Source organism: Carassius gibelio, chromosome B16 (genome assembly GCF_023724105.1).
Source record: "Carassius gibelio isolate Cgi1373 ecotype wild population from Czech Republic chromosome B16, carGib1.2-hapl.c, whole genome shotgun sequence".
Taxonomy (NCBI): Eukaryota; Metazoa; Chordata; class Actinopteri; order Cypriniformes; family Cyprinidae; genus Carassius; species Carassius gibelio.
The window spans coordinates 22,656,735-22,800,913 of NC_068411.1; the positions used below are offsets into that span (position 1 = coordinate 22,656,735).

At 36.9% G+C, this 144,179-nt stretch overlaps 4 protein-coding genes across 8 annotated transcripts; 2 read left to right on the forward strand and 2 right to left on the reverse strand.

Moving 5' to 3' along the window:
- Positions 1 to 3,272: 3,272 nt before the first annotated feature.
- LOC127974792 (transcription factor HIVEP3) lies at positions 3,273 to 76,213 on the reverse strand. 4 transcript variants are annotated; one of them, XR_008157362.1, is made up of 8 exons: positions 75,939 to 76,203; positions 11,475 to 16,096; positions 11,190 to 11,335; positions 7,931 to 8,106; positions 7,700 to 7,819; positions 6,091 to 6,704; positions 3,408 to 5,136; positions 3,273 to 3,291 (listed from the first exon to the last, which is right to left on the reverse strand). XR_008157362.1 is itself a non-coding variant. In XM_052578310.1 (7 exons), the coding sequence occupies exons 2-7, from the start codon at positions 15,657 to 15,659 to the stop codon at positions 4,390 to 4,392; spliced, it is 5,970 nt and encodes a 1,989-aa protein (XP_052434270.1). In that variant the 5' UTR covers positions 15,660 to 16,096; positions 75,939 to 76,213; the 3' UTR covers positions 3,389 to 4,389. The 4 variants fall into 4 exon arrangements, 3 of the variants coding, with proteins under 3 accessions (XP_052434270.1, XP_052434268.1, XP_052434269.1); XM_052578310.1 differs by lacking the exon at positions 3,273 to 3,291 and having other exon boundaries at positions 3,389 to 5,136; positions 7,700 to 7,801; positions 75,939 to 76,213; XM_052578308.1 differs by lacking the exon at positions 3,273 to 3,291 and having other exon boundaries at positions 3,389 to 5,136.
- A 12,614-nt stretch (positions 76,214 to 88,827) lies between these two features.
- On the reverse strand, positions 88,828 to 99,874 carry LOC127974997 (serine incorporator 1). Its single transcript, XM_052578681.1, has 10 exons — positions 99,732 to 99,874; positions 97,207 to 97,368; positions 96,938 to 97,125; positions 96,743 to 96,822; positions 95,011 to 95,148; positions 94,721 to 94,890; positions 93,252 to 93,342; positions 92,720 to 92,870; positions 91,527 to 91,736; positions 88,828 to 91,306 (listed from the first exon to the last, which is right to left on the reverse strand). Exons 1-10 carry the CDS (start codon positions 99,768 to 99,770, stop codon positions 91,168 to 91,170), a joined length of 1,368 nt encoding a protein of 455 aa, XP_052434641.1. The 5' UTR covers positions 99,771 to 99,874; the 3' UTR covers positions 88,828 to 91,167.
- Positions 99,875 to 119,063: 19,189 nt separating this feature from the next.
- LOC127974327 (stathmin-like) lies at positions 119,064 to 122,732 on the forward strand. Its single transcript, XM_052577509.1, has 5 exons — positions 119,064 to 119,152; positions 120,848 to 120,893; positions 121,040 to 121,212; positions 121,288 to 121,479; positions 121,584 to 122,732. Exons 2-5 carry the CDS (start codon positions 120,878 to 120,880, stop codon positions 121,647 to 121,649), a joined length of 447 nt encoding a protein of 148 aa, XP_052433469.1. The 5' UTR covers positions 119,064 to 119,152; positions 120,848 to 120,877; the 3' UTR covers positions 121,650 to 122,732.
- A 3,958-nt stretch (positions 122,733 to 126,690) lies between these two features.
- LOC127975355 (membrane progestin receptor alpha-B) lies at positions 126,691 to 132,766 on the forward strand. Of its 2 annotated transcripts, none has more exons than XM_052579363.1 (2): positions 126,691 to 126,792; positions 128,397 to 132,766. In XM_052579363.1, exon 2 carries the CDS (start codon positions 128,433 to 128,435, stop codon positions 129,495 to 129,497), a length of 1,065 nt encoding a protein of 354 aa, XP_052435323.1. In that variant the 5' UTR covers positions 126,691 to 126,792; positions 128,397 to 128,432; the 3' UTR covers positions 129,498 to 132,766. The 2 variants fall into 2 exon arrangements, with proteins under 2 accessions (XP_052435323.1, XP_052435322.1); XM_052579362.1 differs by having other exon boundaries at positions 126,717 to 126,904.
- Positions 132,767 to 144,179: the final 11,413 nt, after the last annotated feature.

The window sequence follows — 144,179 nt, forward strand, 5'->3', positions numbered from 1 at the left end:
AGAGTCATCAGCAGTCACTGTGGGTCATGCAAATGCATCATAACATAATCTCACCACATACTTTGATTAGCATGTTTTATCAATTGCATCGTAAAACCCAGATGAGAGTTTGCTGAAGCACATCTCTCATCGCAGCATAGAAAAGTCCCTCGTGCTGATAGGAATATTAATATGGAAATCTTATTAAATTACTAATCTGGACATACAGATTGCATACATCATCCCACACTCAGATAGAAAGATTTGATACACTGCAAATATTTTGAATTGTGAAGGACAGGATGCTTTAAATCACTTTTATAGTTGACAGTTTTAAATATGTTCTTGAAAACTTTAACTTTTTTCCTTTTTTACTCATTTGCATCCAGTTCAAATGTGTTTTGGCTCATATAGTCTTGTGCCATTTATGAGCAAGAAATGAGCTTTAGCAGACATTTGGCAGAAAGTATTCTTTTCAGCGCTGCCAAATCCTATCTTCTGCAGATGGATGAAAGAATGTGTGACACTGTGGAGTGATAGAACACATTCCTCTGCATTCCACAGACAGAGGAAATGTGCTCATCCCTCCAAAATCCTATCAGGTTCTTTCCGGTCTCTTCCTTCAGAGCATGTTGATCAGAGAGCTGCTCTGAGGAGAGGATGGGAGTGCGCTCTGATTAAAGACAGTTGTTACATTTTTAGCTCCTTTCTCATCCTTGAAGAACAGTTCACACAGAATATGAATTTTAGACGCTTGTAGGACTTAGGTGTTCAGTCGGAATATTCTGCATTATTCATTATTATTTACGGTCTCCTTTCTGAATAGAAGTATTACTTTCTTTCTGACTGATCTCAATCTTACACAATCCACTGCCCTCTACTATATGTGTAATGTTTAACCTGTTGTTTCAAACAGTGCACAGTTAAAATACTTTATCCTTGTTATCATCACAGTAAAAAGATTAAACAACACTTAAAGCTCAGCAGGATTTATATAATGATTAATGATTAAATATTTTATTTTCCCATAACTTTTCTGCTTGTTTCACAAATATGTGACAACTAAATTAAGGAATGCCATATTTGACATCATAGCTATTGATACCACTTCACATGAAAAATCCATTTGTACTTGAACTTCCTGTTCATTTACTTTCATGCACATCAACAAATTAGTCTGAAAACAGCAGCCACTCACTCATAAACACACACAAGCACATGGTGTGTCCAGAATGTGGAGGGAGGCGTAGTATTAGCATTTTAATGCGGTTAGGGTGTCTCTGTCCCCTCCTATTATAAACACATTTGTTTATCTTTAATTACAGTCCTTCTCATTCCTTTGACCTATCCATGAACATTTAGTTTTGCTCTGCACTTTCCATTCTCAACCTCCCTCCATCAGTAAGACTAAGTGACTCTTCTGTTTTACTTTCAAGTAGTTCTAACTTCCTGTTTCCTGGTTATATATTAAGGATTGCAGCAGAATCTTGGAGACCTTAGAGACCAGAACTGCATAAAAAAAAAAAACGGATGAATTTAGCATGGGCGTAGATTATGCGGCGGACAGAGTTTTCATATAGAAGCTTTCAAGAGCTGGTGTGAATAAATATAGATTTAAACTCAAAGAGACAGGATAGACTGCGCAATACCTGATTTTTTTTTCGGACCTAGAAGGCAAGATGAACATCACAGAGCGCTAAACACTCAGTGTGTGTTTCATTCAAACTCGAAGCCGGAGGACGCTCTCGCGCAGAAAGACATACCAGGAAACTCCTAATATGGGCAATAGCGTCCAGCTATCTGCATGAAAACAGTTGTTTTTGGATTTGGTTTTTTCAAGTCCAAAAAAATCTCCAGCAGGTGATAAAGTATATGAACAATGCAGTCACAGTGCTTATTCGTGAGCAGAAGAGACTTCTTTCAAAACATTAAAAATCTTACTGTTAAAAAACTGTTGACTAGTAAGCTATATAGATTAAAGAAATTTTATATTGTAATGTTTATATATATATATATATATATATATATATATATATATGTGTGTGTGTGTGTGTGTGTGTGTGTGTGATTTCTGTCCCCCTCACTTCTGAAAAGATATGCCCCTGAATTCAGGCATAACAGTTTTATGTCATAATACACAATTCTACCATAAGTTATATGGTAATTCACAGAAAATTATATTATATATTATATTAAATTATATCATTTTTACTATGGTTTAAAACATTTTTTTCAAAATTTCTTCAAAAACAGTGTTTTTTTCTAAATATACTGTAGTAATTTTCAGTTAAACCAAGAAGCTGTTTTAAAAAAAGAAAAAGGAAAAAAAGTGTAATATACACACCTGCATAGTTTTGGAAATTTATCTTCCAGTGTTGTATAAAGACCATCCCAAGTGTCAGACTGTCGCAAAAACAGAGACTGAACATAAAACACATTGTTGTGGAATGGATCACTTAATGGGATGGTTAATGTTTACACCAAACTGTATTCAAGAGTAAGTGATAACGATAAGGCAAATAAAGATACTGGTACACCACTAACTGCACTGGGGTGGAACCACATTCAGATTTTGACCTATTTAACCTGTAGATTTCTATTTATTAATGATAGTACTACTTACATTTTTTGACATGAGAATGATACTTACACAAAGCTTGATCCTGGTGGGATCATATAACTGAGCTCAATATCATTCTTTCTATTTCTACTTCTTATTAAAGGACTCTAGACTGAAACAGAAGATTGTCTGTACACATTCACACAGATCCTCAGTAAATGCTTATTTAGTAGAATGAGTAACTGATTAAAAGTAATAATCTAATATAAGATAGTCTGCATAAAATTTGTTGTGAATGATGAAACATTTCACATTATGTCTGTTCATGCTGATAGCACAGCCTGTATTGAATCTTTTCAGATTAAAAAGTTGGATGGAAATGACAGAGTGGCTTCAAGGTCTGTGCAATGCTCTCCACAGCAAACACATCTGTCACACACAGCTGTGGAACTCTACATGGAGAAAACAAAACAAAAAATGACATAACTGAATTTGATAACGTCTCAAGAAGAATGAACTAAAAAAAAGAGACACTTCTGAAATAGCCTTGGACAAACTGCATTTAGGAAGTGAGCAGATGATCTGCCACGTCTCAGACTCGAATGTTTTTCGCTTGGGAATAGAAATCTTGCGGAAGCCCAGATATTTGACTCTACACTGCTATCTTTTTTCTCCCGGAAACTATGAAAGCTGGTTGGAACAGGCAGTGAATGCCTCCCACACAGCTTGCTGAAGTCCACCTGCTCAGGTCCCTGTGGGAACACTCGAAAATGAGAATGAAAGTGGCATGAATGAACAGACTGCACCATCTGCTGGTCGCAAAAACACTGGACACAATCATAAGCAGGATTAGTAATTCCTGGTGTACCTTTATTGGTTCAGAAATGTAAAATGTCTGACAAATTTGGAGGGCACCTGATCCACTCAGAACTTCGGCTATTGACCGACTTCACTGAAAAGCCTGTCCAGTTTCTTCATTTCAAGTCTTGAGGTCATAACTAAAAAAAAAAAACTATTAACAAAAAGTGTAAATAATAATAAAAATGACAATAGAAATCCCTTTGAAAACCAAAGTAAACAAAACATAGGCATTTTCATATTTTCACATGGCAATAAATATGGACCATAGACTTTCTATCTGTACAGAGACAATTTATCTAATCATTTAATCACTTGTATTATAAAAAATATGACGTCAGTGCAATTTCCCTGCAAGGCTTGCCGCCGAAACCTTTGTTTCTTGTCTATATAACAGCAACGTCTCTCTCGTTTACCCTATTGTATAAAGAAAATCCTTTTGCTTCTTCAAATACCAGCTCATATTAAAAACACACACAAAAAAAAAAATCTATATTCACAAAAAGAAAGAGCTTTTTATCTTTGACACTTCAAGCAGTATATCTGGACAGAAAAAGGCACACATCACTAGAATTTGCGCAATACTGGACAAGAGACGAAATATTGGAATTACTCTTGATTTAAGTTTTCATCTTGGTCATTTAGAAATGTAATCATACCAATTTGTAATATTTTGCAAGTACAAGTTTTTTCTCTCTCTCTCTCTCTTTTTTTTAACATATACATATTGAAATAGATATATTAAGATTGCAATGTCAATAAAGATACAGAAGGGACAGACGAAATCCATTTACAGAAATATTTTTTCCAAGAAAAAAAAAGTGCATCATATTACAATCTTGAATATTGCAGAACAAACATTTACATTTACCAAGTTACCAATAGTATTGAAAATGTTGTATATATAAAAATAAGCGCATTACAAAAAAAACAAAAAAAAACAATAGTAGTATTAGCAGTAGAAAGCATTTCACCACTGTGCACAGAGGCTTTTAAGTGCTATCTGGATCACCGTCCTGGCTCTGAGGAGCACTGCCAGATCCTGAACATCCTTCTGAAAAAGAGCCACGTCCCCTGAGTGGCGCCGCTACAGGCTTTTCCGTTTCACAAGAGGAACTCGCTACTTCCCCCCGTGAGATCCTCTCAACTCCTTCATCGCTGTCTGCCGCCGCTTTCCTGGATGTTTCGGGACCGGAGGTGCAAGTCTTTGTGGCGGAGCTCGAGTCGCCATATTGCTTTCTGACCTTTGCAGTCCATTGCTCCCCTCCACCGTGTTGTGAAGGGAGAAGTTTGGGTAACGTCGAGCTTGTACTGGGACAAGACAGGTCAGACCGGCTGGCTCCGTCATCTTGGCTTTTTGTCCTGGTGTTCGCCAGAGTCCTTTGCGGACTGGTTTCCGGAAACGAGATCCATGGATAATCCCTCCTGGTGAGGGAAAAAGGGGAGTCCTCTTTGGGAGAGGTGGGCGAAGGGGTGGAGGATGACTGTCGTTCCAGTTTGGGGCGTGCTCGGGGTCTGAGCTGCACCATTTGGATGCCCCCAATGGGTATCATGTGATAGGGCATGCGGACTTGATCTTGGGAGTGTAAAGGAAGGTGGCTAAACATGCGGTCCACTGTTCGTAGCATCCCTGGACTCGGAGGGAAAGACTCACTTGGAGAGAAGCGTAGGGATGGGGAAAGCAGGCAGGGATCCAGGGGCATATGCTCCTGTAGAGTTGGCTGAGTACCAGGCTTGTCCTGTAGGGGGAGACATGGTGCTGCAATCAAACTTGTATAGTTTGTAATAACTGAAACTTCATTGTTTTTGTCTTTGATTTTCTTTTTTTTCAGCATATTTTCCTAGCCAGTATATATTTTTAATGTAACATTTTTTGGTTTGAGTTTAAAATATTTTCTAATTATCATTTAATTTACACTTCATACAATCAAAAAACATTTGTGAACATTTAATAATAATAATACTAATAATAATAGTAATAATAAATCTCACACAGACTGAAAGAAAAATTTGCAGTTCCTTGCATAATACTATGTTATGACCACTTTTTACCAAATGCATCATTTTTAACTAATCACATAAACTGCTTCAAATGTATGTCTTTTTAACAAAGTAAACTTTCTTGGCAGCTCAGCTGGAACAATATTGAAGGATGCAGAACCCTTTGGGTACGAGTCCCGTGAAACACAAAGACTTGTAAAAGTAATATTAAATGGCATAACTGCTCAATCAAATGATGTTCTATCTCAGGTTTGCCTTTGACGTGATACATATAACTAATACAGTAAAATGTTCACAATAACATTCATCTGTTTTCTAAGAAAACTGAGATTTTATGAAACATTTGCTTTTTCTAGATAGGGTTTAGTGGGTGTATTTTCTTTTCAAATATGACCATGCACTCACTTACTCCTGCCATATGTACAACAACCAACATCAGAAAATGTCGACATTACTTTCATCTCACATTAGTTTTTGCTAGGCATGGTTTAGTAATTTAGGTGCTATGTTGTTTTCAAATGTGACACAAACATCTGAACTGTTGATAAATGTACAACAACCAACATAATGTAATGTTGCCACATTCATGTTCATCTCTTTTTTTGTGCTCACTCACTGGACATTTTACTTTGAAAGCGCAGAGAAGAAATGTAATATTGAAAACATTATTTAAATTGTGTTGCGTTTCCAACCTTTTGACGCTCAGTAGCTGGTGTGCTAGGCTCCCAGTGGAGCCCTGCGGGTGAGCTGTGCGGCCGATGCTGGGGCTTTAGGGGCGTATGAGAGGAGATGGCTCTTGCTCTCCTGTACCGTGCCGGGGATACAGGCCTCAGAGGTGAGAGAGGTGAGAGAGGGGAGAGGGCTCTGATGGGTGACGGACCCCTCTCTGGGGAAGGAGAGAGATGACGGCTGGGTGAGGACAGTTCAAGCCTTGGAGACAGGCTTCTAAGGGGAGAGCCTTCACTGCTAGGGGAGAAGGTCCTCGGGGAAACCTCCCAGCCCTTGCGGGAGAACAACGCCCTCTTGCTGCCTGGAGACGAGGCTCGTATGCCAGGCCATGGTCTGTGGGGTGAGGAGTGTTCCTCTTTGGCTGCAGGGTCAGAGGGCTCGGTCTGTGGGCCTTGGCCACTTTCAGAAAGGTCACCTGTGGATTGACGAGTATCAGTGGAACAGGCTGAAGATGGTTCATCGTGGGAAGAGAAGTCTTCTTCCTCATCCTCATCATCTTCTGCTTCAGAATCTTCAACATCAGAAAACTGGTGCTCCTCCTGTTCTTCTGACTCACACACTCGCTCCTCACTGCCCCCTGTTGGACAGAAATGAATGCATTCATAAATGTAACAAAGGAGTCAATACGATCAAAATATGAACCCAAATGGGAGATCGAGGTCAGCCTACACACTTTTTAATCCAGTTAATATTCATAGTTGTAGACTCATTCTTGAAAGTCATTTTAGTATTACTGTTGAAAGGTCTGGGGTTGACAAGAAGTCACTTAGGCTCACCAAGTCTGCATTTATTTGCTCAAAAATAGAGTTAAAAGTAATAACTATAAAACTATATAGTTATAAAAATATAAAAATAAACAATTTAGACTCAAAGCTCTTATGACAACTAGCCCCAGTCTCCTCTCATAAACTCTCATTAATCTCCCAGGGAAAGCTATATATAACATTCAAATAAAAGTAAATAAAAAAGAATATATGTTTTTGAGTCGTGCTTCATTCACCAGCTACATTTAAAATCTAGTGAATGGAATGTGACTGAATGAAATCTCCTTGCAGCTCTTAGATGAACTGAGAATGAAAAAATGTCGAGAGAGAGAGAGAGAGAGAGAGAGAGAGAGAGAGAGAGAGAGAGAGAGAGAGAGAAGGCCATTTTCAGTTCTGGCTTTATATAAACACAGTAAACTGAAGGTCAGTCTTGCTTCTCTTTATGGCAAACTATTTTCATTGGCTTCTTTCAACTTTCAAGACTGAAAGCACACTGCAAGGTTGACATCACTTTTGCACCAATGAAGCAAACAAACTAAAAAATATCTGGATATGGTGGAATATGTTCTAGAATTAGTCTGTAGCAGAAAGGGTGAGCAATTTAAGGTTTTGAAATGTACAGTATACTTCACTATACCATAAGCCATCTGCATTTTCAATGTGTGAAGTTCTGAAGTATCATATGAATGTAATGTAACAATAAACTATGCCTGTGGAATATGGCTTAAATCATCAAACTGCAATTACATATTGTCACTCCCACCCCTGATGTTCATCAAACCACAAAAACTCTTTTTGGAAACCCTACCTGCTTCCTCAGACTCCAGCTCATCCACAGATGACTCTGACACACCCATCTCCAGGCATTTCTTGCCGTGGGCCTTGGACTTCATGTGTTTGGTAAGGTTCCCTTTTAGGAAAGGGTATTCTCCATTACACAGAATACAAAAATCACATCGTTTTTTGTGACAAGAACTCAAACAGAGAGGAACTGTGATGTAGCTGGATGGGATGTGTTTGAAAAATGATATATGCCTACCTTTGGTTTTAAAGGCGAAGTTGCAGTGCTTACAGACATAAGGACGGACGTCTGTATGAGTGCGAATGTGCTTTTTTAGCATGCTGGGCTTCTTGCAGCGAATCCCACATTCTCCACACACATACTTTCCTCTCCCTCGACCCCGAACATACACATAGTCCTCATTTGACTTATACCTGCTCAGGTAAGAGAGACGGAGAGAGCGAGAGAGAGAGACAGACAGACAGACAGATAGGTTAATAAAAATAATAGATTCATTAAGATGAATAATATAAAGATAGAGTCTTCACTTTGGCAGGATCCTGATATAAATTTTCCACAACACCGAATCCCTCATTAGAAGAGGTCTGGACTGCCACTATATATTTTCAGCACTTGTCAGACCACTGATGGTCTCAAGAAACCATGCTTTGGCTCAAATGATGTGTTTTTTTGCTGGCAAGACAATTCCAACTGGGGACAGAGAGATAAAATTGGCCATATATACAACTTTATTAACTCCATATCATGCGTCATATCATACTGAAGGTCTCTTAACAAATACAAGTTTACCCAATGAACAATGTAATGTACAAGAGATTTAGTTGTATTTAATGGCATTACTTCATATTTTTATATTCCTATTATATTCTAAAACAATCAGGAATGTATAAAACAATGCTTTTAAAAGTAAACTTGGCTAGGAACAAAAAAGTAAGATGAGAGAGGAAAAATTTGAAAGACATTGGTGCTAAATACGCTAGATAACTAGTCCATAGAGAAAGTAATTTGTGTTAAAGATTAACAACAATATATACATTTTCTAATACTGTTGCAGTGCTTGTGTGGTTGCTAAACTGTTTTTTGTTGTATTAGACTATTCTATTTAGCAGAAACATTAACCTAATTAAAGATAATAAGATAACTTAAATCCTCATTTCATATCCATATATTTATTTAATAAGCAGAAAACTGCAGAGCCAGTCAGCACAGTAAAATAAACCTCTTTAGGCTGATATAAGACAATCAAAATGGTCCTAAAAACCCTCTTGGGGTTAACAAACATACTTGATATATACTCTAGCAACAAACATAAATCATTTTACATAAACTTACAAATTAAATAAAAACATTAAATGGAGAAAAGTGAATAATAAAAAATAAGCACATGTTTTATGTATTTAACAATAATAAGTATATAATTTATTATTATATTTTTAATAATAATTATAATATATATAAAATTCGCTGTTCAAAAGCTTGATGTGAAAATCTTTGTTACAGGCTTATGGAGGCAATGCTGTGAATACCACAGTCAGAGAGAATATATTAATGCAAAATTGCATTATTGACTGCTAGAGTATGAATCCTGATCTGCTTTATGTCAGCTACAGTAGCAGCAGGATGGGATATGTTTTTATAGACAGCATATGCATTCTGAAAGCTGTCTGTAGGCTTTCATGAAAAGTGTAAAAATGGATGGGGTGGAGAGAAAACAACTTGCTAAACATCTGTTCCTAAGTATATAAAAAAAAAAAAGGAATCTAGTACACTCCATTTTGTGGGACCCATCTTGCATTTAGGACACTGCAAATGCAATCAGAGGGATGACATTAAAGTCTTTTAATATACAAACACACCTGTCGACTATTTTTAGAAAGGTGTCTTTGAAAGGGGCTGGTGCCTACAGAAAAACTGGCAACTTTGTCCTTCAGTAAGATAGTGTTCTGCTCATGAGGAAGAAAGCAAACAACAAATACAGTTATGAAGGGGGGCAGAGACAAAAGGGTGCTGATGGATGTGAGAAGTTTAGGAGACAAAATGGAGTGTGTGTGTGTGTGTGTGTGTGTGTGAGTGTGAGACAGAGAGCATAGAGACTGATGTGATTAGGGAGTGCGTGGGTGTGCAAGGCGGAAGAAGCGTATGAGCGAAATAAAGGCAGCGAGAGAGACAAAGGAAGCAGGGATAAAAATGCAGGCTGTAGTGAGTTGTTGCCGCAGTTTAAGCACTCAGCCACATTGAGATCCCTGCATAAGCAGATGAATTCAAGAGACCCAGCTAATGAATCCAAAGCTTTTGATATTTACAGGTCAGCTTTCCTTTCTCTCCTTTTTATTATCCATTCATCCATCAATCTGCTGTCCTTACATTTTTTTTATACTAAAAATGACACAAACTAGGGTCAAAGCATTGTTTCCCTTCATAATGTACTCATGAATATTAATGTTGTGTAGTATTTTGATTATCTTATCTCAACAAATTTAACAACAGTTAGTTATTGTTCCTAAGAAAAACAAACAAATTATTATCTCACTGTGAAGTTGTGCGGACTTGAAATTCAGTAGTTACTGTATTTATTCAAGGTGATGTTTAATCTTGATGTTGTTACTTGTTAACTGTGCTACAGTATGCAGATTTAGTTGGCACCACACTAATGAGCAGCAGACTTCAAAAATAAATCTGCAGAGCTACTAAGTTATCAGCACTCCGCTCCATCCAAATTCAAACCTTTAAGCAAGGTGTGAATTCTGCAGACAACTGAACAAGGCAGGATAAATGAAGTCCCTAATGGTTCGTAGTCTCACCTGTAGTACCATGTCTTTGTCACTCACACAGCAAATAAACTGAAAACCTCAAGCTGAGCGGTAACTGTGCTGTAATTGGCACTTACAAAAATTCACTTTCATAGCAGGAAGATAATTAATAAATTGCACTATTAATACTCTTTGACTTTAACTTGACTTCAAACTGCATATGCTATATAATTATTAGTTAATACTATAGATAAATGTTGTACCCTGTTGATAAAAATATGTTGGTTAGGCATGTTTTGAAGCATGGCAGCTGGTTCGAGCTGGATAAATCTTGTCCTTAGTTGGTCATGAGCTGGTTTATGCTTGTCCTGAGCAGGAGCTAGTTGCTCAACTAGCTTAGGACAAGCACATGACCATCTTAAACCAGCTCATGATCAGCTAAGGACCAGCTTAAACCAGCTGCCCTGCTTCAAAACAGGATATATAACCAGCATACCCTTTTTTTTTTTTGCAACAAGGTATACAGGGAAGGTCAACTATTTTTAAATAATGCATTTTCAGTGACAAGCTACTTGTTCCAATAAACAGAAGTCTAGTATGACAAAACTTTGCATTGCTATTTTTACAATATTGTATTGTTAGTAGCTTGTAGTATAACTAACTATTTAAGCTTTACTGTATCTAAACTATTTTATCTTATCTTGACCAGCTACAGATTCAAAAATAGCAAGCAAGAATTTACTCACCCGCCTTCAAAAATGCGAATACGTGCCGTCTCACTTTGAGTCGAAGTAGTGGGCATGTCATCAGCACTCTTCTTCTCTTTATCGCCCTGTTCATTTGTTGGTTCCTCTTTTACTTTGATGGGTGTGTTGGGTGGAGAAGCACATACCTACACTCCAGACAGACAGGTTAATTCACCAACATTGTAATAAATCTATACACAACACCACCACCATCAGGCAGTTTAAAACATTTTTATTTATTAATCTCTGCAATGTGTTGAAATGAAAAATTACAGTGATGTTTACCTCTGATGCACTAGTTGTCTTGCCGTCAGTAGGAACCAGCTTGTCAGTGGTTGACGGTGGAGCTGTAGCCAAAGTGTATGTCTCAGCACTATATTTCTGTTTGGAGTGCAGCAGGGACAGTAATATTTTGGTGGACAAGCCAGGTATATTGGGGTTATGCATGCTAACACTCCACGAGGAATAGACAGAAGTTGAATCTCTGTGTGTAGAGGGGTTGGGCTTTGTATAATTCAAGTAGCACCAGCTGACGGATGTAGTGGTATGCAGACTGGGGTATGAGGGGTCCATGGTTCTCTCTGGACTTGTTACCCTTGGAGCATACCGATCTCCTGCCTCTTTCCTTCCCTCTTCCTTCAAGGTCTCAGATTTGTGTTGGGTTAAGTCCTGTTTGATTAACTTTTCTCTTTCAGGTACTTCTCTTGGATCTTTGGCCCTCCCCGCTGTCTCCACTGTTAGCCTCTTGTTAATTTTTCCCTGACCTACCTCCTGAGATTTATTGTCACATTTGTTAACGTCATCTTCCTTGTTGCACTCTTCTTTCTCCTCCTCCTCTTTCACCCGTTTTTGATGCCGTTGTGCCTCTAAACTGAGTTCTAGACTACCTGCAGGTGACAGCATTCGCTTACTTCCTCCAGCACCAAGGTGTCCACAGCTATCATCAGATGAAGCAACTGCTCCATGCTCAATAGGGAGAGGCAAGGGAATATAGCTCTTGGGGCTAGGCGAGGGCAGCCTAAGGTAAGATCTCTGAAGCTTGTCTCCCTCCAGCTTACCCATGATTACCATAGCTGTGCAGCAGACTGGATGTTGCGTTGTGGCTAAAATTTGTGAGATGGTTGTATACATGGCACTAGCATAGGTAGGAATGTGAGTCTGTAAGCGCACAGGCACTACAAGAGACACCATTGGCATTAGCTGTTGAAGGCAAGGGGCAATCACAGGACGGGGGTTGTGGCGGGTGACTAGCTGCTGTTGTGAATGACTGGGAGTATGCAAGGAGGAAGGTGATGACCTAGACTCACTGAAAAGCGGCCCCGAGGGAACCTGAATAGTCAGACCACCTGGCATGGGAAAGCAAACAGCCTGAGCAACATCACTGGATTGTAGCGGGAATAAAGTAGTGAGTGGTTGAAGGGGTAATCCCAGGCGCTCTACATATTCTATGGGTCTTGGATGTGGTGGAGGTGGCTCACTGTGAAGGAAGGCTTGCTGAAACATCTGGGTAGAAATTACTGCTGTTGTGACTGGAAGGAATCTAGAGAGCTGACTTGGGGAACAAAAATCTGGGTTTGCTTGTTGTAGGGGGAAAACTGATGGTGGGAGTGAAAGAGGGGATTGGATGAGCTGCAGGGTCTTCCCTATATGATCTGAGCTAATCCTAGGGATCCTGCCTTCCATTCTATGCTCTGTGTATTTGAATGGAGGATGACCTAAGTAGGACTGGCAAACAGTGGAGATGCCAGGTTTAGTACATGGCTCCTCCTGATCAGGTTCACCAAGGGTTCCGTGCTTCACCAAGAGACATTTCCTCCTCTCCTTCCAAGAAGCAAAAGTGCGCTCTTGAGAGAGGGAGCCATAGTCAAATGACTTACTTCTTGTTTCCTCTACATGTGCAGGGTGTGAAGGACTTGCAGTTGCCTGTTCAGAGGTTGAGCGGCGCATCTCTCTGTGAGAATGATGGTGCTGATGAAGACTTGATGGAACAGTCAGCATGTGAGAGCCTTGGGAGATCCAGGTACCACTTTGCATCTCTGTGTCTGGCCTTCCAGATTCCTCAAAGGATGCAGATCGACTGGAGGCATGGGAAACATTGCTCTCTTGGCTTGGGCTGTGTGGCAAGGATACTGACTCAAAGCTAGATTCTCCTGATGATTGGGCTGCCTCAGCTAAACGGAGACGCTTCTTTTTTGGTGGTAGCTTCTCTGCAGGGAGCTGAGCCATACTTTGGCTACGCTGAGGCCACTGGAATTCCTCCACTTTTTCTGACTCTTTAGAGGTGTACGTGCACGCTGGATGAATGACCATCTCGGTATCTGGCTCCTCTGTAACAAGAATTTCTGGCACTTGAATGTTATGTTGACGAATTAACCGCGATGTAGAGATTGGTTTTGGCTCCTGTGATTGCTCGTGTTCTGACTCTGCTTCCTGATTTGCCATAGAGATGCTTTCCTGTTTTTCAAAGGATCTGGTGTGCTGGATAACAGAAATTTCTTTCCAGGAACTCCTTTTTTCTACCTCGCTCTGTGAAAGGCCATGAGGTGTGCCCTGATTATCAATACTGCCTAGCATTGATGGAGGCTGGGAGCTGAAAGACACTGCTGTTGGACCTGGACTGGGAGGGTCTTCCTCAAGACTTTCTTCTTTTTTTTTCCTTTTGCGCACAGCCATGGCCATTGCTTTGAACTTGTAGCTCATAATCTGTGGCTGATTCTCAATAAAATAACTGCCTTCCTCACTTTGCAGACAGTGTGGAGATTTACTCGTACACACTAATCTGTGTGCGGTGTAAGAGTTCTTATTCAAGTGAGTGCCACAAATTTCACACTCATAAAGGTGTAATTCCTTATTTTGTTTCTTTCCCGATTCTACTTCTTTCAAACTAGAAGAAGGACCTGCATCCTCATTAATGAGGTCCACTCCAACTGGCACCTCAATAGCTGGTTGGCGTCGTAACATACGTTGATGTGGCCCAATCCTCATTTCAGCTGCTATGGCCTGCTGATCATCAAAAGAATGACTTAAACGAAAGCCGCGTGAAGCTGTATCTGAAGTATTACGAGAAGATGGCACTGATTGACTCCTATAAAGAAGAGCACTGGAGCTCTGACCAGTCAGTGTTTCTGTTTCAGCCAAGTATGAGCCAGGTAATTCACTTGCAAAAGTACCAGGAATAAGTTGAACAGCAGCGCCACAAGAGCTTGGGGCATCCGCTTTTGGTTCAAGAACACAGGGTTCTTTGGGTGAAGAGAATCTTACAGACTCTATGCTACTTCTTCTAGAGAGTGAAGAACGCCTTGGTTTGACACTATCAATTTCACTTGTATCCACCACGGCTTCATTTATAGTAATTAGCTTAGTTATATGCTCAATGACTTGTGTCTTAGGAACAGTGAAAGGGATTGATTTTTCCTGTTGACCTGAAGATGATGATAATTGCAGTTGTTGATGTGAAATTCGTTGCTGTTGTCCTAAGCGTCCATACTTTCCTAGAATTATCTCAGCATATGTTTTAGCACTGGCATTTGGTGGGCTCACTTGAGAAAGCTCAGCACTCCCAGAACTGGAAAAATAGCCAGATTCTGTGCTCCCCTTGCTGCCGGGACCCAGTGAGGATCGCGTTTCATCTGAAGATGCTCTGGGAGCTCGCTTCCTCTCGCTTAGCCTCATAGCTAACCTTTGCTTGATTGCCTGTGAATCCTCAGTTTGGGGACCCTCCTCTATAAATGACAATTCCACTTTACTGCTTTTCTTCAGAGTTGGCCTGCCCTGTGAGGTAGATGGTTGGTGTTGCCCCGTCTCATCCTCAGAACCTGAACTCTCTCCTTCTGTACCCTCCTCTTGCTCATCTCTTAAGGCTCCACCTTCCGGCCCAATGAAACTGGTTTCTTCACGACTTGAGGCCATGCCAGCTTTTATTCGATGCGCATGGGATTTGCGGTGTTTGTACAAGTTGCTTTTGGTCTTGAAGGAAAAGCCACATGGAACACATGGATAAGGTCTCTCTCCAGTGTGAGATCGGATGTGTTTTTGGAGGACGCTAGGCTTAGCACAAGGACGGCCGCAGTATGTGCACACATATTTCCCTGGTTTTTGGGGTTTACGTTCTCGTCTACATGGGGTGCCTTCCTGTAATTCCACACTGTGCAGAGACTGAGTTTGCTTAACACTTTGAATTTGGGGAGATGGATCTCCCAGGGCAGAACAGCTGCCTCTTGAAGGACCAGGTACTTCTGAAAGCTGCCAAGATGATCCACCCGCCTGTGACTGTTGCTGCTGCTTCTGCCTTTGAAGCATTTCAAAGCGTTTTGGCTGCCTGTGTTGAGGGCGGCCACGTGATCCATGGACAGATTGTGAGGTAGTTTGTTGCTGTAACTGAGGCAGCTGCGCTGCTAACAAAGACTCTGATGGCTGCTGTTGCCCACCAGACCGCACTCCATCGGCCGACTGCTTTTCCTCCGCCTCCATAGGATGTGGGGAGGAGGCCTCAAAGATGCAATGGGAGTGCTGCTTTGAGGATCAATCCGATAAACATCATTGCATCAATACTCTTCCGATAGGGAAAAAGACTTTATACTTGCTTTAGGGGGCTAATTGTATTATGCCATAATTAATATAAGATACCGGATGGTGTCTTAACTGAGAAAGGCATAATTAAACCATGTCAGTATGCAGCCGCCTTATATGTGAGTGCTGGTTTTGTTTTAAATGTCGCCTCTCCTGTTCACAAACAGCCTTGGTGAAATTCATCTTTTTGTGTCTTTTGGGCTGATGCCTGGCAATGGGGCTTGGCAAAGAATGTCTCAAGATGCTTTTGAGGCACTTTCTCTGCTGACATTGAATAATTCTTTAAGACCTATTTGTCTCCCATCTTCAGCTTGTAGCATGTAAGAACTTCACTAGCCCTGCAGAGACACAGAAACATAAAAGAAGTGGTTAGTTTTGGGTAAGCTATTAAAAAAATGCAGCAACCAACTACTGCTTAACTCATTTTTAATTATTTAAATCAATCAACTTAGATTAATTTGCAAATCATAAATTCCTATTCCTGATTCTAAACCGCTATAAGAGAACTCCTGACAGATAATTCTATAAAACATTCTCAGCCAGGAGTGCTAGGGACCATCTCTTTAGTGAATTTACAAGACAATAACACAAAATGCACATGCACTGTGGGTAAAACTTAATCCTTATATGAGCAATGATGTTTATCCACCAGAGGTAATTCAATCAGAGACCATGTATTTTGGCAGTATTTTGAGATGGACAAAAATTAAACAAACAGTAGTTGTATAGTTTATTTCTGATTTTTTTTCTCCCACTCTCTAAAGAAAAAAAATTGGTTAATTTGAACTAATAATTAATTTTTGTGAATAAATTCAGGGTTCCAGGTTTTTGACTAAACTGGAAAAAAATATTCTTAATTAGTATTTAAGGCTTGTTCTGAAGTAAACTTATGGGTTTTTTTTTGTTCGTTCAGGGAAATATCTAGAATTGACTTTAGCCTATAAATTAAGCCTAAATCTAACAAAAAGAAAAATATACTTAATTCAATATATAGTATCTGTAAAGAAGTCTTACTATCTTAGACAATTTTGCTTCAAGAAAATTTACATTAGGTATAATTTTACTGGAAAACAACAAAAATATTAAATTTGTGTAAAAATTTACTGTTTCAGTGAGGTGTCTTACGTATTTTCCATATGTTCACAAAAACTATAGCATCTTAGGTTTTCATTACTTGGTGTTCACTGAGGGAAAAACACTGAGATGAAAGAAAAAAAAACTTCCTCTTGAAATAACTTGACAGATTCTTGACTGAGTTTGCCTTCTCAAACAGCTGCTCCTGGCTGAGTGATGCGCAACAATTTAATGAGCGTTCTCAGAGCAGAGGTAGGCTTTGGTTACACAGTGTTTTTATCATCAGCAAGCAATTATAGAAGATATAACAATACTGAGACCTTCATCATTATTCATGATAAAATAGGTATATATTTGACTGCAAAAGGACTGAACCACAAATTTATAATGAATTCACCTGATTTGCACAGGGTTATTATCGCGAATGGGGCATACAGTTTATTATAGAATTACACCGCTTGGTTGATTGAATTTCTATCAGGATTTATACAAACAGATGTAAACTAAAAGTGCAGAGAAAGACAAATGTAGATAGGAGACTTTGTTGTTATCACTTTATAACGGATGTCTGTTCATACATCAAAAATAAGTGTAAGACAGCTTAATGACCTCTGACATGGTATTGATGTTACTCTTAAACAGGGTGATTAAGAGGGTTTCAGATGGGGAGAACACTATGTGAATTATTCATAGCTGTCTATGTGCAATGCACTGGACTGGGAGACCCTCTATTGCAACATTTTCAAGCAGACAGAAAATACTGAAAGGAAGTTTGCATATGCTCAACCACATACACAGATCTCCAATCAATCATATCCCGTCTCGGTGATCAGCAGACCAAAAAAAAAAAAAAAGAAAAAAAAAAAGACCAGATCAGACTTTTCATATCATCACAATTTATCTAACAGGAAAATTTGATTAGTTTACTAATGATGGCAACAATTGGCATTGAAAAGTGACCTGAAGTCAACAAGTCTCGGTGATTTCCAGCTCCATTTCATCTCTAAGAAAAAAAGTATTTATTTGATATTTGCTTAATTATGTCTCAATTTCAATTAACTTATAATGATGATACTGAAATTGCCCCACAGAGAGAGAGAGAGTGCATGAGAGAACAAGGCTTGAGCAAGAAGGAGGAAGAATTGGATATGAACTGCGTAGGCAGCAGAAAAACCATGAATACTGGAGACCTAAAAAAAATAAATAATACTTTTTGTCAGCCTTTCTGTAACAGACTCATGTAACATCAACGACAGTGACAAAAACAAAGCCAGGCAGAGGTCAAACGAAAAATGAACTAAATACACAAGGAGAATGTGACAAAACATGATGCAAGATTTCTTGCTCCCTCTCTCAAACATATGGACCTACAGCTGGGACCTCTTCAAACTGACATACAGACTGTGCTGTACTGACACTTCACAACACCATCTTACTTTCCATTTCGTAATTTACATGCATGTTAAAAGTGAATAAATAAATAAACAAAATAAAATAAAAAACAAAATGTTTAAATAATTACTTTCAGCAATGCTCTGCATTGTTTTCACCTTGTGTAAAATAATACAAATAATACAATAGATTTTACAGACTAGAATTTTATTGAAATAAATATGAAATGTGATTGAGTATATGAAATAAAATCGTTATGCCTTTTTTTAGAATAGCCTACAGACACTTCTAGACAGGAGTGGAAAAACACGTTTTAAAGCTCTCCCATCTTGCTTTTTCTCTGCCTTCCACTCTCTTAGTGACATGTCGGCAGATTTGATAACAGAAATATCATACTGTTCATCGTATGTTAACTGCAACACCAAGAATGATATAAATATCTACTGACTGGATGAAGTTGGCTTGTTTCTAGTGGTTTCCAGGTGAGCTGACCCTGCTGGTGTATTAATGGAGCTGAGCGTAGACTCGAGGACTCTCGAGGCCACGTGGCAGCTTGTCAAGACTGTAGTAAATAAGGAGACCATCTTGATTCAAGGAGCTCATTTTGTCTAATGCTTGAATAATTACAAACAATACTTACAAAACCGAAGGGAGCGCGCTGGCTTTTAAGCGATCAGAATAATCCAATCACACTGTACATGAAGACAATAACTCATTGTCTCCATCATGTCAGGTCCATTAAAATTGTGTTTTTTTCTTATTAGTTGAGCAGAATGACGGTTAGCGCTCCTCTTTCCAGCTCTTACTCTTGGCAACCTGGCTCCGGTTCCCATGGAGACAGGCCTACAGCTAGCCACAGCAGATGGAGGGTGAGCTGGAGGTCTAAATTTGTCCCCCAGCATCCTATCTGAGTGTAGTGGCACGCAGGCAAGAGGAAGTAGATAAACAGGCTGACCTCCGCACGCCAGTGGCAGCATCTTATGACCCCACGTGTCCCCTCGCTGAGACCTCAACATGTTCATCAAAGACAAACCGGAGGAGGCGGTGCCACTGACCCACGCCACCAGAAGGCCCCTCCTGAATGTCACACCGCAGGAGTCAGAGGCACACCTCAACACCCCGCCTGTACTGGCACAAACATCAACGTTCAGTAAAGATCATGGGGGGAAAGACATCACGACCCCTCTGAACCGTGCTGGTTATCGTCCCTGTCCAACATCCTTTCTTGCAATGAAATGATCACCGTTGACTTGTTCGACTAGAAAGATACGCTACACAGCTTTATTTACAGAGCAATAGGCAGCCAATGTGAAAATTATTTTCTTATGCAGATCAGTCAGTTACCACAAACTATTTATGTATAGTCTACTGTAAAAGCACAGAATTACATGATGTGACTGTTTATAAAAAAATGACATCACGTGGACGTCCACATGCCACACCCTGTCGCAAGCCTGAGCTTTCCAACATTGTGTGAACATTCAGCCCAAAAGCAAAGCTGAATTTGGACAAAGGAGTACAACAAATGAATAAGCTTTTGATTTAGGATTACAAAAAAGTTAAGTAGGGCAATCCTTAAAAATATTTTGGTTTGCAGTAACAGTAAAACATTTTTTTAAAAAGGGTCAGTAGGTAGGTCTATATGTATTAGGGATGTCAAATTTCGATTATTTCCATGATCGATCGTCGTTTAAATTAACGATCAATTAATCGATTAATCGTTAACCATAATACTGCAAAATGCGTCTATTGCAGGCACGCAGTCAGCGGTATGACAGGATGTGCAAAAGCCACACACACACACAAAACGCTTTCTCACTTGAATTAAAGAGGTTTTAGTCTGAATAAAATGATAGTAGCAGGATTATAAAATGAATAGATGCGATTATGATCATTTGATAAAATGAAGAGAGCGCGCCATACTTTTGAGGTCATTTTACTTTGTTGACAGTTTCCAATCCCGCACGGAGAACGCTGAACGCGCCTCTTTAAATGGTTTTGTGGTGCTGGTTGTTGTATTTTAAAGCACAATTGCAATGTTTTCAACTGACATTATTGTATAAAATTATCCGAAATGTGGAGCGCGTGTGACTGCGCTGCACATTAAGTGAACTACATCGGCGCTGCTGCACCAAAACACAGTTGCTCACATTAATTTGATCCTGCTGGATTCTGTCCTAGAAAATGTCAGATTTTTAAAAATCTGGCATACAGCGCATTAGATCGTGACAGTGCATGCGTGCAGACGAGGATGAGCGAGCGCGGCTTTGGCTAGATTTATTTGGAGGTTATTGCTCATGTCTCATTCGGCACAAATCGAAATGTTTCCATATTCGCAATGTATTTGAATGTTAAACTATTATTTATAATGTAAACTAGGCTTGTAGGCTTAACACGCATTCGCATATAGACGGAAAAGATGATCCTCTTCATATGAGCAAAAACGTCCTTGGCATAACAGCAGAGTGGACCGGTATACTACGGTCTATTTAAACTGACCAGTGTAACCTTTTAATGTTTAGTTGACATTTTATTTTGATAATGAACAGACTGCGATGTAAGTTTGAATCGCTAGAATATACGTGTGCAGCAGGCTCCGGGGCGATCGAAACAGCTGAGACATTAAAAAATATATATATTTTCCGCAAAAGTGTTTACTTTCATTTGTGCACACTCACAATAAAAACAGAAGATTTGTGCTCTTGTAAAATAAAGCAAACAAACAGAATGCGTTGTCATCCTTTTTTTTTTTTGTGAACTTATGGAGCGCCCACACTTCTGTTTTAAATCCGTTAATCTTAATTAGCCTATTTAAGTCGGATATATTTCGCATAGCCTATTAAAAAAAAAAAAAAAAAAAACATGAAAACAAATTGTTATTTTTATGTTGGGCCTATTACTTAGTAGGCTATAAATTTTCCTTAAAGCATCCAATTTTGTCCCAGGGCTTAGAACCTGTGCCCTAGTCAGGTCCATGCAGAAACTTGTGAACGATGCTCGGCGTCACCGTTTAGTGACAGCAGTGAATGCTCCAGGAATGTGTCGGTCACAGCGCCTATTAATCGCTGTTTTGAATCCAGCAATTATTTATTTAGAAATGATAAGATCTGATTATGACAAGTGTGGTATAAAAGCTTTGTTTATTAGAGGAATAATAGGTTAACTGGAAAATGTTAGATCGCGACCATGCTTTTGGACCCCATAGTCTTCATTTACGCGGCTTTGTTCTGGTTTGCCGGTTGGTCACGAATTTCCACAAATTCAGTATATTTAGGCATTGTTTCTTTTCCTAAATCTTCATAGTCTAACCCTCTAATTTCCCAGGTTTATTTTATTATCTTTCGCTTTTAATAACTGTTTTCGCATCTCTTACTGTGGTAAACATGGGAAGGGAAATTAAAGATTTCATGAATTAAGAATTTGTTCGATTTATTAATTTGTTCCCTTATTTCACTTAACTCATGGGTTATTTAGGGAACAAAATTAATGAAACATGGACAATTGCCACATTAATAATTCGTAGGAATGAATTAACAAGTTGTAGGAATGAATAGACTATCTGTCCTGTCACTGTGTCCCGCAGCCCTGCAAAGCGCACGATATAAAACAGTTCTGATGAAATGATTAGTAACTACATTTCTATTGCATTTAATGTTGAAGAACTTTTATGTTGTTTCTATTTTAATGTACTTTAAACTTTAAATCACATTAAAAGCTTAATTTGTAAATTGTGAATGAATGATGATGCTTTTATATACACTCAAAAAAATAACTCTTTGAACGAACATAAAAAAATCATGGAAAGGATTTCCACATGATTAATTTGCTTTATTTCAGCATTATGCAACTCTGTTACTCCAATTTAATGTACTTACGTTGGGTCAACTTAATTTATTAAGGTTGATTCAACTTATTTACTATGGTTGGGCAAAGCTTAATTTAATAGTGTCAGCCCAACTAATCTGCAATGTTTTGGACAATGTTTTTAATAATTAAGTTCATTTTACAAAATAAGTTTAAGTAAACTTAACAAACCTTAATAGAGTCAACAAACAACAAATGAGTAAATTGTACCTGAAAATGTTAAATAGTGATGACATAAAATTTGAATAATGCCATTTTAGGAATGCCACCCCCTTGCATTAGGATCATGAGCAGCTGATTAATATTACTTTTCATTGGAACCTTTCTATAATTACAGCTTATCAAGCATATCACAAACATATTTAAATTACAAAGCAACATTTCAAACCGTTTGTTTCTTTGTTTTTTTTGTTCTAAAATTTATTAGAACAACTTAATAGCTATAAATTGTATTACTCATCTACCTATCTATTGGTACTACACTTCTCCAAGAGGGTGACAGAATAACAATTACCCATAATACACTGCAGAAATCCTCAGCCAATGAGATGCAAGTCTGTGTTGGTTTCACTAATATGTTACCTTTACTCAAAAATGTTATGTTGGCTGAACAAATAATTTTTAAGTAAAGCTGACAATACACACTTTTTTGTTGAATGAACTAGATTAAATCAAGTTCACATTGTTAAATAATTTTTTTTAAGTAATCATAACATGAACGGATTAAGTAAAATTAGCAAAGGTGAAAGTACATTTTTTTGAGTGTATCGTCACCGTCACTCACAGCCGCTCGCACGTGTTGAGTGCGCATGAGCCGCACGCAACCCAACATTGAATCGGTTAACCGACCATCGATAGCCTTAATCGATTGCATCTCTTATCGACAATTAATCGATCATCGATTAATCGTTGACATCCCTAATATGTATACATGTATATATGTATGTATATATATATATATATATATATATATACACACACACACACACACACACACACACACACACATACACATATATATATATATATATATATATATATATATATATATATATATATATATATATATATATATATATATATATATTTATTTTATTTTTTTTAAGTTTAAATGTAAAATGTTGGTTATGGTGATTACGTAGGTATGAATTTAAACAAATTAGCATACATACACACACACACACACACACACACACACACACACACACAGCACCATTCAAAATTATTTTTTAAATTAATTATTCTGCAAGGACGCATTAAATCGATCAAGTCCAAGTAAGACATTTACAGTGAAACAAAATACTTCTATTTCAAATAAATGTTGTTCTTTTGAACTTCGAAGAATCTTGGGGATGAAAAAACTATATGGGTTTCCAAAATTTAAGAAGCATTAAAAATTAAGACATCTGTTTTAACATTGATAAGAAATGTTTCTTCAGCACCAAATTAGCATATCTGAAGCATTTCTGAAGGATCTTGTGACACTAAAGACAAGAATAATGGCTGCTGAGAATACAGCTCTCACAGGAATGAATTACTATTTCAAATATATAAAAATAGAAAACAGTTCTAATAATATTTAACAATTTTATTGTTTTTACCATAATCTTTGATCAAATAAATGTGAAAATGACTTTTCGAAAACACACAAAATCTAAAAGACCCCAAACTTTTCAGTTTTTAGTCAAAATAAACACAATAAACACGCCTTTTAAACTCAGGGCTACGCTTAAAATGAGCCTAATTTCACCATGTATCATGTACAGACCCCACATGTAAAGCACCACACATGCTAAGTGACTGTATGAACCATTTTGTTTACCTCACAGACCTTCAGATGCTGGCAGGTAGACTTGTTAACAGGAGTTCAAGAGGCCTTTTGTGTTTACTTTGATTAAGGAGCAACAAGGGCAAATCAGGTCAGCGGGTCTTCAGTTTCACCAGCCCAGGGTACTTGTTTCTGAGCAGGTATGCATATCAGCAAAAGAGCACAAGCCATGCTGGATCACTTTATTTGTTCAGCTTCACCTTAGTTAAAACAGAAATTAATGGTTTTCCATTAAAGGTGCCATCTGTAATGTTTGGCAAAAAAAATCAAGTCATACTCCACATTCTATACCAGATGGGGGCAGTATGCCTCAATAAAGTGAATTGGTCTACTCTAGAGTAACAAACGAGAAACGGCATAGTCTCTATGCTCCGCCCCTACTTTCACAACAACACTACAGCCATAGCCGAAGCCTAACTGTGCGTTCACACCGCCGGCGTCTAGAGCGTCAAAAATCGTTCTTGCCGCTCTGCTCACGACACTGCAGAAAGATTTGTGAGCGCTCAGACGCTCTAACGTAGATCGAATGCTTATTTTGTATTTAAAGCGGCCGCAAAGCAAACAAGCTTGTTGATCTCGTGTAGACTAACCACAAGGAGTTATAACCTCATTAAATATTGTTGTGGACGAAATATTAGGATCCTTTACTTAAAATGAACAATCTCAGACACCTTGGTCCACGTATCACTTTTAATTAATTTTTTTATGTCCCTGTAGGCAAACAGGGACACATCATAGATTAATACAAACGCTAAACAGCAATAATCAACCTGTCCTTTATTCTGCTTGAGAACTAATGTGCCAACTCTCAAGCATTCACCGTGAGACACACGCAATTGACTCTTTTCACACGCTTTCACGCCACACATCAATTTTTTCACGCACAGAAAAACCACGAAGCAAAGAGGACACGGAGACCAACAGACTAGACAGAGCAGGTTAGTTATGATACATAGGGCTGTCCAAAAAATCGAATGCGATTTTCATGCACCTCTCATCAGTAAAGACGCTCCTGTAATTAGAAGTATATCTCCAGCATGTGCATTCAGATCAGGGTTGCCAGGTTTTCACAACAAATCCTGCCCAGTTGCTTCTTAAAACTAGTCCAAAACTAGCCCAATCGCGTTTCCGGGAGGTTCCCCGATAAAAATTGCTTCCCGGGGTTAAAATATAAATTTTTGGGAAGGGTTTCCATGGTAAAATTAGCATTTTAGGGGCTAAATATCACGTTATTTGTATTGGGATTGCTTCAAACCGCGGACATGAAAAACAACCGCAGACTTGGCAACACTGGTTCAGATGGAGCGGCAGTTACTGCACAGAGCCTTAGTCTACCGACAACTAACACAAAATCGCTTTCAAAATCGACAAAGAATCGCCTGCGATTTTAACATCGATGTTGTGTAGATTGTCAGTGAATTACGGCTCTGTGTAGTAAATGCCAACCAGTGTTGCCAAGTCTGTGGTGGTTGTTTTTCATGTCCGCTGGTCACAGCGACCCCAATACAAATAACGTGATATTTAGCCCCTAAAATGCGAATTTTACCAAGGCAACCCTGCTAAAAAAAATATTTTAAACCCCGGGAAGCAATGTTTTATCGGGGAACCTTCTGGAAGCGAGATTGGGCTAGTTTTGAGAAGCAACTGGGCAGGATTTGTTGTGAAAACCTGGCAATCCTGATCTGAACACACGTGCTGAGATATACTCCTAATTACAGGAGCGTCTTTACTGATGAGATGTACATGAGTAAAGACATGCACAGCCCTATATAATAAAATGGGTAACGTTAAGTTATAGCTAGCTAATTATAAAACGCAGCTACGGTTAGCCATCGCTAACATTAGCACGTTTATCGAACAGCATTCGATACATTTCTATGTTATAACTTCCCGAAAACAAATACACAAACATATAAAACAAACTTCTAGCGAAATACTAACAGCATCTAACTTGCAAGTTCGGAGTCGAACCTCATTTCTTTCAGGTTCATCAGTTGTCTCCAGGGATTAAAAGCAGTGCCGATGTTTAATCTGGTATTCTTATCGGATTTGATTTGTGATTCCGAGTGCGGTTGTTTCCCTGTAGCAGGTGTTGGTCTCTTGCCAAGGGCTTCAGCTATCCTTCCGCTCTTTTCCCTGAACTGAAAGTAGTGGGCTGTACTTTCCACATGATTGACATCAGGTTCAAGTACACGCCCACAAGCCCTGCGAGTTATTCGTGTATTGTAGGTTGGCTGGTGGATATGTTGCCCGCATACCGCCTCCCACGGCCGAAACTGGTATTACAACACCTGTCGGGCCGGGGCTAGTAATGCTAATGCTAATTAAGGTTGATATCTCTGCAGCACTATAACTTGACATTTTTTTAATGACATCATCGCCCTTATTTCTTCTCATTCTTTTGATGCGTGTAGGTCATGTTATGGATATTTTTACCTCAATTTCTGCATATGGCACCTTTAAATAGTTCCCCAAAATTAAATAATTCTGTAAATACTTCTTACATTCCAAAAAAAAAGAAAAAAGTTTTCCTGATACTTCTAAGCTTCAAAAAGCAACATAAAAAGTATCACGTGGTCTACGACTACTTTATGGTTTTCTGAAGTCATTGTTTTCTTTGTGGAACAGCCCAAAATTAATGTAGTTATTAAATAAAAGTCTTTTGACATTCATCTTTAGAGATCCTGAGAGTTGATTCATTCTTTCAAAACCAATGCACTAAACCAGTTCGAATGACTCATTCACAAATCAGACTGATACAGTTCAGTGACTTAGACAATTCAAGTAAATTTATGCATTTTGGTCCATTCCTCAAATCAAAGCGTTTAAATTCAGAAGATTTGAAAAACCATACACAAGACTTTTATCATAGCTTTATAGTGTTTTTGCTCTTTTTTTAAAGTTCATTCTTTAAAATGAATCTTTTTGCATTGTACACAGCTGTAATTAAGTGACAAAATTTTGCAACAACTGTGTAAATAAAAGCGGTTTTCATTTTTAGGTTAACTAAAAAGGTTAAGATTAAAATAATAAATAAATGAACACTTGGGTGACACATGCCTACTTCAAGCGTACTGCTAAACACGGCCACTCAGGGCTTCCATAGTAACCCGAGACAAAGAATGAGAAAGATGAGCTGTGCGAGTTTCATTCATTTACATTCACAGAGGAACAAGTGGAACAGCTCAGTCTTCAAAGCCACCCACAACATCGTGCTCACGGGCCCGTCAATCGCCTCACCCTTCGGCTTTCAGAGCACAGGGCTGATAGGAAAATTCCGCCCACATTAGGAAGTGAATCAAGCAGTGCTTCTAACGGGGAGCGACGGTGAATCAGATGGCCCCCAGAACTCTAACAAGCGCACGGGCCGGCCCACACAGCCGCCGCTGAGCCCTCTGATATGATTAGTCATACTCCGGCTGCATTTCTGAGCTTCTTTATTCCCTCGTTACCTCCACCTCTCAGGTCTCTCCTGGCTTTAACCTTCCAAAAACAAAGCAGCGTTAATGAGGAAGCCTCTCAGGGCTTTTCAGAAGTGCACTTTACCTGTACTTCACATCCTCTTCCTGATGGAGAGATTCTCTAACTAAGACAAGGAAAATAAGGGCCTCAGATACTGCTAAGAGTTCAAGTTCATCAGATTTGACACACTAAGACACCGAGTGCGATATAGTGTTTCGCCTAAAGAGCCTACAATCACACAGCCTCAGGCGGTTTCAACTCAACAGATCCTTAGAAAATGTTTAGTTAACAGGTTTTCTTGAAAACGTGTAGAACATGCAAGACAAATGAAGGAATGAGTCATTTTTTGGCAAATTTCCCTGGATGCAAAGAACATGTGAAAACACTGCTTTTTTTTTTTTTTATTCTTAGTCATTTATTTTTATTTTCCTACTAAACCTCATTAAGAAAAAAAAAAATGCTGTGGCCATGATTGCTCCCACAATCATGGTTTGTTCTCATTGCAATTTGTTCCCACTATCTAGGTTCAGTTAAATCTGTGCAGCAAGTTAAAATTAATTAGTACAACATGGACAAAAATTAAGTCGTGGGAACTAATTATTAATTTGTGGCCAAGATAGGCATTTTTTCTTCTTCATGTCATGAGTGGAGCACCATATATACACGTTTTTGACACATTGTGTAATACCATTTATTTTATTATTAATTTGCAGTTTCATGAATTTATTTAATATATATTTTATATAACATACATGCATACTTATATATATAGAAATAAAATGACAATAAACTAAAATTATTTTATTATTTATTTTAATGGCGTCTCAAACCTGTTTACATCTGTTTCTTGAATGAGAGATATTTAACAGATTGTCCAAGCTGCTTATTTTCACACAATCAAAGTAGAAGCACAAAAAAGGTCAAAAGCTTTTGGAATGAGATAAGCTTAAGTTTATAAATCACAGGACTTTCATTTAAGGGGAATTATGTCATTATTTCAAGGTAAATTAATTATGCCTTAAACTGAAAACTGCATAAGATGTTTAGATCTCTTTACTGAAAAAGAAGACTGAAACACACACACATACACACACACACACAGTCTTGTGTAATGTAACTCAGACACCATGCACTCACAAAATGCTGTGACATTAAACTTAAACGCTCTGTTAACAAAAACAGTGAAATACTCACTCTGAAGGCTGATCTCTTTTTGTCTAGTAATTCCAGTTAGCGTTCATTTTCCAAACAGAACCGAGCATACGATCGGATAGACGGGAGGTAGTGCCGTCCATTACCTGAGGAGTTCTGCCACCTCACACTGCTAAAGCATGAATGAAAGCCACCAAACGACACAGCGGATATGAATGTTTGTGTTTGAGTGGGTGTACTTCTGTGAAGTGAGTGAGGGGGAGGAGGAGGAGGGGAGAAAGACAGAGAGAGATGGGAGGGGGAGAGTAAGAGTGAGAAAGACTAGGAGTAAGAAATCGAGTGGGTGTGAGAGAGACATGGAGACACATGGCAGGAACGAGGTGACGAAAAGGGTGTGTGAATGAAAACGGTTACAGTGATTGAATAACAGGCTTCTCCTCCATGCACAAGGACAGCTAAGAGATTTATTGCTGTGATGACCAACTGACTAAGCCACAATGCAGAATTGGTTATGTATGTACATTTACACTTTGACATGAATCAGATATTATCACTAGAATATTAACGTATTTTTTTTTTTTCAAAAGATTCGTCTTGCTCAACAAGGCTGCAATTGATAAAATATATAGCTGAAAATTGTGAAATATTATTACAATTCAAATGAGGTTTTCCATGTTAATATAGTTGGAAATTAATCTGTAATTTATTCCTTATGGCAAGTCTTCTATGTTACATGATTCTTCAGAAATCTGACTAATATGCAGATTTGGTGCTTATGAAATATTTATGATCAATATTGAAAAAAAAAAAAAAGAATCAACATTTCTGCTTAATATTTTTGTGGAAACTTTTTTGCTGCACGGAAAGTTAAAAAGAACAGTGTTGACGTTAAGCAGAAATAGTCTAACATTTTAAATGCCTTCGCTTTCACTTTTGACTGATTTAATGCAAGCTTAATGAACAAAATAATCTATTAAAAGATCTTAGGGCCTATACTATTAGATTTTCTTCTTTTTTTTAATGCTTTAGATACATTATACGTTGTAAATTGTTTTGTCTCAGTACATATGAATCAGTGACTACTGAGAACTACAGATGAGGAGATCATATGATGTCATTACACAGATGGGAATTTGTAGGTTTATGGTTAGTGAATTACCGTCATGTCAACTCAGTTGGGCCTTCTTTCCACTTAACTTCCACTGTTCAGTTAAAAAGTGCAGCCATATTTGGATGATAACATCATGATGAGCTAGACCACTGGTTGGGTGGAGCTCTCTCAGCTTTGGAACTTCTAGTAGTCCACACACATATCCACATGTGCGCATGCCCAGACTCCTGAGCGTGAAAACAGGTCACAGTTATAGGAAATTCCTCCAGGGCTGCTGCTCACAAATGTTCCTGCCTGCACAGACAGAGAGTCGTAACGGTGCATTGTGGGCCGATGAATCAACACACTTCAAATGGGGCTTTCCCAGTGAACGAATTACACAAGCACTAAGAATCCAGGGAGAATTGAACTGCCTACTCATGACACCATTGGCACCAAAAACACTTTATTAATGTGCTTTTAAATCAACAGGTTTTTCTGATTCTTGATTGCTAATTCACACCAGCACATTCTATTACAAATGATCAGCTAAAACAAAAACAAAATCTAATAAGAAAGCATGAAAAAGAGCAGCTTTGACTAACTGATATCACCCTTTGTTTACTAGAGAAAATGACAAATTTCTGGATTAATAAACAAACAAAAAAAATAATTTAATAGATATTTAAACTGAGTGTCTATTTACACTAAGTGCAAATAGCCCGCCTTGTTGGCAGAGGCTATTTACACTAACTTTGCCCCCCAATGTGTGACTTGGCTGGTCAACACTACAAACGACTATTTTAACTACAGATCCAGTTGTGTAGATGGTGAAATTAGTGATATCGCTAAGAAAATGTGTTATTTTTACTAAGTGTAAATGGCACTTGCAATTGATGCAATTAGCCCCTGACATATTTCAAATGCAGGGGCAAAGTTTGTTGAATGTGTAGCTAATATGAACAGTTTTTAATAAATAATAAAATAAAAACACAATGTTACATATTTCTTTCATGAAATATTTGACAAATACATTGTATTTTTATGACCCTGGACCTCAAAACCAGTCATAAAAGTAAATTTTGTGAAACTGAGATTTATACATCATATAAAAGCTGAATATATAATACACTTCCCATTTATGTATAGTTTGTATATTTGAATAGTTGTAAAAAAAAAAAAAAATAAATAAAAAAATTATAATAATACAATTATAATAAAATAAATATTCATATTGAGAAAATTGCATTTAAAGTTGTCCAAATGAAGTCCTTAGCAATGCATATTACTAATCAGAAATTAAGTTTTTATATATTTACAGTTGGAAATGTACAAAATATCTTCATGGAACATGATATTTACTTAATTTCCTAATGATTTTTAGACTAAAAAAAAAAAAAAAAAAAAAAAAAAAAAAAAAAAAAAAAAAAACGCAAAATTTCAACCGATACTATGTATCGTTGACTATTGCTACAAATATACCTTATGACTGGTTTTGTGGTCCAGGGTCACAGATAAATGAAATGCTGCCAGAAGAGGTCAATTTTGGCCCCTGGAATTAATTTAAGGAGACATGTTTTGCTGTTAAAATAAAATAAATTATAAAAATAATTTTATGCAAATTTCATGGACATAAATATATCATAATACAGTAATACGGACCCTGGAACTAGTTTTCAACAACAATATTAGCCCTAAAGATAAAAGTCAACTTGTTTTTACAGTTTGGTTTTTCTACCTCATCTCTTACCACTTGAATCAACCTCCCTACCCCCATTTCTTTATTTCTTTCATTATATCTTTCTCTGTTTATTTTATGTATTATCCCAAATGATTGTCTGACCTTCAGAGTCATGTGGAGCAGGGCAGTGTGCCGGCCCTGGGGCTGTACGTGTATTGTGTCTGTCTGAATGTGATCTTTGTGGCCATGGTCAGCCTATTTAAAGGAGGGGGGGGGGGTCTGTGGCCAGGCATTGCCCATACTGTAGCCCTCTGGGAGGGGAACTCACATTTCCGTCATCTCTTTGTCTTCTGTTTTTCCAAGAAGATATGGGACAACAGAGGCTCTGTAAATCTGATCAACAGGCCGAGTGCTATACAACAATGGCATGACGGATTGTCCTGTTAGAGCGAGATCTCCGTTGCCACAGTATACGAAGAGAGCTGGGTCCTTGGACCTTGTTGACAATATAAGATAGCATATGAAATAAAATGAACTGCATTGAATTAGAACATAATCCATACCTGACCGAAATGAAAATAACTCTTGGAAAACCTTGATATCATAAAAGCTACAGAGATTACAAAATAAAAGTAGATTTAGAGACGTGCTGTTTCTACAAACTAGAACATCTCTAGGAAGCAGTTCCAGCCTGAGGCTCCTCACTGCTCAAGCATTTGTAGAAGCATGAAAGAGTGTGTAAGGACCACTACCTTACCAGGGGTTTACACCACCTTGTACGTCAAGAATTCAAGGGAGTGGCTATGTAACACAAAGATTCCACATAGAAGTTTCTACAAATATCATCTGCCCTCTCTATGAATTCTCATTCCCAGACTATTGTAGTACAAAGCTCAAATTCAGCTTTTCAGACTGGTCTCATAGGAAGCACGTTTGGTCATTTTACACCTGGTCATCCTGCCCTTGCCTAACCCAAAGTATGAGCAATAGCAATTAGTGAGCACTACTACTAAAAATGAGCTTTTTGTGGCTGCTGAAAGTCAGGTATCGCATTTCCTTCAGGTGGAATGGCATGCATGAAAAAGCTTGCCATTAGTCTGTACCTCCAGGGTGACATCTCCACATGACTCCTGTTTGTTATTCTCATTTAGGCTCTTATGCAACTAATGCGTTTTCTCCGGAAATTCAGCTGCAGGCACTAAAGCAACAGTTTAAACAGGAGGGGTCCTGAAAATTTAAAGAAGTAATTTATAGAATATGGACGGACACCATTCTCGGTTTTAATTAAACTTAAGGCCCTTAGATTTCTGCGATGTGGAAATGCGGATTGAATCATAGGATCCAGTAGAGGTGGGCGATATAGCCTCAAAATGATATCATGATATTTCAAGAATATTTGCAATAACAATATTTATGACGAGATGTAAACATATAAACATGCAACAATGTTTTTTATTGGTGATTGCAGCTGGCAGGCAGCAGCCTTTATTCAAAATGAAGGGCATTTTCAATCCTTTTCCAATGAGCTACTGTCATCGATGACAGACTAATTTGAAGTGTAAATCTATCGTCATAAGGTGGCAGCAGCAGCTGTGTGTCTGACTTGAAGCCGTAGCTGGGGTTGGCGGGGCTCCGGTTCAGGTTTTACCCACGGGCCCTGTTTAAAATTGTGTACAAATAAACAAATATACAAATTAAACAATTTATTCAAACAGAAACGGTGTTCAAGGTAACCCGTCAAAACAAATGTTCGGTTTAAATTGAAGAAACCATGAAAAAACATTACTTAAATGCAATCATAGTACTAGTACTGCTAATAAAATTATTAAAACATAACTTTTTCACAAATATTTACCAGATTTGTTTTTTTTTTACCAGAATATATTTACCAGAAAAAACACAGTATTTCTGGATTAAAATAATAATAATCAATTAATTAGATATGCTTTTGATTATTAATATTCAAAAATTGGTAAAAAAAAAAAAAAAAAAAATCTGAAGGCCATAAAAATGTAATTAATAAATTGCTGTTTAATATTTACATTTTCATGATTTGAATTAATCAGACATGCTTTCTGATTAATAAAATGTAATTAAACAATTAAAATGGAGTCTAAAAAAATTTAATTTGGAAAAAAATATATATATTCCATAGGGCCCTATAAACTGCGTGTACAGAAAATGTTTTAAGCACCCTAAAACAGGACTGACAATCAAATTCTACTGTAAAGTGAACATGGTCAGTGTGTAACCGATTCAAAAGCTGAAGTGGCTCTTTAAGAAGAATTGAATTCATCGTTTATCAATGTCATTAGAGAGCACAGATTTAGAGGGATTTAAAAAGGGATTCTTGGACTGAAAATGCTGGCACTACGGCAAAAACTTTCCCAGCCTCCTCAGCTAAACCCTCACTTCTATTAGTGTTCTCCTGTAGTGGGAGTGATGATGGTTTGTTTTTTTTTGGGCGAGAACGGTATAGGAGGCCTTTGTCTCCTCAACTGTCACCACCCAGCTTCTCTCCAGAGGGGAGATGGTTAAAGGTGGGGGACTGAAAGTCAAAAATAGCCTGAATCCCCAACGATATAACACCCACACATGAAAAAGTGAATAAACACCCCTGATGGCACACAGAGATAGTTTGGTTTGGAACCAGCTTCCACAGTGCCCCTCGTTGTGGCTGTTATGTGGGTAATTCCACACCATTTTCTCTCATAACCTGACAGGCTTATCTGTTGTTAAGGTTGCATCGGTAATCTTGTAACCTCGACATAAGTTATACTTGCTAGATGGGCGATGTGATGTGACGTGTACCTATCAAGCTTTACGAGGGACATTTATGTCATTTTGGCCCAATCCTGGACTGTAATTTAAATCAAATTAGCGGTCTTGGATTTGCAGACAGATGAAATGTATTTTTGCACTGCCGCCCACAAAATGAGGACCTATAAAAAGTTAAAGGTAAAAATGGATCTGCTTATGAAAATATTTGCACAGAGATTTCAAATGTCAGACTAAATAGACAAAAGGTTTTTGGGGTTCAAGAAAAGAACAAACCAGCAATTCCTCAATTTATTCGGGTTTATATAGACACTTGCTTTTTATCTGCAATGATGGTGGGCCAAGACTCTGATTTCTTGAAGACCAGGTCTTCAATTACCCCTACCTAGAATTGAGCTTGCAACTTTAGTAGCTCCACTATAGTAGCTGCTTTTGTAGCTCAACTGGCTAGAACTAGAAAACCATTTCCCATGAACATTTGGACTAGTCACTTTGGATTAAAGCATCCACCAAATGCATTCATGCAAACAAACACAAAATGTACAGAATGTGCATTGCTGTAAATAAGTGGATAAATAATTTGATGATAAAAAATATGATAAATACAGGAACATTTATATTTGGATATGTATAAATATAGATAAGTTTTATTTAATGCAGTTTTATTTAATGCAATTTAACTTTTTATATAAGTTTTTATTTAATTATTTAACTTTATAAAATAAGTTTTATTTAATGCAGATAAATTCCGCTCATTGAACAACCAAAGTTTCTACATTTGAATTATGCCGTAGTAACTAATAGAACCATTTATAACCATTATTAATAATTAATCACCAGTCATAAGTGAATAACAATTGAGCATATCTGAATGGTTTCTGAAGGATCATGTTACACTGAAGACTGGAGTAATGAAAGAGGAAAATTCAGCTTTGCATCACAGGAATAAATTACATTTCAATTATATTAAAATATAAAATAGTTATTTTAAATTATAAATATATTTCACAATATTCATGTTCTTATTATATATATATATATATATATATATATATATATATATATATATATATATATATATATATATATATATATATATATATATAAATAAACGCAGCATTTGTGAGACTTTTTCTTTTTTTTAAAAACATTAAAAAAAAAATTATTCCAAACATCTGGTCTAAACGTCAAACACAAAGACACATATATACATATAAGCCAAGCAAACAGACAGGGATCCACAGGGATCTCCTCCCACCCTATTGGCCTAATGTGAATGAGATCCTGATGGACTGCTGCATGCAAGCCATTTTTGTTTTATGATCGATCAATAAGGATGCTCTTTGGCTTGGATATGTGATATGATTATGTCTGAACATAGTAATCCTGATTCTGTATGTAGTCCGCATCGCACTAGAGCACCAATATCCCTCACAATTCTCTTCACCGAGCCAGAGTATTCAGAAAAGCAGCCAAAATTCCCCCAAAGTTTTGGGCTTAATGCCAAATTCAAAATACACACGAATCTAGACTGTTCAAACTCAGGTGGCACAGTGCAATACTGCAGCTTGAAGCTTTCAGCAGAAGCATGAGTAGGAGTGAAGCTCTCCGGTGTTATGTGTTGTGTAATACAGCACTTGTGCATCCTCCCCTATCATTTACATCACACTTATGCCTTTAGCAGACACTCCAGTGCATTCAAGATACATTTTATTGGTATGTGTGTCCCCCCTGGGAATTGGACACATGACCCCGGTGTTACCAGTTCAGCTACAGGAACTACTGTCTGCATCTGTGGGTAACGTTATAGAGGTTTTGCTTGTGTTGCCATTATGTGGGACAAGAAAATGCTCTCTCTGTGAAAAACACAAAAAATACTGGAGAAGATGGGAGAAAAAAATGTTACGAAAACATCCATTAAAAAAAAAAGAACTAGGACGTCTGTGAAAGTAGAGGGGGCAATATGAGACAATCTGACACAAACTTCCAGCTGTCATGGCAACAATCAGAATCTCAAGTTACTTAGCAGAAGAAAAAAAAAGCAAGAGAGAGAGAAATAAGCATGCCATGCCATGGGAAGAGAACACAAGTGATAAAAATAGAAGGAGGAAGTCACACTTTTAGAAGCCACCTACTCATTTCAAAGCCGACAAGTTTCACTCGTCACTGCGTGGGTGACAAGACTCAAAACACAGGGAAACCACAACACACACTCTTCTATACACTCCCCAGCAACAACTTGAACTTGCTGAGACATGACCGTCAATACCAGGAAGTGGTCACTTAGGCAGGAAGTTACATTGATGAAAGAGAGGGCATGAAGTCAGAAAGAACAAAACTGGTTTCACTTGCACAGGTGAGGGCATCTGTAGCGGCCTGCGTCAAGCTGCAGCTGATTTTTTAATTCTTTACTCTACCAGTCATTATTTTAGACATTAGCTCCTTTTAAAGACATCAACCTGACCATGATCCAAGAGGGAATTCTTTAGTGTAAAAATAACGGAAGCATCATAAAATATGCAAGTCTGGTTTCTAACTTGGCACAAGAACAGAGCTTCTCCAAACACGTGTGAAGAAAAAACAAACACAACCAAGGTCACGATTGATGAACTCACATTTTTTGACATCAACAAACACATTCATATCAACAAACATATTAAAACTCCATCATTTGCATGCATTGGCTGATGAATCAAGTGCACCACACTAATCCAGTGAGTAGTGAGTAGTACATCACACAAACCAAACACAAACAATCAAACAATCAAAATGGGTCAAAGAAACGCTGAACATGACTGATCTAAACCCACAGCTGGAACAGTATCCTTTTTGTTCCTTAAAGTAATTACACCTTTGTACCTTATCTACCCCATTTGTGTGCGTAGTTTCCTAAAAAATACTAATATGTACCCTCTATGAACAGAGAATAGGACTTTACAAAAGGATCCCTTTAAGGGCACTATCCCATTGGGTTAGTGTTCAGCTTCGAGCTGAGGTTAGGGGTTGAACAACATTCTTATCTGGTTGACCGACACAAGTTAATATCTGTAATTATATCTATAGTGATTGTTCGATGTAGTAACAGCTGATTTAATATCTATGAAACATTAGTCCAATACATTATATTATCCATACTGTATTTGCACCACTGTTCAAACATACTGTAGGGTCAGTTAGAATTGTATTTTATTTTGAAAGAAAATTTAAACTTTATAATAAATTATTTTTTAAAATTATTAATTAACAAGGAGTATAGTAAAGCGGTTTTATTTTTTTAAATAAATGCTCTTTTGAGCTTGAAATTCATTTTTTAGCACCAAATCAACATATTAGAATTATTTTTAAAGAATAATGTGGCATTGTAATAATAACAAGACTGTAATAATGGCTGTTAAAATTTCATACATTTTCATAAATTACATTGAAAAATATATTCAAATAGAAAACATTGTAGTAATATTACACAGTTTTAATGTTTTTCCTGTATTTTAATAAAATAATACATCCCTGGTGAAATAACTTTTGTTTGAAAACCAAAAAAACTTTTTTTATTAAGGCTTGCCAATGGATTTGTAAATGAAATAATGTGGTCACATAAGTGGTCATTGACAACACCTACTGTAAACCCTCAAAAGGACATCATGTACATGGTTCTAAATGTAATATATATCGGGCTAATGATAACAGCATTAGCATTGGGTTGTACCGTAAAACTGATGGAGACTGGTATTTAACTCAATCATACTTTTCTCTGTTTGCCTATTCTTTGCTAAAAGACTTGTTTATCTTTCTAGATTTATGTCCAAATGTTAAATCTGGTGGGCTACATAAGATTACCAGTGCTTTTCAAGTGTTTATCAGAGTTCATGGGACAAAATCGTCCTCTTCTATTCATATATACAGCAGTGGGGTCACATCATCTAGAAGTTGTCATTTTAGGAATTCAAGTCACTTTTAGCTTTAATAGAAAAACGAATCTATTTCATTTCGCCTGCACAGCTGTTTGCACAGCTCATATCACGCAGAGCATATTTCCCGTAAGGCTCTCATTCCTAAAGGGCTATCTCTGTTTGCGTTAATCAAACACACTAACATACCCTGCAAGACAGCAGATATCTTCTCATCAAGTTCTCCTAATCAGCAGACATCTACAGTTGTGCGCCATCTGCTATCCATCTCTCATCGAGTGCTGAGCTAAAGACACTGTAAATCATGCATGACAATAATATTAGGGACAGTTCAGCCAGTCGAACATTAAATCACCGATGGCAGCCATCAGTGCAGTGCAAAAATCACTGCAGTTTAGTCTTCGCAAATAAACTGCACATTCACGCCCAACAAATGACTGCCTGAAAGAAAATGAAAAGGAAGAGCCTCAGACATAAACAAGCTAAATGGAGAACAAAAAAAAAACAACAACTCTCATCTGCCCATTGGAAACGCTTAATTAGCTTTCAATGAGGGCACACTGGTTGGATGTCAGTGACTTGGTGGTAGTTTCTCTTATACAAACAGCCTAAACAAAATGAGGCTTAATTCGCAGTTAGCTGTCGTTCAGAGACACATTAAGCCAGGATAGGTTACTTTACGTTCTGTGGTTTATGTTCCTGGATGAGAGCCGTCCCGAGGACTTTCCCCTGACACTGGCATCTATTTCTATCCTCTCTCGCTCAGGTCTCCTGGCTCACTATTAGAGCTCACAGAGAAACAGAGGTTTGACTGTGACTGATCTGCACTGCAGGCCTCTGTGGGGAGCGTACGGCTGGTGTACGAACACACAGACAAATATCATTTAAAAAGGTATTTCTCAAGTAGGGATCTAAAAAGCACCCCAGGGGTTAAGGGCAAGCAAACTCATTCACCACCAGAACACTTATACTGCATTTTGGAGAGAAATCATGATGAACAGATAATTTAAACCTTCTCCTCCTGTAGGCAAATCAATCATTGTTGTAAAAGTGAGCTAATGTTTCATAGTTCAGAGTAACTCTAGGTCATTATTATTAATGCCCATTAAGGGGTGATAGCAATTTGCAGTGACAAAGCAACTGGAAGTCATTCATTTTAAATCAGAGTAGGAGATATGAGATTTTGCTTATACAAAATAATATCTGTGCCATATATATTTGCAAATATTAGTTTTTTCATTCGAAAATGTATATTTAATTGTGCATGCACATTTCTGCTCATTTTTTACATTAATTCTACCATTCAAAATTTGGGGGCATTGTAATTAAAAAAAAAATGTTTTTGAAAGAAAATGCATTTATTCACTTTTTTATGTTACAATTATAAATACAGTAAAACTGTGATGTTATGAACTATTATTACAATAAACAATTATATAAAATATGAATAACAATAGATATAATAATATTATGTAATACATAATAATAAATAAACTAAATGTAAAAATTTAATTTGTTGTAAAGTGTCATTTATTCCTGTGATGACAAATCTGAATTTCAACAGGCATTACACTCCAATATTCTGATTTTGTGTTCAAGATTTCTTCTTATTAATGATAAACAGTTGTGTTGATTCATATTTTTGTAGGATTCATGACAACAAACTGAAGGATTTTGATGTTTTGTTTTAAGTTCAAACAAAAATCAGTTACCGGTATATGAAATATAAATGTAATCGTATAAATGTTAACAATGCAAAGTCCTTACTATCACTTTATCTATTTAATGAATCATTGCTAAATAAAAGTATTAATATAAAAAAAAAGTGTTGTACATGACCTTTGCCTTCATCTGAAGCTCAGATAATATAACTAAACTAATAAAACCAGTTAATTGTAGTTTTTAAATGATCTTTTCAAATCTTAAAATGAATATAATTTTTTTTGATGCTGTACATTATCATTTTCTGCTGCCTAAATATATTTGTAGCATTTAAAATTAATTTTAGAAATATTTTTTTTTGCTTTATTTTATTTAAACCAAACAGTTCAACATGAAATCACTGTTATATAACAGTAACTTGTTAGAGTCAGCTTTATTAAAGGTGCCTCCATGTTTGGGGACACTGGGCCCTATCTTGCACCCAGCGCAATTGACTTTGTACACCGACGCATGTGTCATTCCTATTTTGCACCCGCGCAAAGCGCGCTTTTCCCTCCACAGAAGCACGTCGCTAAACTAGTGAATGAACTTGCGCTCCCTGGGCGGTTCAGCGCAAAAAAGGAGGCGTGTTCCGGCGCAAACAATCCCTGGTGCTATTTTGCTGTTCCATTAAACAATTGCGCCACTGACCAGAAAAAACCTAGTCTAAAGTCAGTGGCGCGTTGCGCGTTGTTCATTATGCTATTTTAAGGGCGCATGCTTGACCATAGTGTATAGCGTGCACAACGCGCATACACTTTGCTCATGTAATCTACACAGATGCAACAGTTATTTTTGCAAATCATAAACTGTTACACTAAAAAAAAATATTAACACATGAGATGACGGAAATCATTGTGGTGTGCCACGAAGATGTGAAAAAATAGGCATAAATCTAGCTTACAAATTATTCAGGCTAATTGTAGTAATTAAGGATCAGACCTGTTTGCCCAATAGTGGCAAGACATATAGGCTATGTAAGGACATCTGACAAATATGTTTGTCCGTCAAGAACCAGGAAAAAAATCGATGAAACAATTGTGGCTATTTCCTCCCACACCTGTTTAACCGACGCAATTTTGGGTGGGTTTCTCCCATCCCCATACAACACAACTTCTCTCTCTTTCACTGCTCTTACAAGAACATCAGTCTCCTCGGCTGTGAACCACTCCTGGCGTGCGCCTGGTAAATACGCCATAATAATAGCAATCCATAATGGAACTTGCGCACCTGCTTTTAAAGGGAATGTTGGATGACGCTCTGATTGGTTTATTTCACGTTACGCCCAAACCACACCTATGAATAATGAAGCTACTTCAGACCAACCAATTTTAGATTTGCGCCGGGCGCAAGAGCCATTTATCCCGCCGGGAAAATAGCAACAGCGCCGAGACCCGCCCACAAAGTTACTTGCGCTTCGCGCTTTGACACTTGCGTTTCAGATCGTTAAAATAGGGCCCACTGTGTGTTTGGGGCAATTCCAACTTTGCAAGGACAATCTGGCCAATCTGACTAACAGCCTGTATGTATGTTTACATATTTAAAGAATTTGCCACTGACAATTCAAATGTGACATTTGAGCAGTGTAGAGTAGAGCATTGTTGTTTGTCATTTCTCAAATCACAAATGCAGACATGGGTTTTATGTTTACGCAGAGCGATACGCAACGCAATGCATAAAAAGACAGCATAAATCAATAAGTAATTATGTCCCCACTGGATGCAACAAATGCCTCGTTTGTAATGTGTTTCATTGGTTTTGTCTTATCACACTGGAACACACAACATAGGGCTGCACAATTAATCAAATTTCTAATCGTGATTACAATTACGGAAGCCACAATAACATAATCGTTCAATGCAGCAATTAATTGTTCAAAGTCCACAAAGGGGCGTAACATTTCCATCATACGCTTGAGAAACTTGACCACTCACAATGCACTGGATAGCTGGCCAACCAGCGTACTCCTCGCTTTTCAGAAAGGCAGGGCATAGAGGAGCAACAATAATGTACAGTTTGTGGAAAATAATGTGATTTTTTTTAACCTTAAACTACAAACACATTGCATTACACTAAATTATGTTATTTTTAGCAACGTGATATGACCGCTTTAACTGTTGTATACTTCCTGCCAACAAATACACATAAGCTTAAACAGCTATCACATATGTAAAAAAATTATGGGGTGGCTGACGGTCATGAGGATGTATTAAAGAGAAGCTGGCATGATGTGATATGGCAGTACTAATCCTCTCTGGCATTAGGGAAAGATTCTTCTCAATTACAAACCCAACTGGCCCAGTTTTCCACCATCAACAAGGCATAAGTGTGTCAGAGGAGCTAGCCAGGCTCGCTGGTGGTCTGGAATCAGGTCAGAATGGACCTCAGAGATGTGGTCACATACACTCAACCAGAAGCAACGTTATCTACCATATGAACGAGTGGATTTGGAGTAACATCGCCACAGCAAAGAAGAACAGGAGTGGTTGGGGATCCCTTTCATGGGCTGAAGTAAAAACCCTGATCTACTGTACAAGCAATGCATTTTGAATGACTGCTGACAGGGCAACTTTAGCCTACATCTCCATACTATGCCACATGTGTCATTGAGAAGCTGAGGGTTGTCTCAAGTAATTGCACCAGGGGTCACATGACTTGTCAGGGGGATTGGCACCACACTCTGGCAGCTGTCATCAACTCATAAAAATCTGTGTAGGGAAATCTGACCTCACTTCCAACGTGGCCTGTCGCTCCCAGCAGCTCTCAAACAAAACCCCTAGGATCTCATCTTCCCTCTCACTTTGACTCAGAGCTTGTGGGGAGGAGGGCACATACAGTATAAGTGTCTCTGCTTGATGGCTCAGAGCTTCTGTTGTGTATCGATTTTGTTCTTTCTCTTTTTTTTTTTCTTTGTGTGTGCGAGTCAATGTGTCAACCAATACCAACACATATGGGAAAAGGGGACTACTACTTGAGCACTGGGAAAAAATGGGTGTAGAGAAGTAATAATCATCTCCATAGATGCACTTTCATAGAGTTTAGCTAGCTGGTTTTGGTGCTGTTGGTTAATGAAGTTCTACAGGATTAACTTTAAATACAGTTGGAACCAAATGATGCAAGTAGGCAGATCAAAATAAAACTACACACCATATATAGTTGAGTAACTTTACTTCTACTACTAATATCGTACCTCTGTTTTACCCCATTATTTAGGTCCCCCACCCCCATTAAAGATGCACAATATCTATGTACTTTAGCATTTCAGTTATTGGATGATATTACATTTTTATTACTATTATTATTTTTTATCTGTCAATACGAATATATATGCAAATACTGAATAATTTTCTCTATTTTTACATTTAGATTACCTTTGCAGTCAGCTAACACTAATAGTTAGAGTCATATGATGCGATTTCAATTCTTCCTTTCTCTTTGGAGTTTTACAAGCTCTTGGTTCATGGAGAAGATCTGTAAAGTTGGAAAGACTAAAGTCTCAAATCAAAAGAGATATTATTTATCAAAATTAATACTCTGCCACGCCCCCCTAAATCAGCTCATTCAAACACGCCCCCACATGTCTACGTCAATATGTGGAAATATTTGCATAATGCCACCCAAATGTTCACGCAAAGAAAGAAGGCGTGGTTTCAGTAACTGCAGTTAGTGTTGAAGCAGTCATGTCATGGAGATGCTGTGTGTATCTAGGCAAAAGCAAAAGCATTTACAAGATTAAGTAAGATTACATACAATTGCAACGCATTTGGCATAATCTGACGCTTCGGAATCAGCTACTGGAAGTATGTCTTGTCATTAGTTTAACTATTTGCTATTGCTATTGACATCATAGAATTCAATGATGAACTGCCTTTTTGCTTTATTGACACACTATTTTCCTATATAATGCTGTTCATTTGCTTTTTTAAAATCTATTGTTAAAAGTGCTATATAACTAAAAGTGACTTGACTGCAATGTTTAAATGTGGAGTTTTGTGTGTGTGTGTGTGTGTGTGTGTGAGAGAGAGAGAGAGACAGGGTCACACAGTCACCTGTCTTAACCATCCTTGGCTTGTGTAATGCAAACACATACAAGCTTCATCACAGTGTCTGCCTCTCGACTCTCCATCCCTTTCGAGCTTGAACTGATGATAAAATTAGGGACATTATTAACTGTTTTTGCATTTATTTTGAAAGATGAAGCTCACATTTATGGAAATGGGCGTTACATTTCCATCAAGTGCTTGCAGTGTTCAGCCAATCACAACGTACTGGGTCAGTTGGCCAATCAGAGCAGAAATTAGTGTAGAATCTGGAATATAGGTTATCAGCCATAAATGAAAATAATGATTTGTTTATCAGTACTAGGCTGGAATTTAGAATTTTGTGTCCAGTTTAAATTAAAATATCCTTGACATACTGCAATACAATGGAGAAAAAAAATAATGAATTAAGGCGTGGTCACATTTACGGTTATTCAGCATTAAAGAATTCTGTGTGAGAATGAAAGATTTCCCCACAGATTTCACAACTGATCAAGTAAGATGGTTTTAAAAGCGATTCTGTAAAGTGAAGCTGTGCTCAAAACACCACTTCATTATGGACAATGGACATTTTTATGACTGAAATTTCATCAAAAATTAACTAAAGTGAACTGTAGTATGATGCAAAACAAACCAAAATCATGCAACACTTAAAATCAGTCTCATTCATTATAATGCACAAATCTGTCTACAGTAGAAGAGGCAACCCAAGTTCAGACAAACAAACAAATATGTACTTTCTATCATTGCAAAAAAAAAGCTATATTATCTCCTTTCAATTCGCCGCAAAAGTGAATTCACTTTATACACCGGTAGCCTGCCAAAACCTTTGTTCACTGCCAAATCTCCATCATCCCTCACCTTTAGGCCAAGGAGGATGTCATTTAAGAGGACTGGATGAAATTCAAGTAAACTGAAAATGTCAAACAAGGGTAGCAGCAGTGCAATGTCCTAACAATAAACTATAAAGTGATAAATGACATCTCTATCGTGTTAATCTGAGTGTTTGTTAACCTGACCAGCCACAACTGTTAACAATGTTGCACATCAACTTTTTGATGGATGCTTGGTTTCTATTTTTAACACGTCAAGCTAGATAACCTCACACACGCTGATGCATCACACCTAGTCAGAAGGAAGGCGTGTAACAATTCGAGAGGCAACATCTCCCAATTTAACTCTGAGAGAATGCATATCTGTATTCAGCAAGGCATACTTTTTTCATACAGCAGAGACAAGGACAAAGGATAACAGCTGTAGGAGGATGTCAATGTTACGGCACCCCAGAGAGATCGTTCCAGTCAGCTCAAAATGAGTTTAGTTGCAAAAAATTTAATGCATTGGGTGTAACCTTTTTTTAAATCCTACAAAATTCACGTATGAAAAACACCTGAGGTTTATGATGCTGTCTTTATAGGTCCTTGGGTTGCTGACTTTGGCCTCATGCTGTCAAACCGATTTAATACCCGTCAAGCACCGAACTCCAATAAAGACGCTTTACAATTTAAAACACTGCCTATTCTGTGTCTGATCTACCCGCTGCTTGAAGAGCAGCGATATGTATAAGTGTGTGTGTGTGTGTGTGTGTGGAGGAAATGTAGATGAGGAAGGGCTCTGATCCACTGAGCTCACAGCCTGTCTTCATTATACTCTAAATGTGCTGTACAACGACATCCTGCTGTTATGGAGCCAAGAGTGACATAGTCACAGTTTTCTGTCTGAACGCTGACATAATGCTTCATTAATCTTTCCTGATGATCCACGGGCACATCTGAATGATTCTGATGGGGTCTAAATGGTACATGTGGCACAAATATCAGTCATTTTAAAGGGATAGTTCACCCCAAAAATTCTATGTTGTTCCAAATCTGTATGCTTTTCTTTCTTCAGTGGAACATTTTGAGATGTTTTGATGTGTGTTCCATTTGGCAGGGTTCCTGCACAGTGTTCGCTGCTCCCTGATCTCTGAGAATGGGATTTTTGTTAAATTTCAGTTCACTTGACAAAATGCATTAATACACAACATCCTGCAGTGTCACCACACAGACAAAACTCGATTTGCACATATCAGAGGAGTTTGATGTATAATAATAATAATACATGACCGTAAATAAAAGTAATATGAATTACTTTACTTTCATTTAATATACATTTGTCTATAACACATACGCGAGTATACAGCTGCATTTTGCACACTTTATACTCACAAACAACCATGTACAAAACACACCTGGGACTAATTAAAGTCAGTGATAATAATGCTGGAACTAAACTGACTTCCCATTGACTTCCTGACTGCTGGTCAGACTGCATCTCTGACTTGCCTCTGACACTTAATTTCCAGCAATATCGCCAACTTGATTGCACAGTTACTATTTAAACTGAACTGACCTGGATGATGACATCACTGAATCAAATGATGAACACCCCTTTTGCATTATTGACACTTTTTTCTTATTTAATGCTTATTTAGTTGCTTTGACACAATTTGTATGGTTAAAAGTGCATTTAAAATTAAGGTGACTAGACTTGACTTCCAATGTATGGAAAAAAATACAATGGAAGTCAATGGGAACAAAAACTGTTTGGTTACCAACATTCTTCAAAACAACTTTGTGTGTACAGGTTTCATACATGTTTGGAATAACATAAGGGTGAGTAAATGATGATTTTCATCTTTGGGTGAACTATACCTTGAGGTGATACGCAATGTCTGGCCGGTATGTTTTCCCTTGTTCCCTATGCTGTTCTCGGGGTGCTTCAAACTAAAAATGTACATTCCATTCTGATTTAGAACTCGCTTAAGATGGCAGAATGGAACGCAACGTTGGTGTTTTATTTTTGTTTTGTGTTGTTTTGAACGTACTGGCTTTCAAAATCTCTTCACTCTACAAAAGGAAGAAAGTCATACCAGTTTGGAATGACATGAAAGGTGAGTAAATGATGACGCAATTTAGATTTTTGGGTGAACTATCCCTTTAAGAATCTGTGAACCAAAAATAGCAACTTGGAACGATGCTTTTACCATTTACGTTCCTGGAAAACAGATGCAACTTCAAAACTGCTTCAAACTTGCTAATGATTGTGATCTTTTGTATAACCCCTAAAAGCTCAGTAATTTTTAACAACATCATATATTCTGAGAAAAGTGAGAGAACCAATATAGGGAATCTAAACCACAATATCTGATATCCCAGGGCCTTTATCTCTGGATCCCACCCAATGACCTCAGCAGCTCCAAGCAAGAAATGAGGAGACAAAGAAAAGACATTCTCTCTCTCCCTATCTCTCTCTCAAACTCTTCTACTCGTGAATTGCCACAGAATGGGAACGGGCCAAGGCCTTCAACTCCAGCACTGCACTCAGAAATCAATATACAGTGTGCATTGAGTTTTGAGAGCACACAGAGGAAGCAGAGATCAAGACGGTTTTATCGAGCACACCAATCTTGAGTTCCAGCCAGAATCTTTTTATTTCAAGGAACTGATCAACTTATTTGACTTAAAACCAAACTACTGTATAATGAGACCAAGGGAAAAAGAAAGAAGAAGAAAAATATGGCTTCTGTAAGGTTGAATGAAAGCTAAATGTGAGCGAATACTTGAATATAATAACATCTGGCCTATGTTTAAGGTCATTTGATTGAAATGCCAAACCTTTTTCCCAGTAACAGAAAGAATTGGTTCACAATAATGTGCTTCAGATTAAATGTCTACTTTGAGCACAGATTTCCATTTTAATGGCCTTAATATGCTTTTGGTCGTATCTGCTGATCTGAAAACCACCATTTCACCATGTCCTACAGGTTAGTCAACTGCTAATAATTATTACAAAAAAAGTGTTCAAAATCCCGCAGTAATATGGGGAGAGAGATTCCATTCTTTAACGTATATGGATAATTTTAATTGCAAAGTTATTTATAGGAGGAAAAAGTTCTTCAGGACATTAAAATGTTCACTGAACATTCAGGCAAAAAAATGGATTCTTGCATGGCACCTGCTGTTAAAACCTCCTTTTGGAATCGTTCTTTTAAGTGTTCATTAAAAAATGCATTAACAGTATTTTGTACAATATTTTGTTAGTGTAACAACTTAGAATGTTCACACTGATTATTTGTCTATTACTCTCATTTTATACCTTGGAAAGGAATCCAGGCGATCAGTCAAGTGCATGTGAAGTTACCATGTTAAAATATCTGAAAGCTTCTGAAGTGAAAACTTACAGCGATGCAGCTCCAATAAGTTTTCACTAATGAAAAGGACAATGTGTCCAGACCTGTAAAACTCTTTACAGAAACTCCAAACATTAAAAGCTTTTAAAGCCTTTGCCATCGAAGGCAGTTATATGACACAATAGATTCTTCTATCCAAGGCTGATGTGCAGAGACAATTATAAATAATACATTAGTAGAATGACTTCCCAAAGAATTTAAACACTGAACCTCTGTGATGATTTCAAATCACTGTTCTGATTTGTTGAGTCTGACATGCCATCTAATGATGTGAGCTGCGGCCAGGCTACACCTTACTGAGGCTATTTATGAAAACCAGTTCAAAAGCAAACATTATTTATTTTTTTGCATCCTTGCATAAACACATACACCTTTTTCAATGGAATAATAATAATATGATAATATACAGTATGCAAAGGAATAGAGCACAATAACAACTGATTCCTAGGGGTGTGAATAGTTATGGCTATTGTTACATATACATATATATATATATATATATATATATATATTAGTAATACTAAAATAACATTGGAATGGATGGCCACAAAACACAAAGAGCTCAATAACCTTTTCTAAATGATGTAATACAATATTCCACAAGCTGAAACACATGGGAGGACTCAATGCAAATTGGGAAGGGCTTGAGAGTGTGAGTAGAAAGTGTGAGACACAGGCTAACTGTTGCAAAACAGGGCTGCATCCTGTCCTCTGGCCCTCATCCAGTTACACATACATAGCCACCCTCCCTAACACTCCAGCACACATACACAGATCACCCTTAATCTTATTTACTGGTAAGCTGACATGTCCATTTTCTGGGTGCAAGCATGGCTGTAAGGGGTTGAGGTGGGTAGGTCTTCTCCAGGCGGACTGAAGGGCTGAGTCAGCTCTAAAAGACACAATGCCAAGAGCATGATGGATAGATCCAGTCACACCCAGCACATCAGGAGACAGAAGGGCCCCTGGGTCAGTCACATCCAGTACACATACTTCACAGGGCCTCCACTGAGCTGTGTTAGGGCTAAATGTCACACTACAATTTTTTTATTTTATTGACTCCATATGCATGTGAGTGTGGGAGACAGGAAACAACTTCATGTGAGTCTCACTACATTCCAAAGTTTTGTGATGAAATTGTTTCATGAATCGTGTGACCAATAGAAGATCAGTGTAAACTCTTAGTGAAATAAAAAAAACACACACAAAAAAAAACACGAAATCTCCAGGATTGCGGTGTTGAAGTGCAAAAAGCAGATTACCAAGTTTTTGTACATTTTTGATGTATTATATTTAGAATTGTGTATTAGGGGTCCACCAAATATCGGCGCCGATATTAAGTATTTTTATGATTATCGATATCGGTCATTTTCAAAACCGATTCACCGATAAAATAACTGAATTTTTAAAAACGCACTATTTGACTAATGCAGCCTGTCAGAACTCACCACTCTGTGGCCTAAAGCAATCTCCGCCCACTGCCCATCTGATTTGTTGGGAGTCACTAGTCCAACCATTCATTGCGGAATTCACTCTCACTCCGAAAGCACTTGCTAACTGGTGCTGCTTCAGCAATCAAGCATCAGTTTTCTCTCAAAGGAAAGGCAGCAGCAGAGGTTGCTTAAGTTGCAATAAATCACATCCCAATAACGTTACACTGAAGTTGCAAAACACCTCAATATTACCTATGATTTCCGCGATGCGGAGAACGCGAATGGAATCGCAGAATCCAGTCATATAAATGGAATTCACTGTATGACACTAAATTAGGGGTGCTCCGATCACGATCGGCCGATCGTTAATGCGCATCTCGTCAGTAAAGCCGGTTCTCTAATCAGCGACGAGATGCGCATTAACGATCGGCCGATCGTGATCGGAGCACCCCTACACTAAATGTCACGGAATTTGCCAAAGTTTAGATGAATTAATCAAAAGTAGGTCAGTACACTTAAATAGAGTTACAATATGGACTAGTATCTGAAAATATTAAGCCACAAGAATACTATTAAAATAAGAATCCAGTATGTACTGCGTGTCTCAGAGTATGTAAATACAGATGCGCAGTTTTGTTTTCTACACAGACAAAGCAACGCTCGCTGTGATTTCAGCTTCTGTCGTCTCACTACATGATGACATTAATACATGAACAATATCTCCAGAACTGCTCTGATTCCCCCTGAGAGTCACTTCATGAGCATTTGAGAGTTTCATTTGAGTAAAACTATCGTCATATCATCTTAATAGGCTACAGAAATGTAAACGTTCCTCATGGCAACCTGTCAAAATATAAGTTTGCATTAGCTTTAAGATATTATCAGAAATATATAACTGTGTTGCAGTATGATATACATAATACTACTCAGGGATTTAAGTTTTCCGTGGCTAAAACGGATTTCTGTCAATTGAAAAAAAAGAGGGGAAAAGAAAAATGTAGCACACTAAAAATTATCCCTGCCACGGCTGGAGCTTCTCACTGGCAACATAACATCTCTCGCATCTTTCACAGTCGAGTTATTAGCAGAGAACATGGAGCAGGACTTGAATTTTGGTGCGGGATTGCAGCTATTAATAATAATTATACTTATTACCGCATGTTACGCGTTTATAACACAATGACAGATGACGGAATGTATAATTTGCTTTTAACTCTCTCTTTATATTACCCTTATTACAAATGGATGCACAGAGGAAGACAAAAGTAAGAAGTGCAGTGTGGGAGCACAACACTCAACAAACACCAGGGAAGGCAGTTATTGTCATTTTGACATTCATTTTACATTATACACCAGACATCTATATCGGTTCAAAATATCGGTTATCGGTCTACTTGATATATAATAATCGGTATCGGGCTTGAAAAACATATCGCTCAACCTCTATTGTGTTTTTAAGAAGACACCAAAGAGTGTGAAGTCAAATTACGACTGTAGCAGTGTGTGTGTAATTATTGCGTGCTCAGTCTAATGTGACCATGGCTTTTTTGTACGATTCTGTTAACAAAACAACACAAAACTCAATTAAGAGTTAAACTAAAATAAATAAATAAATAACATTATAAAATAATATAATGTATACTTGTCTTGTTTTTGATCAGTATTATATATAAAAAAATGTGATATCAATATTGTTATCAATATTTTATACTTATTTTTTTCATATAAATCTAAATTTTTTAATCTAATATGCAAATCTAGATTTTATTATTATTATGTAATATACATTTGTAACACTTTAATTTGTGCATCTTTTTTTCTATCTTTTTTTTTTTTACCATGGCATTCAATTATAAAAAAGTTGCTGTATGTGAGTGTTTGTAATTAAAATTTTAAGTTCAAACTCCTCTGACCAAAACAATGTCCCTATATTTGTTCCTTATTTTAAAAGTCATAGCAATGCTATTGTGGATTTATTTTGCTACTGAGGCAAATGACTTCACAAATAATAATTATACACAGTATATGTTTCTGTTCATCACTATAGATAGAATTAATCGAGTACAATGCTATTGAATTGTGTATAAATAGCTGGAAAGAGGTTGGGGGGAAAAAACCTCTACAGTGACTAAGCACAGACGTTCCGGTACTGTCTTCCATAGACTACTGACACAGCCCAGCTGCTCCAAGATGAGAAAACGGATGAAGTGAAAGAAAATAATGGATGTACACATCCACTCCGCTCTCTCCTGCTGGCGGCTGAGAGGAGCTGTCACAGCCTGGCAGGGTTGAGGAACTTCAGACGAAAGAATCTGCATGATGTGTTTGCAGCATGTAAGCCTGTACATGCCAATTCAAACACACAGACAAAGAAAGGCAATGTCAAAAACACACACTGGTGATTGTGCTACACTGCACAATTTCCTGAAATTCAAAAGGCATTCAGATAAGCAAAATTCCTCAGAATATAATATTGCACCTACTTTCGATCTTGTAACAAAAACATTAACAGACATTTCTCTGGCGAACGGCGCTGCATGCAGAAAGCAAAACTGCATCCTGTGATCTCCGCTGGGTCAGGTGTAGGCTGGGAGGATGAGGCAGATACAAACCCATCCATCTTCATGTGCAGAGGGAATTCCTCACAAAAACACAATGCTATTACAAATGGCCTACTAGGTTGACCATCAGGGCTTGAGAGAGTATAAATCGCCTTTTATGTTTCTAAAGAGCTGCAAAAAGCTGATACAGAGAGACTGTAAAGCAGAACACTAACCAGGTGTGAAGCAAATACTGAAATTGTAAAAAAAAAAGTTTTTAGTGTTACAGTTGGTTTGGTCACTGACAAAAAAAGTTCAAATTCACAGTATTCAAATAAATAAAATTGCAAAAATTAACCAATAAAAAAATTCAAGACCTAAAACCAACCACACCAAACCAAAAAACTAAAAAAGAAAGCAAAACACATATACTCCATGTGTCTCGGTTTCTCACGACTGGCCAACACATCAGGGTGAAATTCATTTCTGAGCCAAGCGTCAATGACTGGACTGAGCCAGACATGCTTTCTTTACACCTCACAGACTGTAAAGTCTGTCGCTGACCCAGCATACACTAATGACTATTCATAGGTCTGTTGAGCTTTACCAAGGCTCAGTCAATGTACGGATGGTGCTTCGGGTTTGAAGTCTCGAGCGAGTGCCGTGTGTCAAAGATCAGCCTATTCAAAATCAGTGATAGCTGCCAAAACATTCAACTGGGTACTTCACTGACCTTCCAAAACAGTCTATTTTTCATGAGTGGGAACAGTTGGGATCTGAGCCGGAGTTAGGAGTTATCTGAAACTTCCAGTGTGTTTCCATGGTTACTGGTTTAGCAAGTGTGTCTGGGTTTTCATTTCATTTTAGGTTGCTAAGTTTAATATCAGCACAGTTAGGTAAAGATAGAGCCTAGATGAAGCCTGAAACTGGTATGACATTTGTTTAACACTTTTCCTTGTGTTAATTTCATGAATGCAATTTTAGTGAGATTATCGTAGCCAAAAATGAGCACAAGGCTATGACAGAGCAAGTCATCTATTTTGTCTTACAGTCCTCCAAAAAAAACAAAAAAACAACTTAAACCAGACTAAAGTGGTCATAACCCAAAAAGACCAACTGCTGCAAAACCACAACAAACCAATTAAATGATACATATTTTGACAACATATAAATCTAAAACTACATACAACAACAGTTACATCTGAAACGCTACAGATAAGATTAAAGGGATAGTGTAAAATGGGGCTGTGCAAAAAAAATCTAATGCGATTTTCATGCGCATCTTGTCAGTAAAGATACTCCTGTGATTAGTAGTATATCTCCTGCACGTGCATTCAGATCAGGATTGCAGAAAACAAAACCTGCCCAATTCTCAAAACTAGCCCAATCACATTTCGTTACGGGTGATAAAAAACAAATTATTTGGCGGGGTTCCCTTGGTAAAATTTGCATTTTAGGGGCTAAACATCACATTATTTGTATTGGGGTCTCTTCGACCTGCGGACATGAAAAACAACCGCAGACTTGGCAACACCAAGTTTTTTTTGCACAGCCCTAGTGTAAAAATGTTTAGATGCAAAATTTAAAAAATTTAATTTTAGACCAGGAAACCAGCTTAGGTTGGTTCTAGCTGTTTTTTAAACAGCAACTTTAACCCGGTGGAACTTTTTTTCCCGCCTATAGCCTGAATCAAATCCTTTGTATTTTTGGTCAAAACTTGGAAATTGACAAATTTGTGAAAAAAGTTTCTATGACTTATTGCCTCTCTTTTGCCTTTGTCATTCCTGACCTGTTCTTCAAACTCAGAGCCTTTCTTTCAAACAAAACAATGAACAAAAATCACAGATCTAGGCCTTTTCCACACCAATAAAAAAAAAAAAAAACCGCATCACACTGACACAGTGTTTTGGTCAAGGAAAAACTGAGCTTTTTCAAAACGCTCTCCAAAGTGGATACGTTTGAAAATGGCATTTTCACATTGTAGTGTGGACTGTGAAAATAGAGGCTTTTGAAAATGATGACGCTTATTCATGTAACACATATTGTACTAATATTGATATCTGTGTTTATATGGGTATTGTTCCTATTATGTGCTATTCACTTTCACACTATCAAGCCACAGATGTGTTACTTTGTACACTCTTCATATCATAGTTCTGCAAAAATGACAGAAAGTTGACTTAAGATTGCTGTTTATTGCAAAACATAAGGACATTTGCATTTTAGATCAGATCATACAATAATGAGTGAGTCACATCAGAGAATTGAAGTGATATTTTCCTATATAAAATGATTCTGCCAGAAGAATAGTGTGAAAACGTATCATGTCTGTTCCATCAGGATCATCTCAGTGAGTGCCTTCGAGGCTTGCGCAGTAAAGTGAATTTAACATTTTCTGACGTTTTAGTGTGGATGAGAAACTTTTGGAGAATGCTTGAAATGCTAGTATGGATGGAGAGCATTTTAAAATGAAAACATTGTGTTCAAATGTATCTGGATTAGACATAGCCCTAGTCTACTAAAGAACATAACCGGTACTCGCAGGACAAAAAAACTTTTAATTTTCTAAGATTACTCAAGTTTTTTCTTCTCCAGAACTCAGACTTTTTTATATTAAGCAACCAAAATGAGAACATGAGGAACAAAATCACTATATGTCTTTGCATTTTCATGGAGTGGGTGCACTCAGAGATAGAGCATCACCATTCACAGACCTGATCTAAACAAATCTATAAATGCTGCATAATCTAGCATTAATTTGCGGTGTATTTTGCAAATTACTCCAGTATTGTGTTAGTGGGTAGAACGGGGGGCACCCACGCCTTCCTAGGGGTCTTAGAGGATTTCCTGAGGGGCCATGTAGTGCCACAGTGTGGAGACCCTTCAGCAATGTACACTAGATGTACACGTATTAGGGCTGTGCAATTAATGGCATACGACTGTCATACGCATCCCGTCAGTAAAGCCGGTCCCATGATTAGTAGTAAATCTCCATCACCAGCTTTCAGATTGAGCAGTATTCACAACACAGAGCAGTAGTTCATTGACAATTAGGCAATATAGCATTCATAAATCGCAGATTAATCGCACTGGATTTCGAATGCGAAAGTGAACTGGCTTGTCAGTGAACTACGGCTCTGTGTAGTGAATGCCGCTCAATCTGAAAGCAGGTGATGGAGATTTACTACTAATCACTGGACCGGTTTTACTGATGAGATGCACATGACAACCGAATACGATTAATTGCACAGCCCTAACACATATAAAAACATACACCTTGAAACGAGCTACTACCCTTAGCATGCATACAGTGTTATAATACACTGAGACAAACGTTATGAAATGATTCAAGCTCTTTATGATAAATCTGGCTGCATTTAAGAAAACATTATCACTACTTGGCTGTGAAACGTAGCACTTCAGCTGGATAACAAATGGGGTCCCTTTCTTCTTTGGCCTGAGGGAATAGGAATGAATCTGACGCTAATGGCGGGCAGTTTATAAGCTAACATCCGTTCTATTGGCTCATGCCATACAATGTGATATTACGGCAGTGCTGAAAATAGCTGCTGTTGTAGAAAGATGAACCAGGAGAGAAGCAGAGCAGAGACATGAGTAGGCGTTCGTTTGTCAGAATATTTCTGTCCATTGAAATACCACACGGGTGTTGCGTAATGCAGCGCGGGCCATTATTGGATCTCGGGGTGAAGGAAATCATCTAGTGCATTCAAGATTTTGTTTAACAGGTAAAGTAGTTCTTATAGAGCTGAAAAAAAAAATCTCAAATCTCAAATTTTCTAAGAATAAACATTAGCGTTTTCTTTTATTTTAAGCTTTTGCCACATAAAAAAAAAAAGAAAAGAAAGAGAATGGAATTGGGACATGATAAAGGGCAGGGATGTTTCCCACCATTCTAGCTCAAATAAAGTTTGATAAATCTAATAGAACGTTTATAAGAACTGCTCTTCTCTTTGCCAGAAGAAGCTTTCGCCGGAGACTACTGAGAAGCTAAAGCCTGGGTCACACTACAGGAGTTTTTGGCCGATTTAGCCGGATTTCCCCCTCCAGAGAATCAGAGCAAACATCTTGTCGAGCACCTCAATTGGTTCCGATGTTCGGCGTGGATTATCTGGTAATGTGAGGCGTTCACCGATCGAATCTTGCACCTCCCGATCTGCTCGCACACAAATTGGGGCAGCCCCGATTAATATCAAACATGTTTGTTATTTAGGATTTAAATCGGGAGGATGATGACTAAATGATTACGTCAGTACTTTCACAGCCAATGCACAAAACAGCTGATGTACGGCTCCATTGGATAGTGGAGACAGAGGAAACGGTTTCTTGACATTTTGTAGTAACACGACACGACGTCTGTATAATGTGTCGAAAATGCATCACAACAGTAAGGAGAAGAGAAGCGCTGGAGTAAAAACCGCCTCAGTTTTGAATGCAGAGTGCGGAAAGCTGCTAGCATGCTAGCTAACATATGTTAACAAATATCAGTGACGAACAGCTGCATGCGATCATGTGACGCGCTCCTTCTGGTATGATAATCTTAATGACATCTTGTAGTGTGTATTGTGCCGCGATGTTCAAATCTTGTAGTGTGCGAATGTTTAAAATTTGAGGGAATATAATCTGCGAAGATCCTCCTAATGTGTGTGCTGCAGCCAGATTTCATAATCTGTTAGGATTTTAAAAATCCTGTAGTGTGAGTCAGGCTTAAGAGGTCTCTGTCTGATGCTGAAGCCAAACCCCGAGACCACGACCTCGCCTACTGAAGCCACCCACACAAAACATTGATGCCGGCGGTGCAAGAGGGGACAGAAGCACAGCAAGCATGGAGGCACACGAGCTAGGCTAAGGTCTAACCCCACTAGACCAGTGATTCTATCCCTCACGCTCTCAAATTTTCGCTCTCTGGAAAATAAAATGGACTTGATTCAACTCAGTCGGTCTACACAGCATGAGACAAGGGGTTGCTGTGTGTTTGTTTTCAGGGAATCATGGCTAAACGACAACTTCTTAGACTCTGCTATTCAGCTACAATGACTTGCCTGCTATTGATCGGACAGAGACAAACAACTGTCTGGTAAGGCTCATGGAGGTGGATTGTGGGTGTATGTCAACAAAGAGTGGTGTAATAATGCTGTGGTAGTGACAAAACGCTGTTCATCACTGGTGGAATTTGTTTGTGTGAAGTACGACCGTTCTATCTGCTGCGGGAGTTCACGGCCAGTGTTGTCGCAGTTTACAAAAAGTACATTGATGATGTTACATTTACCAAGACCATCACCACACGTGCAAACCAAAAGCCGTGGTTGACAGCAGAGGTTCGTGGGCTGCTAAAGACCAGAGATGAAGCATTCAGATCAGGAGATAAAGCATCCCTCAAAACAGCAAGAGACAATCTGTTCTGTGGCATCTAAAATGGAAAACGGTCATATGCTCAAAAAAAAAAAAAATCAACAATCACTTCACAGACAGCAGAGACACACAGGGCCTGTGGCAAGCCATTCAGACCATCAGACTACAAACCCCCGCCTCAGGCCTGTGATGATGTCACATCACTCCCAGATGCACTAAACCACGTTTATTTACGGGTTGACATGCAGAATGACACACCTGCACAGAAACTGCCCAAACCTCCCAACGACTAGGTGAAAGACCAGAAAGACTGTGCTGCACAGCTGACAGATGTTCTAACAGATATCTTCAACGCTGAGCCAGGCTGTCATCCCCACATGTCTCAAATCCACAACCATCATACTGGTACCAAAGAAATCACCTATGTCCTATTTAAATGACTACCATCCCATAGCACTGACTCCAGTCATGATGAAGTTCTTTGAGAGGTTAGTCATGCACAACATAAAAACCAGCCTCCCCAACACACTCGATCCATTCCAGTTTGCATTCCATCCAAACCGCTCTACAGATGATGCAATTTCCTCCACCCTCCACCTGGCTCTTACCCACCTAGAAAATAAAGACTCCTATGTCAGAATGTTGTTAATCGACTTAAGATTAGCATTCAACACAATAATCCCACAACAGATCATTAATTAACTAAATCTGCTGGGCCTAAATACCTTTCTCTGTAATTGGATCCTGGACTTTCTAACTGGAAGAGCTCAGTCAGTCCGTGTCGGCCACAACACCTCGAGCAGTACCACAATGAGCACAGGTGCTCCATAAGGCTGTGTGCTCAGCCCGCTGCTCTTCACGCTGCTAAGCCATGACAATACTGCCAAGTTCAGCTCTGACCACATCATCAAGTTTGCGGATGACAACGGTGGTAGGTCTCATCAGCAACAGCGATGAAATGCACTACAGAGAGGAAGTTGCACAGCTGGCTGATGGTGTGGCCCTAACAACCTGTCCCTCAATTTGGAGAAGACAAAGGAGGTTGTGATGGACTTCGGGAAGAACCCCTGCTGACCACCACCCACTGACTATCGACAGCTCGACTGTGGAGAGAGTCAGCAGCACTAAATTCCTGGGGGTGCACATCACAAAGGATCTCACCTGGACCAACAACACCATCTCACTCTCCAAGAAGGCACAACAGCAGCTACACTTTCTCTGCCGGCTTGAAAGAGCAAGTCTCCCTCCACCCATCCTCACCACATTCTACAGAGGAACCATAGAGCATGTGCTGACCAGCTGCATCACTAGTGTCTAGTATGGGAACTGTAGTGTGGCAGACCGCAAGACCCCCCAACGGACAGTGAACACAGCTGCAAAGATAATCAGTGCCCCTCTCCCCTCCATCCTTGATATTTTTTTCTTACACAATGCTCCAGAAAAGCCAACAATATCGTGAAGGACCCCACCCATCCCTCCCAGAGTCTCTTCCAGCTCCTACCATAAGTAAGACGGTACTGGAGCATCAGAGTCCGCTCTGGCAGACTGCTCAACAGCTTTTTTCCCCCAGGCTATGAGAGTCCATTCTTTTTTTGTGCAATTCTCCTCTATGTGCACTGGACACATTTCACACACACTGCTGAGTGTACATATTCCCACAAAAGACTCAAATATGTGTATGTTTACATGATTTACAATGTTTCTCTTTGCATATATAAGTGTTTATGTGAAGCATTCGTATATTTTAGCTTATGCATAGGTAAACATTTATATATAGTATTTATAGTCAAAATATGTCAGTAGGTTAGCTGTGTATAGGTTTATACTGTTTTTCTTCATTGTTGTATGTCTGTATTTATGTAGCACCGTGGTCCTGTGAGACACAACATTTCATTCCACGGTATGTCCACATACAGTACAGACCAAAAGTTTGGACACACCTTCTCATTCAGTTTTCTTTATTTTCATGACTATGAAAATTGTAGAGTTACACCGAAGGCATCAAGGGCTATTTGACCAAGAAGGAGAGTGATGGGGTGCTGCACCAGATGACCTGGCCTCCACATTCACCGGACCTGAACCCAATCCAGATGGTTTAGGGGTGAGCTGGACCACAGACTGAAGGCAAAAGGGCCAACAAGTGCTAAGCATCTCTCGGGGAACTCCTTCAAGACTGTTGGAAGACCATTTCAGGTGACTACCTCTTGAAGCTCATCAAGAGAATGTCAAGAGTGTGCAAAGCAGTAATCAAAGCAAAAGGTGGCTACTTTGAAGAACCTAGAATATGACATATTTTCAGTTGTTTCACACTTTTTTGTTATGTATATAATTCCATATATAATTCCACATGTGTTAATTCATTTTGATGCCTTCAGTGTGAATCTACAATTTTCATAGTCATGAAAATAAAGAAAACTCTTTGAATGAGAAGGTGTGTCCAAACTTTTGATCTTAACTGTATGTAGCGGAATGACAAAGCTCAATTTGAACTTGAGAAACAACATTAGCATTAGAGTTGGAACTACAGTATATAACTCCAGTATTATAGTTTGGGAATACTGAGAAACTATTATAGGTTGGTGATATGATCTAAATTTGATTTCACAACAATATACACTCACCAGCCAATTTATTAGGTACATTGGTTTAATTGCTTGGTAATACAAATTGCTAATCAGCCAATCACATGGCAGCAACTAGATGTGGTGAAGATGGCTTGAAGTTCAAACCGAGCATTAGAATGGGGAAGAAAGGGGATTTAAGTAACTTTGAACGTGAAATGGTTTTTGGTGCCAGACGGGCTGGTCTGAGTATTTCAAAAACTGCTGATCTAATGGGATTTTCACAGACAACCATCTCTACGGTTTACAGAGAATGGTCCGAAAAAGAGAAAATATCCAGTGAGCAGCAGTTGTGTGGACAAAAATGCCTTTTCAATGTCTGAGGTCAGAGGAGAATGGATAGACTGGTTAGAGATAATAGAAAGGCAACAGTAATTCAAATTACCACTCATTACAACCAAGGCGTGCAGAATACCATCTCTGAATGCACAACAAGTCGAACCCTGAAGCAGATGGGCAACAGCAGCAGAAGACCACACCAGGCGCCACTCCTATGAGTTAAGAACAGGAAAAAGCGGCTACAATTTGCACAAGCTCACCAAAATTGATGCCTGGTCCAATGAGTCTTGATTACTACTGCGACATTCAGATAGTAGGGTCAGAATTTGGTGTAAAAAAAAGTATGGATCCATCCTGCCTTGTCTAAACAGTTCAGGCTGCTGTTGGTGGTGTAATGGTGTGGGGGATATATTGTTGGCACACTTTGTGCCCCTTTATACCAACTGAGTACCGTTTAGACACCACAGCCTACCTGAGTATTGCTGCTGAGTCTGATAATGTCCATCCCTTTATGACTAAAATTGTACCCATATTCTGATGGCTACTTCCAGCAGGATAATGCACCATGTCACAAAGCTCAAATCATCTCAGACTGATTTATTGAACATGACAATAAGTTTATTTTACTCAAATGGCCCTCCACAGTCACCAGATCTCAATCCAACTTTTGGGATATGGTGGAACTGGAGATTCGCATCATGGATGTGCAGCCGACAAATCTGCAGCAACTGCGTGATGCTATCATGTCAGTATGGAACATAATGTGTTCCTGTGGCTCAGTGGTAGACGCACTAGTAGCAGTGCAAAAGGTTGTGGGTTCAATTCCCAGGGAATACACACACTGATGATAAAAAAAAGGTATAGCCTGAATGCAAGTTTTTTGGGGATGAATGCCTCTGCCAAATGCATAAATAGAAACGTAAAATCTCTAACGAATGTTTACAATACCTTGCTGAATCTATGTCACTAAGAATTAAGGCAGTTTTTGAATGCAAAAGGGGGTCCAACCAAGTGTAAATGAGTGTATATCCCAATGTAAATATGGTTGCTACAATGTGAAACTTATAATGACAATGAAAAGTCACAAATATACATTCTATACAATACTATGCTAGCCGAATTAACATAAGAAAAAAGTTCTCAAGCTTACAGAAGACAAGTAAGCAGCTAGTAATAAAATAAGAATAAAGACACCAATTACAACTATTTGACCCTTCGCAGAGAATTTGATTGACAGGTGATCTGGCCAATCATAACGCTGAATCACCATTTTGTCCAACAAACAAATCAGACAGGAGAGCAATGTTGGTGGACTTAAACTTGAAAGATGGTGTGGACTGATGTCTTTCCAAAGCTGAAATAAAATACTGTCTGATGTTTATTCATGTTTATTTCATGCTCATAAATTATTTATTTCATTAATAAGTGTTAAGACTTTGTTTTAGAACATAAGTAACCAGCTCTGTCTTTTTTGCTGTCACGTTGTAGGTGTCCTCTTTGCACCGCGATTTAGATTTCACTACGTGTAACGAAGGGGGACAGGTCTTTGTGAAGGGTCAGTTGAACAACTAAATACAACAGAACAAAGATCTGAAAACAGAAAATGATTTGGGTGTGTGGATAGAAATTTACATGAGAAAATCAAATAAAATGATTTATTTAGCATCTTTTTGCCCTTAAACGATTTGAAATTGACTGAAATTTTAAACCCGCAAGGCTAAAAATCGCATGACAAGGATAAACTCTCATGTCACCACAATGTCAAGGGAGAGCAACTACTATAAAATGCTGTCAAAAAGTATGATGTAACACTCGTGTATAGGCTAACGATACCTGGATGATTAACTGAACTGGGTTATTTGAAAGTATGCAGCTAGTGAAAAGTTTGCTATCCCACTGGAAGCTGTTAGATTCGAATAGTGGAATATTAACAAATATATGGCAGTAAACCAAGCAGCCAAATGGCTTTGTCAAGTGTAAAATAAACTGGATATATGACAATAAAAAATATATACTTTTTTAAAAATATATAAAAACATTACTAAAAGTGATAAGCGATTAAAATCAAAAGGTCGTAAAACAGGATTCGCGTCTAAAAACTTTTCTAGAAAATATTTATATTTTTCTCCATATCTTGAAATATTTTCGATATTTACCTATCAAAATGAAAACATGAGGAAGAAAATCCCTAGATGTCTTCACATTTTCATAACAAGGGCAAGGATTTATTCCTTTTATATTTATTTCGTATATGATTATGTAAGTGCATCAGTAACCAGCACTGTTTACTATTAATTTGCAACAGAAAAGCTACATGATTCCAATGTGATGTTTTCAAAAATTGTATCTCACTTAAAATAAATGTAAAACACAGGCCATTTTAGCATGCTAATGATACAACATATAAACAACAAAGACAAAACATAAAAAGGATGCTAACTAGATGGTTAAGAAATTTGTTGTCATTTGGTTTAATTTGCCAATCATGTAGATCCAAATCAGGTTATTCTCGTAGTCTGGCACATGTGTGAGGTGGCACAGTCTGAAAATGTGCCCTCTCTCTCTCCCTCTCACTCGCCGACACAAAAAACATCAGAGAGTACAGCTGAGAACAGACTGTACTATGTCAAGAGGCAGGTAGCCCTCATTTAAAGTCACCATGAAATCAAAATTGACATTTTTTTATGAAATACTGTAGTATTTATTATAAATAATTTATCTGTGCACTTCATTATTTTTAATTAATGTGCTCTAGTAATATTTAATCAATAATATTAACTTCCCCCTAAAAATGACTCCTCTTCTCTTCCAGTCACAAGCTATGGTGCAAGGGCGGAGCTAGTGAAGTGAGAGGTAAACGCTGGGATAAACAACATGGGCAAAAACTGAAGCTAACGCTTCACTTTATAGAAATCAATGCATTGATCAGTGCTAACGCAAGCCATGGGGCAGTACACTACCCTTAAAAATTGAAAGGATTGTAGGATATTGCCATTGACATTACTCTTAGGACAACACACACTATTTTTATGAGTATGACTTGACCTGATGGAGGACGCACTTTGTCGATACCAACATAACACAAAAACTGATAACTGATCTTTAAACACACTAAAGTGTAAATAATCAGACAAACACAAGTCATAAGTTTGTTGCTCCTGTGACCAAACAATGTGATGGATGATGCAAACAAAAGTACATCATGGTAATCCATTGTACATTAGCCTACACATTTATTGAGCTTAAGTGCAAATCACAAATACTGTAATTTGCTTTTAGCTAGTATTTACTTTATATCTTTTTCTACCAGGTGCTTACAAAAATTTAACATTATAATTTTGCTCCAAATCTTTCTTCTGTAGAACATGAAAGAAGAAAGTTTGAAGAACTTAAATGGTTGCTATTTTTCATGCAATTCCAAGGGTCGTTTGATAGCTTTGTGTGAGAAAAAAACTAAAATATTGACAAAGAAACTCTATCATTAACTAAAACAAAACTTTTTTGTTAATTGAAACAAAAATAAAATAAAATATAAAAAATGATGACAAAGCCTAAACTATATGAAAATTTTAAATTACTAGGAGAAATAAAACTAAAACTGACTTTTAAAAGGATTCAGACATTTTATTAAAATAAATAACAAAATAAATAAAAAAATTAATTAGGATGAAAACTAAAAATATAAAAATAAATGATAATTCATAATATTACTTGAAACTATAAATGCATATTAAATACTAAAACATCATTGCTGCCAGGGGAAAAATTTAACCGAATTACTAAATCACTTGAACTGGATCAGTTCCTTTGTTATCTAAACATTCAACGATTGATTCACTGAAATTGTTTTTTTTCCACAAATTACACATTTATACTTCTCTTGTGAACTTGCTTAAAAGAGCTAGAACCGATGTCATAGTTTACAGACAATTACTTAAATTACATTCTGATTCTCATGCAAAGCTATATGACTTCAAAAGACTTGTAATAAATCATAAAAATTTATATAGAGCAATTTTATCATGTGAAACTTGAATATCTGAAACTTGAAAGCTTCGGTCCACAATGCTTGTAATTTCACAGTAAAGGGCAAATTAACCTCAGAAGAAGAAAAAAAAAAATCACACTGGTCAGGAACGACATGAGGTTGAGTAAATAATGACTAAATGAAAGTGTTTCTGGGCCGATCATTCATTAAAACAAGGCATGAGATGTGACAGACTGGATTGTCAAATGAAGGTGTAAAGTCAGCTTCTGTGCGATAGGCAGCTTCTGTTGAACTGTAAGGATGTTTGGCAGCTCTCTGACTGCTGGCAGCTGGGCAGACAGCTGCAGCAACGAGCGACTTTTAGGATGTGTGGTTATGTAACAATCAACATCATTTCAGACTAGTTTAACATCAGTGGCTCTGCAACCAGGACAGGAACTGACTGACACTTGATACAAATAAGCAAAGGTGGCCCAGAGATGCTCCAGCAACCTGTGCAGCAGGTTAATGGATAAAACATCATGTCCTCAGACAATGTGCAACTTGTTCTCCACTTTGCAGTCCTAACCACTGTCTTCCACAGAACCATACTTGTGCACACAGCAAAACTCAAGTCGTCTTGAAGCTTTAAAGGCAGGCAAAACTCAGAATCACAGGTGCGGGATATCACAACTAGATCACGCTGAGAGGCCTGTCAGAGATTTAGGGAATTGAAGCGGCCCATGCTAATGACAGAGCTGATGCCAGAGATGCTTTGCTGGAGCTCAGCCTGGTGCTGTTGATCCCCTCTGCGCCTGGGGATTTACCAACCAAAGCCCCCTAAACTCCTCCTTCCATCTGAGCAAAGAGATAAGAAGAAGCTCTAGACACACGGCCGATCATCAGCCCCGCACCAAATCAGTGCGCCGCTTTCCACTGAACTAAAACATATTAATAATCAGTCAAATTCTACATATTTCTTTTCTCCTCTATGCTCATTTATTATCTATTTTGGATGATTTACTAATAACTCCAGATAAACTGGCAAAGTTTTTCCATTCTTTGCTTTCTATTTCCACTCTTTCCAACGTGCAACCCTAGTTTTCTCTTCCACTTCTCTAAAGCAGCACAAGCACATGGCCTCGCCCCCCTTTGCTACATGTTAAAGGGGTCATCGGATACCCATTTTCCACAAGTTGATATGATTCTTTAGGGTCTTAATGAAAGGTCTATAACATACTTTGGTTAAAATTTCTCAATGGTAGTGTAAAAAACCCTTTTTATCTGGTCAAAATCAGCTCTGCAGAAATCAACCAGTTTTTCGAATGTTGCTTTAAATGCTAATGAGCACTGCTAACCCCTCCCCTCTCTTCTGTGGGGTGACGAACTGTGCTCTGACAGACTGTTTACTTTAGACGCGAAAACTTGCTAACTAGCACATTATTGGGAACGGGCTACGTCCATGTGACATCACACAGACAAGTTGATGAGAATGGCCTGATTTAAAAAGGGGATATTTTAGGGGTGGATTTATATCATTATAAGGTTAGATGTTTACACACACTGCTTAAAACACATTTATGTTCAAACAATAAAGTGAATTTAGCATCCGATGACCACTTTAAGGCAAGAAGGGATATGTATGGCATTACTGGGCATGCTTACATCAATACAGCATAATTTTTGTCACACTGTACAACAATTACTATTTTTTTCATTTTTGTAAGGGGTAGGTTTAGGGTTGGGGTAGGTGTAGGTGTAGACGTTAATAAAATACAGTCTAACAGGTAGAAAATTCATTTCATTGCTCGTTTCCAGTCAAAGGTGTATCACTTCTAGCCACAACCCTATTTTCCTGGGGGCTACTGGGTGCAGGGTTTATCTAGGTTGGTGACGTAACCCGTAAAATAGCTCATTGTAGTCCCTAAGAGCCATTTTTGTAAATATTAATCTGCAAGAATTTTAAAAGACGATATCTCCGTTTGCATTGAACTTTCAGTGCTGCAACTTTGTAGATATTGTTTATGCTCAAACAGCCACATTACACACTAACATTAAGGGCCCTATAATACACCCGGCGCAATGCGACGCAAGGTGCAGCGCAAGTGTGTTTGCTAGTTTCAGTCCGGGGCCGTTCGTATTTTTCCCATCCAGTGCCACGACATTTACAAATGCATCTGCGCTCATTTTTGCGCTAATAGGCGTGCTGGTCTAAAAAAGAGGTGTGTTCAGGTGCATTGCTGGCGCAATGCTATTTTAAGAAGCCGAAAATAGACTGCACCATAGACCAGCTCAAACCTGGTCTAAAGTCTGGGGCAATGTTTTTTTCTTAGTTATTTAAAGAACGTACACGCTGCTTATTAAACACAGGGATGCACAGCAGCACACAAACATGCCAAATATTAAAAATTAAAGGATTTCAATGCTTAAGATTTTCTTTTTTGTAGTTACGCCCAAAAATCACCCATTACTCATTAAGAGAAGAGGGACAACCCGTTTAGAACATGCGCCCGGGCGCACCAACCGTTTTTCCATTGTTAATGTAGCAAAAGTGGATTTGAACACACCCAGAATGCACCTGCGCCGTGCGTTTTACACTTTGTGTTTAGATTGTTAAAATAGGGCCCTAAAAAAGTGAAAATCACAATTAACCACCCCTTTAAATGAATATGTAAATAAGTGCAGCGCACTTTCCTCTCAATAGCAAAATAAACACATAAACAAAATGCCAGTGAAAACAGCAGTTAAGAAAGCATCTGATCATAGTTGGAAATGTTTGCACCAGTTCAACAATTTGCCACTGTCAAGTTATGTCATGTTTATTTGTATAGCCCTTTTTACAGATTTGTGAAAACAGTGTCAGTGTTGCTTTCCATTAGAATTACAACTTCACTTTCTACTACAAAGCCCCTGAAGTGTGTTCATGTTTTAATCGCATCTGACATAGATGGACTGAATGGAATAAATGTTTCCAATGTCAAAGAAGGCAGAGCCACACCTACCCATTATGTAATCGATAATTCAAAGATGTTCACTATCGATTTCTGAGTGAAAGTTGTTTCAAATGTAAATCCTACACCATATTTATTTTATTGTAGGACAGAGGTGTTAGAAGCATCAGATTTTAAGAAATGATTGATAATGACCTAGTTGACTTTTTTTTTTAGCAGAACTGATCTAATTAGAATGGCGAACTCTATGTGACATACACTCTATGCACTAGCTGTAGTACGATTAAACTGTGCATGTAAACATAATTTGCACTTTGTAAATTTTGAAAACACATAGTTTATTCCATCCCTAGCAAGACCGCAAGGGATGTAGGGAGGAGGTATGTGTGTGAGAGTGAAGCAGACAGTAAAAGTCTGTCTCTGACTGTTGAGCCCAGCCATGGTCAAGCACCTCACACTCTCTCTCTCTCTCTCACACACACACACACACACACACACACACGCCTCTCCAATATTCAAGGAAGAAGTTAGGCCTGGCCAAGCGTGAAGACACATGCAGATACACATGTTTTCAGGGAGAAAATGACAAGAGGCGGAGAAGTCTTAGAGATTTTGGATCGGCTTTCCTTGGGGTAGAGAATCTTATTTCTGTATGACGTTGAAGTCAAGAGCCGATCCTGGTTGTCAGCACTCAGATTCTGGGAAATTGTATACATTTGACCCTAAGAGCGACAAGATAAGACAGTTTAAAATATCACAGTACAACAGTGTAGACCTGAAAGAGCCAAGTGTTTTCCTCCCGTTCAATACGATCCATTTCAGACCAATCAATAATTATGCAAGTAGACCGCAAACATCGGACAAAAGCCCATCAGACAAATGTCTTTGCACTCCAGCAAATCTCACAGCTGTAGCTAATCTAAATAACTGAAAAGTTACTTTTGGGTAACGTTGTGACAGTTAACAAAGTCAGTCTGGAAGCTATTCCAAAGTACATCAATCCAAAAACCCTATTGGACTGAATTCTGTCCTTGAACCAAAATATTTATATGCAGACTACATAAGGGTCAACTGAGCAAGAGATCTATCCACTGGTATAATAAAAATGTATAATGAGTTGTGGTAATGAATCTTTAACTTTTTTTTAAGTCAAATTCACACCAAACTTTCCACATTAAATTTTATTTACTGTTGGGAAAACACATAAAACACCAAGTATCTCCATTATAGTCTGGCAAAAATTTGACAATGCTTAAAGGAATTGAAGAATGTTTTATTGATGAATTTATTACAAACATGTAGCTTTTCGCTTCACAAGACATTAATTATTTTACATTAGTCATGCAGATTACTTGTGATGCTTTGATCAGCTGTTTGGATGGCACCCATAAACTGCAGAGGATTCACTGGTGAGCAAGTAATGTAATGTTAAATTTCTCCAAAATGTAGATGAGTTTGTTTCCTCATTGGAACAGATTTGGGGTAAATTTTCATCAGTTTTTCATTTTTGGAACTATTCCTTTAATATTATTAAGTTGTTACAGCTTAGTTGGTTGTCACTACACTGCAGGAGCGGTGATGATTTTACATTTGCCAATAGAATTATTTTTTGGGGGTATGGTCTATGATATCCTCTGACAAACGGGAGCCATTTGATGATGTGAAACTGCAGGACAAAATATGAACCATTAAAAAACACCAGTAATACAATAACAAGGGACCTGAGGGAAGAGTGAGGAATGATTGCTCCTACTTCATTAACTCCTAAGCTATAATTCCTGATCTATGTCTGCCTGCTTTAATAAACATGCAACACAAAATATAGAAAGCAATGATGTGTTATTGTTTAGACTGTCATTAGTGTTGGATATGCTGCTCATAGTTATTTGCAATGCGGGAGCTGGCCATCCTTGCCAGTACCAGACAAGGAAATGCAACCCTCATCAGCAGTGGTAGCCAAAAGTTCCCTGGGATCATGCCAGATGATGTTTAACAACTGCATAGCGCAAACAAACACCTGACCCAAATTTTGCACAATGAAGACACTGCTAAATGATACGACTAAAGGTTTGTGCATAGAATGATGCAATTTAAAATCATGAGTCATTTAAGGCATAAAGCAAACTCACCCCGATTGCACTCCAAAGGTTTTCTGTTGTTCGTTTGCACTGTTAAAATAGTCATAGACACCTAGACAACCTTAATTGTATGAAGGTATAAGAATACCTTTGTGCACAAATAACAAAAAATTGACAAAAAAATTCAACAATTTCTTCTCTTCCGTGTCAGTCTTGAATGTAATGCAATACGTAATACGTAATGCAAAACGTAGACGATAGGGAACGATTCAAACAGTGTAAAAATTAGTTCTGGTTTAATGCGAATAAATCACATGCAAAATTTAATGCGCATCTTGTCAGTAAAGCCGGTTCTGTAATCAGCTGTAAGGCTCCATCACCTGTGGGGTTTCACATGGAGAAGTAAATGCTCAGGTGATGGAGATTTACCGCTGATTACAGAACCGGCTTTACTGACAAGATGCACATTAAATATCGTGCAGCCCTATAATAATACATTTAATCTAGCTTGTGCTCACTGTTGTGAATGGAAGCATTTCCGGGCCGATGACGTATGAGGTTAGCTTTGCGCATGAAGAAGTGATGAAGATGGAATAAAAAGTGAAGAGATCAAAACAAAACAACGGTCACTAACAAGGATTTGTAAAGAAGAATACGGGAGGATTTCATTATAAGCCAAGAGGAGAGAGGTTTTCCTCTGCTAAAATAAGGAAACTTTGCTTCCTTTGCTCCTGTTAACAAACATTGGTTTTCTCATGAGACTCCTGTTTTCTCTGCCGACCTCATATATCATCCTCTTAGAGCTGCTTCTGTGTACAACTGTTGGTGCAAGCTACATTAAAGTAATTATTACGCTTTGAATATGGATATTTTTCTTTAAAAAACACATCGATTCGCTATAGGACACCTTTGTTCAACCCCTGGATCCGTGTGAGACACTTTTTTTTTTGTGTGGCTTTTTATTTAACTTCTTTTGGACTGATGCACTGCAACACCTGCTGACTGCCATTAAACAGCTTGAAAGATCAAAGACTATGATTTATTATGTGTCGAGTTAAATAATATAAATGCTTTAGTTGGTCAGACTAAGGTCCAAGTTAAGTAATATAACTCTATATAACTCTAGTAATATAACGACTGAATTTATCTGAAAGAAGAAAGTCATATACACCTAGGATGCCTTGAGGGTGAGTAATTAATTAAATTTAATTTCTGAGTGAACTATTCCTTAAATATTATTATCAAGGCTGAACCAAGAAGAGAAATCTTCCAACACAATACAAAAACTATAAACTGAAAATATGCTTTCAAACACTCTGAAACCCAGAAGATCAACACAAAATCTCATTAATGTAATGCATTGTGAAGCTAAAGCCATTGACTTGTTAAAGTATGATGCAGAGAGAGTAATTGGAATGTGGAAAGTAAAGTATGTGACGGCACCCAAACTGGTATGTGGAACTGTTGTGGAAGGACTAATGATTAACCCATTGTACCTGTGGGCACACATGCTTATTTACACCAAAGTGTACAGTAATTATGCATAAATGGCGTCTATTGGGGTAGACTGACCAAAAGTGGATTAAATTCTCAAAGGAAACAGAAAAAGACAACTGGTGATACATGCAATACACATCATGCAAATACAGTAGGGTCCAAAATCCAAAAGAAGTATTTTCTAATTCAACAAATTCAATGTTTATTATATTATATTAGCTGAACAAAACATTTTGCAATATTTTCTCATTTTCATAAATTGTATGTTAAATATAATATATTCAAATTGTATGATACATGCAAATTATATTATTTATGTTATCACTTTATCAATGGAAGTCAGTGTTGTCATTGTTTACTAAAACTAAAGCTATTAAAAATAGTTTTTATTAATTGAATGTTAAAATTCATAAAAAATAAATAGAAAAATAAAAAAACAAACTAAATTACTAATACAAACTAAAATTGCAGAGAGGTAACTGGAAATATAAAAGTAAAAGCTAATTAAATATTACATTTAGTTTTTCTTTAAAACAACCATATAAAATACATTTGATCATTGAATTAAAATGTAAAATAGTTTTAGCTTTGTTCTCAGATTTTTGGCCCAACACTATATGTGCTTCTCCAGCAGCAGGAATGCTTTCATAAACAGGATGCCAACATGAGGGAGGTGCCAGACTAGAGACTATGGTGACAATCACCTCCTGTCTTTCTTGCCATTACATTACTACACCAGAGGCATCACATTCTTCTGAAAGCGAAAACAGAAGATTGTAATTTCCTGCTACTGAAAACAGGAGTAAAATGCTCAGCACTGGTGGATGTGAAAGGTGGAGGAGAAAAAAATGAAAACCCAATGATCAGTGGATCTCCCAGAGCTTTGCTACTCATCAGGCAGTAAATCAAAGAGCAGGGAGTGAACATTCAGGTGACATTTTTCCCTGTGGCATGGCAAACACAGAGTGAGTCCCTGACTGATGGGCGACGAGGGATATCAGGCTCATTCACTGTGGAATTATAGCACCTGCTGCCCTTTCCAGACATTCCCATTCATTTCTCCTCTCTTCGCAGGCTGCCGTATGTCACTGGAGGACCCTCAGTAGGGAACAGTGTGCTGTGATGACTGGGAATTTAATCAGTTTGGGTTGTTTAAGATAACGGCTAAGTTCTTATCTATCTGCAATAACATACCTGACAGGATGATGATTCTGTTTTCCTACTGCACTGCTGATACGGTGTCCCTAAAGAACACTTTCCTACATTTCAGATATTTGGAACATTTCTAAACAAAATGTAAACCGTTGCAAACCACCCAGCAGTTTGTATATAAACCATCCAGAGTCCATATTTAGAGAGTCCATTTTTTTTTTCAGTTTATCCAAATAGCATCAAGAATTCAGAATTTTTTACATTATTGCACGTCTATGAAAATATAAATACCGGTACTGAAAAATGTAATACAATATTAAAATTACAGATTTTATTATAACTTTTACTGTCTAATGCAATAGAGAAATTTGCATTTAAATAAAGTAAAATGTGTTAAAGTTAAGTGTACTCTACATTTCTACACAATGTCTTTTCATTTACACTGACCAAATTTGATAAATGTTGCAATATCATTCTGCTTGGGAAAAACTGGTCAGAACTCATTATAAATGATTAAACTGCAATATTATGTACAGCGATAGTTTTTACAGTAAGTAACCCTGTTAAACATGAATATTATAGTTAAAAATAAAACTTAAGAAAACATTTTTGTTACCAGTGTCAAAATCAAAACAAATTTTTTTCATGGACCACTATTTTTTAAGAATTGTTATTTTGGAGGAATTTATCTCTGCATTCAAGCAAAATTGTAAAAGTATTTTTACTGCAGCCTGTCTAAGGTAGAGAAAGCCTGTTCTAATTAAAAAAATAAATAAAAATAAAAACACCACTTGCTAAAAGAGTGTGGGCAGAGGAGAAGCAAGCGGTGAACTTGGTGTCAAAGCCAGTGCATTTCTGTTTGTGAACACGTTTGAGGATGATGTGAAAAGGAGAAAAGAGAAGCCGTGAGGGCTGATAAGGACAAGGCACTAGGCACATACTGTGATAATGGCCAGTGAGCTCTTCCTCAGAACTACAACTCTTCATGCCATCCGCCACTGATGGTGCCCGTGTGGCATGCTGGCATGAAACAAAGGACATTAACATCAGCAGAGAACATTATTTTTCCCCTCACAGTGTGAATTTCAATGGCATTGTTTTACTGAGACAAATCTTTCATGTCCTCCATTTTACATGGAAAAGAAAGAAAGAAATGGAAATGGAGCAGTTAAAGCCAGGGAAAACTTCAAGACGAAATTTCGCCAACAGCTCATTAGTCTGATGGTTAGAGCACACCACAGGTGCTGCGGTGTCCTGCCTAACGAGGTATGCTATGGTCATTAAAGATTCTCTCACACTTACTGGCGACACACGGCCGTTAACCTCGGCAACCTCAGTGGATTTAAAGAGAGTTGGACTACAAGTTACAAATGTTTTTTTGGACCTTGCCATGCTCATTTCTAATAAAACCATTAGAAGGAAGATACGCAATTAAAAATTTCTTTACTCATGTTTATGTCATTCCAAAAAAAAAATTTCTAGTGGAAATAGTAGGCTATATTATGGAAGTATTTATCTAGGTATTTATTTGCTTATATTGTTTTATAAATACTGTCTATTCAGTACAGCCCACTATATAATTTTTTTTTGCAAACTATATACAGTATATACTTTATAGTTTGCATAGTAGTGATGTAAGCATTCTCAAATGGTTTTCAACAAATAAACTGATACAGTTAAAAAATCTGACTAATGAACGATTCATAAATCAGAATGGCTGCATCCAAATATGCAAAATTCCCTACTAAATAGTAATTTAAAAAAGTATGTGAAAGAGCTGCATGTCCATTCATTAAACATTATGCAAAAATACCCAGATGGCCTACCTTTACTGTGAAGATTTCTGAATAGTGAAGCACCACAACGGACACTACACATTAGGTCACATGACAATGACAACACAAAAAATGTAGCACATCCAGATTACATTCATTACTTCATAAAATATATTATTAAAAATAAAAGTAATTATTTCAATTCAAATTACCTATTATTCTCCAAGCAATTAGGTATGCGTCTTCTGATGCAATCACTGACTCGTTTACAAACTTTGGTCACTAAAACTGTTTTTTTTTTAAGGAAAAAAGACCATTTGCAAGATTTTAATAAATTATTTTCTAGTCCACGGGAAAATTAACAGCATACGTACAAGTTAGGAATGACATAAAGGGGACTAAAATAAATGATGGAACTTTAATTTTTTTGAGTGAACTATTCATCCAAGCGTTATAAATATTTTCCATGATCACACCTGAAAGTTTGCTCACATCAGCTAGCAACACATAGTTTTCAGTCACCGTTGCCAAAAAATCACTTAAAAATATTCCAAATTGCAAACAAGTATTCATAATGAAAATGACAAGCGGACTAACTTAATGCGCTGCATATAGTGCCATTCAGAGACAATGAGTAATTTAGTCTCTACTCCATTTAAGAAAGATTAAAGTTTTAAAAAGATGGATTATTTAATGCAGACTGCAGTGTAACTCCAAATTAGCAGGCTAAAAGCAAACATTTTTCCTGGGTATCAGATAAACAAACTGTCCATCTTTAAAAAAAAATGTTGCTCATGATATACTCAAACAATTGTGACATTATGGTAAATAAAAACGGAAAGAGGCCAACACCGTTCCTCCCTTCAGATTCTACTCAAGCTCTAGTTCAAGCAATAACATGTCTCGATCGCAGAGTTCTTCGCTTTGTGCTGATACACTCAAAAATAATATAATTAAGCTCTCCCTCCTCACCACTACACACTGCATTAAAAGAAACTAGCTCTAGCCAAGTGTGTCGGAGGCAAACCAAGCCAAGTTTTTCAAGTTACTTGATATGTTATGTCATATGAACTGTTTGCATCACATTAGAGAGTTGACTCCAAACAAAACCAGCCAGAATCAAATGCTGACATCAAGAACAGTGCATATGGAACATACTTCAAATGCATGATAACACTGACACCAGCAAAACTGATTGAATGAACTAATAACATGCCTTTCATGTGAGGATATGAATCACCTGGTTGACAACTAATATCCATGATTATATAAATCACAATATAAAATATGATCACAATAAGATAACTATGACACAGCAAACCTCCCACACTATAAAATTACTTTTTAAACCAATGTTGATGTTAAAGTCACAATGAAAGAGAAGTAGCGTTATATCTTTTCTTCCTTATTGTGACATACATGCAATCGATTAACTTAAGATTAAGATTTTGAGAGGTGACTCAAAAGTGGAGGCAGATGAACATGAACTTGAAGGGGCAGGGTTTTATCGGACGAAATGATTGAATAAATCCCGCATACGTCTGCATAAAGTGTCAAATTATGACATTTTCATTAAAAATTTTGAGGTCAAAACATTTCTAAAACATGTTAGGAACAATGACAGCCTCACTTTCACTGTATGAAAAAAAGATGCAATGGAAGTGGGTACTGAGGCTGTCAGCCCCTAACATCAAGCCTCGGCTCATATCTCGCTTTGTGTTCCACGAAAGAAAGTAATTCGAGTTTGGAACAACAAGAGGGTGAATAATTACAGCATTTGCAGTTTTTGAGTGAACTTCTACTTTAAGCATCTTTTCTCCGTGAGCAAACGTCCAGTGCTCCCTGTATACCCCACACACAGGGGACTCCGTCTATGTTCTGTCATTTCCAAGAATTAGGAAAGAGTGTCAGATTCCTGCGGTGAGTGGTTTGCCATGCTACTCTAATGTAGCAAAACGTTATTCTTGGCTGACCGTCGGGACAAAACCATGGACTGAAAATGTGTGCTTGCGCTACATTTCTCAACTTGTTTGAAAAACCCAGCCAGTTGATTTGACTCCTATTGTGCCGCATTGTTTGCAGGAAGTAAATCTTCATATTTAAAATACGAAAAGTGTAACAGTTTCTACGAATTTCAGTTGAAAGAGTAGGCTAATTCCTGCAAAACGCCACGTCTAAGTTTTACTAAGAGACTTCATAAAATGTTATTACTGCCTAATAGACAACAACGGAAAATACTTACTAAATATGCTTACTAATTCAGTCTCGACTAAGACGTATGTGTAAAACACAAAACATTTACACGCTAGACCATACCTGACACAGCTGTTGGCGTTGCTGTGGCCATTTACTCTCCAGGGCAGCGTGCCGTGGTCCGCATCCCATCGCTTGTCAAACGGAATCGCTGCTGACGCCTCTCTCGGTGTTATTTGGACGCTCGCGAGCCAACAGGGCTTCCCCTCCTGCTTGTCAAACTAGAAGCGCAATCATGCGTTCAGCTGATCAGCGCAACAACAACAGCCACAGTGTCGCGCAACGCAAACAATTCACACCACACCACCCTGCACGCGACGCCCCGGGGGCCCCGCCCCCTCCCATACGCTCTCAGTTCTAGGGATGATTAATAATCATGAGGTAGTATACTTCAGCGACGCTCATTGGCCGAAGAAAGTACCTTAATTTTTAGCTCCCTCCTCGCTGTCAGCCACTGCGAGGTGACGTCATGGAACATTCCAAAAATTCCTTGTCCCGGTATTCTACATTTCAAGGGGACCCTGAAAAAGTTGTGTGTTTATATTTTTAACAATCAATATTCCTGCGTTTGTCTTGTTTCTCCTGTATATTTTTGTATATATTAATATTTTAAAGGAGCAGTTTACCCAAAACGAAAATTCTGTCATCATTTACTCACCCGCATGTTGTTCTTAACGTCTAATTGATTTGCTATTTTCTTTATGCAGTATTATATTTTTGCAAAATGCAACAATGCAGAATGATGTCTCCATCATATGGGTTTCTAACAATACGAGGATGAGTAGATATGATTTGTGTAGATAATATTTACAATCAATACAATCAAATAATCATTTTTTAATTAATTTTATTTATTTTATTAAACACAAACACACTTACACACACACACACACACACACACACACACACACACACACACACACAGGACCCTGCATCACAAAACCAGTCACAAGTAGCATGAGTATATTTGTAGCAATAGCCAACAATACAATTTATGGGTCAAAATTATCTACTTTTCCTTTATGTCAAAATCATTAGGATATTAAGTAAAAATCATGTTTCATGAAGCTATTTTGTAAATTTCCTACCATAAATATATCAAAACTTACTTTTTGATTAGTAATATGCATTGCTAAGAACTTAAATTGGGACAACTTTAAATTAGATTTTCTCAATATATATATATATATATATATATATATATATATATATATATATATATATGTATGTATGTATATAAAAATGTATTATAAATTATAAATTTAATCAGCGGATGATGTGTAAAAAAAATTTTTTTAAGAGCCTTATGACTGGTTTTGTGTTCCATGTGTACAGTATTCAGGGGCGATTCTAAGATTTTGATTTTAGGGGGGCTCAGCCCCCAATAAGGGTATGATTAAAAAATTCTATTTGACTATTAGGGTAGGGTTGTATACTACTAACCTTATTGCAATCCACTATTCCATTGTATTCCCTGTATTTCATATATGGGAGTAGGAGTACTGACTGAGCCATATACAACACTGTAAAAAAAAACTAATACAGTTTTTTAGATGTGACCAGTCACTGGAAAATTTTGAATTGGGAATGTAGATTTTTACAATAAAGACATCCTGATTCAGTATTAGGACATTCATGTTTATCCTTTGATGATACCACAGCTTTTTCTTATGAAATGTACGTGGAAATTGGCAGAAAATTAAAACAACATAAGGGTTCAATGACTGCAATGAATCTTGGGAATGTATTGTGTATGTGAGGCTGTCTGTTCTATTCTCACCTGACTGTTGCTCATTTGCAGACCTACTCCCGCACGACAAAAAAATGTTGTATATCCATCTACAATGAAAAATAAATTATTATATTTTATTATTATTATTATTATTAATTTTTAGCTTTTTAGCCTTTATAATCAACAATACGGTTGGTTATACATCAAGTCAGCCCCTGGAAATTTATTTCATTTCAAATCATTTAACTAACCAGCTAATATTCATTAAGAATATAGACAAAACATGTATTAATGTAATTGTCTATTGGCAATATGTTTAATCTGTTCTATATTTATTTCTATTTATTAAAAATAACACCATTATCAATTTGCCACTTCTATAAATCAATCACTTAAAAAAAAAAAAAAAAACTCTTACTCTAATATATGTATCATGATACACTAATGATTCATTATTACTTAATACAAAATCATATTTAATAATACAAAACAAAATAACTCCACATGATGTTTCTCTCTCTGTGACATTTAGTGCTTTCAGACAATGATGTGTGTCTTTAATCATTTCTGTGAATGGCAGCATAATGTAATGCCGAAATACACAATAATATGTTTTGAATTTTGAAAAGTAAATTAAAATAAATCATGATCGTTTTCTAAAGTATGTTTTCATGGGTGTTAATCGCTTCATTTTTGTTGGAAGAAAAAACAACTGTCACACCGTGATAAAGGCTGAAGGTGAACGCAGCGAAGACGTATTGGTATTGGATGCGAGAACACACACACGCACACACACACACACCTTGTACTCTCTGATGTTCGCTCTGCTCGGCGCCCCTGTGGATTGAAAAACGCGCTGAATCCGTGCAGACTCAGATCAGGGGAGGAGCCGGAACTTGATGCAGCTTTCCACCGTTTCAAATGAGTTTTTAAAGGGGACTGAAGCGATCACTAATTAATTAATCAAATAATTTTTTAGGGGGGCTGGGCATAAGTTTAGGGGGGCTGAAGCCCCCCTAAAAAGGGCCTAGCGACGCCCCTGACAGTATTCCTAATAATTTAAAATAATTGACATCACTTCTAATTGTTTGTGGAATATCAGCTAAACTGATTTAACTGTAATCATAGTCACATATTTTATGGAATATTAAGGTTAGAATGCCTTAACACATCCAGGGCAAGTGTTTCATGAGTTGGCCCATCTGGGGGATGCATACTGGGTTGCATATGTCAGCACAATTCCCACAATTCCCTGACTCAGTTGTACTCTTTAGTGGGACTGAAGCTTCTCAGTTGCACTAATGGTAGCATGGCCCACATGGGGACTTTTAATGGGGTTAACCATCAGTGTGGACTTTAATTCATTTAACCCTTTCCTAGGGGCATGGAGGAAAAGTAAACCAGAACATTATTAAACTCCCAGGAAAGTGTGATTATTCCCAAGCATACCATAAAAACAGACCCATGTAGCAAATTATCACTCAGTGTTTTCCCCAAACTTTCCAAAACCCTTTGTATACCAATTCCCGAGAAAAAAAGTGCTAAAAAGCTCAAAGCCACACCATACCTGTTGGGAATAAGTTGTCTTTTCCCTTGGATCTATATTTCCAAACAGATTTCTTCCTCATTGACCCACCTTTTAGCCTTCAAAAATTCCCAGACCGTGTTGAGTTGAGTTCAACGCAACACAATGAAGCTTGGGTATCTGTTCTGTTGTTTGTCTCTGAATATACTATAGTATTCACAACACTCTATGAATCTAAACACAGTCACCCTGACTACCATATGACAAACGGTTGACAAAGGAATGCTTTGTTTAACAGATGCAAATACAGTGCTGGGTCGATACCCCAAGGACAGTTTAATTACTGAGCATAAATATAGCTTTCCAAACTCTACGCCTGCTGGGCCTCCAACCTATTATTATGCTTTTTTTATATTTATTTCACAAGAGTCAAATTACTTTCAAGGAAGCACAATAGTGGTGCTTGAGGAACTGAGCAAAAACTAGAAAAACTTGAATGCGTAATAATAATAATAATTTTCAAATTCCCCAAAGATTTTGAATAGCAGACTTTTAATGTGGTCTCAGACTTTTGGACTCCACTGTATACCAAATACCATCAAAAGACATCTGATCCTACTCAGTGTTATTTTAAGATGATTTTTATAATATTACAGTATTTATTAATATTTTAATTAGATTTTTACTTTGTTTGTTTGTTATGTGTAACTCATTTTTATTATTTTTTATTCACTGTAAATCAATGTTAATTTATATAATTTTTATTCATTTATATATATTTTAGTGTTTGCCATTTTACACTACCAAGTGAAGTTACCTTTTTTATAGGTTTTTAAGTTTTTTTTAATTTCAGTTCTATTTCAGTCAACAGAAATGTTTTTTGATAGTTTTAGATTCAATTTACTGTTAGTTCAACTGTATCCCTGCTGGGCCTCTAACTTGTAACTTCTTTTTTATATTTATTTCAAAAGAGTCCAATTTTATGAGGCATTAAAGTGTGTACAAACTTGAATGCGTAAGAAGGTCACCATATACAGTACAGTGGGGCTCGAAAGTTTGGGCACCCCTTGCAGAATCTGTGAAAATGCGAGCAATTTTCAAAAAATAAGAGAGATCATACTAAATGCATGTTATATTTGATTTAGTACTGTCCTGAGTAAGGTATTGTACATAAAAGGTATTAAGATTTAGTCCACAAGACAAAAAAATTGCTGAAATTATTAAAATAACCCCACTCAAAAGTTTGGGAACCCTTGGTTCTTAATACTGTGTTCTGTTACCTGATGATCCTCGACTGTCTTTCTGTTTTGTGATGGTTGTGCATGAGTCCCTTGTTTGTTCTGAACAGTTAAACTGAGCAGTGTTCTTCAGAAAAATCTTTAAGGTCCTGCAGATTCTTCAGTTTTCCAGCATCTTTGCATATTTGAACCCTTTCCAGCAGTGACTTTATGATTTTGAGATGCATCTTATCACACTGAGGACATTTGAGGGACTCAAACACAACTATTTAAAAAGATTCAAACATTTAATGATGCTCCAGAAGGAAACAAGATGCATGAAGAGCTGGGGGGTGAAAACTTTTGAACACGATGAAGATGGCCAAATTTGTTTTATTTTGTTGAAATATAATTTTTTTAAATTTAGTTCTGCCCTTCGTAAGCAACAGAAGATACTTGTATGTTTCCCGGTACACAAATTAAGTACAATTTACCTTGATCTTCAAATTCCAAAAGTTTACACCCCCCAGCTCTTAATGCATCTTGTTTCCTTCTGGAGCATTAGTGAATGTTTGAATCTTTTTAAATAGTTGTGTTTGAGTCCCTCAAATGTCCTCAGTGTGATAAGATGCATCTCAAAATCATAAAGTCACTGCTGGAAAGGGTTCAAATATGCAAAGATGCTGGAAAACTGAAGAATCTGCAGGACCTTAAAGATTTTTCTGAAGAACACTGCTCAGTTTAACTGTTCAGAACAAACAAGGGACTCATGCACAATCATCACAAAACAGAAAGACAGTCGAGGATCATCAGGTGACCACACAGAGTATTAAGAACCAAGGGTTCCCAAACTTTTGAGTGGGGTTATTTTAATAATTTCAGCAATGTTTTTGTCTTATGTACTAAATGTTAATATCTTTTATGTACAATATCTTACTCAGGACAGTACTAAATAAAAAATAACATGCATTTAGTATGATCTCTCTTATTATTTGAAAATTACTCATATTTTCACAGTTTCTGCAAGGGGTGCCCAAACTTTCGAGCCCCACTGTATATTATATTATATTATATTATATTATATTATATTATATTATATTATAGTCATTTTAGTACGCTACCAATCCAAGTTACCTTTTTTAAATAGGTTTTTGTTTATTTTTTGAATTAAGTTTATTTCAGCTGTGTTTCAATTAACAAAAATGTTACGGGCCTCTAACGTGTTATTATTCTTTTTAATATTTATTTCAAAAGAGTCAAATTACTTTTAAGGAAGCACAAAAGTTTTGCTTGAGAAACTGAGTGAAAACTAGCAAAACTTGAAAACGTAAGAAGGCCACCATGGGGTCAATTAGATCAACATTGCGTGATAAAACCAGCGCATTATTGTTCGGTTTCTCACCGTAATGTCCAGTGATGCCACGATAATGTCGGACTGAATGTCTTGCTGTTGAATAGGTCAACGTGTTGGCTCTAAAATTAGTGGAGAGATAAGGTGAGTTGCTCAACAACTCAGTGGGGCCAGCGGTGTGTATTTAGAAGGCTTAGACAGACTCCTGGAGACTCTTGAGTGTCCGGTAAAGTTCACCTGGCATTCAGATGATGAGTCATTGCCCGCTGCTGCCTGATCCTGTCACTGCATGCCACTGTCATTCAGACTCCCCATGGAGAACGAGAGGGCTGCTGGCTCCATCGTCATGACAGCCGCCGTCCTCGCCTGAGTCAAGCAGGACACCTGACTGGGCGTGAGGCTGTGAGGTGCGTGACAGCCGTGTGGGTGGGGGGTTTAGGTCGTTTAGGCAATGCAGAGAGGTCTGCTTTGATTGGTCGAAGCGTGATTGCAAAGTTTACGCTCTTTGAACCGCACTGGACCACCCTTTTGTCGGCTTTTCTTTCCCAAGAGCGAGAGTGAGAGAGAGAAGCACAGTAGCAAGGACACTGTATTGTGGATGCTCCACAGTGTGACAATATGATCCTAACAGGCTTATGTAACAGGGATGCCTGCATGCTCTTCTTCCAGCAGACAACGGCTGCACCGACTGTTATATAACTAGATCAGCCTCCCCACAGAGCCGGCCTGTGCCTGTGCACGGCACACAGCAGCCTGCCAAAGAGAGCGAGAGACAGAGACATGGAGAGTGAGACAGAGAGAAACAATGCTGCCTGCTGCAAGAACACAAAGAGAGTCAAAGATAATGCAGGAGTGAAAGAAAACATTCGGAAGAGGATACTATCAGCTGGTTAATGTTAAAAGTAATGCATTAAATAATCAAGCTATTGCTTACAAAAAAAGTATTTTGGTATTACTATAGGTTGAATTTTTTTAGGGGGCATGTACAGTACATACAACGGCAATACTGTTACTCTGAAATTATTCAATACCATTGCAGACAGTAGGGTCAAAGAGTCCAAGACTGTTATATTATAGAATTTTTTTTTTAATTTTTTTTTTTTAATTTGGTAAAAATTAAGTCCCCAACATTCAGTTTATATTCAGGTTTAGGTATGTATTATATAATTGTATTTTATACTATTAATTTGTATAGTTTTTCAGCTATAATTTCAGTTTATTTATTTTTTTTTACTTTAGTTTAAGTTTTAGTAGGTTTGTTTGTATTTGGCACTTTAATTTATTTTTATTTCAGTTTTAGTTGTAGAAACTTTAGTACTTCAAGTTAAATCTATTTTAATTTGAGCTATTTACCATGGTGACATTTCTTTTTTATTTAATATAACATATTTTTAGGTTGAAGTTTTTCATCTAATATTTATATTTAATTGTAATTTTTATTTAAATGAACATTTTTCAATGATTAACAAATCAAAAATTTTCATAGTTTCAGTTTCATTTTTGTTTTAGTTAACAATGGCAAGACTGATAAAACCATTATACTTCCAAAGTACTTTCTGTAAAGGACCCGAGATATTATATATGACCCCAAATATCTTGTGTGTAAATATTTGATTTTGATACACATGCAACGTAATAGCTAGAGTAAAATCAATAGATTGCAACATATCTCACGCGTTTGGTAATGTACACCATCATCCTTGTAGTATTTGATATTTCACTGTCCATTTCTTAAAGTACCACGTACATCTTCCCCATTACATGGAGTTCATATTGTCCCAAATGTATTCTTTTGTTTTCATTTATGACCTTTATAATCCCTAAGAAGTGGCTCTTGTCACATGCACATGTGGATAATTAATGTAGCATTTTTGCATAGTGCAGCAAAAGCTAGAGGCGGTTGCTCTTGGGATTCAGAGCAAATAAATCCACCATTGCAGGAAGGCATCACAATCCTTTTCCACTATGCTGCCAGACTCTGGGTTGTGTGGAGTCTAATGGGTGGTAATGTTGGGTAAATGTTTCCAGCACACATGTGCCAGCAGGACCAAAATTCAATTAGCTTTGCAACATACTGCCGTGTAATCCAATGTGCTTGGGTTTTACACTTAGAATGCAATTACACCTCTGACAGCCGCTTTCAGTCATTTTTTACTATAAGAGCAGCGCCTGCCACTTTGAGTACAGTTACTCTCAAAATGATTTTTTTTTCTACTCTCAAATTTTTTTTCTTCGAAAAACCAGTTACATCTAGTTTTTTTTTTTTTTTTTTGACTCAAATGGTCACATAAAAACAGAAGACTCCCAGGAAATAAAATTATTGTTTTTAAAACTTCTTTCTGCTTGTGGTGTAAGTCCTGGAGCATGTTAGGAACGTAGTAGCCGCCCAAAGCCAATCAATAGATCTTACTGCAGCTTATCCTGGAGTAAACCATCCGCTTAGACACGAAAGGGGCATCTGACTGATACATGAACAATCACAGTTTATTGGGTGGGTAAATACGTTTACAGTAAATACAGACGGACGATAGACAAAGACAGGGAGACAGACAGAGAGACCGGTACAAACATACAGACAGACAGACAGATGCAGACAGGCAGATAGATATACTGACAGACAGCTAGCTGGATGGATGGATAGATACAGACAGATAGGTAGACGGACGGACGGACAGATAATGACAGACAGACAGACGCATGGACAGACAGAGACAGAGAGACAGACAGACAGATAGATAGACACAGACAGATAGATATTGATAGGCAGATAGATATACAGACAGACAGCTAGCTGGATGGATAGATAGATAGATACAGACAGATAGGTAGACAGACGGACGGACGGACGGACAGATAGATAGATGGTAGACAGACAGACGGATAGAAAGACAGATAGATGAATAGATACAAGCAGACAGATATAGTCAGACAGATTGACAGAGATATAGAAAGGCAGCTGGATGGATACAGACAGACAGATAGGTAAACAGACAGATGGATATAGACAGACAGATAGAGACAGACAGGTAGACACTCAGACAGACATACATGCATAGATACAGACAGCTAGACAGATAGAATAAAATAGAAAGATATAAAATGTACAGTTATTTTGGTTGTTCAGATGATCAAACAGAATAACATACTATGGTACTCTGCATCAGTTTGGTTTGTGAAAACTTAAAATATACACTGATGTTGATGACAATGACCAATGCAGAATTTCTTTAGCAAAACTGATGTTGTTATAATACACAACTGCACGTCACATCCCACTGACAGCGGGCCATGTATCAGCATTGTGATTTCACACTGGGTTAAAGGGATCCTTGGAGATACACTTACCAGTCTAGCTCTGGGAGCTCATGAGCAGAGTGGGTCAAAGCAGAGACAGAACATCCTGCAGCCCTGCTGAGTCAGTGTGTGTGTGCTGGTGCTGAGGGAGTGAGATCATTTTGTTGATGTGTCTCTCTCCCTTGTTCATTGTTAGGCAAGACTGCCAGAGATGGAGAGTTTCCAGACAGGAGTAAGTAGTTTATATGAATTGATGAGGGGAGTTATTTTTCTTTTATGCTTCTTCCAAAGTTTGTTTCTCATATAGCAATAAGATATTATGAGTGCAGCTCTGAGAGAACAACACAAGCCTTTAGATGAAGAGTGGGCTGGGAAATGATACAGTGAGAACACATTACTTCAGAATTCAGGGTAGAACACTGCATTACACAGGCTTAAACCTCAACAATGTCCCTGATGAATAAACAGCATGGTTTGCTTGTCCTAGCTGTTTAACACTGGTCTCCTAAGCTAAAAAGCACCCAAAACTCCTCAAATAAACCTGCTGGCCAGCCAGAAATACCAGCTAACCATATTAGGTTGGTGTTTCTAAAATGTTAAAGGAGAAAACAGGAAAGACATACATCATTTTTCAACAGTTTGAGGTTGGTATGGTTTTTGATTCTGAAGGAAATCTATTATACTCACGAAGGCTGCATTTAAAAAAAAATCAAAAATAGAATAAAAACATAAATATTATTACAATTTAAAACAACCGCTTTCTTTTTAAATCCATTTTAAAATGTAATTTATTCTGGTAAAGCTGAATTTTCAGAAGCCATTAATCCAGTTCTAATACGCTGAACTGTTGCTAATAAAACATGCATTTTTATTCTTTTAATATTTGGTTTTGATATCTATAAATAGAGAGTTCAAAAGAACAGCATTTTTTTATTATACACTTTTACAACAATATAAGACTTGACTGTCACTTTTGATATTTTTTTAAGCATCCTTGCTGAATACAAATAATACTTTCTTTCTAAAAATATCTTGCTGACCCCAAAGTTTTGGGGGTCAGAGGTACAGTATTGTAAAATACAAAAAATAAATCAAATGACATGTTAAACCAGCTTAAACCTCTGATTTGTTTTCTGCTTTAGAGGGTTCAAGCTGTGAGACCAATTGGCCACCCATCTAAACACCAGGTTTGCAGGATTGGGAGACTATCATAAACCATTTAAGACCAGCAAAGCAGTTTTTCCTGTAGAATTTAATTCTGAGGCATCATTAAATGGACATTTGTCATTTGTCATTCTAATAGTAAAAACATAGAAAAATGCTTCAGTCTTACTCTGATTTCATCTCATATGAGGTTTGTTTTAGTCTGGCATGGAGAAAGACGCATAGTTCCTGCACTGGACAGCTGCAAAGCTCCATTTGAAAAGCAGAAAGAGAGAAACACACCCTCCCGGACACATTTATTATTCTCCGACCGTGTTTTCAAGCGGTTTTGAGTTGGCACCAAGTACATATTTCTTAGAACCTCTGTCCCATACTAGGCAGAGTCCCAAGATGCTGAACTCTAACAAGAAGAAACCGAAGGTTTCTGGCATCAGCTGCGCGACAGACCTGATTAAAATGGGGACAAAGACAATGTGAAATGTTACACTCCACTACAGCAGCCAAAATCAACTCTATATTCTGGTAGCTGAGCTGAGAGAGAGTTCTGTGACACAGCAGCTCTGTGGATCAAAAGTAACGTCCTACAGCGCTTTCAGTCAATATCTCTTTGCTAATTGGGATGCTTTATCTCTGCAAACACACATTAGCTCTCTGTCTTTATTACTCAGCATCAGAGTCATTATTATCTCTCCTTATTGGCTGTTCGGTAAAATATAGCTGTGGCTATTTCAATCCTCTAACTCTCTTTGATTTTAAGTCAGAATGAAACTCGCAAACAATTTAACTTCAGGAATGTGACTTTTTAAAAGTTGGGGGTCAGTAAGATTTTGAAAGAAGTGTCTTATGCTCAACAATGCTGCATGTAACATTAAAAATTTAATATATTACGTCACTTTCAAGTAACCGTTTTCTATTTTAACATCTTTTAAAAAGTAATTTACTTCTATGAGGGCAAAGCTTAATTTTCAGCACCATTACTCAAGTCTTCAGTGTCACACAATCGTTCATTTGAAAAAAAAAAAAAAAATAATAATAATTAAATTGACCCTAAATGTTCAATAATAAAAATGGTAATAGTAGTAATAATAATAATAATAATAGGGAGAGACTTGATTTTATTTATCTGGAGCTAATTTGATTATGAAAGGTGTTTCATATCAGATTTGAGACCTAAAAGCAAGTTCACAGTAAACTCATCCAAATAGCTATAAACATTATAATTCTTTTAGAAAATAGAATGCGTTTTATAAACATAGCCTACTGTATATTCTCTGCAGAACCCTGGTTAAAAACCTATGGGCCTAAAATTGTCTAAATAGACAGACTTTTTTTCTCTCTCTCTCCAACATTATTTTCCATGCCCCAACTTTTCTAGCAGAAAAGCAAAGTAATTTCAGCATTGTTTTTTATGAAATATCAAAATATTGCAGGCATGCAGTTTGCTCTTTGTGAATGATAAATCATACAGAATTAGTTAATGTACTAAACCCTGGGTTAAGAGCAAGGCCAATCCCAGAAATTGCATTAAATATCAACTGGTAACTTTCATAAATATTGCATAGTATGTCATTCAATATTTAAACTTCAATGCTCTCATAAAACCACATGAAATAACCCATAGCCTGCCTTGAGATGGTAAATAAAGCACCGCTGAGCTCTTGATGTCATCTCATGGGTCTGTTACACACCCACCTGGTTCTAAAGGAAAATCATAAGAGTTATGGAACCCTGACCTACAGATACAGACTTCAGCCGTCCTTCGACTGTGCTAGTGTTACACAAGTGTGTAGAAACATATCAACACTATTAGCAAACCACTCTTGTATAAGCAAGCATTATCTATGCTGAGTCAAGCTGCCAACTGATAAACCACACATTTGAGAAGAGGGGCCTGATTTGCAGGACCCCCAAGCACTTAATGTTCAATACCTTCCTTATCCGCAAGCCTCCCAAAACATCTCCAGCATTGAGAGGAATTCACCAAACACGCTCCCTTTTAGAATCGCTTTTCTCTAGGCCCGCTTTTCTTAGTTTTTTCTGGCTAGGGTAAAGTAAAGTTTTAGCTGCAAATGCTGCCAAAGGCTACACAATCGTGAGCGTGATAATTGCTTGTAACTGGAAGAGGGTTTTATGGTCAGTGAGGCCAGTTTAGGGCACTGAGACTAAAATGGGTAAACAAAACAAAAAAAGCATAAACATAGATGGAGAAAGAGGAACAACAGCGCTTGCATGACACATTGGTGGAGGTAAAAGCAATATCACTGGTGTAATTTTTCTTTTTTAATTCTATGAAAAAGTGCTGATATTAAATTACATAACTGGACTAGTATCAAGTCAATAAAGGCTACATTACTTGGCCAGTGATTAACATCAGTATTGAGCAATGAATATCATCCATAACAGGAAGATAGAATCAACAGAACATCAGTTCCACCTGGTGGGCAGACAGCAAATAAAAATATAACCTTCTCATTGTGTTGTATCAGCTCAACATAAAAATAAAGGAACAAAAATATTCAAATATTATATATATATATATATTGTTGTTTAATAATTATGCCCTAAACAAACTTAAACTCTGTTATAAATTCTACATCCAATAATAAAGTGCAAGACTTAATTTTTTGTTTGGCAGTCAGGTCAATACAGCTGATTTGTAAAAACTAACCAACAGTTTACATCAGTTTATTGAAATATATACAGCATTAGCACAAACTGAACAACACCAGATCACTGAAAAACTACTTCTACAGAAACAACTAAAAGAGCAATATTGTCCATGGTGTGAAAAATGAAATGTTATAAAACAGCAAAGGCACTTTTTCATAGGTCTGAAAAAAAAACCTGGTCGCTTTTGATAAGAAGTTATCATAAAAAAGGCACATGAAGAATTACTAATCTTGCATGTTGCTCCTAATAATAGACTACAGATGAACAGTCATGCTTCTGTCAAAGTGTTACCTTGGGAAAAGTTCAAATATGCTTTACATACACAGTATACTTCACAATCAGTGTTCCTCCAATGTCACAAGCATAGCACAAGCAATACCAAATGACTTGAGGCAGACACACCTACAATACTTAGAGTTATGAAATTCGCCTTACGAAATGAATTTTACATTTTGCTTCCATACCACAGCTTTTTAGCCTTATGAAATTAACTTCATACTTTGCTTTCATAACACAGCTTTTTTAGCAATTTTACACAAATGTAAACTAAGCGTATGGTCACTTTTAGAACATTTTCTTGATGCAATTTTACTCCAGCATGTGCTTACAAATTAATAACAAAAAAGTAATAATAATAAAAAAAAAGTATACAAAGTGTCACAGGTGGAAGCATTAACATTCAGTTTTCAAAAACATTTATCGATTAAATATATAAACTTCAACATATTAACCAGCCCTGAACTGTTCATTTAAACTGTATGTAAGTGCTATCTAAATGTATTATTTTAAACTAAATTATCTATTGCCACACCAAACTATTCTGCCAAACAACATGCTAGATATGCTAACACATGCCTCCGATGGATTAACAGCACCATGATATATTAATTTGGATCAGCGATTAATATTACAGCACAGTCTGTTGTTCATGGCAGTGTGGTAGACCCCGGTCAGAGTGTGGTGTAGTGAGTTGTACGGGGGAAGGGTGTGTCGGATTGGGTTTATCTGCTTGATGCACAAGTTCCAGGGGCTGTACAGAGGACATGGCGTGAAAACGGCCCCCTCTTTAAGCCCCTCAGACGACCCTCTCTCCCCATTGCTTGAGAAAAAAGTGCTAAATCGGAGTGAAATTTTATATTATAGAGTGTCTTTTGTACAATGCATTGAACCCTGAAGTTGAAATGCTATCACTGTTAAAAAACAAAAGGTTTCTTCTTCAGGTAGAGTAGGTTTCTAGCAGCAGTATCATGCATATTTGAATTCGTGGCTAGGACCACTACGCTGACGGTCTGTAGGATAGTTATTGTGTGTATTTGTTAAACTGGAAATGTGTGGCTTTAGGTTTGCGTAGCTTGCACCTGTTAAACCAACGAGTAGTGCTAAACAAGATAAACGAGCAATACAGACTTTATAAAATATAATTAACAAGCCATAATGAGTTAGAGACCACAGCGAAATAACCCTTAAGGACCATGAGATGTGGATATTAATGATATCGACAATATGGTATAAGCTAACAGTTTATATAACTCATTTAATTAATTTATCCTTCATGTGTGAAGACACAGCAACTCCCAAGTACACTACCGTTCAAAAGTTTGGGGTCAGTAAGATTTTTTTTTTTTTTTTTTACATAAAATAACAATTTCATTAAGAAAGGATGCATTCAGCCTTGCTGTCACTAAATAAAGGACATTTTAATATATAATAAAACAGAGAACATTTGTTTTAAATTGTAATAATTTTATGCAATATTACGGTTTCACTGTATTTTTGACTAAATAAATGCAGCTTTAGTAAGCATAAGAGATTACTTTCATTTTGAAAATCTTACAGAAGCCAACCATTTGAACGGTAGTGTAAGAAATGAGAGAGCAGTGAATCATTCATTAAGCAAAAAGGGTGCTTCTCATTTCCTTAATTGTCCATCCGCCTTACCTTTACTTGCATTTTAGCTCTTTAATCTTAAGGATGCGAATATGAGATAAAAAGAACGGAGGAATCAAAGCAAAACTGAATTTGGTGTTCACTCGAGCATTACATCCATTACATCCTACATTAATCCTTACTTCATGTGTCAATTTACTAAACAGCTGAAACAGACTTAAATGTCATTTTTTTTAAATACTTGTCATGGCATCATATATTTTTGATTTTGTCTATGTATTTTTAATATGTGTAAGTACCTACTAGGTCTATAAGAATAGACACCAATAGTCTGTTTCAGATTCTAATTGCTTACATTCTTGGCTATTTAATGGTTTTTTGAAGATCGTAATATTTCTGACATAGCACAAATGTGGCCAGCTTGTACAGGTGAGAGTCTCACCCACTCAAGCTCAACTGAAGTCTCGATTGGGTAAAATGACAGGAGCCACAAGCGTCCACAGGTAGAGCCCCAGACCCATCCAGCTGGAGCTGATCTTCACCCACACTGCAGGTATAGTGCTCTGCATGGCCTGAGTGGTTATATCAGGTCTGAAGACAGATGTGAGGAAAAGGCAGAAAACATAAAAAAATATATATTTAGCCCTCAGCTAGTCTGTTGTATTCTTTGTGACTGCATGAAAGAATGTCATACAGGTCTGGAACAATATTATGGTGCATAAATGATATTCCTTTAAAATATGATAGCTGAACTTTTTGGTTCAATCCAATCCAACGTTTTGGTTCAATCTGTGGAAGAATGAGCACTTACTTGTACCAGTTAGTGAGTGTCATCATGATGTAGAGAGAGGCCAGAAAGAGGTGGAAGTGGAAAAAGGAATAGTTGTATGTGACGCCGTCCTCTTCGTTATCCACGACACGCCGCAGTCCATCTTCGCCCACCTCCTCCCCTCCCACAGTGCCCTTCCCTTCCTCTGTCTGCATCAGCCTGTTCACCTGTGCATTACTGGATGAACGGATGCTGAAAAGAGAAAAGACATCACATGGACACTAGCATGAGAATGATGTTTACTTCTCTGATTCATATTTAATTGGTGATGAGCTATGTATGATATGGCATAATGTATAATTTTCTCACACTTGCCGATGGATTGCAAATTGAGGAAATTTGGATGTCAGAGGTTAATATTTTTATTTAGGAATCAAATTAGCATATTAAAATTATTTCTAAAGGATCATGTGACACTGAAGATAGGAGTAATGCCTTCTGAAATTCAGCTTCACTATCAAAGAAATAAATGACATTTTAAAATACATAAAGAAAAAGTTATTTTAAATTGTTACAATATCTCACAATAATACTGTTTTATTGTGTTTTCAATCAAATAGATGAAACTTTTTAAGCTTTATAGACTTTTTTTTATAAAAGAAAAAAAAATCTTACCAACCACAAACTTTGGAAAAAGTATATACTGTATATTAGGGCCATTCAAAACTCTGAATGAAAATGAATAAAAATCTGATTTGAAAGAAAATTTTAACCTGCAAAGACCTTTGAGCTTTTATTTTATTAAAAGCTTTTGGATTCTGTAAAATCTAAAGAAATGCTGAAATAAACGTTTAAAATGTTAAGAATCACAATTTCTATAACTAATTAAATAAAACATTTAATGACACTGAAAATGGTAAAGTTACCTTTTAACTAGCGACTCTAGCCAAGGCCAATTTGAGCTCACAGTTGCCGCTTGGCAAATATTAATTTTGGACCCTGCCTACAGGTGTCCTCATCTGACACCACTAATCAATCAATCAACACATGCCTCTGCGCAGCTGGTTGTGAATGTCAAATTGAAACGTACAATGAATCAGCAAAGACGACACCAGTTAACTACAGCAGCTGATGAACAAATGTACTTGAGATTTTCTTTATGCATTTTAAAGGCAAATACTGACAGTAACAAAAGCTCAAATGTTCAAATGATTTTTTAGTTTTGCTTAATGTACCTGGCATAAAAGGTGCAGAAGAGGAAGATAATCAATCCCACAATGCCTTGAGCATCCCACAACTGCACCATCCCAGGGGAGCTTGTAGGCATGGCCTCAGTTGTGCTGATATTGGACACCAGGCTGAGCAAACTAGGGTTACATTCACGATCTGTGTGTGGGAGCCAAGATTTGAAAGTGAACATACAGAAACATAATATATACGCCAATTAATCACATACTTCACTACTTAAGACCATGATCACACCTAATGGTCAGCTAATTACATTTTTTAAGGTAATCTATATGCTGCTAATAGGTATACTTAATAGGCCATAACAGATTTTGTGGGAATAGTGGGTTAACATTGATAATCTGGATTCTAGCATTTAATCAGGAGACTATAAAGGTTGAGCATCTGGTTTGTATGGCAGCACAAAACTCACCAAATATTGCATCAACCTGAGCAGGAATAAAAGGAAAGCTCATAAAATAAAAAGAGAAACCAGAGACAGACAGTAAAAATATATATATATTTTAATGTGTAACTTACTAGGATTGTTGGTCATGGCTGACCAGGTGACGTACATAGTGTACAGAGTTATAATAGAGGACTGAAGCAGACCAGACTGAGGTGAGGCATCCTGAAAACACATACAAAAATAAAGAGGAGCACAGATCAGACTTTGTCTACATTTGTAAGAAACAACCCAATATAAACTTCAGATTTTCATAATGGTTGGCACAGTAAAGAAAGCTTGTCTGTTGTAGCAGGCCAGCACTGATGTTTTGCATGCAAAGAAGGAAACAAAGAAGTTTCCTTACAAAGACAAAAGCTGGAGGCTAATGTAAACAGTAGCTGACCTTCAGTACAACGGAGAGGCTGTTTTCTTATGCACATTATTTTAAATCAGCATTCATGTCAGGATGTGGAACAGCTAGTTAAAGCAGTTTTATCATTTCCTGTTTGCTGCTTAAGTTCAAGGTCTTAATGCTTCTTAATATCTTAATATGGACAACCATAGCTGAATCGCCACTGGTTAGTAAATATTTTAGTTTACTTGCCAGAACTTATCCTTCTCTGTATCTATCTGTAAAATGATATTTTTAAATATCTGAAAGTACACTATTAACATCAGTCAGTCAGTCAAGCTTTATAATGATCAAGTATTATTTAATAATAGAACTTAATTAATTAGAAGTAAAATTGATAACCATGTTTGAATGCATAATATATGATTAGCATTTTAACTAAACATTTGAACTGGACTGGTGGTGTTGCTTTTTTGGTCATTCAGTGTTTGTGTTTCTGTATATATATAACAAAATACTGATTAGATAATAATGATACTATTTCTAATAATAAGAACTATAAAACACTAAGGATTACTAAGGATTAATGAGCTGCTGGATTCATGAATATTAATCAGGTTTTGTGCGTTCACTCGAAGTGATTAGATGAAATCAAAACAGGGACGATAATAGGTGAGCGCCAGCCAGTGAGACTGCCATCTGCACATTAACTCCACCTACTACCGGAAAACCCGGCTGTTCTTAAAAGCTGAAGACTTCCATAGGAACGCAGTTATTTTGACAGGAAAATACAAGAGAATATTGTTTAAATGTAGCACGTCAATTCTCTCTATGTGTGTGTGAGAGAAAGTGACGGCGATTTGTGCTAGAGTTTACAGTACATTAAATACAGATGTGCTGCGTATCCATTGAGATAAACTGAAAAAAAAGGCACAGATTGCCTGACGGAGAGTGCAACTCTGAAGCCCTCAGTCAGCTGAGTGTTCGCGAGTGAAAATATATCTGTGCTAAACTTATACTTAGCCTCCAACTAACACAATGGCGAGTAAAATCTGAGAATTTATTAGACATTGGCTAATATTAGACATAATTTGGTTGTCATAATGAAGAGGGTTGATGGAGTTGTATGGCCTTTTATCAATGTTTTGAAATTGGGTGCAGAGATGAGACAGGAAAAGCACTAAACCTGCTGTAGCACTTCCCCTTTACCTGCACTTTTGGCAGAACTGAAACCACAGATATGATGACGCAGAGAATAAGGTTGAAGCTGATGAAGAACTTGTGTTCGGCACAGTTGTCTGGTTTGGTGTAGTAGAGATAAAACAACACGACTGCAGCAAAGGCCAGGGCGTAATGCAGGACAGTGAAAAACAACAGACCTGTGGACACAGAAAATAGTCTCAGGATTCTTTCTCTGAAAAGAGTGGATTTGGACACACCTGTTTGTAAACCTACTGTGATGAACAGGGTGTCTTTCAGTGTATCTGCTCTCTACGTACCTGAGAACCAACACTTGCTGTTGCCTTCCTCAGCATTCCTCACCCACACCTCATTCCAGGAGTGGGCAAAGTCGATCAGGAGGATGAGCTGGATCAGGATGAACATGAAGGAGCCCACAATACCAAAGTAGAACCAGACTGTGATTAAAAAAAGAAGAGAAATTATAATTCAGTAGCATACTGGTTAAATGTGCTTAACCTCAACATAAAATATAATAAAACATAAAAACAGGCCTTTTTACTATCTAAAAAAATGAACAGCAATGATCTTCAAATGTTTGGGATAAGTAAGATTTATATGTTTTTGAAAGAAATCTCTTATGCTCACCATGGCTGCATTCATTTAATTAGGAATACAGTAAAAATAGTAAATGTGAAATAAAATGTAATTCTTCCTGTGATGACAAAGCTGGATTTTCAGCAGCCATTACTCTATTCTTCAGCCTCACATGATCCTTCAGAAATCATTCTAATATGCTGATTTGGTGCTAAATAAATATTTATTTTTATTTTTAGTGTTGAAAATAGTTGTGCTGCTTAATATTTTGTGGAAACCATGGTACTTTATTTTAGGGTTAAATTCAAAAGAACCACATTTATTTAAAATATAAACATTTTGTTAACATTGATAAATCCAATGCACTGAATAAATGTATATTTTCTTCCAAAAAACTTTTGAATGGTATTATGTGTGTGCTTATTATTTTTTCTTTCATCAAAGTGTCACAAAAAATTTTTTCACTTAATTTATGTTAAATGCATTTTAAATGCCATTTCATGTCTTTAATTGCCAACAGAGACATTAAGTGTTGAAACCTTTCAAAGGGATGTATATCAGTATAATATAATACATTCAGAAATTATATTAAAATATGAACGCAGGGAAAAAAAGGGCACATCTTAACAGTAAAGTTCTGCCAAAATATTCTCTTATAATCTACACCCCTTCATGTCGTTCCAAACTTGTATGACTTTTTTTTTTATTTTTTTTTTTTGTGTGATTCACAAACAAAGATATTTTAAATAATGTTGTTAACCAAACACTTCTGGTGACAACGGACTTTTACTGTTTTACTGTTACTTTTACTTTACATTTCTCAAAATATCTTCATTTGTGTTCCACAGAAAAAGGAAAGTCCTACAGGTTTGGAAAGACATGAGAGAAAGCAAATGATGCCAGAATTTTAGTTTTTTGGTGAACACTTTAAACTACATTTAGAACTATGTTCAATAAAACATGCATCTCTGAAGGGCCTTTATTTTCATACTTAAATTCACAATGAAACATACTAATGTCAAGATCTTTTTTTTTAAGCTAACCGTGATCTCTAAACACAATGTTCTGCATCTTTAATTCCACACCATGAGAATTCTGGCAAGACAGTAACAACGAGTTCTCACTACTAATGTAATATGCTATGAAAAAATAATAACATCTGATTCCAATTTCAATACGGTTTTCCCCGTGCATCTCATAACATCCAAAATAGTCATTAAAAAGTAATTGACTTCTTCCCTGCAGGAGACCAGGTGTTTTCTGCATCCCTTGAAATTTAGCTCTGCGTTATGACAATGGCTTCCCAGAATAACATTATCATGACTACTGCTGCATTTAGAGCTGAACATCATTGTCATGTTGTCATTGCTTTTATGTATTTCCCAAAGTGCATATATGAAAATGGAAATTGTTCTATTATGTGCTGTTAACAGAATAGTTGAACCTAAAATGTACCATCATGAAACGTTCCATCCGGGATAAAAAAGGCTCCGACAGTGATGCCAACAAGTATCAGAAACTTGAAGAACCAGAACCTGACAAAATAGTCAAGCAAAAAAAAAAATTAAATCAAGCAAATTTCATTTCATTTAGGATACAATAACAATAGCATAATTATATAACGGTACACAGATAATAAATCAGGGTTACCCATTCTGAATAGTGGCACGAGGGTCTTTGCTGCTCTTTACACGAATCATGATCGCGGAAAACAGGAAAAAGAAGCATGCCATTGCAAAGCACATGCGATATACTGATTTGTAGCCTACAACCACGTCGCAGTTAACATGGTTCTCGATCCCTGGTATTGTGGTTCCTCCTTGACAAAAGCCAGGAATCTGAAGAGACATTAAAAACAGACAATTAACAGACGAACTGAAAGCACAAGTGAGGAAGATAAAGACTGATGCTGGGCCCACCTTGCGGAGCTGCGTCTCCATGCCAGGCAAGATCATGATTACAGACACCAGTGTCCCCAGGAGAAGGAAGAAAGAGAAGACCAGCCGGGTGACTGTGGAGTTATTGGATGAAGGACAACAGCCACAGAGGAGACATGGAGCGGAGCCACACAAACATGAGGCCTGTAACGTGGAGGGAGTGAGAGAAAGAGCAATTATTTCACCAGTTCAAGCATTTATTGTTTAATTGCCATAGTTCACAAAAGAATATCCAAAACATTTTACAATTTTATATATATTGCACTGAAAAAAAGATAATTTGTGGCCATAAGACTTTATTACTTATTAAATATTACTTATTCCTTTGACTACAAAGATGAAATTTGATTCCAGTCTTCAGTGTCATATTATCTTTTAGAAATCATTGTAATATGCTTTTAAAAAAATCTTAATAGCAATGCTGAAAGCTATACTGCTTAAAATGTTTGCAAAAATCATAATATGTGTGTGTGTGTGTGTGTGTGTGTGTGTGTGTGTGTGTGTGTGTGTCTGTGTGTGTCTGTGTGTGTCTGTGTGTGTGTGTGTTTGACCCAGGACCAAAAAACCAGTCTTCACCCTCTCAAGGCAGGCCTTGCTGATTTGCAACAGTTAAAAACTAACTACCTTATTACTCCAGATACATATTTTATGTATCTGGAGTACTAAAAACTTGTTACTAAAACTTAATTTGAGCCTTAGAGGGTTAAATGTAGTGGAATATTGATTCCATTGATGTAAGGTTTATTAGGATATGAAGCATGATATTTGGCCGAGATAAAATATCTGGAATCTGAAGGTTTCAAAAAATCTAAATACTGAGAATATTGGCTGTTGTCCAAATTAAGTTCTTATCAATGCATATTACTAATAAGAAATTATGTTTTTATATATTTACGGTAGGAAATTTACGAAAAATCTTCATGGAACATGATCTTTACTCAATATCCATGTGTAATGATTTTTGGTATAAAAGAAAAACCAATAATTTTGACACACAATGTTTTTGTTTTTTGTTGGCTATGGCTAATAATATACCCCAGTGATTTAAGACTGGTTTTGTGGTCCAGGGTCCCCTATATATATGTATGTATAATAATTTTATTTGATGAACCTGAATGAATAAAAATGTAATTTTGCCCAAATTTTTGGGGGGGATTATGAGAACCTACAGGGTGTGTAAATATGAACCATGTATAATTACATTTCAAAGACCAAATGATTACTATAATTTCTTCTTGGGCTATATGACAAATTATTTTACTGGAAATAAGTGATTTACCCACGTTTAAGTATTCCATTCATGGTCTAAATTATATTTGACTGTAGAAGAAGGAAGAAGGATTGTTCTGTTGCATGAAACAGTGAGGAAATCATCGTTAAAGACTTTGATCCTAAGAAATCCAGTCATGTGCACTGAATAAAAGTTCATTTAACATTCACCATGACCATTACTCATGCAAGGAGTGGCTGATCAGCTGATTAACCAATGAGGAAATATATATATAAATATATATATATATATATATATATATATATATAGTCACTAATTTCATATTTCTATTGATCAAACAAAAAGGAAGGTTGTACTGAAGACAAAAAAGACTAAGTGTGTCTTACTTGCACAAGTGATAAGCATCAAATAAAAACACTGCTTTTGCAACACATCATAACCAATCTAAACCATAATGTAAAGTGTATTTGTACTTTGTATTTGAACTGTACTTAGAGTAGATCTGACTCTCTTGGAGTGTGTGCTGTACCAGCAAGTAGATAAACATTTACAGAAAGTGGCTCAAGCAGCATGGCTTGGGTTTCAAATGCATAACTGAATATACCAAATTTCTGAAAACCAGCAGATGAAAGCAATTCAGCTTGTTAACATGTCACAAGAAATCTCAGTAAATCTACATCTTGAATTGACATAGATCAGTCCTTCACTTTTACACTTAAGTATTAAACTTCTAAGTATTACGCTTCAGTTCTCTGAAAATGGACGAAGTTCTCAAATTCTTATTCTCAGTTTCAAAAACTAACTCTGAAAATTGAAAACCTGTATAACCCGATTATGAACCAATCATCTTAAATAAAACACATCGAAGCTAACTTACAAGACTAAATCACACCAAAGACTGCATAATACAAAAATCATTAATATCTGATTTAGGATTATCATCCCTTGCATTGCTGTATAATTTATTTACATGACTGTTATCTGTAAGCAAGTCATGGATGATCTCTGCTATGATTAATCTCAATATAACGTTTAATAACTTCCGTGTGCTTATGTTTTCTAGCGAACATTTCTTCGAAACCCCACGTTTAATATTTAAATATCGCCGTCCATTACGTTAACCTTTTATAAATATGTTGTCTTAGTTAATATTGTTCCCTATTTTCGGTTCACTTAACGTTAATGATTTAGGGACACTGTTAGGTAACTTAACGTTAGCAGCTCGGTTTGCTAAACATTAAAAATTTAACATTCAAAAATAAAACAGAACACTTACACAGCTCGCAAGAGAGCACAACGCCATACAGGCTCCCATTCTGTATTAATAAACAAACGACTCCAACCCACTTTCAGAGGACGAACTAACTGTCAGTCAGTTAACGTTACAGCAGGAGCTATTTCTCGTTCTGTCAGTTGATTCCGGTGTTTGAAGGTGTCGACTCCAACGAGCAATTCTTTATATTTCATAATAAAGGTCCTTCTTTCGCGATTCCTCCATAAATTTTACTAATATATTGAACAAAACAATACAAATAAAAATCATAATAATAATAAAAAAAAAAACACATCAATGTATAAATGCAATATTTTTGTGTCATGCTATGTATTCTGAAATACTAGTTTATATTACTTAAGGGTTTTAAGCTAAGGCTTGTTTATATTAGTTTCCTGCTTTTGCTGAAGTCCATATGCAGAAAAGCAAACATCGCTATTATAATGTAATACGTTATTGGATATAACTATAACTACGCAGCCTAAAAGAAAGTATTTTAATATTGTTAATCTCTCTCTCTCTCTCTCTCTCTATATATAATATTTAAATTAACTTGATATTTTAGACTATTAAATTCCATTGATGATCTATGAACATCTGTAGCAAAATGATATCATATTTTGATTAAGTAGGTCAGATATTTCACAAGGAAATGTATTTAACCTACATCTATGTTAGGCAATGCAGTGGCATTGAATACAACAATGCCACAACAATATACGTTAGTTTAGATCCACAAAAATGCTTTTCTATGTGATTTCATCTTTTTCTTACTGTCCTAAAAAATCCCCACTGACCATAGTTAACAACTTTATGAAGAGATTTCGAAATAGGACAGGAAATTATCTAAGTCTAAGACATTTGAGTGTACCACAAGGAATGGTAGTGACATTTAAAGTTCAACAACAACAACATTAATAATAATAATAAATTGCAGTAGAGTATCCTTCATTTAACACGGGGCCCACCTCTCTGACTTGATGAATCAATCTAACGTTAATCCGATTTTAGAAAAAAAACCACATATATAATAAATAATAAACAATAATCAGAATATCGTTATTTTGTCATCTTAACGCCATGGATATTTGAATTATCCAACAACGATTTTATTCAGTATTCATTCTCAGTGCAGTGTACCGTCTCCCCTACGAATAATTATTGGTATCGTCCTCTTTGCCTCTCTGTCAATTATTTCTCTAAAATCACGATCGCAAACGGGAGCCGAGATGTTGTCAAATCTTAGGATTGGGACAGGTGCTTTCAAAACACACCGTCTCCCGTAAAAACGGTGCATTCATTTATCAGTACCGTGAATAATCTGCATCAGTCAGGGATATAGTGGATATCTTTCTACGCCGCTGGTAAGTTCTCGCCTCTTCCTTCTGCTGTTTGAGCTCGGCACGAGCTTAGTGTTTTATCACAGTGTATGAAATCCATTCATCATCATTATTAGGGTGAAACACTGACGTTGTTCGAGGCTTTGCTATAACGATCATTTGCATTGAAATTCATACAAGATTAATTATGGTATTGTGATTTATACGGAGAATAAACACCCCTTTTATTGAATAAAATCAAATGAAGGTGACAACACCGTTATACATGTATAAATAAACGCATTTATTAAGATTAAAACTGTTGAACTGCGATATTTGATGATGACAGAGCGCAAATGTGAGGTATCAGGGGACGCGTGTGCAACATGAACGTTTCTACATGTACACCCATGGGCACGTACTGCTGTCAGATCAATTTCAGCTGTAACCCGAGGGCAACTTCAATACATTCAATGTAAAAATGAAAAAAAGAAAATGCTGGAGTAGACTTCAATGAATATAACTGGTTTATTTAAGCAAAAAGCAATAATCACCTAATAATTTAGAACATTTTATAATTTAATTTTTATCATATCACAAAAAACAGCTCATAAGATAAAACAAAAATTACCTGCTTAATTTGTGAAAAAAATAACACATGCAGATGCTATTTCATATTTTATTATCCTGCATGTTACCTTGTATTATGTGTTTCTAGGTAACACTGTGCTCTGTTTTTAATTTACTGCTGGATACAATTGCCAGAGAGGCCCATTTTGAACTTTAAAATCATCATGTGTCCCATTTGCGTCATCACACATTTTTTATAATTAGAAATGGATTGCAGATTGAATAGGTTTGTATGTTAAATTGACATGAAATACAATTAGAAACTGTCAAATATACTGTCAGTGCTGATGAACAGTATATTTTGCTGTAAGGATCAAACTATAACCGTATTCAATATTTGTGTAACATACTGTTTACTGAGTTGCTTTTATCTCATCAGATTTTTAGGGGCAGCGTATATCCTTCTTTGTTGATAATATTCCACAGTCCTGCACGTTGGAGCAATCGAAAGAAGTAAACTGATTCATTGTTTAATTTTTTTTTTTTTTTTATGTATGATTCTATTTCTAGCAAGGAATTTGCCTAATTATTTCGAAAGCTCACATGAATTAGTTCCAGACCATTAGACAATGGATTATGGTGCATTGGAAGTCTGTGTGAAACCAGTAGAGGAAGTACCTACATACACAACACCACCTGAGAAGTCATTATCTGGCCAGTGACGCATTGTTTTTATGGTAAAACATAATTAATAGAATTAACATGACATCATCTGCTCCAGTTTAGCTCTGTCAGAGTTAAGATAAATTTTTGAAGGCCTGAATTTTAAATAAAATATACGCTCACAGTTAAAATGTTCTATGTTATTTTCAGCCATGCCCAAAGTGTGGCCAGAGTTGTTGAGTGTGAACGCTTGGAGAAGGGAAGTGACCCTTGCGGTCCACCTCTATTTGTTAACATAGACTGTCATATAAAGTCTGTCACTTCCCTTGCATCTTATGCAACACTCTCTCTTTGCACTCTTATTGGACAGACACTAACAATGATGGATATCTGGCTTGATTTTTGCTTTTCTGTGGCTATAGAACAATCACGAAATGACATCTTTCAACAGAATGTAGCATCAGTAATCTGGGTGCATCGTGTCTCCTCTAACAGAATTAGGTTTTCAGTTTGAAGGTCATTGCTTTGGGCTCCCAGCTGTTGCGTGACTGATCATGTGAGTCTGATAGAAAAACAAACCCATCATCCAAAAAAAGTGCATTCAATCTGCACCATGTTTAACATATACAGCAGGTTAGTTTCTTTTACCCAAACACAGATTGTGTTTTGACTATTTGTGTGAGAAAGCAAACAGGTACAGATGGAGTAATTTTGCACAAGCTGCTCAAACGAAGAGTTATTTACAGATTCGTCTTTAAGCAAAAATCAAGTTGTCAGGGACAAACAGGTTCACAGGTAAAATAGCCATCACAGGAGATAATATTTCTATAAAGAACCTTATATATAAAAGCCATTGTTGGCATCAAATTTTTCAGTACAGAATGATTTAAAAATAAAATAAAATAAAAAAAACATATCTTTTAAAGATATATTCAGTATAATTGTTGGTTTGATAACTGGGTTAATTCGTTTTCTTGTTAATGTTCAAATGTTTAAGTAAGCAAGTAAGAAATGAAAACTTTTATTCAGCAAGGACACATTAAATTGATCAAAATTAACAGAGGTTTCAAAAGATATCTATTTCAAATAATTGTCTTTTTTTAAAAATTCTATTCATCAGCGAATCCTTAAAAAAACATATCACACCTTTTACAAAAATATTAAGTATTCATAATAATTGTATACTTTTCTATAACATAATAATAATGACACTGAAGACTGGAGTAATGACTGCAGAAATGTCTGCTTTGTCATTACAGGAATAAATCACATTTTAATTAAAGTGTAATAACTGTACTTATCCAGAGTGAGCAAAAGGGATGGCAAAATCACTCTGGACCCCTCACATCCAGCACACTCCCTCTTTAAACTGCTGCCATCTGGTCGACGCTACAGAGCAGTGAGCACCAAAACGACCAGACACAGGAACAGTTTCTTCCCTCAGGCAATCCATCTAATGAACAATTAATAATAACTGTGGAACACACTACACTTTATATTTATATGCACATACACTTATTTATCTAACACACAATACTTAGTGTACACTTAAATTTTGCACATAAAATACCTGTACATACATAACTGCTTTTTGTAATATACATGCCTACAATTGTCAGTTTGTATGTTGTCATTCCTTACCTAGTTATTCGTATTTTTTGTATTTTTTATTCTTTTATTATGTTGTTCTTATTATGTTCTGTCGCTGTCATTCTGTTGTACTGCAGAGCTTCTATCATGAAAGCAAATTCCTCGTATGTGTAAACATACCTGGCAATAAAGCTCATTCTGATTTTGATAATATTTCACAACATCAAATAAAATCAGCTTTGATGATCATAGGACACCTCTTTCAAAAACATTAAAGTCTTTTATGTTTTAGTTTCACATAACATCATCTTTTCTGTTGTCTTTTTTGCACTTCTCCAACTTGTACATAAAATGTTAATCAGTGACTGTGAACTTTGTTTATTCTCTGTTTCCTGCCGTTGAGTGAAACAGGCACACACTTACTGAAAGCAAAAGATTATAGATTTTCCATCTAATTATCTACTAGTATAAAAGTGTGTGCGACTCTTGGGTGAGTTTTTGGATGAAATTAAGAGAAAATGCTCTTTGTATCTAACACTTTATGGCAATGACATCTAGTTTAGTTGAAGATCTGTGGTTAAGCAAGTGAGAATGAGAAGTTTAAATAAAGAGGGGTTTAAATAAATTATAATAATACGAAGTGTAGCTGAGAGTGCAGTGGATCCAGTGGATCATCCGTAATCCTCCAGCTTCATACAATATGGATTATAAAACTACGAGAGCCACAGCTAGTCAGGCAGCCTGCCAACAGAATGAGAGAGGGACTGATGCCTAGCTGTGCTTTTACCAGTGAATAGAATTTATATATATAAAAAATGACATTCTGCTGAAAATGTACTCAACCCCAAAGCCATTTAAGATGTTAATGAGTTTTTTTTTTTTTTTAACAGAACAGATTTGGAGAAATTTAGCATTACAGCATTTGGTCACCCATGGATCCTCTGGAGTGAATGGGTGCCGTCAGAATGAGAGTCCAAACAGCTGATAACGATGTTTGTAAGAACAACCTAATCATTTAGGTGTTCTAACTTTAAACTGTCGCTTCTGGCCGAAATCCATAATAACACTTTTTTTTTTGTGAAAAAGTCCATCCTCTGTTGTTCTTCTAAAACTTAATTTGCAGACTCATTTGTTTAGAACAGTTTTGTACTGTTTTTACATATAAACAGTGCTTAATGAATGTTAATTAATGGATTGGTCACGTGGATTACTTATGAACTATTGTGATGTTTTTATCAGCTGTTGGAACGCTCATTCTGATGGCACCCATTCATGTCAGAGGATCCACTGGATCCATGTCTCCAAATCTGTTGTCTTCAAAACACTTCTAATTCTTAGTTGGCCTGAGGTTGAGTTAATTTTTCATTTTTAGGCGAACTATTCCTTTAATGGCCTGAGAAGAGTTTTTAAGATCCTTGGCTGAGAGAGCCTTGAATTTACATTTTGATACCTTTAGTAGTCTGTAAAATTTTGGCCACATTTATATTTAGTTTATCAATGTTGTATGGTTGTTTTATCTTCCACCAGGTAAAAAAGTGCTTAGGAAAATAATAAAATGGCATGATGCGATATTCAATGGTGTATATTTAAGTGTAAGTATAAACAATAATTGCAATGCTCAGAGGGCAAAGGTTCAGAGTATAAAAACGTCTGTGTAAATTATACTACCTTTACACTGCCATAAACACTTGAATCATGCCATCAAAACAAATGAAGTGTGATGTTTTATGTCTCCCATAAAGATATGTTATCTTTGGTAATATGTGTCAAAGACAATCTCTGCATTAAAGACCTACTTTCAATTTTCAGTTCCTGACCTGTTCAGCATGGCTCTAGGTGTTAATGATTTATTTTTACTGTATATACACACTCATTTATTGGGCTGTTTTTTAAAGTTGCATTGACAGAGTATGTGACCTGAGCAGGTCTTATAAACCAATTGAACAGGCCTTGATGTAATCAGGGGATTGATGCTGGTCCGGATGGTCTGAAGATGCACTCGTGGCATGCGAGTTTTGCTATATTTATGCACAGACATATTTTTGGGCAAGCAAGTGCAAGTGAATGCATGCATATGGTCAAGTCACCCAGGTGTTCACGTACACATGCATGTGAGTGCATATACAGAGACTGGGCTCACGTGGAAAAATAGCTTACTTCTGGCAACAGCTGTGTCAAAAGAAAACAGAGCAAAAGTGCATCTCAGCACTGTTTGTCAGAGGAGATTACCTGTTGCTATGCAATATAGGTGATCCATCCTGTTGCCAAGGCAACTGCTTCCTGACTGAGAGAGAATGGAGAGTGATTTGGGAAGGCTTTGCGTCCTGTTGAGTAGCCTATTTGTGCTGGTGAAAGACAAGCCTCGGGCCACGGTGGAACAGTCGAGATGGGTCAAGCATAAAAACGTTTGCTTATATAATTTTGTTCCTCTTGTGGGCGAGAAACAATTTCTGGGGTGCCACTTCCATCTAGTGGTCAGAAAAGACAATGCATGTACAGTATTTGGATAATTGTGTTATGTATTCACTGCAAGCCTCACGTGAGCTCTGTCTTTTCTTTAGAGATGACTGAAGTGGAGCCGGTGTTGGATTTTGCCTCATCGGGCCGCTCTGGGCGTCGCAACGCACTGCCCGACATCCTGGGGTCTCCTGTTGGAGTCCCACCTGACCTGCCTCTTAAACTGGCAGAACTATCCCTCACAGGTAACTTTTTTCAACTCTCTATATTATTTATGAGAATACATGAGAATAAATATTTAATAAAATAAAAATGTATAAAAATAAATATATTTATAATAATAAACATATCATTTATGTATTATAATGAATGATAGTTTATATAATCATTATAATAAATGTATTTAATTATAAATAACTTGTATTACATACAATACTGTGCAAAAGTCTTAGGCCACTAGTATTTTCACTAACAAAAAATTGCTATAAGTGCTTATATATCAATAGGAAATATCAGTTTACATTTCCAAACATTATTCTTGCCATTAAATGTAATAATCCAGTGAGATTTTTGTTTGCACAAGGAGTCTGACAGCAGCCATTGCTCCACACAGAGATCTGATCTGATCATCATCCAGTCCGTCTGGAATAACATGAAGAAACAGAACAAAATGAGACAGACTTACTCATTTCTTTGTTTCAGACGGTCCAGGTGATGCTCAGTCCCCGTCTACGGAGGAGCCCCCAACTCCTACAGAGAGTCCAGAGGTGAAAGAGGGCTCCTAGGTGGCTGAGTTGACTCCTAGACCGCAGAGATGGGGCCTCAGCCGCCCCCGCCTCTCCCCTGGAGCTCATCCTCTACCGACTGTTCCTGATGCCTGTCAGACTGCATTATAGGAAGCAACAGAGGGCAGCTAAAATGTGAAATGAAGGACAAGTTCTTCAAAGGGTCGGTGCAATGAAAAGAAACAGAATGTCCAAAAAACAGGAAAGGAAGCAGAATATTGCAAGAGGATGTCGAAGAGCAATCCTCACTTTTTTTTTTAAACACAGACAAGCCAAAATGTGGGGGGACCTGCTTGGGAATGCTTTAAGGAATTTGACGCATTTGTTTGACAAAATGCTGTTCTTTTTATGAGCTTTCTATCAAATAATGACTATTGTGAGTTATGTGTACATCCAGTTGTGGTTTGATATTGTATGATATTATGTGATCTTAGTAATCTGTCTATGAATATCGCCTCAGTTTTGGAAAGGGTAACCATGAACGAATATGAACAGATGTTTTTTTTTATATATATTCAAGCATCATGTAGCATTAATAATAATAACAATAACAACAATAAATTTGAAAAAGAACATAAAATTACTTTGCAAAAAAAATTAAATACAAATAATTAAATATACAAATATCAGAACTGCCAAACATGAAATGCGGTATGAAAAGGGATAAATCAGAAAGGGATGTATAAATAATCATAAAGTTAAGAGTATACAGTACTAGGAAAAACCAATTAGCAGTGTTTTAATAAATATTCAAAATGCCATTTTACACACAGGTTTTTTTTTTTTTGAATGGTTCAGTGTATTAAAATAAATAAAATGCTAAACAAATTTAATCTCAGTGTCCAAAGGATTTTATTAAAAAAAATTAATAAAAAAAGGTCCTCTTTGTATTCTCTATAAACTCTCATATTTTATGTGTTGTACAGAGTTTTGTATAGAGTGTGCTTACCGAATGGAGTGTACAATATATGTTTATGTTTAGTATATCTTTGATGTCAATTTGATTCAAACTCGAGTTTGAATAATTGAGCTAATCTAAGCTATAGGATAAAAAAAGAGTACTTGTACCTTTTTTTTGAATGCGTGGTGTGAGGATGTCTAAGAGCCATAGCTTTTTAAAGGTCTATATAGTCTAAACATGCAAACTGATGGGAGGGATATGACTGTGATGTTTGACAAGTCCAGAGAGATCTTTTTAGTGTCTATGTCACAATACGTGTGAAACTGGTAATTATTTATGAAGTGTGGGGTGCTTTGGGATTCCAATTTTTGTCTATTTTAATACTCTGTGTTTATTTTACAGTATCGTCCTATTTATACTCTTCACTGATAACTGTAAATGGAACAGTGTAAAATGTTGTAATTGCCAAACTGGGATCAAATGCCTTTCTTTGTATGTTTTTACACTACAGTAACTGTGCTGTTAAAAACTCATCGATGAAGTCACACAATGTGTGTATTGTATCTAACATTACAAAGTCAGTGAAGCTGTACCTGTATACACACAAATATCAAAAATCTATTATACTGAAAGGGGCCAGTATGAGAAAAACAATTGAAACCTGCTGTACCTCAGAACCCATTTAAATGCATTACGTCTTGCTGTTCACCACCAGGTGGAGCCACTCTTCACACGTGGACATTGCAAGCTACATGCTATTTGTTGTCAATATGAAACAATAAGAGGGTGACCATGTGTTTCAATGCAATACACGTCTAATGTCATACACATATGCCATAATATATTTAGCTTGGCTTTTTACAGGAAGTAAAGAGGCATGCAAAGCTGTTCTTAAGTACACAATCAATACAAATGGACTGATCTTAGCAGGCTCTACGGTCAAAAGCAATTTATTTCTGGGTAAGGGATCCAAGCAGTGGATATAAACATGTAAGTCAGGGTGAAAGAAAAATCCTCTGATGCAGAGATGCTCTGCAGATCGCTCAGTGCTTTGTGAGGCCTGGCAGTCGAAGTTAATCTAGATTTGAAGGAAACAAGTCACAACAGTGCAGCTTCTGAGAAAAGTCTTGTGGCGAAAAGTTCATTAACTGCTTAAAGGACCAATTTGCCCCAGAATATGGTACACCATAGAAAACACCTTAAAACAGATACAGGGAGTGGGTTAAATTTTGTTCTGTTTGTTATTTTGCGTGTGTGTGTGTGTGCGCATAATAGGTCTGGGTACTGATTCAGATGTCTCGATTCGATTTAATTCTTGGTTCGATTCTTGATTTTTTTTATTACAGTCAGTGAATATAGTTTAAATAAAAATGCTATTGATATTTCTAAAACATGAACAGTAAACATTAGTTTACAAATGGTGAATTAATAAAAAGAAATTAAGAGCCACGGGCCTGTATTTAAAATCTATTGTTTTTTGTAGGGTCTGTTTTTTAACAATAGGGCCCAATAAAATGTTCTTATTTTTTAATCAGAAAACATTAATTTATCCTAATCAAATTAAAGTAAACCCTTTTATTTTTGCCAAACAAGTGCTGCACAACAGAAGTTTACTGTTAAAAAAAATGAATTCAAACATTGAATAAAAATATGTATACATTTTTTTTCTTTTTACAGGCCTAATAGATCAAAAAAGGTCAAAACAGATGAAAACCACTGACATTGCTCAGTATTTTTTCTGTCACACTCTTAGTTAATCATCCTTAATTTCTTCATATAAAGCTCATCATACAGACTTAGTTTGACTGATTACTAAACTGCTGCTATTACTGCTGACATCATAGAGTCCCTCCTACTCTTGGCTCTCTAGTGCAAGTTTGCTGAGGACAACATCCAGACTCCATCCAATAAAGATTAAAGGAGACTTCTAATTATGATCTAGTCATGATCTTCTTAAACATCTGCCCATCTGACAGTTTGAGACAACATCTGTGACAAATTTGCAATGAAAAGGACGCTTAAGAATTTGAGTTTGGCCTTGGTCATTTAATTCTCAACATATATTCATCTTTAAATAAATTTCAAATTTGAATCGGTCAGATTAGTACAGTACCAAACAAAATGCATAATGTAAATGATACACAATGTTGCCTACATTTTGTGTACTGTATGTCTTAATAAGCATCTGCTTCCACTGTATCACATAACAGTAAGCTGAAGTACAACTTCCCTCTGGGGTAAGATAACAGAGTTAGTACTGGATAAACTCATTTGATTCTGCATGGGCTGATGTCTATATCCAATTTCTGAGGCTTATTAGTGGTCAACAGAATTGTTCCAGCTGTGCTAAAATCCACAACATATACCACTTAATGAATTTGCTTATTAAAATATCATAAAAGGAAAAGTTCAGCACAGTTTTAAAGAAATTTACATCACTTGCTCCCCAATAGATAATTTACAGTGAATGGGTGCCATCAGAATGAGAGTCCAAACAGCTGATAAAAAAAACATTCTAATAGTCCGTCCAAAGTACTCCACACGACTCCAATCAGGTTGTTTTAAGATTGCTGCTTCAGACCATAATCCATAATAATACATGTTTTGGACTGCTTTCACTTGTAAATGGTGTTTGATATATGAATATTTCTCTCCTAAAATCAGATTAGATGACCTTTTCACTGGAGAAATCAATGTTATGGATATTTTGTATTTAATATATAATGCAATTATATGTATGTGACCCTGGATCACAAAACCAGTCTTAAAGGAACACTCCACCGTTTTTTGAAATAGGGCTTATTCACATTATTTCCTACATTTAGATAGGTGGGCAAATGCATTTTTGTGTCAGTGCATGCATTGTTTTAGTTTGACTGGGTCGGCGTTAGCTTAGCTTAGCACAATGAATGGAATCCTTTGTTGCCAGCTAGCATGGCCTGAGTAAAAGTGATCAAAAAAATAAAAAAAACCCACCTAATTACTTCTTGTGGCCTGCGTATTCACAACGAGTACAAATAGCGATCCAGATTAACACTAGGCGATTTCCTAGGCAGATATTGACTTGGGACTATATTATGGGGAAGCACAGAAGAAAGCACTGCTACTTCGGCGCAGAGATATCACGCAACACATGAAAACATCAACTCTATGTGAATACAGGTATAATATGGGTCGATCTATACATGCGTCATGATTAAAATAATCACTTACTCTGTGGACAGCTGTCCATTTGGTCCATTCGGCGTGGGGCGTTTTTTCCAGTTCACTTTGTCACACCGGAAAAAAAAATCGAGTACTGCAGAATGGATCAGCGCCGTGAAATCCTCTGTAGATGTGACACAACTTCGGGCACGCTCATCTTGATCTGACGTGTTGAGCCTGGTCATCAATGGCAAAAACATATCCCACTCTTTACAACAAAGACACTCTATTTCCGTCGGCATAGATTGGCATATTCCCCCACATTCACACCACCAGTTCATGTTGGCTCTCATCCTCACGTCCTCAGGCTGTTGAGCGATCGCAACTAATACACGCGCATATAAATTTCACTCGCGGCTGGCTTGACGGTGTTTTTCTGAAGTGCGGCTGGCTTGACCGCAGTCTCCTACTGTCGTTCTATTTCCAAAGCACGCAGCTCGTCTTCTGTAAACTCTGGTTCAAATAGGTATGGTTCTGGTTCTTGACTGTCTGAGAAGTCACCCTCTTCGTCTCTCTCAAAATCAGCCATGTTCATCGCCATTCGTGTACTGTAAGGAAAATAGCCAGGCAGGCAGCTACTATTCACGCCGGTATGTTGACGGAAGTCGTGGGATTTCATGTGTTGCGTGATATCTCTGCGCCGAAGTAGCAGTGCTTCGCCTAAGCAGCAGTGCTTCGCCTGTGCTTCCCCATAATATAGTCCCAAGACAATATCTGCCTAGGAAATCGCCTAGTGTTAATCTGGATCGCTATTTGTACTCGTTGAGAATACGCAGTCCACAAGAAGTAATTAGGTGCGTTTTTTTTATTTTTTTGATCACTTTTACTCAGGCCATGCTAGCTGGCAACAAAGGATTCCATTCATTGTGCTAAGCTAAGCTAACGCCGACCCAGTCAAACTAAAACAATGCATGCACTGACACAAAAATGCATTTGCCCACCTATCTAAATGTAGGAAATAATGTGAATAAGCCCTATTTAAAAAAACGGTGGAGTGTTCCTTTAAGGGTCAATTTTTCAAAATTGAGATTTATACATCATATGAAAGCTGAATAAATAAGGTTTCCATTGATGTATGGTTTGTATTTGCCCGAGATACAACTATTTGAAAATCTTGAATCTGAGGGTGCAAATATGTCTAAATATGAAGAAAATTGTTTTTAAAGTTGTCCCAATGAAGTTCATAGCAATGCATATTAGTATTCAAAAATTAAGTTTTTATATATTTACAGGAAATTTACAAAATATCTTCATGGAACATGATCTTTACTTAATATCCTTATGATTGTTGGCATAAATTAAAAATCTAATGTATTTTTGGCTATTGCTACAAATATACCCCAGCAACTTAAGACTGGTTTTGTGCTCCAGGGTCATACACACACATACATATAATATGTATAATATTATTGCATTATATAGTGCTTGCCATGGCAAAACATTTGCAATAGATGACAAGATCCAGCATATTTTAAATGTCAGCGGCATCTATTATTATTTCTATGAGGGATAAACATGGCAGATTGGCACATCTAGCACACGCATTGACTTTGTGTCTGGCTGTCTGAGCATGGTGTTAGCTTGCATGTAGCCACCCAAATATGATGTGGGGGAATGTAGTCCCACCCCCCACCTCACACTTATATAACAAGCCAACGAAAAATGGTGCCTGTGCCGTTGCAATGGCAACACGTTGCCAAGGAAACCGGCTCAGCTATGAAAATGCACCACATTGCTAAAAGAAGCTCACTCACAGATGTGACGATCTTATATTTTTTGCAGATATGTATGTTTTTATCTGATCTACTTGGAAATCTTGCTAGGATGAGGGCCAAACACTAAGAGGAGCCTGCATGAATCACGTGATTCTGTTCGTATTTACAGAAGCTCAACATGGAGGGACACAGTGTGAAAGGGTGAAAGCAAAGCTGAAATATTTTGCCATAACAAAGGCTAAATCTTCACAGCAGTGAGATACTTTAACATCTGCCCACATGCGCAGACAAGAAGCACCCTTTCATTAGTTAATAACTACATGTTGTGTCAAAGCCCAGCTATTAGTGACAACCCCAGGCAGTCGACGGCACCCTCTGATCTTCCGTAATAAAGGTGTAGACCTTAACTGAGGGGTGACCTTTTATTTGGTGCTGAACCTAATACTATTTTGTGGCTGTTTGGCTCTAGTGGGGCAGAGGAATTTGTTGTGTCGTCTCAAATGATGAGGTATTGATGTGAGCCAATGAAAAGTAATCGACAGCTTTTACAGCTCAGGGGCGTGGGGTGGCAGTACCCACTCAGACGCCTGGCACATGCCGTTTAACGTGCCAGTCAGACTGCCTGAGGTGGAGAGAGTGAGAGTAAGAGATGGAGAGGAGAGCAAAAGTGAGACAGAGGTGCAATAATGGAAAAGGAAAGACATGCAGACAAACATTAAGTAAGACCTCTTGGCGAAAACTACAATGCACTCCTATATGTGATTTACTACTGAGCTACAGTGGTCCAAGATGGGAAATGTTTTTCATTGGTTTATAATTTGTAACAGCTTAAATCACCGGTTTGGAGCAGGTTTTACAATAAGAAATAGGATTTACTAGTTAATTAGGCAGATGTAAATGCTTCAATAAATAATAATAATAATTTATAATCAAAGTGTTGTTTTATTATCAAATATTAAGTGTTTTTCTTTTTTGGCATTATATTTTGTTTAATTGCATTTGAGAACCAGTGATTTGAATATCTTCAGAGATCAAAGAGAACGAATGAGTGGATCATTTGAAAATAATCACTGAACACAAGTTCTGACTCAGAAGGGCAGCTTCAAGTTGGTAACAGCCTAAATGGCCCAGCATAGGAGACTGACAATTGCATGTCAACAGCTTATTTAAATGGAAATTGAGTTTTGGGAATTGAGTCGCAACACCATGGCATTGTCAGTGGCAAGGTCAAGTTTTTTTTTAGTCCAAGGCAACCCACATACTGTGTGAATGTCAAGCTCAATGAAGTAAGCTACTGAAGCCATTAAAAACAAGCAGAAGTCAGCACCAATAGCCTCGTGGGCAGCATGGCAACATATAGCCCAGCTGTGCTTTGAGCATCCTGAGTTTGAATCCTGCCTTGAGGATCTTTCCTGATCCCTTCCCCTGCTCTCCGTCCCACTTCACTTTCTGTCAATACTTACCTGTCCTATCACAATACAGGCCAAAGTCTTTATGTCATGAACCTGTACGTATTTGACAGTTTAAGCACAATAAGACATGAAAGAGAAATTAGTTTATTATGCACATGCCATGTGACAGCCTTCTGTGCGCATGCTTCAAATGCGTGCGTTCAGAACATCGGTGGTTTCTGCTTCCTCTCAGTATCTGACTGCACAGACTGTATTATTATTAATTATTAAGTGTCTTTTTTGCATGATATTTTGTATGATTTTGTTACACTAAAAACAACCGACTCATTAGATCCATTCATTCAAGAATTGAGTACTAATTATGCTTTAGCTGTAATAAAAAGCAGCCTAAGAAAGAGTTCAGTTGCTTCCTTAAGCATTTTTTGGTGTTACTATCATATGTTAAGAACAGTATAGTCCCCTGATCGGTTTCCAGTGTGTTTGGTGTCATTCATTGCATAGGGATGAAAACCAGGAGACAGATTTAACAGAATTTACCCCATCCCTTGTGACCGACTAGGCGGGTATTCAGCTCACCCGCTTTCTGACCGTTATAATCAGATCTTTTGTTGAAATGTTGGCGAGCCGTTCTAGGCTGAGGAAATCTAGGCAGCTGATATCTGCCTCTCCATTGTGCAATTTGAAAGAGGCGCCTACCAACATTACAACTTTATCCTGGAGCAACCGTCAGCCTTTCAGCACACCCTCCTAGGAGACGCTGGTATTTTTCCACTTGGGCACCGTTGGGAGAGACACAAAAGGAAAAGTGCCAAGGAGAGCAGTAGAGTTTAGCTTGTGAAGAGACTAGTCTCATTGTTGGGTGTAATATAAATTTTAATCTGATTGTGGAACAGCCTGCTTTATGGTAAAATCTGCTTTAAAAATAATCTAAATGATTGTGCCTAGGGATGAATATTATTCACATTAGTTAATCAAACATAAGGTTATATTTTAAAATTGTATGTATATTTTACAATTTAAAAGTTCATTTTTTTTTTTACAGTTTTCACTTAACATTTCACAACAATTTTCTCAATTTTCAATTTTGTCCAAATAACATTTTCCTGAACTTTCCTTAAACATTCTGAGACTAATTTCTCATAAACTCAGAATTCAAATACAAATGTCAGTATTGTGAGATGCAAACTTCCATTTCTGAAAAAAGTCTGAATAGTGAAATATATTTTTATTTTGTATTTGTATTAAATTTTTTTCTGTGGTGGAAATGGGATTCTATATGCAGTGGTCTAAAATAAACTTGCACAGAGAAAAAAAGCTGCATACATTTGCATCAAATACTTTCTGACAAAATATATCACTGATTTTAAAGTATTACTTTATATCGAAACAGATGTGTGTGGACAATAACAGAAAGCATCAAGAATACTCTATAACACCAGATGTGTGACATTATAAATCTACACCAATTTCAAAAACACTTTGTTAACATGCTTAGTCCTTGCAAGCACAGACAGAAGAGAGAGAAAGGGAAAAATACTGTTGGGCTGTCATGCATATATAATTACATATTACATAAGCATCAAAATATACAGTAACCTTGACTGTATGTGCCTTAATTAAACATTTAACATCATAGTCTATCCACTGGAGGTTAGCCGTTTAAACTTAGGTCACAAGGGAAAAAAAAAAAAAAAAAAAGATACTGGAGAGTGACTGGAAGACCCAGTTCAGTGTTGAAGACTTCATTTATTTATAATTCATGAGCAGCTTATTCAGCCTCTAATGGAGGCGGCAGAGAGCACATGTTAAACTTAGATCCTAGTGATGTGATGGCAAACTAATGCTTCACACTGCATTAACTGCTTAATATATTAGTGACGGATGACTGTGATAAAGCCAGTCTGACAGGCCCTTACATACTAATTCTTATATATAGGAATGATGATCAATTTAAATATATTATACCTTGAAGAAAAATAAAGTTTATTATATAAAACCAAACATTTCGATTTGAATAAACGTATTTAGAACTGATGATCAGATCAGACATTTTGACAGTTTGATTCTATATGCATATATTGTAGATATATTATATACACATAACATTTTATTTTATATACATATTTATATAAATATGCAAAGACAGGTGGCTTATCTATTTGTTGTTTTATTTTGGTTCAAAATTAGATAATGGTTTCCTTTGTCTTACCTTAAAGGCTTTGGGAGACAGAGAAGAGAGACATTGGGAGGGGATGTGTTTGTGTGTAAAAGCATGTGCAACCAGTATGGTATTGTGGCTAAAATAGGGGTGGAGCTCCGCTCTTACAGGAGAATAACAGCCCCCACTCCAAAGAGAAGAAACATTACATAACACTATGAGGCATTACGTTTTATGATATCATCCATGCATCCAACTAAAAATGAGATGACTTCAGCCTATAGGGCCAGGGAAAATCTTTTAAAAAAAGCAGGCACTGCATATTAAAAGCATACTAGCATTCATGCAGAGGTGTTTTATGCTCAACCCATTCAGGCTAGTGTGGAATCAATGGTCCGTTAGAGACAGAGAGAGAGAGAGAGAGAGAAAGAGCGAGACAGTCTCTCTGTCGCACAGTGGTTCTGTAAAGTGGGTCACTGTCAGCGGTGGGAAATGAAATAGACAGTATCTGTCTGCCTGCCTGCAGGCAGTATGATCCACAATCTAGCCAATAGATTTTCCAGTGCATTTATCTTAAAATATTTTGCCATAAAGTCTTCCAGGGTACATTCATCGATGCACATCTGGCCCATGTGGGTCAATCAAAGTGCACATCTGTCTCTGGATAAAGTGGATTTAAAAACATATTAACAGATCGAGTGTCAGCCTGTTGTATGTGGGTCTAGTTCACTAATAATAAGGGCGACACATAACACAGGAAAATCAATGCTTGGATGTATTGACATATTTTTATACTCTACCATTGTCTGACTGATTCTCAGAAAGTTCAGACACACACACACACACAAGTACATATATATGTGGGCATGTTTTTGTGACATATCAGGACACAACTTTGTATAATGACATGGGTATGACACAGGTATTACAAGGACAGGGTGACTTATGAGGACATAACCCATGTACCCATTTTCTAAAACGCTTATAAACCATACAGAATTAGTTTTTTTTGAGAAAGTAAAAATGCACAAAGTTTCCTGTGAGGGTTAGGGTTAGGTGTAGGGTTGGTGTAGTAGGGTCATAGTATACAGTTTGTACAGTATAAAAACCATTATGCCTATGGGATGTCCCCACTTTTCACAAAATCAAACATGTGTGTGTGTGTGTGTTACAGTTCTTTGCTTAATTCCAAACAGTCAGCAACATGTGTGGGAAGCAAAACATGTAGCAAGTATATCTTATAGTTATAGAAGCCCTGCTGATGAACTTATTAATATTCACTTAAATTTTGTTTAATATAGCTTTTATGATACCCTCTAGCCCCAATGATAACAGCCAAAATATGTCCTTGGCAGGGGGTTTCTCAGCTCCCTTTGTGTCTTTGTGTAAGACACCAGAGACCCTAGACAGGGCGAGGCATCTAAGCGCCATCTGCTCCCCCTTCCCCTGGGCAGCTTACAAAATGTCTCCCCCCTCAAACAGGATGAATGAGATCCTGGGTGGGGCAGGAGGAGACTGGCAGAGGATGATACAGCCACTTTTGGACAGAGATGAGGCCTACGAAGAAAATATTAGAGAGATATATATGAGGAGCAAAAATGTATCAAATAATCTCATGCAATTCAAATGCATATCAGTACTTGATGTGTTTTCCTCAATTGAAAGTCACTTTGGATAAGAGCATCTGCTCAATGAATAATAGTAAAAACAACTAACTCACACATTTGCTTTTCTCAAACAGAGACCAAGACCATTCAGTGGCACGGAGAAAACACCAGCAGTAAAAACCATTCAGCTTGAAACGCAGTGCTGAGACTATCAACTCTGCCATTTAGCTAAAGTTCATACACTGATAGAGGATTCACTGAGGCATTGGAAGCACAGAAGCAAAATAATCACTAATGCCAACTGAACTGTTAATTGCCATGTTGCTTTACTCCAAAAACATCTTCTAAAGCAGGTCACAGACATCTCGCTGCTTTGTTCTATTAATTTATTGGGCTGTAGTCTACTAATTGTGAGATGACTAACAATGGGGTAATGTCAGGACTCGCTTGTTCCATTATAGATTCATCTTAAAGAAAAAAATATTTCCTAGTCACAAGTCAAATTTTACTATTCAAAGTTATGCTTTTAATGTAATTTAAACTAGTTTATGCTACTAGCATACTAGTATACTCACTGTACACTAGTATACTGTATATCTGGTCAGTTTTATGTATCTTTTGCTATGATATCCCACAGTTCCATATGTGTGGTTCAGTGGTTAGTGGAAATAATAAAAATGGTTATGTTCAATAAAAACATAATAATAATGATAATGATAACAATAAAAATAAAAATAATAAAATAAATGAATTGTTTAATGACTGTCCATTTATAATTTATGACTCTATTTATTTTGAGAAACAATCACTGTACATTCTTAATGTGAATGCATTCCTATGTATTAAGCAAATAATTTAAAAGTAAATCAGATATTTTCCATCGCATACTACATTTCCCAGAATTCTCTACTCGAAGATCATTGGTCACGTCCAAATATGACGTAATACAATTTGGTCCTCTTTTGCGCGAACGGTTGATGCTGAAGCAGAGAGGAATCTGCACGCGCGGAGAACTCCAGCTTTAATTTTAACTGCAACTAAAGGTGGGTTTTTTTGTTGTTGTTGCATGTATTATTGCAATACATCTTAACCGTGTTTGAGGTGACAGGAAGAAAAGACATTTAAAGTATAAAAATTCAAATGATTGCGATTTTAATTTCAGTCACACCCTTATTTACCTCCCTTTTTGGGGAGGGGATGTAGATAATAGACAAGGGCATCTGGAATATTCTGTATGGTTAGAGAATTAACTTACCATAACTAAATAAGTAAGTAATTAAAAAATAGCAGCACGCAGAGCTATCTAAATATGCTCGTCGTTGCGCGACCATTAATGTTTTGTTTTTATTGTTTAATCGGGAGGGAATTGTGCAGACGGTCGAGCTCAACATTAGCGAACTGGCTCACGTTTAGTTGAGCTCTGCTAGTTGATTTTGCTTTTTGTTTTTAGTGCAAATCACTTATATTGTTAGTTATTGTTTCTGTTTTACCTAAAATCCTAACATTTCCGTAATATAGCCCACAGTACAGTGACAGGTGATCTAATGGGTCTCGACGCCTTTTGTCTTCGTTATGTGTGCATGTGTGATAATATTATTATTTACCTTCAATTCTATCAATTATATCGATTAGGAGACAAACACTGAGATTATTTTGTACAATGGGCAGTGCAGTTGTGTGTGGTATGAAATGAGAGAGATCTAGGGTGTGATCTGGTTTGTAGGAAATGCGTGATACAGCAATACCTCTAACGTTATTTGTAAGCGTTTCATTCCATATTTACATGATCCTTGAACATTAATAAGGTGTTATTGATACGTTATATAGCCTAGTTTGTGGTTATCATTGATTTTTGAGGACTTTTATAATGGGGGTTCAGGGTGTATCTCGCCCATCTATTGTCTCCAGATGAGATCCTGAATCCCATCGGATAGACACAAGGGCTGGAGGTTTATTTTCAACCATCGAGTGATGACTTGTTGTCAGGTCGTATTTAAGATGACAAGTTTGTCCTATACTTAATATTTAACGAATCACTTCAGCGGATTAGCCTGCCTTTGTTCGTTTCTTGCACACTATCCCCTTTGTTTTAATCTCTCAGTGCCCACTGTGATCTCATTAACGTTACATTACAAAGAGAGATGCTGATTTGTTTTCTCTACATTTCACCCGAGTGTGCACCCCGTAGTATATATTTTAATTGAACTATTGTCGTTTAATTAGCTGATGATGACAGCACGTCTGAATAGATGGGTCCGGTGGTTGTTGTGCTGGCAGCGACTCGTCCTTTTCTTGGCTTTCAGCATAAAGAAGGATATATTGCCATTTAATAGGCAGTAATTTTTGCATTTTTAACAGCTTGTTTCCTTCCCAAAATAGCATTCAGTTAGTAAATTATGCATGACTATTGTGGCGACGCCACTCCCTTTAGTCTGTTTTAGTTATTGTTTATACAGTTATTTAATAGGTATACATACATACATACATATATTTTCTTTCTTTCTTTCTTTCTTTTATTTATATACCACAGTAGGGACAGACTCAGCTTTTGGATTTTTCATCAATAACTACCTTCTTTTTTAATTGATAGAAAAGCTGTTGTATAGCTGAGGGTTGTTTTTATTATGTGGGAATGGGCAGATTGTTAAAAGATTGTGTAAGCATGATTTGCATTAACGTTAGTAGCAAAACGACTGCATTTTTTCCTGATATTATTATTATATGCATTCAATTGGCAGGTGTGTAAACCCATCGAGGTTGGAAGTGCAATGGCGTCCTCTGGAGGTAAGATGCGAAAATAAGTTCAGCTAAGCTCCAATCTCGAAATCAGTATGCTTCACTTTTATTTGTAATTTAAATCTTTTATTTGAAATCAATCTGCAAAGGAAATCAAGCACGGAGTATTAAATGTGACGACTTATCCTTCACAGATATTCAGGTTAAGGAACTGGACAAGCGTGCCTCAGGACAGGCTTTTGAAGTCATCCTGAGTCCTTCGGCTCCAGATGCCAAGGGAGAATTCCCACTTTCTACCCCCAAGAAGAAGGAGGTATCTCTGGACGAGATCCAGAAAAAACTGGAAGCGGCAGAGGAGAGACGCAAGGTAAGTGGTCGTTTAGGAATCAGCTGCATAGTGATTGTGCGTTCTGTTCCTCATTTGTTGACCATTTCATATTAGAACCACGAGGCAGAGGTCCTGAAGCACTTAGCTGAGAAACGAGAGCATGAGAAGGAGGTCCTTCAGAAAGCAATGGAGGAGAACAACAACTTCAGCAAGATGGCAGAGGAGAAACTTAACCAGAAAATGGAAGCCAACAAAGAAAACCGCACAGCACGCATGGCAGCTCTGAATGAGAAATTCAAAGAGAAGGTTTCTGTGTAGATGAATGCATATGCATTATAGGTCTTACTTTGTAAAGTTTCAGTTCTGTTGAATTTACATTATGTTAATGGATGTGTTTGTCTTTATTTTAGGACAAGAAGCTCGAAGAGGTACGAAAGAACAAAGAAACAAAAGAGGGGGCAGAGGGTGAAAACTAAGTTTCCTCTCTCATTTTCCTTTTCATTTAGGGTATAGTATTGGGTTTTTTAATGTATCCAAAGATTTATTTTTTGTTCCATTAAATTGCCTGTTTTCCATATTTGGATCCATGTACTTGCCACTTTTTTTTATTAAGGGGTTTTGGGGAAAAGCTGGTGCACAACATTTCATCAGTTTATGTGTATTCAGTTCTGTCTTTCACCATCCTCTCTAACCTGTAGATTTATCCAGTTGCAGCTCTATAGGGTTTAAAATGAGCAGCGTTTCACTGATAGGGAAGCATGCCTGTGTTATGCATAGGTCTAATATATACTTGGTATACTGCATTGTGCAAGTCCACCTGTTCCCTTGTATGTCAGTACTGCCATCCTATGAGCTTAATAAAGTTGCACAGTTGTTTGTTATTGTACCAGTTTTCCCACTGCCTCTTTGTTGATCTGTCAGTCAGCCAGAGTGTAATGTGGAGTAAAACACCTTAAAATTTGTACAATATGGAGATAAATGGCAGTTTCTGTAATTCTATATGGAAAATACGTTTTGCCAGAATAATAATTTGATCTTTTAGGACACTTTTTGATGTACTCTTTATAATCTGCATGAGATTCTTAGTGTGAAAACTGAACATTTCATTATCCACACACATTTCCTTTACTAGATCATACTTTTATAGTAATTCATACTCAGTTTGCACTAATAAAAAATCAATGCATTCCAGTAAGTACTTGCAAACGTTTTAGTATATAAAAATAAAAAATCTGTTTCTTGAGACTGTTTGAACTATACTGGCATCTAGTGGTTTTGAGTGTGTCTAACATGTTTTAGAAAAGGCTTTTTTGAACATTTGTCTTAAAATAATAATAATAATAAAAATTAAAAAAATCCTAATGTTGACATAATGACCACTATTATGGTTAGGTGCATGACAACTTATGGCAGTTGTAAACAGCTTTGCAGTGATGAATGGCTTATGCTTATTATGTGTTCAGAAGTAGTGCATCAATCTTTTCGATAATGAGTTATACCTTATTTCCAAATTCTGAACTCCCTTACTATAAGCAACTACATGCATCCAAAAAAAAAGATCATGTTCAGTAATATGTGTGAATAAATGTTTTTTTTTTTTATTGAATAAAATCAAAATGAAATCATGTGCTTGTCTGTGTTGTAGGAAGGGGCATCAAGTTCAAATGTCAAAGTGACCTTCGAAACACCCACACATTGTTATGACCCAGTCTGAATCATTCAATCAATCAGAGTATTATAGATGGAAAGTCTATCAATGTGAAAAACAATTACATTTACCACAGAAAGGACAAGTACAACAGGAATTCTTTAAATATTTTCTATTTTAATTTTGGTGCAATACTGCAAAGTGCATGGGAATATGTTTTTATTACTTGTCAGATGAAGTAATATTTTCGGTCCGTGTACTTGTTGGCCAACGGATTTTCGTTTTAAAAGGAAAAAAACAAAAACGAAAAACGGCTCGTTTCCCAATTTCCATTAGTAAATAGGAAAACAAAAAACGGAAAACAATCAATTTTTCTTTTTTTCTTTTGATATTAAAAGACGGAAAACGGAAAACAATCTGGTTATCCGATTGTATTTATAGATGGAAATCGGAAATCAAAATACGTATGTATGAACTATTTCTGCATTCTGCATTGGTACTTTTTCGTGAACCGGAAGTTACTCCCGCCCAGAGCTCCCGCCACGCCAAGAAGACCCGCCCTTCACCCAAGGTAATGTAAAACACGTAATTGATGTCCGAGCTACTGCGACAATGGAAACAAGTTATGTTCTCTTTTGAGAAGGCAAACGTGTCACAGTAAGAGATGATGACATGTCTGTTGACAAAATATGCAGGATATTTCAGGTACTGAAATAATACACAACAATAACAACATACGTAACGTTTGTTATAATTTACAGTTTTGCACGCAAAGACATAACGCAGTATGTTCCTGCACAACCGGAGGCTGCAGTTTCAGGACCTCAGATCTATAACCCTGTTGGTTTAGTTTGCAGTCCCGTTACTTTGTATATAGCATCAATATATTAATCTCAGTAGTATTTGTTTTTAAATATGATTTTTGATTCAAAATGCAGCAGAGGTTAATTACTAAGTGAGCTTTGAGTCACAATTTTAAATTTAAACATGAATTTACACAAAATATAAATGAAATATACATTTTGTGAAATTGATGTATGTCAATTTTAAAACAATTGTAAAAAAAGGAAGAACCTTAAAAGTCTTAGTCTCTTGAATTATACAGTATATTTATTAACCTCCTTAAGGTGAATTAGCTCATTATCAGGTAAGTTAAAGTTGGAATCAGTGTATGGAGTCACTAAATTACAGCAGAGAGTTTAAAAGTTGTTGAGAGGCAAGACAAGACACAAGAATGATTCAAGAATGTTTATATATATGTCATTTTTGCGACAACATCACAAGCACCAAAGTGAACCCCTTTTCCATCAGTTGCTGCATGGACAGAATGGCTGTAGGCTTCAACTCTAGACAGAGAGACATAAATAAGAAACATTTGTCTAACATATTCAGCTGGTATATATATATATATATATATATATATATATATATATATATATATATATATATATATATCGTGTAGTTCCAGGGGAAGGTCGTGGTGTTTCAGTGGAAGCAGAAGCGGCAGGTGCAGGGCGGTGCATGAAGGCAAAAGGAACAGCAGTAGTGGGTACGGCTCTGCTTGCAGGAAGCTGACTATGATCTGGATCCCCGTGGACCTCATAATGGACAAGATGCACAAGATTGAGGATGCAAAAACGTCCAGATGGCTCTGGAAATGTTTTGGTGTTTGCATCATCTGTAATGTACAGACTGCTGCCATCAACCTGTTGAAGTGCATAGAAGGAAAATACCATACGTTTAATGAACATTTAAAATAAATGGCAAACAGTAAAAAGACAAATGCTAATCCATCAGATTCATTGTTAGTTTATTAACGAATATAAACAAAATGCTTAATTAAAATGTCAGAAAACCTAATAGGGGTGGAACGGCCTGCACATTAATTAAACTTATCAGATGACAAGAGCATGGTTGATGTAAGGTTTGTAAGATTTACCTGCCGGTTAATGTATTAGAGTGAATACTGGCTTAATAGTCATTGTTTTACCATATTTTTGTATAAAATATATTTCATAATTAAACTGCACTGACTGTCTAGTTGCACTATGTGTTAGCCTGTTGTTTTGGCATTGTTTTGCAATGATACATGAGGCATTCGGCATTTTAATAGTTTGTTACAATTTGGCATAATCTGCAGGTCTATTCCACATACAGTTATACATTGCTATCATATGTTAGTTTCTGTCATGTTTTGCATGGCCATTTATGAAGTGATTTTATGGATTCGATTAGGCTCATTGTAGGACAGATGATTAAAAAAGGCACTAGGGATATTTTCATGATCTCAAAATATTCTAACAAGTAGGCTCTCTCTTTTTCTAGATACATATAACAAACCAAAAAGGGAGATCCCTGCCCGATTTGAAGAGATGCACCACATGCTGCAAGGACTTTCACTTTTCATATGTATATATATATATATACAGAGCAGCAGCAGCTGCTGTATAATTCAAGAGACTAAGACTTTTAAGGTTCTTCCTTTTTTTTACAATTGTTTTAAAATTGACATACATCAATTTCACAAAATGTATATTTCATTTATATTTTGTGTTAATTCATGTTTAAATTTAAAATTGTGACTCAAAGCTCACTTAGTAATTAACCTCTGCTGCATTTTGAATCAAAAATCATATTTAAAAACAAATACTACTGAGATTAATATATTGATGCTATATACAAAGTAACGTGACTGCAAACTAAACCAACAGGGTTATAGATCTGAGGTCCTGAAACTGCAGCCTCCGGTTGTGCAGGAACATACTGCGTTATGTCTTTGCGTGCAAAACTGTAAATTATAACAAACGTTACGTATGTTGTTATTGTTGTGTCAACTATTGTGTCAACAGACATGTCATCATCTCTTACTGTGACACGTTTGCCTTCTCAAAAGAGAACATAACTTGTTTCCATTGTCGCAGTAGCTCGGACATCAATTACGTGTTTTACATTACCTTGGGTGAAGGGCGGGTCTTCTTGGCGTGGCGGGAGCTCTGGGCGGGAGTAACTTCCGGTTCACGAAAAAGTACCAATGCAGAATGCAGAAATAGTTCATACATACGTATTTTGATTTCCGATTTCCATCTATAAATACAATCGGATAACCAGATTGTTTTCCGTTTTCCGTCTTTTAATATCAAAAGAAAAAAAGAAAAATGGATTGTTTTCCGTTTTTTGTTTTCCTATTTACTAATGGAAATTGGGAAACGAGCTGTTTTTCGTTTTTGTTTTTTTCCTTTTAAAACGAAAATCCGTTGGCCAACAAGTACACGGACCATTTTCCCTTCCTGTGTCTTAATTCACAATGTAGACCTTTGTTTCCACTGTTAACACAGAGTTTGACAAGGACACATTGTCAGCAGAGTGCATGTGTGGGTGATGAGATAAGCCATCACATAGTTCAGCATAAGAAATGAACAACAGAACACTCACAAAATGAACATATTAGACAATGTGCATATTCAAATTACCTTTAAATTCAATTAACTGCAAATGTTTTTAATGTAATTAATTCAAACGGCTGACAATGACAATAAAAAAGTGTCTAAATAGGTCTACATGTGGCTTTTAACCAAAACTGCTCTGTTAACTCTGTAAAGTAGCTACTGCACACATATGGGCGCATATATGTGGCATATATATATTTTTTTTATATATATATTTATTTATTTTGTGTCTGTGTTATACCACAGTGGCTTGCACCTAGTATTTTATTAAATAGGGAATGTATGTATTAATAAGAAGAGAGTAGTTTCACATTTCACAGTCCATACATTTTACAGGGTGTCGCCACCTTTAAAAGTATTTCCTATTGGCCACTTTCTTTGAACAAGGGCGGTGACAACACTGTTCAGCTTTTCTGATTGGACAGTTTGCCTGCCCATCAGGAATCTTTAGATCACGGCCATCTGACAGCGGTACAGCAGGGAGCTGACACTGACAGGAGCCTCTCCAGCTCAACAGATTTTCACGTAATATTTTTTACATAATTCAGTTTTCTTTCTTTAGTTACGTTTTCTCAAGACGCATATGAAGGTGCGGTTAAATGCAGTTCACTGACTGAGGGGATTATCCTCTTAAAAGGTAAACCAGTTCATTTCGATACGTTTAATGCAAGACAGGTATAAAGTAAATCCCCATATGCAATGTACTATATGCTTCTGGATGAAGTTTTAAAAAACAGACATTACCTTTGTATGTTGCGTTCCGAGCATAGAGTGTAAACGGGGATAATTAATAATTAGTATAACCCAAGATAGATATCGACATTTGGTTAGACATGTAACGTTACAATACATGAAAAAAGAAATAATTCGTTTTTGGTTGTTGCTTGCACCTGTAGAAGACGTTGAATTTCGTAAGACATTTTCATTGTTGGGCTTCCGGCTTTTCACGTTTCTTTTTTCGAGATTTCACGAGAAACAGCTTGAGGGTGTGGGAAGGGTCTGTCCTTTGGGATGCCATCACTAAAATTCCCTACTATTTGGTCGTTTTAATAGATTTGAAAATGGAAAAACAATTATTTTTACGCAAACCGTATGTTTTTCCGGATATTATTGATGTATTCGTTTCGTAAGATTCGTCCTTATTAGTCCATGTGCACAAGAAGCTTTACGCAGAGAGCTGATGTTACGTAAGCGGTGATGTCTCTTCATTTTACCATGAAGAAACGCCCCGTTTTACAACATTTTACCTTAATTTCACGTTAAACAATTGTTTTATATACAATCTTTTAATTTACAGGCGTAACGTGTTTTTCATAAAATGTGGTTTTCAGGTTCCTGATATTTTACTTTAACGTGTATCAATTTGCATGCATCGCTTAGAATATGGCATTTGCATTAATAAGACATGAAAATAAGACACTAAAAAGTAGGGCACGAATTTAAAATGTACCATTTAAATGTTTTAAAAACTGCAAACCTTTACAAAAATAAGGATTGTGCAACTTGGGCAACTTAGGCAACTAATTATTAAATTAAATGTATTTAATTCCATTTTAAGTAATTTTAAAATGGCTTTACCCTTGTCCCAGCTCATAATTTAAATCTCAAACTATAAAAATGATTTGGTTTTTAAAACTTGGATGACCTAAATTGTGTGAAAACCAATTAAATATTGAAACCAATTAAATATTAATTTAAAGAAATGTATATACTGCACACACACACACACACACACACACATTAAAAACAAATAAACAGCAAAAAGTAGATTTAGGATATACATAAAATGCTATATGCTAAATAAACCTTAGGAAGTCAAAGTAGTTAGTTATTTTATTCAAAAAAAAAAAAAAAAAAAAAAAAAAATGAACACACACAAGTAATGCAACACACAAGTTTTTATATATATATTCCATCATTTCCACTACAGAATGTTATAAAACACATCAATTTGATTAAATGTATTAACATTAACATGTATTCATGTATAATGCATGTATTCACACCTTTGGTACACAAATTAAAGAGAGTTTAAAAAAAACTTTATTTTTATTTATTTATTTTCCAAGTAAACGTTCTTAATAAAGCAAGGGTAATATTTAACTGCTGAATACTTTTTTCCAAAACAGATCTCACAATAGACTGCTGCTTAATTAATCCTCACCATGGCGACGGTTGTGATGGAGCAGATAGGGCGGCTGTTCATCAACGCACAGCAGCTTCGCCAAATCCCCCGTTTCCTGGAGTCAGCCTTCCCTAAACTGCCTTGTACTGTGATGGTGAGCGATGTGCCGTGGGTTTTCCGTGAGTCACATATATTCACGGGCTACAGGCCGCCCGACCAGAACTGGCGCTACTACTTCCTCACTCTGTTCCAGAGGCATAATGAGTCAGTAAATGTGTGGACACACCTGCTGGCCTCCCTCATTATCTTAGTCAAATTTCAGGAGCTGTCAGAAACCGTGGACTTCCTGCGAGACCCACACGCCCAGCCGCTGTTCATCCTGCTTTTAGCCGCCTTCACCTACCTGGGCTGCAGCGCGCTTGCCCACCTGCTCTCGGCCAAGTCTGAGCTCTCCCACTACACATTTTATTTTTTGGACTATGTTGGTGTAGCCGTATACCAGTATGGCAGCGCCCTGGCCCACTTCTATTATGTCATCGAACAAGAATGGCATGCTCAAGTGCGAAGTTTTTTCTTGCCAGCTGCTGCCTTCCTGGCCTGGCTGTCCTGTACGGGCTGCTGCTTAGGCAAGTACGCCAGCCCAAGCTTGCCCAAATTCGTTCACAAGCTATTCCAAGTGGTTCCCTCGGGCCTGGCCTACTGTTTAGACATCAGCCCAGTGCTCCATCGCATCTATAAATGCTACAGCTGCGAACAAGGCTGTGCTGACCAGGCGGTGGTGTACCACTGCTACCAGGTTGTCTCCTTTTTAATCAGCGCCTACTTCTTCTCATACCCCCATCCTGAGCGCTGGTTCCCTGGACGTTGCGACTTCATCGGGCAGGGCCATCAGGTCTTCCACGTGTTCCTTGTGCTCTGCACTCTAGTGCAGATCGAAGCCGTGCGACTGGATTTTAGCGAGAGGAAACCTCTCTATGAAAGTCTCCATGGAGACTTGGCTCACGATGCAGTGGCTCTTTTTATCTTCACAGCGTGTTGCAGCGCACTCACTGCGTTCTATGTGCGCAAACGGGTGAAGGCGTATCTAGAAGAGAAGCAGGAGTAGCCAGAGACCTTGCCTTGAACATGTAGGAAGGATTGCACTGGTCTACAACAATTGAAGCAACTAACAATGAAAAACCTTTTTGTTATTTTTAAGTGTGTCTTATATTTGTTGTTAATGTTTTTTTGTGGCCTGCCAATGCATTTTGAACCAACTGCTTTTTGTTTACCAAACGTGACATACCAGTTGAAACCGCATCACATTTGAAGAATGGCTCTAAAACAGTGGACTGCCTGCTGGAAGGTGCTGATTTGTTTGACGAGTGCCCTTACAACCTATTTAATCTGGTTAACGTGAGAACTGTGATGAGATGTCAGCTTTTTGCTGACAGGTTGGTTTGCTTACAGGATAGTTTAGGTAGACTGGATCATTGAAAGTGTTCATATTTGCATTGTGCCTCTAAATCCAACCTCATTTTGGTGCAGTTTTCTGCTTTTAAATATGTTTCTCATATGGCATTTGCACATTTAGCAGACATATTGCATTCAATGTATGTAGTACACTAAAAAAGTAAATCCAGATCCAAAACTAAATTTTTTACCCCTGTGTTCCCTGGGAATTGAACCCATGACCTTGTGGTGCTAGCACCATGTGCTATGGTTTGAATTACAGGGATGCACACAGCAACTAAAATGTCAGAAAATAAAGTTCCCATGCCATCAGACCAGCGCAATTAGCTAAATGTGGAGTGTTTTAGGAATATTTCATTAAGAGATGAATCAGATCAAATCCCCGACTCTGCATTGCTTTTTATTCAACAATTTTCCTCAGTAAGCCAATGCAAATTAGTGTCAAATTGACTACTGACTTGCCTTACAGTGTGTCCGACCCGTCCAGTGCCACGATGAGGTTAGCGAATTGCAATCGATTGGTTTTGCACTGCCAGTGCACACTTCCCTTTTTGATGTGTAGCCTGTGATGAGGGCTGAAATACCGGACATTATGAAACAGTAGGCAGGATGTGATGACACTGGATTGCAGTATAATCAGGTTTAAGGATTTCAGATGCAGCCCTGGCTGATTAGTAATTTGACAAAAATGAGAACTCGTGTTCTTTATGCATCAAAGTTATTAGAAAGTTGCTCTGCACCATCAGCACTCTTTGTTTGGAAAATTTTAAAGGGAAAGTTCATTCAAAAATGAAAACCCATTATTTACTCATTTCCATGTTTTCCAAATCTGAATGACATTTTGAAGATTGCTGTTGCCCATACTATGAAATTTACTGGGGTTCAAATTAACTGTTGATTGCTTCATTTAATTTGAATCAAATCAGAATATCACAATATTTTGATAAATAACAGAAGACTATTCGTTTTTGGGTGAACTATCCCAGCCAAAGAGGCTTCTTTAGAAACAATGAATTATGTCCATTATAGCTATGATGTCTCAATTTGTCATGAAGATGCTCCTTTTGTACGCAAGGGCTATAACTTTGGCCTTAACCTTTACTCATACCCTGATATGAATGCCTTTGTGTGTTCTGTGCAATGTGGATTTTTCTAATAGAAGTTCAGCACTTTATTTACAAGAACAGTCTGAGCATCAAAACTAATGTGTTAAGTGTGTATTCTAATGTGCCTGACTGCATGCATGCATCCTTGTGTGAGTATGCATACAGGTGCTTGTCGTATGTGTGTGTGCATTTTTGAACGTTTATGTATACCTGTGTGAGATAGCTACTGATGAGAAAGGATATGAAGGTTCCTGAACCTCTCTGGCCTTTTAATGACCGTGAAATGCATCTAGATTTTGTATCATGAATTGTGTAGCTCCCTTGTCTTAGCCCTTGTTCATAAACCAACACATATCCATCAGATTGAAGGTGGAAGGATAACTTATTTTCATATTCCCTTGAGATGAATATTGTGTCACTAGGCTATTGCTCCAGGCAAACGTCTGTGCGATGTAGTGTAAAAACTGGTTTATGATCCAGTCCCAGAAAAACAAATTGTTGCTGTGGTATGAGCCGTTTGAGTAGCAAATAAGCGAAGTCATGATAAACGGTGACCAGCATTTATTTCTGCAACCAGGAACACGTGGAGAACAAAAAGGGGCTGTTCACGCAGAACGCATTTTTGCATTTCAAAATGCAAGACGCTTGGTAATGGAATGAAAAAAACTATGGATAATTTTTTTTAAAGCTTAACTTATTTTAGCAAAAATCATGAGACACCGGGAAGTGAAATGGAAACTTTTAAGTTGCACTTTACATGTTCATCATGTCTAGCACATGTTTACGTAGAACAGCAACGGAAAAGTAGCGCAGTGGAATGCGAAAACGCATTCTGTATAAGCATGTTTTTATGTTTGGAAATTATGCAAGCCAGTGTAATAAAAAGAGTACGGTCTATAGAGTAGCATTTTTTTAAAAGTTAACCTTAGCACTGCAAATTTAGAACGTTGTATGCACAAGATGCTGCAAAAGACAAAAGATGTAGCATGTATTTAGCATGGAATGTAAAAACGCGTTCTATGTGAATGGCCCTCCAGTTTTATCAGCACCAGCAGACAACAATGATGTCACAGTTTGATGATGTCATCAAGGACTAGAACTGATGAAGTGATTGAAATGTTGTTAGTTGGCAAATATTAAAAAAAATGATTGCATAGTGGGTGCTTTATTTAATGAAAGACCATATTGATTACAATTATTTTATAATGTTAATTACATACTGTAGATATTAAATGTGAACTATTAACAAAATATGTTGTTTTTTTACTGCTGTACCACAGTTTAAGAAATGAACAGATCATTCAAAATCACATAGTAGATAGTAAACAGGGGGCCGCCAAGAGCTGATGTCACTGAGAAAGAAAACAGATGAGGTCATCTCCTGGCACCACCAGGATTTGACCTAAAGCCTCAATTCCTGTAATGCTCAATTGGAATTTTAAGGAAACTCTGTAAATGATTTCTGCTAAACTGTAAAGTGTCTCCTTCTCAAATACTATACTAATCTACTCACCTCAGAGACACTTAACCTTTTCTATTTTGAACATGATCATGTTCAGAGTTTGTTTTAACAATTGTCTTTCTTTTTGTATTGCACTTAAAGAAGAAGGACTGCTCAGAAAGTCACTTGAGAACCTCTTGTACTCCGTACTCAACCACGAACCCTTGCACGGAGCTGAACTAACACTCATGTTCTGCTGAAGTGCAGAACAGGAACAATAAAGACTGGTGATAACCTAAGCTATACCGTTGTGTTTGGAAATGACTTTGTTGATGTACTATGGTATTTAAGTCAATAAACAACTGTAAGTCCCAACTTCCACTTCATTGTGTTTCCTGTTTAGACAGAAAAGCTAAAACAATGTATAGAGTATACATCTGTTTATGCATGCACACACTAACAAGTGAGTAACAATTTGTTATTGTGAACAATAAAGCTATTGTGATCCATTCAATGCACCGCTACAGCAACTGTCACGGCGTCAAATGAAGTGTTAAAACAACATGTCAGATAATTTCAAAGGCTGTTCACCCAAAAATTAAAATTCTCTCATCATTCATATGGAACGACATGACAGTGTGTAAACAAGCGCTGACAGAATTTAATCATGTTTTGTGTCTGCATATGAATTTCCAGTAAATTTGCATAATCTAGTAAACTTAGTCTGTCTAATAGAAGCTTATTCCTTTAAATAATCACTATCATAATGTATGGATGCAATAAATCCATACCCTTTAGGACGGCATAAATCCCAGCTATGATTTTAAATCTAATTTTCTAATTGATATACGTCTCTGTACAATGCTGAGCCTAGTAATATATTTATGTACAGTATTCATTATACTTCTAACTTGTCTTTTTCCTACAAATAACCATATTACAGAAATAGTTCACTGAAGTATTTATTCTCTCTTTTTTTTGTTGATCTATTTAATTAAAAAACTTGTACAGTGCTATGACAGCTTGAAACGCTGCAATTAAGTAGTTTACCAGTCAATGGTTTCCATATGGTTTCATTTTTGAAGTTATGTTTAAAAATGTTTAGGAATTTAAAGGTGACGTGTTAACAACAAACCTAACAAGATAAGATTTAATTTACTCAAGGCCACAATGAGATACATTCTGAGGTAGTTATTATATATTTGATTTATAATTTAAAATTGTTAAAGCCGTAATCTTAATTGTTGAACATTTATATTATAAAGTCAGTTATAAAGTCAGCAAAAGATCCAATACTGGGTAGCATCATCATCTGTGAAAATGTTACATTTTTAATCAGTAATGTTTTGCTCTGTATTCCATCATTTCCCAATAAAAGTGTGCTGGAAATAATAGCTCTTTAATGTCTAGGCTAGCTAATAAGTAAAAATACATACATTCTGGCTTAATTACAAAATGCAAAAGGTCAGTAAAAATATATGAAGATCATGTAAAAGTCTACTATGGCAACACCTATAAAACAGCTATAGCATACAGTTATGAAACAGCTATAGGTAAATGTTATTTAAAAATAAGAATCTGAATGTACAAAAGAATTTTAGTATGAGGATTTTGTGACATCTTGATTCATACATAATGCTCATCTGTTAAATGGTTCAACATCATAATCTAAATCGTCATCAAGCCTTCTCATCATCATTGTCATCATCTTAATGGCGCTGCACATGGTTAATTAGCAACAGAACTCTGTAAATTCACATGCATCTGCCACAAGATGGCAGTGTGGTCAAAGACAACAATGAACAACAGTGTTTTTGTAAGCTGAATGATGTAGCACAATCCTTTTAAGCCATTTATCATCACAACACACTTATGTAAAACAGCATTTCTATACTTCAAAACATTCATTGTGTCACCTACAAACCAAGATTTTCACCTGCTCCTGCAATTTTAATATGCACATATTCAAGAATGGTTTATTATGCTCTTTTTTTGTGGAAATGCTGGCTATGAGTCACATCTTAACATCAGAACTCTCTAGAAAAGTGCATGCCTTTGAAACACATTACTTTAAAAGGCTCTGATCACATTCATCTAGGCTCCAAGGTCCACTGCAAGTCTGAGGGCTGTTGACAGCATGTCACATGAATTTGAGGGCTCGATCTCACATTTTATATCTTTCTTAGATTTAATTTATGCTTTATAAAGAACGGTTTGTTCCTTTCCACTCATATTCTGTTCTTCTCTCGCCAATCCTGAAGACAAGGGCCTGCTTGTCTATCCAGTGCTTAATATTCTGAAATACTGATTCTCAGCCGTCACTTTGCCTTCAGCGCTGCAAACATAATGAAATAATAAAATAAATTGATCAAAAATCTCTCTGTGAAGCTATAATCTGGAAATCTGTCTGAAACAGAATTGTGTCATTTCATTTTAACATGTCATTCTTGCATCAGAATTGTGGTGGGCAGGAAAAGCTTTCATCTTCAAAGCTTAGAAAAGTATCTTGCGCAACCGTGACCAGTTCAGTATAGTTTAAACTGATTCTGGGCTCCTTTATCATCTTATAGTCTCTGTAGATTAACTTCCCGACGGCTTACACAGGGTCTGAGGAATGTGAGGTGGGAAAGCTCTGATGACTGAGGGATTGTGGGAGTGATGTGATGTTCAGAGGTCAGTTGGAGTTGGCTGACTCATGTTGACGAGGAGTTGGCTTTCCTGCACTGTAAAAATACTGTGCAACCCGCTAAAATGGATGGAAGTGGTTGCCAAAGCTACAACCTGTACTGATTTGGTTAGTGCACTTCTTAAACCACTTTCAATTTAACTACTGAGTAAGAAAATAAAGCTAAAACTCTGAAAACTTGACAAATAATTGAGTCTAATTGAATGAAATAGAAACAAATGAATTCATAACGTCATGTTTTATAAATAAATAAATAATATATAAATAAATAATATATATATATATATATATATATATATATATATATATATATATATATATATATATATATATATATATATATATATATATATATATATATATATACACACACACACACACACACGCACATACAGGTGCATCTAAAAAAAATAATATCTTATTTTAAAAAGTGAAATTTCCATATATTCTAGATGTAAAGTAAAACATTTCAAAAGTTGGATTCAGTGGATCAAGAGTCACTATGCTCCTCTAACCTTGCCTACGGAGAAAAAAGAACTTATTGGTCCAAAGTCCTATTTTCAGATTAAACTACATTTAGCATTTCATTTGGAAATCAAGGTCTGGAGTCTGGAGGAAGACTGGAGAGGCACCGAATCCAGAGTGAAGTTTCTAAAGTCATTGATGATTTGGGTTGTTGTGACGTCTGCTGGTGTTGCTCCATTGTGTTTTATCAAGACCAAAGTCAATGTAGCCATCTACCAGGAGATTTTGGAGCACTTTCTGCTGATAAGCTTTATGGAGATGCTGATTTCATTTTGCAGCAGTACTTTAGCACCTGCCCACAGTGCCAAAACCACTTCCAATTGTTTGATGACCATGACATTACTGTGCTTGATTGCCGGACCTGAACTTCACAGAGAATCTATGAGATATTTTCAAGAAAAAGATGAGAAACAGTTGATCCAACAATACAAATGAGCTGAAGGCTCAGTAATGTCTCAGCAGTGCCACAGGCTGATCGTTTCCATGCCACACTTCACTGATGCTCTCGTTTGTGTTAAAAGAGCCAGACCAAGTATTGAGTGCATGAATGAACAACTTTAAAAGAACATTGAACTTTTCTGTTTTGCAAATCTTTTTTTGATTGATCTTAAGAAATATTCTAATATTTTGAAATACTTGATTTTTGACTGATGAGCTGTAAACAAAACAACTTTTGAAATATTCTATAATATACAGTGGTGTGAATGAGTTTTTGCCCCCCTTCAGTATTTTTTTTTTTCATATTTGTCACACTGGATTCAGGTCAAACTAATTTTTATATTACACAAAGATAAGCCGAGTAAATACAAAATGCAGTTTTACGATAAGGATTAAATTTTTATGGGAAACAATCTGTCCAAATAATAACTGGTTGTGCCACCCTTTGCAGCAACAACTGCAATCAAGTATTTGTGATAAATGGCAATGAGTCTTTCACATCACTGGGGATGAATTTTGGCCCCCTTTTTTTTGCCTCACTGGAGGGTTTTCGAGCATGAATGGACTGTTTAAGGATATGCCATAGCATCTCAATTGGATTTAAGTCTGGATTTTGATTTTGCCACTCCAAAACCTTAATTGTGTTTTTCTTGAGCCATTCAGAGGTGAACTTGCTGGTGTGTTTGGGATCATTGACCTGCTGCATAACCCAAGTGCACTTGAGCTTGAGGTCACAAACTTATGGTCAGATATTCTCCTTCAGGATTTTCTGATAGAGTGCAGAATTCATGGTTCCATCAAAGGTGTCCAGGTCCTGAAGAATCAAAGCAGCCTCAGACCATCACACTTCCACACTTTGACTGTTGGTATGGTGTTATTTTTATGAAATGTTGTGTGTGTTGGTTTTATGCCAGATGTAACATGACACACAAAAGTTCACCTTTGTTGTATCAGTCCACAGAATATTTGCCCCAAAGTTTTGGCAAATGTGAGATGAGCCATTGTTTTCTTTTTGTTCAGCAGTTACATTTTGGAAACAGGAGATGAGCCCCTTTTCTAATGCACCACCTAGCTTGATAAACCCCTTCTCAAAGACTTACTGTTTGTCAATTTTATTTGGGTAACACATGGGTATTTGGCTTTTATTTCTATTTAAGTTTAATGAATGATTTTTATTTAGCTTTAGTTTAATGAACAATAATAACATGCACCGCTATTAATAAATGTATTTTTGTACTACTTAATGAAATTTTATAATTAACTATTTTTTTCTGGATTTAGCGGTTGTTTTCGTGAACGATAAGCATGCACTGCTATTAATGCATGTACAATGTTATTTTTTAAATTATTTTATTATTATTATTAATTGTTTTAATAACTTGGAAAAAATAAAAGATTGAATAAGTTTAAAAAAATTTTTTTTTTGGAAGCTAACTTTCTAAATTACCCCATGCTGCGAAATAATCACTAGAGTAAAAAGAATATTAATTAGAAAAGTTTAAATACTTAATATAAAAATAGATAAAAAATGTATGAATAATTCATTCAGACATCACACTGTAGTCAGACTTTTCAATCACAGAAAAAGTCTAAATGGCTACATAAACAGACTCCCTGCAGAGGTAATGAAAAGGAAAAAAGGTAAGAGCAATTACACCTTTGTCATGTTCTCCTACACTTCATGCCAATTGGACCAGCGCTGCTGAAAAACACTAGACTGGTATCCATGGTACCGCCAGTGTGTGTTTGTTCATGTGTCATCACTTCCCTTTTCCTCACATAGAAGCCGTACCTAATGCCATATGAGAGCCATATAGGAGTGAGAGTGTTTTCACAGAAGAGCTATATTTTCCAGCAAATCCATCCGAGGAAATCACTGAAACTTAAAGTGTAAATTGGCTCCTGCCATAAATCTGTGCACTGATGAATTCTCTCTGTTGTATTATATGGTTAGAAGGCTCTAAATCATATAGACGAGATGGGCATAATCACCTTGCCGGCTGCTTCCTGTCTTCTAACTATCAATTCCCTCTCTTGTCTCTATCAATTTTCCTCTCGAAATGTCCTCTTAGTTCACTACCTCCCCGTTTCTACCTCCGTCCAAGAAGCCTTGGCTATCTTCATTCACAGCTCCCTTTCTAAATATTCCATTTGGTCCGTCAGACGATGATTTGGATCAAGGCTGGCGAGGTAATATCAAGAGGCTTGCATCTCCTATCGTGTGGCGTAATTAAAGATTGCGCTAGCTCTTTGTTCAGAATTATTAAATTGCGGGACCCTCCACCGTGACAGCCACCTCTCCTCTGGCTTTTCTGCCACTCGCCTGCCTCTCACCTTAGATTAGGCCTCTTCCTCCCTTTGTCATTGCTGCGTTTCCATCGTGTCCCACCTTTTCGTTTTCTCGCTGAGAAAAGCACAAAAGCTGAAATCAATATATTCTACAGAGCTAATACGCTCAAGCATAGAAGAAATGAGAAACCTGAAGAGACTCGACGTTTGTTAAGGAATGCAGCTCACACGTCGTGAGAGGCCCTCTGGCTCAACATGATACAAACTTGTGCTTCTTACCACTTCAGTGTGCCTGAGGCTAGTGCTTAATCCACAGGGCATCGCTGTAATGATAAACTGTCAGAGGTTTAGGAGGTCTTAAAAGTTTTAGAGACTTGACTTAGAGACCAGACTTGAGATAACAATGAACTGACTTACACTGAAAGAGCTTAATATAATTGGATCCATTCAAGAACCGTAAAGCAGAAATTAACCAGAGGTGATTCATCAATAGCACTGCACCTAGGATAATAAACTAATGTTTTTTTTTTTCTCTTTTTAGCAAGAAATTAATGCTTGATTAAACTTATATCAAAAGTGAGAGTAAAGACATTTATCACAAAAACAAACAAACATTGGTTTCAAATAAATGCAGTGCTTTTGATCTTTTTATTTAAAGAATGCTAGAAAAAATCATGGTTTCCACAAATGGTTATTAACATTGATAACAAAAGAAAAGTTTCTTAGCAAATCAGCATATTAGAATGATTTCTTAAGAATCAAAACTGTGGTAATGACTGCTGAAAATACACCTTTGGCATCACAGAAATAAATTAAACGTATATAGACTATATTGAAAATATTTTAAAATAAAAATTATTTATGGTATGTGATTTGTACGGAAAAACAGATAAGCATAAAGGTCCACTCAGAAACTCATGCAGAAACATTCAAATCAAATAAAATTCATATAAATTTGCCACCAATTCGTCAAAACAAAAAATAATTATGAATTGCCATTAGAGTATTTTGACAAAACCTTAATATAATGTATTCTATATAAATATAATACATTCTGTATGTTTTATAAAATAAAATAAATGTGTAATATATATATATTTTTAGAGGTATAACATTTATTAATCATGTGCATGATTACTCTGGGATAGGTTTAACATAAAAATCCTGTCAGTCACTTAATCTTGGCATATATACAGTCAAAAGTGATGATTAAATTTGAGTGTTGTGAATAACCTTTATATGAAGATGTTTGAGTGTGTAATTACTAACAGTAGGCCCTCGTTTAGAATAATTTCAACTCATGAGTGAGAGCCTATTTTGTTATTTTGTGGCCATTCGCATGTAATTTGTAAGCAGTTATTTGTGATTGAGACCTAATAACTGTAGACCACAAGGAAGTGCAAGCATTATCCACTCATATAAAATGAATCACTAAAAAAGCTAAAATAACTGAAAAACGCTAAAGACTTGGGGGGAATCATGTAATGCAGTTTCCAGCCATTTAACAGTTGGGGGAGATTTAGGATCCATGGCAGAATCAATGCCGAGAGGATAAAGTGCTTTCGTTGTCCACACAGCCTGAAGATCAGTGTAAACATTACGGGCATTTAGCCGTCTAATGATTGTGCGAGGGGGTGTATTTTAGCTCGGTGCTGAGAGGTGTTCCGTGTTGCTTGACTTAAATGACATGGATGGCCTCATTAAGACGGAGTAATGGCTTCATGGCAGAGGGCATGTGCTGAGATGTTATTCTTTCCAATTATCGCTTTCAGTAACAGAAGATTTTAAAATGAACATTCCTGTCTGAAAACAGGAACAGGTTAGAGCCAGCGTTGCCCTCGCCGTTTCATTTCTGGAGGTAATCAAAAGGCAGACTGCCTTTGTGTAGCGGTGAGCGGATATGATCAATACCAGAATATGAGGTCACTTGTCTCCGGTGGACTAATGATGCATTCAGCAGCTACTCCATCTTCTGCACATAGCCCATATGTTACACATTTCACATGCTATTTTAATAAACAAGAAAACAAATAATAACAATGTACCATGCTTTACAAAATAAGTTCATATTGTCATGAAACAGTAAACTGCGAAATATAATGCAAGGATTTTTTTTTCTGCATGTAGGCAATTTTGTTAAACCTAGGATGAATTTCACACAAGATTTGATTCTGAAGTGCCTTGTGGACCAAATAATAGCAGCATCTTACAGAACGTCAGACCTGAAAATAAATGAAGAAATATATATATATATATATGTATGTATATATATATATATATAAATTTATTATTTATTAATGTATTATGTGTTATAAAAATGTATTTTGCCTTCTTTGTTAGTATGGATAACTTGGTTTGTTACAGACATCTGGTGGAAATTTCAAGCCAACAGTCGCTTTGGAAATATATTAACTGAGAAAAATGGTCAAGAGTTCAATACTTATTTTACCTGCTATATATACACTAAATCACTTAAATACTACAACTTATATATGTTACTTATTGGCGCCAATTATTGACATTTCAACTTTAGGTAATCATTGGTTATTAAAAGAAATAAGTCAAATTTCTGCATAAACATTGGATCATTACAAAGGCATTTTTATAAAGTGATGACGAACAAAAAAGCAGATCCAATGTTTCTCAGCCAAAGTTTTGAGACAATTAGATTAATGGGGTATTAGGTACATCTCCATTTACTAATCAAATATTCCAAACCTCAAGAGAGCCCTGTGGAGGGGTGCAATCATCAATTATAATCAGATTAAACTACGAATTCCAACTCCCATCTCTGCCCACCCCAAAGCAACACGAGAGGATGTTGTCTCGCCTTTAACTCAAGATTAATTAAAGCACTTAGAAAGTAAGACACCGACCCACTGAAGATACATTTGCCAATTTTGCGAACAACATTAAAATACATTGGAATACATTTTCAGGCTAAACCTAAATGAAACCAATAGATTGGCTAGAAGGATTGCAGGAGGATTTAGAGAATTACCATAATAAACAGAACCTGGGGCGGAATTTGCTCTCGGGTCACTTTTATTTATGCATGGCCTTGTGTAATCACCCATTTCTGAGGTAAGGGCATGGAAGAAGTGCTCTGAGGTAAGCTGACAGGAACTGATATCTGTTTTTACGGCCTGCAGCACATTGCAGGCTGTTTCATCTGTGTTTGCGCGGCACACGTATCGACTAGATCCCATTCATTTTGACGAGATGGCACAGATTGCAAAAAAGGCACTTGAAACTGCTCAAAATTATGCCTACATAAAACAGCAAATAAGCACGGGGGAAAATCAGAGTAAACAGACCCATGAAGGACCTGTTCACTGCACAGACAGCACTTAACGTCTTTTTTTGGTTTGAGCTCTTTAGCACCTCTGCTTGTTTGGTTATTCCACCAGCCCAGCTAATCAGCCATTGTGCCTCCTGATCAGGCCAATTCATCATGGGAAAGATGAGAGCCGGCTTGGAAAAGGTTGGGAAGGATTTGAGACACGTACGATTCGATATGTGAAGGTCACCGACATGCCAAACATGTAAACAGAAAGAGGAAAACGAATTATGTCTCGCTGCCACAAAATCCTTTCTTGTGAAAATAATCAAATGCAAATGTAAAACAACAGCAACAAGGTGAAAATAGTTTCTGTTTTCCCAATCCACTTCAGACTGATTTTCGAGAATATTTTTTAACACAAAACATTTATTGTGGTTGCTAGCTCTTCTAATTCGATTGGCTGAGTGCCGTTCCTAGAGTGCTGTTATTTAAGATTCTAAATGACAACTTACATTCTAGTACAAGAACACTCTTGCTCCTGTAATGTTTCTTAATTGACCTTAAAGGCTTGTTTTTATGATTCTTGAAGGTCTAATTTTTGTTGAGATGTTTTTAATGGAGTTTTGTTTAGCTAGTCATCAAAAAGACATTAAACGTCAGGCAGAGTTCAATTGTTTGGATTTCTTGTGATTCAAAGACTTTTCACTCATCCGAAATGCTTCTTAACGCTTGTGCCACTTTTGTACACAGGATATCAGTACAAAAACTGGGCAGCTAGAAAATGCAGACAGCATGTGCAAATAATCACCACCCACAAATCATTTTAAGTTAATAATATATTAATTTGCTGAATATGTGACATGTTAGACTACAGGTTTAACTGTCTTGGCTGTGGAAAATACTGTTGGCTGGACAGATTCTGCAAAGTGCTGACATGAAAAATGACATGGCCAATAATGTATCTCATTGTCTGTCAAAACACATACACATATACAGAAACAAACAATAGTCTATGATATTGACAGTGACACATAATCAATCCAAAGACATTGCTTGTAAGCACCTCTTGTAAGAAAAATTACACACGTGGACAATGTTCAGATGCAGTCGCAGACTGTGGCATTATAGAGCATCAGACCCTCAACAGGCAAAATCCATAAAACTCTCATAAAACATTTATTGAAACATTCAGCAATTCATATCTGACTGTCCCTGGCTACAAATGGCATAAAAAATGCACTCAATTTATTTACACCATTCCAGAAGTAAATATACAGATTAAGATCAGTCATCAAATTATAAGGCAAAAGCCAAAAGTGTAACCTAACTAATTGTAAAATAGCTAATAAACGGTAGTGTTAATTACAATAGCAGCTACATTTTGACTTTGTCTAAAGTCTAAGATCTTTACAGGATCTCCATAAAAACACACACTCGCCTACTAGTGAGAGGTTTTCTGGTTACATAATACTCTACTTTCAACTTTCCTGAAGTATCTAAACAACAGTGGAGACATAAAGTAACAACAGGAATCGACATTATAATTTACACACCTTATCTGCACTCAGTCCCCAGGAAAATTACACCCTCAACAGCAGGAGAGAGTTTCCTTAAACTCTCTAATCTTCATTAAGATCTGATCTGCACTGCGGCAATGAGACCATTTTCATATTGAGACATTTTAAACGATAACAAACCCGGATGAGGGAATCACAAATGTGTTTTCCTGCAGCCCTCACTCAGTGGGGTCTGAAACTAAATGAAGGTATGTTAATTTGCTGGATGTGAGCTGGTTTCCTGTGAATTCAAACCCTTTCAAGTGATTCAATTTTGTAGCTTGTGAAGTGGACTGTTATGATAGTCAGAAAGTACTGTAAATCAGGTTAATGAGTCTGAAAAACGGTAACAATAGTGGTTTCATACAGAGTAAAATGCGCTCTCGTCAACAACCCTCTTCAGAGTACTACATTCTCCCATTACCTGATGTTATCACAAAAGGAAAGGGGAGGAAAAAAAAGAAGGAATCGTTTGTAATCTCTGGGAAACAAAGCACATAATGTGCTGAATGTATCTTGACAAAATCTAAATGAAAGTGTCTGTGAGAAAACAAGGAAAGTGAGGGGTCTAGCTGCTGAAGTTTGAAATCAGCTTGGTGGATTGACAGAGGGATAGATAGATCGAGCCAGAGCTGACACCTTCACAACAGAGTACAAATCAAGAGAAGCAGGACTCAGAGATACTGATAACAATTGAGTTAAATGCAGATAACATGAGTAAATGTGGATTTTGAAAGTCACATTCCCCTATTTCTGTTCACTTACCTATAAATGTCAATGTGCCAAAAGCCAAAATATTTCGAAAATCAAATTCCTGTTATTGTAATAGGGTCACCAGTGAGCAAGCCCTGCTCTTTTAAATATGACATGCCCTGAATCTGACATATAATAAAAATATGGAGTTACAGAAATTGCATATTAGAATTGCAGAACAATGTTTCTGTTTCCAACATGACATGATATTTCAATGCTTTTCAAATCAATAGCTGCAAACTAAGTCAACATTAACTG

Excerpts from the sequence above, each read along its gene's own strand:
- LOC127975355 (XM_052579363.1), top strand. The coding sequence starts at position 128,433 with ATGGCGACGGTTGTGATGGAGCAGATAGGGCGGCTGTTCATCAACGCA.
- LOC127974792 (XM_052578308.1), bottom strand. The coding sequence starts at position 15,659 with ATGGAGGCGGAGGAAAAGCAGTCGGCCGATGGAGTGCGGTCTGGTGGG. Across the intron at positions 7,820-7,930 it reads CTTCGCCTTTAAAACCAAAG|AATACCCTTTCCTAAAAGGG; the intron begins GTAGGCATATAT and ends TGTGTAATGGAG. Across the intron at positions 6,705-7,699 it reads GCTGGAGTCTGAGGAAGCAG|GGGGCAGTGAGGAGCGAGTG; the intron begins GTAGGGTTTCCA and ends TCTGTCCAACAG.
- LOC127974997 (XM_052578681.1), bottom strand. The coding sequence starts at position 99,770 with ATGGGAGCCTGTATGGCGTTGTGCTCTCTTGCGAGCTGT. Across the intron at positions 97,126-97,206 it reads TGGAGACGCAGCTCCGCAAG|ATTCCTGGCTTTTGTCAAGG; the intron begins GTGGGCCCAGCA and ends ATGTCTCTTCAG. Across the intron at positions 96,823-96,937 it reads CGTGCCACTATTCAGAATGG|GTTCTGGTTCTTCAAGTTTC; the intron begins GTAACCCTGATT and ends CTATTTTGTCAG.
- LOC127974327 (XM_052577509.1), top strand. Across the intron at positions 121,213-121,287 it reads CGGCAGAGGAGAGACGCAAG|AACCACGAGGCAGAGGTCCT; the intron begins GTAAGTGGTCGT and ends ATTTCATATTAG. Across the intron at positions 121,480-121,583 it reads ATGAGAAATTCAAAGAGAAG|GACAAGAAGCTCGAAGAGGT; the intron begins GTTTCTGTGTAG and ends TCTTTATTTTAG.